At 41.1% G+C, this 117,017-nt stretch overlaps 8 protein-coding genes across 14 annotated transcripts; 7 read left to right on the top strand and 1 right to left on the bottom strand.

The window, feature by feature from the left end:
• Window positions 1–1,583: 1,583 nt before the first annotated feature.
• On the top strand, window positions 1,584–9,390 carry LOC148225309 (serpin B10-like). The gene is made up of 8 exons (XM_088170126.1): window positions 1,584–1,877; window positions 2,925–3,102; window positions 4,080–4,193; window positions 5,784–5,918; window positions 6,290–6,407; window positions 6,772–6,914; window positions 7,475–7,630; window positions 8,466–9,390. The coding sequence occupies exons 2-8, from the start codon at window positions 2,935–2,937 to the stop codon at window positions 8,868–8,870; spliced, it is 1,239 nt and encodes a 412-aa protein (XP_088026252.1). The 5' UTR covers window positions 1,584–1,877; window positions 2,925–2,934; the 3' UTR covers window positions 8,871–9,390.
• A 2,229-nt stretch (window positions 9,391–11,619) lies between these two features.
• Window positions 11,620–19,404, top strand: LOC106850802 (heterochromatin-associated protein MENT-like). Of its 2 annotated transcripts, none has more exons than XM_088170136.1 (8): window positions 11,620–11,773; window positions 13,040–13,216; window positions 13,594–13,677; window positions 14,088–14,210; window positions 14,730–14,847; window positions 15,560–15,702; window positions 16,775–16,942; window positions 17,954–19,404. In XM_088170136.1, exons 2-8 carry the CDS (start codon window positions 13,049–13,051, stop codon window positions 18,365–18,367), a joined length of 1,218 nt encoding a protein of 405 aa, XP_088026262.1. In that variant the 5' UTR covers window positions 11,620–11,773; window positions 13,040–13,048; the 3' UTR covers window positions 18,368–19,404. The 2 variants fall into 2 exon arrangements, with proteins under 2 accessions (XP_088026262.1, XP_088026259.1); XM_088170133.1 differs by having other exon boundaries at window positions 11,621–11,773; window positions 14,073–14,210.
• Window positions 19,405–24,414: 5,010 nt separating this feature from the next.
• On the top strand, window positions 24,415–36,351 carry LOC106850827 (heterochromatin-associated protein MENT-like). The gene is made up of 8 exons (XM_014872433.2): window positions 24,415–24,485; window positions 25,835–26,010; window positions 27,021–27,107; window positions 28,658–28,795; window positions 30,714–30,831; window positions 32,114–32,256; window positions 34,318–34,485; window positions 35,345–36,351. Exons 2-8 carry the CDS (start codon window positions 25,843–25,845, stop codon window positions 35,744–35,746), a joined length of 1,224 nt encoding a protein of 407 aa, XP_014727919.2. The 5' UTR covers window positions 24,415–24,485; window positions 25,835–25,842; the 3' UTR covers window positions 35,747–36,351.
• A 53-nt stretch (window positions 36,352–36,404) lies between these two features.
• On the top strand, window positions 36,405–45,685 carry LOC148225308 (serpin B6-like). The gene is made up of 8 exons (XM_088170198.1): window positions 36,405–36,791; window positions 38,929–39,039; window positions 39,418–39,595; window positions 40,502–40,639; window positions 41,251–41,368; window positions 41,607–41,749; window positions 43,321–43,488; window positions 44,407–45,685. The coding sequence occupies exons 3-8, from the start codon at window positions 39,428–39,430 to the stop codon at window positions 44,809–44,811; spliced, it is 1,140 nt and encodes a 379-aa protein (XP_088026324.1). The 5' UTR covers window positions 36,405–36,791; window positions 38,929–39,039; window positions 39,418–39,427; the 3' UTR covers window positions 44,812–45,685.
• Window positions 45,686–45,818: 133 nt separating this feature from the next.
• LOC148225307 (serpin B6-like) lies at window positions 45,819–53,306 on the top strand. 3 transcript variants are annotated; one of them, XM_088170168.1, is made up of 8 exons: window positions 45,819–45,999; window positions 46,660–46,771; window positions 47,150–47,327; window positions 48,954–49,091; window positions 49,711–49,828; window positions 50,072–50,214; window positions 51,231–51,398; window positions 52,053–53,306. In XM_088170168.1, exons 3-8 carry the CDS (start codon window positions 47,160–47,162, stop codon window positions 52,458–52,460), a joined length of 1,143 nt encoding a protein of 380 aa, XP_088026294.1. In that variant the 5' UTR covers window positions 45,819–45,999; window positions 46,660–46,771; window positions 47,150–47,159; the 3' UTR covers window positions 52,461–53,306. The 3 variants fall into 3 exon arrangements, with proteins under 3 accessions (XP_088026294.1, XP_088026289.1, XP_088026298.1); XM_088170163.1 differs by lacking the exon at window positions 45,819–45,999 and adding an exon at window positions 46,036–46,334; XM_088170172.1 differs by lacking the exon at window positions 45,819–45,999 and having other exon boundaries at window positions 46,036–46,771.
• Window positions 53,307–53,494: 188 nt separating this feature from the next.
• LOC106850803 (serpin B6-like) lies at window positions 53,495–60,877 on the top strand. 4 transcript variants are annotated; one of them, XM_088170191.1, is made up of 8 exons: window positions 53,495–53,620; window positions 54,396–54,507; window positions 54,887–55,064; window positions 57,000–57,137; window positions 57,760–57,877; window positions 58,165–58,307; window positions 59,325–59,492; window positions 60,411–60,877. In XM_088170191.1, exons 3-8 carry the CDS (start codon window positions 54,897–54,899, stop codon window positions 60,816–60,818), a joined length of 1,143 nt encoding a protein of 380 aa, XP_088026317.1. In that variant the 5' UTR covers window positions 53,495–53,620; window positions 54,396–54,507; window positions 54,887–54,896; the 3' UTR covers window positions 60,819–60,877. The 4 variants fall into 4 exon arrangements, with proteins under 4 accessions (XP_088026317.1, XP_088026304.1, XP_088026318.1 ...); XM_088170178.1 differs by having other exon boundaries at window positions 53,497–53,620; window positions 54,380–54,507; XM_088170192.1 differs by lacking the exon at window positions 53,495–53,620 and adding an exon at window positions 53,681–53,955.
• A 1,825-nt stretch (window positions 60,878–62,702) lies between these two features.
• On the top strand, window positions 62,703–70,994 carry LOC106850832 (leukocyte elastase inhibitor-like). The gene is made up of 7 exons (XM_014872444.2): window positions 62,703–63,202; window positions 63,861–64,036; window positions 66,076–66,213; window positions 67,019–67,136; window positions 67,755–67,897; window positions 68,585–68,752; window positions 69,484–70,994. The coding sequence occupies exons 2-7, from the start codon at window positions 63,869–63,871 to the stop codon at window positions 69,877–69,879; spliced, it is 1,131 nt and encodes a 376-aa protein (XP_014727930.1). The 5' UTR covers window positions 62,703–63,202; window positions 63,861–63,868; the 3' UTR covers window positions 69,880–70,994.
• A 4,582-nt stretch (window positions 70,995–75,576) lies between these two features.
• WRNIP1 (WRN helicase interacting protein 1) lies at window positions 75,577–100,567 on the bottom strand. The gene is made up of 7 exons (XM_014872396.2): window positions 100,025–100,567; window positions 91,046–91,237; window positions 89,823–90,067; window positions 82,931–83,160; window positions 77,686–77,841; window positions 76,808–76,887; window positions 75,577–76,349 (listed from the first exon to the last, which is right to left on the bottom strand). Exons 1-7 carry the CDS (start codon window positions 100,550–100,552, stop codon window positions 76,074–76,076), a joined length of 1,707 nt encoding a protein of 568 aa, XP_014727882.2. The 5' UTR covers window positions 100,553–100,567; the 3' UTR covers window positions 75,577–76,073.
• Between the last annotated feature and the right edge of the window lie 16,450 nt (window positions 100,568–117,017).

The following is a 117,017-nucleotide window of genomic DNA, read 5'->3' as shown; positions in this document are numbered from 1 at the left end:
TTAAAAGGGTATTAGAAAACATTATCCCATCACATTGATAAAGCATATTTTGTCTTCTGAGATGAGCATAATTTTAGTTACTCAGTATGTTTTTCTTATTTTTATTTCCTAACTACCAGCCATGCCACTCAAGAGGTGTTCTAAAAAGGTAGCTGTAAAAACTTTTGCAAAAGCACAAACCTCTCATTCAGTCTAACCCAGCATTTCTGTGTAAACAGAACACCTCAGTCACTTCTTGTAAGGCAGCAAGCAGTAGCACTAGTTAGAAAATTAGGCTCACCCCCGCTTTATAACCAGAAAATCCACACAAATTGCTCTAAGGGATGAAATCTTTTCAGAGTATCTATCACTCTTCAACAACAGGGCTAAATTTGCAGATTACTCAAATCACTTATGCTTTGGAAACCATTTAAAGCCAAAGTAAACAGATTACAACTTTCCCAGGCACTATGGGAGCAATTAGTTCTGCAGTGAATACCTCTCCTACGCTATGCTGCTCTCTGGAAAACATAACAGATACATCTAATTACAAATCACACATGCCCCTTTTGCATAGATACCATTTCAAAATACCTGAGGGGCAGGAGAACACCATCCATTTGAAGTAATGTGGCTCCTCACAGGTAGGAAAGCAACTTTAGCAAAGCTCTCAATCCCCAAGTTACATTGATGGAGAAGTTTCACTATTGTCAGGGGATCCTTTGCAGCTATACCCTCCTATGTACCAAATTTGGCAGGTATATCCATGGTTCATGCCTAATTATGAGATCCTTCATGCAAACCCCTGCTCTACAACACAAGTCCATGTTCAATGTATGCTCATAGACAGCAGGTCAGAAGAAACCTCTCCAAAGGCAGTTTATGCTGAGGAAACAGAGCTTGTGAGTGAGTCCTGCTCAGCATTGGGAGGTATCCAATTCTTACTCAAGTTTTCAAGGTGGAGTTATTAACAGTGCAGAGAGAAAATATTAAAGAAAGGGCAAGGTAGGATTTTTAAAGGGTGTTTCAGTTAGGAATCAGAGTAGGGACGGACAGATACCAGAAGGACTACAGAAGAAGGGATGGTATGATTACAAGGAGATATTTTAATAGCCCAGGAAAGATGAAAGAGAGGATTTGACAGAATATTCCTCTCTGGAACTGAAAACAAAGAATAGATCTCTGACGTGCTACATGGGTCAAACAGTTTCCAGACTGGGTGAGGAAATAGAAATGAAGTCTTATCTAAGACCCATGCTAAGTTCAAGTGATGTTGCCCACTGCTAATACAAGCAAGGGCTAGTGCCTGTCTCTTAACCTTCCCCATCTCACAGTTACAGTTTCCGTTGCTGTAAAGCCTTAGAATCCTTCAAGATTAACAAAACCCATTTTTCCAAAACAGAAACCCACCAGGAATGACAAATGCTTCCTCAGAGCAAAGCAGGCAATAGAAAAACTCACATATAAGAAGTCACTTTTTTTTTTTTTCTGTCTGTTTCTCAGAGATAAATTCTGTAAGACAAACCATAAAAGAAGTAGGTCAGTGACTGCTTTTTTTAAACTCTCCAAACCATTAAGGAAAGATTGTTCAAAGTATTGTGGGTTCAAGTTGTTACTAGCCTGTTGCCACAAAAGCATTTATAGAAATACTTATGCAGTCACTTTTGTAAAATTCTTGTATGGTATCATTCTTACCATCACTTCACATCCTTCTCTGAGGTGATTCAGTTCTTCCACAGGGATGTGGCCTGTAGGGCATATTACATTGCAGAGTCATGAGTCATAAGAACCTTTGCAGAACCGGCCAGGCACACTATAAATTCATCTTACCCTTCATGTGAACTGCAGAAGCCTTGGAGACATCCAGAGCAGCAGTGTTTCTCCCTGCACAAAACAAGGTACTGTAATGACTTCTAGATATTATTTATTTCACTAATTCTTGGCTGATGTTGCTTTGTTGACAAATGCATAGGAAAAAAGAACCAGATATCTGAACTAGAAATAATTAATGCTGGGCAAAGTAATTAAGTAAGATTGCACAGGCATAGCCTAGAAGATGAAAGTCTTAAAAATATACAGGAAGAGCAACTTATTGTTCAGAGTTCTAGAATTTCTAGAACTCACTGACTAGCATATATATATATCACAGCACAATAAGAATCATTGTCTTCGTGTTTGTTCTTGTACTCTTTAGTCCTTAGAATGATCAGTTTAGCTCCTGGTTTGCAAGCTACTAGGGTCACAAACTATCTTTTATTCTTAGTCCCTGACTAGAACCCTCAGCTAAACCTGCAAGACAAATGACAAATAGCAGCCTTCATGGTCTGCAGAACATGGAAAGCTTGTATTGCAGAAGAACTGGGATACTAGGATTTGGGCGAGTGCTGTAAGACAGAGTTTCAGGACATTTTTAAAAGTCAGAAAGGTAATTCAAGATGCTTAGCATGCAATAGTTGGGGTAGTGCCTGCTCAAGTATAGGAAGGAGTGTTTTGTCTTGACCTAAAGGAATAGTTTGACTGCTTCTGGTACCAGTGTATTTGTTCACTACAGAGATGAGCATCAAAAGGCTCTTGACCAAACTGAAGCATAAAGTTTGTCATAAGAGACAGTTTCTTGATAGTATCTAGCCCAGGCTTTCCTGGGTAATGCTATCAACTGTCACTCCAAGATATTGTAAAGGGCAGTGCAATAAATTTCCTGGTGAACAATACATGAAACACAGCTAGAGGCTGGCTCATCCCTAAAAATATTAGCTGTTGGCATCAATGAAACAGGACATGCTAAACTTTATGTGACTTTATATAGTTAATGCTCCTCATTCTTGATATAGGCAATTTTAGAAAGCCTTTTAATCACAAAAACGTTCAAACAGTGAAGAGGAACTTCTAAACAAATAGCAATCATAGTGGTTCATTAATAGCATCTTTTCTGTCCTTCTGTGCAGCTTCAGGACAATGGATACACTGAATAAAGCAAACACAAGCTTTGCTCTTGACTTTTTCAAACAGCAGTGTCAGGAAGATGGTGACAAGAATATTTTGTTCGCTCCTTGGAGTATTTCATCTGCCCTGGCTACTGTTTATTTGGGAGCCAAAGGCAACACTGCAGATCAGATGGCAAAGGTGAGTCTGGGCTTCTGGAAGTACCTGTCTGAAAGAGCTGATGTCTTGGAGTAATGTCCTCCACGCCAGAAATTTGCTGCGATGAAACAGAGGAAAGCCATATTATGTGTAGAGTTTTGAGGACTCTCCTCTATAGTTATTTCAAGTTTTATGTTTTGCTAAACATAAATCCACATCTACAAGATTAGACAAAAAACACGTTGAGACTACCTTTCTTTGGGAATGTATTTTATAGGCAAAATTACTAACTAAAATTGCCAAGTCGCACTTTTTCAAAGTTTGTAGTGTCATTGGGGGCAGTGAGAACTTTCCCAATGCACGATTACCAAACACTTAATTCAGGTACCTAGCTCCTATTGTAGGAGGGGAGGCTTGTGAGTTTGCATTTGCTAAGGCAGAAGTTGTCCCACCTGAACTAACTCCTGATTTACAGGACAAAAGAGACCCAGTAGGGTAAAAAAGAAGTGATCTTCTGTTAGGATGAAGGAGAAACAACAACAACAAAAAAAAAAACACAAAAGGCACAGCTCTTCTGAAAACTGTTCCAAGGTTGTTTGCACCCCTTTGTAGCCAGGGTAAAGTGAACAAGCCCAGAGAAAGGGATTTAAGGCACAATTTTCAGGCTTTTTGACACATAACAGAACTCCATTAAGACTTCTCCTTTGGTAGACTCCACCCAGGGGTAATTGGCTCTTTCCAGGTGTTAATTGGTCATCCCAGGTCATAACTCAAAGCAGACAGATTCCTCAAAGGCCAGGTACGTAAGAGTTTTGCCCTGCAGCCCTCAGCTTAGTTTGCACAAGCTATTTTGTACACATGGGCATTGAGACCTAGACAAAGATTTCATATTCAGTGGACACAAGAATAAAATCTGATCTTGACTGTCCTCATTACCAGTCCCACTGATGTCACTGAAAAATTTCACTGAAACAGCAAATTTTCTATTGTTGCATTTATTATTGCTTTTTCCACTACAGGTACTTCACTTTAACAAAGCTGAAGGAGCCAAAAATGTCACCACAACCATAAGAATGCATGTCTACTCCAGAACAGAAGAGAGTCTATCAAATCGACGTGCATGTTTCCAGAAGGTATCTCATCCAAGCTGGTGATCAAACTATGGGCACAACCACATCTTCTCCTGCTTGTACATTCCTTCCACATTTGCATTTGCTTATGTTTGCCTTCCTCAGACTTAGTGTACAAAGTTAATTGGTGCAGCATTGTGTGATACTTTCAACTAATGCAACACTTATTACATGCTTCCCCCTTTTACACAGAATTGCATAATCTAACCTCAAATTTGCACAATTTAACATTTGATGATCAATATATCTTTTGATCTTTTTCCTTTATCTCTGAGGACAGATTTAGTTCTCAAACTATTACTATTCAAAAGCTAGCAGAGTTCTTACCTCAGTGAGCTAATGCCAAGAAAGGAGGTGCTCTTCCAAACATTTGATTGCAGCATTAAGACAAAAAAACCCAGAACATTAACTTTTCCAGGCTACCTATTCTTGATTTGTTCCAGAAATTAATCTCCATTTCAATTGAGAAGTTAATTTACATGTTGGGATTTTCCAAAGTAGACCAGTTGCCTGCAATAAATCTAAGAAAAATGGGAATAATTTTATTCCTGAGATAAGCCTTTGCCATACTTGCCAGCATCTTGTCCCAGCTGGTATGTAATTTAACATAGCAGAATGATACAGAAGAGCAAATTAAATCCCTCTGAGTCAGTAAAGGCTTTTTCCTAGTTGACAATTCAAAGACGGTAATATCAAATTCTTCTCCCTGCTCTTTCCCCGTCATCCTTGTTCTTTAAGGGGGTGAGCTGTTTCCCTTCAGTCTGCCCACAAAACCCCAACTGCCGCTAGTTTTGATGAATGAATCTGTATCCCACAGCCAAATCCCATGGTGGGAAGATTTATTTTAGGGGTTATGTCAACATCTCATTTGCACTGCACGAACAGGAGAGGGATTGTTCCTCACGACTAACACTTGCCCTAATTGTAAGAATTACGGAGTGCTATGGGTTCTAACACTTTGGAGATTTAAGGGTCTGTTCATGCCTCTGATTCTGATATAATGAGACGAATACAGCACAGGTGCAGATTTTTAACTTACAAATTCACAGCTTCTTCCTTGAGCTCATTGGAGACTCTGAACTCACACTCATTTAATCCTGTCACTTCAATATAGAGAATTTACTGCAATTACTGAAACATAAAAAAAAAAACCCCAAAACAGCAAACCACAAAATATTGAGAGATTGAGAAATTTAGGGGCAAACCATCCATGTAACACTACTTTCATAAATTAAGGGAATGATAGAGCCAAATCTCATGCATTGCTTAAGAATTACTCTCTGACATTTATTTTCTGGATATCTAAAAAGTTTCACAATCTCCACTTACAAACCCTTAAATATTTTACATAGTTCAGGCTCTTAACACTTGCATTCCAAGATACCCACAGTATCTATGCCACATCTGCAACTTCTAATACTTTAAAATTATTATTTTAATAGCTGTCCAGTTTACAGCACCTCTTCTGTTGTAATATTCTGTTGTAACAGACCTCCTGAAGGGAAATACTTTACTTGGATCTGCATGAACGAAAAAAATCAGGAGTTTTACACAACAGATGAATAATGTCCTTTTTATTTCTCTTTCTTCAAGACAGAGATTGGCAAATCAGATAATATCCATACTGGATTTAAAGCACTCAGCTTTGAAATCAACCAACCCACTAAAAATTACCAACTTAAAAGTGTCAACCAGTTATATGGAGAAAAATCATTGCCTTTCACTAAGGTAAGACTTATTTAGATTATACAGTGCCATTTAATCTTCATGATCTACCTATGGCAATATAAACCATATACTTTTAAATATTCTCACTACATTTGCAAGTTATGTTATTATCCTTAACATTAATATTTTATATGTTACTTTCCTTAGACTTTGGACACTGAAATTTGAGTTTTTTTGGGATGTGTATCTAATCTCAGAGTGATTTGTAGATGTAGTTAGATGAGAATGTTTAAATTGAGTGTTTCCACTAAAAATACTTTTTCCTTTAAGAAAACACTTTGCTGGTGTCCATGTAATTTTTATTTCTGGCTGTAGTAGTAGTCATATTGGCAGGCAGCCAACTTAAGTCAGGTGTCTCTATTTCACTGCAGGAATACTTATTGTTAGCCAAAAGATATTACAATGCAGAACCACAATCAGTCGACTTTGTGGGAGCAGCAGATGCAATCAGGAGAGAGATCAATTCCAGTGTTGAACAACAGACTGAAAGTAAGTTCCAGCCTCTCCTCTCCAAATCCAAAACGAGTCATTTTGGCTTCTCTGTGCCCAAGGGGCCCATGGCAGGTAAACAATTCACCTTAGAAAGGTAAACCAGACTTTTCCCTAAATTACTCATCTACTGACAAGCTCTTACTAAAATTAGTGTCCTCCACCTCAGTGTGTGAGGAGTATGGCTTATTCTTCTTTGTAAATCAAAATTACCCTAGTAACTACATATTTGTGAATAAACTCAAGCTAGATGGCTGCTGTCAGCATTTACAATTTCCCTGGTTTATATCCCCAGAAACTGTACCAGCACTTAAACTGAAACAGAAACTGCACAGATGTGTGAATGTCCCTCTGTTTTCTCTAGGTAAAATCCAAAATCTGCTGCCTGCAGGATCTGTGGATTCACTCACCAGGCTAGTCCTGATAAATGCACTTTACTTCAAAGGAAACTGGGCAACAAAGTTTGAAGCTGAAGCTACCAGGCAAAGGCCTTTCAGAATAAACATGGTATGGCAATTTCCTACACTGCAGGTGGAAAAACCTGAAAAAGATGGGGGGAGAGGAAGAGGAGGGAGAAATCCTGTCACCCTTTAAATCCATGTGGAGGGATAGTTATTTCATTTAAAGCATTCAGGATATTCAGTATATTTATTTAACACACCTTCAGCACTAAAACTGCACACACATACCAGGCCCTGAGGTACAAGTAAATTGTCAGAAGCTGACTTCAAAAAAACTTCCATTTTCCAAAGGCAGGAAAAAAAACAGAGGTGAACAAAACAGTATGGGTAAGTTCTTTACACTTTCACTTTTAACCACTCAACAAATCATAGTGGCATACAGTTGCCTACAATTGGATGTCATCTGAGACAGCTCAGATAGCATGCCATGCCTCCCAGTGCCTTTCCAGTGATCTGAAGATCCTATGTTCTGTGTCCTACCCATAAATGACGTCTCAGACACATTGGGCAGCTTGTAAATACAATAAACATCCACTGTGCTACTTTAACTCAGTCCTTTTACTGTTCGGAGTACAAATGTAAACTATTCAATTTGATTTGTTGCAGCATACAACTAAACCAGTGCCCATGATGTACCTGAGGGACAAATTTAACTTAAACTACATAGAATCAGTTCAGGCTGATGTTCTTGAGCTTCCATATGTCAATAACGACCTCAGCATGTTTATCCTGCTACCAAGTGACATCTCCGGCTTACAAAAGGTAAAGAAACTGAGAAGATAAATAATGTGAATAAGTAAGTGTCATTATTTACTTATGTTATGCATGTGTGAGGTAAAAGACCAGGCTGCAGTCATGTTTCTATGAAGGAGGGTACTGATCAGGCTCAAAGTAAAGCAAATCCCAAATCTGGTCTAGTACTGTGAGCTTGAAGCTCTTGAAGCTCAGACTAGATATCTTAGTCTTGGAAGCCAGCACATCTGTGGTTGCTACAGTTGATCAGTCCTGGAAACAGGTAACCCAAACCCCGTAAGACTGCCCCTTTTCCAGGCGAACAAAAATGAGGACACAAAACCAGCCCTGCTGAGATCCACTATCCACACCAATTCATATAGATAGGATTTCATTCCCAAGAAAACCCACCAAAAGTTGGGCAGCCTCTGTGTTCCAGGATGTCCAAGAACTAACATGTATTGACACTGCCACCTTCTGTAAAAAGCCTGATTCTGCCTCTGGCAGAAATTTTCATTGTTAAGGTGTTGGGGGAAGGGGGGGGTATGTGGAGAGGGAAGCTCTTTACTGTAATTCTAAAATGTGGGGGAGACAGCACAGGAAACAAACATTCAATCAGACTATTGTAATTCTGCTATATTATCTGACAATTACTGAGAACAGTTCAAATACTGCATTTATATACTATAGAAAAACATTCTCCTTTAGTTAAAAAGGTCTCCAAGATGCTGTTTCCTCACTGTTTTTCTTGTGCTCTTACAACCTCTTTAAAAGTTCTGCATTTAAGCAAAGAGAAGAAATAGCTCTTTGGGCACAGGTTTTTTTGACATTCCTTTATTTTCTAATTTTCTTTTACTAACTGCAGCTAGAAAGAGAATTGACCTTCGAAAACTTGTCTGCATGGACCAACCCAGAACTAATGGAGAAAATGAACATGGAAGTTTATCTGCCCAGGTTCACATTAGAAGAGAAATATGACCTCAAATCTACTTTGAGCAGGATGGGGATACAAGATGCCTTCACAGAAGGTCAAGCTGATTTCACAGCAATGTCCAAGACTGGTGATCTGTTTTTGTCCCAAGTTTTTCACAAGTGTTACCTGGAAGTCAATGAAGAAGGCACAGAGGCAGCAGCTGCCAGTTCGGCAACACTGGCATCACGAAGTCTTGGTGCTACTGTTATCTTTTTGGCAGATCACCCTTTCCTCTTCTTTATCAGGCACAACAAGACCAAGACTATCCTCTTCTTGGGAAGATTTTCTTCCCCCTAGAAACTCGATTACTAAACAGGTTATTGCAACAACAAAAATGAACTAAATACACACCACAAGGAACATCTCAATAACCTGTGCACTTCTTAATTTTCCTGTGCTATTGACAAATCCCTCAATGTTAGAAGAGAGAATTTATAAGAAATAACCTCAAATTTATGACTCTGGCTCATTTTCCTGGCCAAAGAACCCCAAAATGCTGGCACTACACGCTAAGTACCAAACCGCACAAAGAAGAATATTACTTTGTCTTTTCAGCACTTTCTGAACCAGAACTTCGACAATTCAGCACAGACTGAGCTGAGCTCAACCAGTAATTTTAAAGTTTTGATACCTAAGAAGAAAAAAACCTAAGAAGAAAAATCTTCTTGCAGAATGCTTCTGCATCTCAATTGGTTTCAACTCATGCTGATTCCCCAAGGCAGGCTACTCACCCACATTCTTGTTTTTTACCAACTTTGCAGCGTGGCAGAACTGGCTATGAAATAAACCAATAAGGCAAAATTGCCTTTGTTCCTGATACTGGTCCTTCTTTTTTGCTCGAAAAGAGGCTAATATATGTACTTTCTAATTTCTGTCCCACAGCAATTGGAAAATATTTAACAACACTACAGAACTAGGAAAATAAAACACACGTGCCTCACAACCTTCTCCTTTGTAAACTTTCACCCTTTCAACACTATTTCCAGCCTAGCACTGTACTGCTTTGCTCTCATTTTACTTTGCCACTTATTCACTGGTTTGAGACAAGATCAAATGGGAGAATCAAGTCTAATACTAATACAAGTAATACTAATGGCCATAAGTACTTTATGGAAGATGAATGTGAATCTCCCAGGCCATATTTACTCCTGTCACTGCTCTTTCTCCTAAGAGAGTGTCTTGATCAGTCATGCACGTTTGCAGGGAATGCTCCTGACTATCTGAATTCACAACAGAGAACAACAGACCAGGTTTCTTAATAGACTTGCACATCACCACCAGCATCTTACTAAAAACACATGTTCTTGAAACAGGAGTCCTGCTGGCAGTTTCCTGGCAGAGGAGAGACTGCAGACTGTCCCCGAGTCCTTTCTCTTCACTATGAAGTAGTCAGCTGCTCCCAGGGTCCCTTCTGTCTCTGCTTCCCAAATGCAAAGGGACATAGGAAAAGTGTTATGAAGCACATGCTTTATACTATTCCTGTAGACCCCCAAGAGAAATACCTTCTGCCTGTCTCAGTCATGAAACATGACATTAGATCCCTGTGCATTCAGATTCAATTCTGCCATGCCCTCCTTCACCTCATAGAAGAGCAGCATGTCCCCATGGATAAGCCTCGGGAATAAAGACAAAAAGACACACCCGGAGGGCCAAGGAGAAACAATATCATGACAACATGAACACAAAGTCAGGCCTGTAAAGTCAGTGGAAGTGTGAGTCATCTTTTCTGTCTCCTTATTTTAAGCATAACTGCAAAGATTATACAGTTGATGTCTTTTGGCAGTGCCATATCATTAGTGAGTGGCAATGGCCATAACACATGAAAAGTGAATTGTACATTAGGGAACAATCTTTTCCCAGGGTGAACAGCTAGAAATGTTGTGGAATCTTCATCCTTGGGAGGGCTATGGCTAACCTTATCTACTCATGGCCCTGGTCCAAACAGGAGGTTGATCTCTGGATGCCCCTTTCAATGAATATCTGTGATTTTTTTTCTCTCTTGTCAAAAGCCACTGTGCCTCGCCATCTCCCTTTCCCATCCTGCATGGCATCCTTGCGTCTTGAGTAGCAAAGGCAACTACCTTACAGTATATATCTTTGGGACTTCGGAGTCTCCTGGCTTGGGCTTTCTCACCACCTAACTATTCAGCTGACTTTTCCCCTGTCCAGATTTCTAGAGGACTTACCCGCCACACTAAAACTAGCACTTGTTTAATTTCTGGCATTTCTTCACTGCCTTGCACAACACTGATTTTTGACATTTTTTAGAATTCTTGACCCACTGCATTCCTGTAATCAGGCTTGCAGTAAAATGCTTAGCACACAGTACAATTTCCTTCCTTTCCTGTACCTTCCACTGCCCACTATAGGGCCTAAGTGTTGTTGCCACTTGTTCTTCCATCACTGTCTTTCTTCTGGGACTTCAAAGTGACAGCTCTTGTGCCATGTTTACCTCTCTTGTTTCTCTGTCTTTGCTCCCAGTAGGGTTGTTTCAAATCTTGCCCTCCCCCTTATTGTGCAGTAACTCAGGGTTTTGCAGTGTTTGTCTCAAATGATTCCCAGCCATGATTGCAATGAGATTGTTTCACCAATGCAACCATAGGGTGTCTATCCCTTAGCCTCCTTCACTGCTTTGCCTCTGTGTTCCTAATGATCTTCAGTCTGAAGATGGACTCCCAGCGTCTAATTTAATCACTAAGCTTGGGGTTTTATGCTGAGTTACTGCATTTGAAACCCAGGACACAAAGAGAAGGGAATCAGACCCTCAATATCTGCTTTAATCCAGAAATCAAAATGAAATATTTGCATAATCTTTTGAAAAGTCACTTATTTTAAACAACAGAGCAGTTATCTCCACAACACCAGAAAAGGTTTTGGAATTGGCAACTTTGTTTGCTATCCTGTCAGTAGGCTATTGTGGTACAACAACAGACCTGAGATTTTAATTCAAGTCCTTTTGAAATGTCTCAACCTGAAAAGTGACCAGGTCAACAAAAAGGTCAAAATTTCATAAGATCTTTTGGGGATGTGGTAGAAAGGAACTTTGGGTAGGTGGAAACAGCCTGGATGTAAATAAAAAGGAAAGGGAGGGACAAGCAGTACTATGTTCCTTAATTTAAAAATCGCTGAACACACAAATACAGAACCTGATTGAGGACCTAAGGCCTAAGACCTAAGTCTTCTCTCTCACAGGATTGAAGGTAAATATTTAAATCAATTTAAGTAAATTTCATTATGTTTTTAAAAAGCAGTCTGTGCCATGTATGCATATCTGTATGGATAAATGATAATATACCTGTGTTATAATGCATTATTCTTGCCTTGTGTTTTTCTAAATTTCAACCATTAGAGAAAATAATTCTGTAAGCCTAAGGAAAACTGCTAATTTGGGGCAGAATTAGTCACAAGCAGGAAAGTTTTCTTAGAGCAGTGAGTAAACAGCATTACAAGTAAAATCTTCATTTTCATAAAAGAATTCTCTACTTGAGGTGAAGGCACAGAACTGCACATTATCAGGCCAGAGACTCAGAGGAGTATTCATTGCTGAAAACAGAAATTCCCATCCTGATGCTCTCTTGGTTGTGTTGTCAAAGGAAAGAAAAATCACTCCGTGGTACAGACTTGGTGCTGAGGGCATACTGACTGCCAGAACGAATGTAGCTGTTTAGAAACCAAACACTTGAGAAATACCTGCAGACTTCAGAGATGGCCCCACAACTTTTGTTGCCCCTTTCCATAGATACAATATTGATACCAACAACAACAATAATATAAGCATTTCTGTCTCTTGAGTGGTAAATTACATGAGGCAGGTGTTACTGGGTAGCTATCTTAAAGCCTGGAGCACTCATAACCTCAAGGCATCTGGCAGTTTCTGGGGGAAATAAAATTGCTGGAATATACAGAAGGGGTGGTAGGTACACACAATGAATAAACTGCCTAAGTCTAAATGGAAACAACAGCTTTGCTGTTCATGAAACTACTCAGAATACATCACTGGCCAGGAAATTTTTAGGCTGATCTGCTTTATGTCTAAATCCTTTTGCAGTATCAGCTGTCAATTTTATACAGATCCAAAATGTAGTAGTGGGAAACTTAAACATGTTGTGAACCAATGTACTAAAAATACATATAAATCTCCCTGGGAACGTTGCTCTGATAAATCATTAGTTAATGACAAAAAGGAAAAGAAATACAGAGGTTACAAATCTGCACATCTTTGAAAATCAAAGGCAGAAAGAATCACAAAGAAGACTGCAGCCATATAAAAGAGGAAAAAAACCTAAAATTTGCCACTCCTAACAGGTGGCAAACAGTATCTGTGTGGAAGATGAACATACAACTATGCTATTAGCTATAGTGATTTCAATGGATTGTCTTGCACATGCAACATGTCTCACTAATGAGTACTGTGTACAAAAATTTAAGCATTCAAATAGTACAATTCTGTCGTTGTCTCTTTGCAGGCTGTAAAAATGGAAGTAGTCTCCACATCAGTTGGCAAGTTTACCGTTGATCTTTTCAACAAGCTGAATGAGACGAACAAGGGAAAAAACATTTTCTTCTCCCCTTGGAGCATATCAGCTGCTCTGGCTCTGACATACCTGGGAGCAAAAGGAACTACAGCAACTGAGATGGCAGAGGTAGGTTGCTTTTGTACTATTATCATGGGAACAGCCATTTGGATTGGCAAGAACATATTCCTATTGTTGGGAGAAACAGCTGTGGAAGGGAGTTCTGCCTCACAGCATGCAGACAGGAACACTGTGTTGGGGGTCTGGGAGGGGATGGCACTACTCATTGTTATTCCATGGGATTTATTGTCACTACATCTTCAGCATCCCTTTAATTACTCCCTTTTAATTTAGTCACTTTAATCCCTTTGATTAGTCACCCAAGCAGCAGATAGCACAGTGAGTTATCACAAGAGAAACATGACAATCATTTGATCCCCATTTGACTTTATGTCTCACAAGGTCCTTCAATGCCTATTTCTTATCTTTGGAAACTCTGCTTGCAGGTCCTTCATTTCACCCTGGGAGCAGGACCTGAAGCTTCTTCTGTGGCCAGACCTTCTCGGGGGAGACCAAAGAGAAGAAAATTGGTATCTATTAGAACTGAAATTCCATTATAAAGAACCTCCAGAATCAAAGTGTCCAGATAAGGCTTTAGGAGTCCAGTATTTATCATCAGCACCTCTCTTTAAAACACAAACCCAAACCATATTGCACAACAGGTTGAAGTTCAGTTCCTTTCACTCACTCAGACTCTCAGAAGCATGAAAGGTTGAGTCTCTGGGATAGTCTGGAAGGTTTGTTACATGGCAATGCAGTTAATCCAGTCACAAACAGAGCCCCGCAAATTGTGGTGATGTAATATTGGGAAAATAAAAAGTAAGGAAGAGGAACCCAAAATTCCTCTCCTAAATACATCACTTAGCATGTTTTGAAAGCTTAATGCAAAAATGAAATTGCTGAATGTTTAGTTTCTTTTTCCAAGGATCCTGAAAACAAGCAAGCTGCAGATATCCATTCTGGCTTCAAGACGCTCCTGACTGCCATCAACAAACCCAGAAGCACCTACTCCCTGAGAAGCGCCAACCGCATTTATGTGGAAAAAACCTTCCCGTTATTGCCTGTAAGTTAAATCTCAGAGAAGAGTAAGAAAAGGTGCAAAAATATTTCTCTTTTTAATTACTTGCCATTAATAGAACAGGCTGAATGTTGACCTTGAATACTGCAAAGAGGAGCTCTGGACTCCAGTGATAACCTTAACTGGAAAATACCAGTCAGTCTGCTCACAGAACTTAAGGATGCATTCATTGCCTTTGACTGTAGTGTAGGGATTCCTTTACATGCAATGTGCCTTTAATATTGGAACCCCCAATAAAATTGTAAATGAGAAAATAAGCACATCCAAAGGATGCACGCAGTCTTCCTCACTTCTCCAGATAAATCTTGGAACAAAAGATGTGAAATTTCTACTCTTTGGTTATTTGTTAATCCACAGTCTGGCAGAAAGTAATGAGCAAGATCCTGCAGTCCTCTAGGTCCAAGAATCTATCAATTATAAGAGCTAACAACTTCCTTTTGGGATTAAAAAATAGTATATTTCTCTAGTATAGAATTTTTTGCTCACTTTTTTGTTATTTTTCAGACATACATACAGCTCAGTAAGAACTACTACAAAGCAGAGCCACAGAAGGTTAACTTTAGGACAGCACCAGAACAGTCAGGAAAGGAAATCAACACTTGGGTTGAAAAACAAACTGAGGGTAAGCTGGGCTCAACCCCAACATCTTTGCTCTCCCACAAAGTCAGTCTGCCATTTCCTTTAGGCAGGTGCCCTTACTTCCCCAGGTGCTACTGCAGCAGCCAGATCATGCCTTCCAATATGGATGTGGGCAGTGTGCAGAGATGTGGTGGGAGGACAGAGAAAGAGCAGCACACTTAAGCAGCTTCAAACATCTGATCTGGACCTCAGTGAACTCCCTGAGGAAATTCCCATTGACTCCCAGAGCTATGCTCTGCAGCAGCTGGTCCTCAGGCACAGCTGTGCCCTGGTGCTGCACCCAGGCACCACTGGGAGAACAGATAGAGGGGAGAAACACCTCTGCCTACCAGTGTGCTCCATGGCAGGAGGGGATGCCTGCCTTGCTGTGCCACCCTGCACCGAGCAGAGGGGCTCCTACTTCTATCTGGTGTAAACAGCCATTGAAGGCTTTCTGCTTCTCTAGCTGCTTGCCAAGAAGCTGAGACCTATTTAGAAGAAGGAGTAAATCCCTGTCAGTTAGCCAGGAGGACAGGTCAGCGAACAGCTTTGGAGACTGTAAAGAAATGCATTAATTTATGTCAGGGGAGCATTTTAGGGAGCAAGGCACTGAGGCATGGACTTTTTAACTAAGAAGCTGAACTGAGAGAAAAACTGATCAAAATGTCCTCATTGTGCTATGTTGGAATGAAACCTGACTCTTGTGCTTTCAAAAGGCAAAATCAAAAATTTGCTGGGTCCACAAGATGTGACAAACGCCACCACACTGATCCTGATAAATGCCATTTACTTCAAGGCAGAATGGGAAGCGAAATTTAAGGCAGAAAATACACAGCTGCAACCCTTCCGACTGAGCAAGGTAAGCTCCTCCTCTTACTGTAAAGAACCTGGTCACAACAGCTATTGCTGAAATCTTTCCATTTTATAACTCTTTTAGGTAGCCCTATGGTAACTAGACTCAGTGAAAAGCTGGTTGCAGCAAAATCTGTCAGTGAAACATTAGGATGTGCTCAGGTAAATGTTAGTGAGCTCCAGGTAACAGCTACTATTTCCAAAAATCACTACAGTCATTTAAAATCTTTCTGTTAAACAGTGCTAAAATTTACTAAATTGTAAAGACACAATTTTGAGAGTCCAGGGTTCATGGATGGGAACTACATGGCATGTCATGGATGAGTACAGTACCAGACCTCTGTGCTGTGCAACTAAGCTGGGCATAATCATTCCTGCTCAAACACAGCTGCAACAGGGTGCCCTGAACTGGTGCATGGTTGCATGAAGCCAGAAGCAATGTTAATGGCATGTATCCAGAAAAGATGTTAATGAATTCACAGTTAAAGACAAGAACTCTGTGCAACTTCCACAAAGCATATCTTCTACTTTCTGATTAGCATGTACATATGGTCTGTACACTCTTCCTTGAATGAAGGGATACAGACGTTAATAGAAGTTACATACTCCTGACTATGTGACTGCTTCCCAGGAACTCCTCTCATCATGAGTCCTTTTGCTCTGACACTGGTGTTATTTTTGTCATGCAATCAGCTGGTTAAACTTTTTATTGCCAGAGAGAGGAGACCACTGATAAGCTGAACAACACTTATCCTCTTAAACCACAGCTGTTCTTCTGTCAGTGTTGTAAGGCCATATCCCATGCCTGCTCCATAACTCTAATCCTTGCAGATATTTCTAACTCTCTTCCTTCTTGGGCATGTTTTGGGGAGAAGAGAAAAATATCTCAGTTCAGCCCTCAACAAAAAAGCTTTGTGACAGGAAGATAAGCAATGTTGTCGAGTCAAGAAAAGCTTTGGAAAATGGATGGTAAATCACGGTTTTACAAGCTTCTTATAAAATTTCTTTTCCTGCACTGCACCGAGATATCATTACCCTTCCATTCAAGGAATAATTTCTTACTTATAAATAATTTCCAGAACAAGACCAAGCCTGTAAAGATGATGTACATGAGAGAAACATTTCCAGTTCTTATCATGGAAACAATGAATTTCAAAATGATTGAGTTGCCGTATGTGAAACGTGAACTCAGTATGTTCATCCTCCTCCCTGATGACATCAAAGACAACACCACGGGTCTTGAACAGGTAAGAAAGCATGCTAAAACCATCTTGTATTACTGCTCAGTCATTTAAAGAAGAAGGGCAGGCTGACAATAATATCTCCCTTTCTGAGGACATGCCAACATGCTGTTTGACCTCCTGCACAAGCTAATTAATTTTAATACTTCTCTAATCTCAAGAAAGTTCTTCCATGCTGAGCACCCTTAGTTTGGTAGGAACTGAAGACAAGCAACACTGTGCATAATCACATACTCAGCTCTTCAACAGCTCCCTTGACTGACACCCAATTTTACATGATCTGTAAGGGTTAAAAATCTCCCTTCCTTGCACATTCAGGAGAGAAGGAAGAAGGTCACAAGAAGTCACAGGTTCTTCCTGAGATGACACCTTTCCCTCCATGGCCTGGAAGTTTAATTCCATTTTGTTCTCACTCTTTCCCCTGCCCTGCCCTCCCACCATTTGTCTGCTCTATGAACAACTAGGATTTCGTTGAGACTGTTTGTTACAGTAATGAGATCTGCTACTGTAGTTACCATAATTCCAAGATTGCTAAATTCTTGGAGTCTATACCATTCATTGCTTTCCTCCATTTGATTTGAGCTGAACCCTGGTGGCACAGTGCCCAGGACACAGAGTGGCAGTGAAAGACTTGGCCAGAAGAACTTTGTTCCAAAGCTGTCAAGGAAATACATGCAATAATACTAACACCTGTTTTTTTAGAACTGGACCAAACCATGTGCCACATAGCAATTTAAAAGAAAGAACTACCACAGGGGATGGAAGCTGTTGCATGCCCTTCCCATCTCTCTTTTGGAATTAATTTGGAAAGGGTGTCGTTCAAAACTTTGCAGCATTAAGACTCATATATTAAGACTCTGATTATCAGTAAAACCAATTTCTATTTAATACTTTCAGCTAAATGTCAAATTTGCTATTTAAAATGTTTAATTCACTACATTGCCATAAAATTGATTAATTTATAGTTAATTGTTTTTTCCTGCAAACACCAAATTACTTCTCTTTCTTGAACGATAGCTGGAAAGAGAACTGACTTATGAGAAGCTGTCCGAATGGACTGATTCCAAGAAGATGACAGAGACTCTCGTGGATCTGTACCTGCCTAAATTCAAAATGGAAGAGAAATATAACCTCAGTGATGACCTGATCAGGATGGGAATGCGCAGTGCCTTCAGCATCAATGCTGATTTCAGTGGAATGACTGAGAAGAATAAAGTGATGATCTCCAAGGTTTTTCACAAGTCTTTTGTTGCAGTTGATGAGAAGGGCACTGAGGCAGCTGCTGCTACTGCTGTCATTGTAGAACTAACAAGTGCACATGTTAGCCATGTTCTGAAATTTAGGGTTGACCATCCTTTCTACTTTTTCATCAGACACAACAAGTCCAAGAGCATCCTCTTCTTTGGTAGACTCTGCTCTCCTCTTGAATGAATTATTACTTGCTCTCAGATAGGAACCAAGGTTTACTGTTCAATAGAAAAAGTGAACTGCAGTGCTAAAATCTCAACCTTAAGCGATGTAGCCACCTGTATTGAAAATGCCTGTTTTTTTCCTTCCACCCAACCCCCCTTAAAGAAGGCAGCATCCAGAGCCACCTGAGCCACCAAAGAACACTGCTCTACTACTTCTTTCTATTGTCCCAATGAGACAGTCCTGAACAGAAAAGAAAGTGCAGAATTTTGCTCTTTTATCAAATCTGCTCTTCTGGCTGTTGTTTAAGAGTAATAAAAGCTCTCTGCACTCAGGCCTATCATCTAGCCCTATATCAAATGCTGACTTTAAGGGAAATGCAATTCATTCTCTTGACTCTCACAGAGAGGAAAAAGAACCCCACCAAGTAAAAAACAAAAACAAAAAAAAAAAAAACTTGTAGAAATCTGTATGCTCTCTTTTCTGCACTGGGAAACCTACATTTGTTCTACAATGCTATTTCATAACCTTAATTGCAAATTTCAGTGACTGTTGGAAATTTACAAAATTTAATACAAATCCAGAATAATCTCAGAATGCCCCTTACCATCCCCTATCTCACCACATGCAGATAAGCACATCACATTCATTCTCTCCTGCTCTTTCAGCTTCCTGAAAAAGTAAGGCTGTGAGGGAAAATTGTCCAACCCTTAATATTAAATTCCTGACTTCTAATCATGTTGCACTTTTTCCTCATTTTTCTAAGTTTTGTAGTTAAGGTTGCTTTCTTACCACCATTTTTTGATATGTAATCTAAACCTGTTAGAATTTAAATCTGTTTCCTCTTTTTAATTTTACTTAATTATACCTGTTTTCTAGTTAGTACCTGCAAAGCTTCCTTGCCACCTGTAATATCGACCAATGTTTGATTTGTACCTTACAAGTGCATCTCAGCAAAGATATTTGTGGTATCGACAGAAACACTGGTGAAGTTTTGATTTTGATTGATGCTTTACTATTTTACCATGAGCTGCATTTAATAAATAAACAAACTTGAAGTTGTGTTTGTGTTATTCAAGATACTGACTTACTTGGTTCTCTTACAGCATCCTGCAATCTGTAAAGCTGGAGCATTATTTGCATTCTCATCATTCCAAATCAACCACCATACCATCCCAAATGACAAAGCTGAGAAACTTAAACACACTGGTGTCTTATTTTCACTACATTTCAAACAGGCCTCCAAACACTTATTCTGCATGTCATCCTAGGCATTTACAAACATACCTTTCACAACACACTAGAAATAAGATGACTGACCAGAGGCTATGGCCCAGAACAGCACCTTCCAAATATCCCTTTTGACCATATTCAAGAGTGAAAAAGCAACATGAAAAAAAGGAACCTTCCACACATCCCCCTTGCCCATGTATAATAATCGGCAGACCATACTGTACTGGCAGCATCAGTTCCCTCTGGTGGCTTGGGAAGGCAGCAATTGTGCTATAGCTGTAGACATAAGGAATAGCATAAAGTTTTGCAGGCATTGGGGTAATCCAACTATGTATCAGAGAACAGTACAAAGACAACAGCATCTGAATGTAGGTGAATATAGGAGGGAGATATTGTTAAAAGTATTTACTCTCAACAAAATTCCACCTATAATTACAAATCACTCCACCTCCCCAAAAGGTATTCTATTTGGAATTACATCTCCCTTCAACAAAATATATCCCCACTTGTAAAATCAGTGCTCTCCCTTGCCTGTAAGCCATAGCTCAAGATGTAGTTGTCTGCCCCTCAGGACCTACCCCAGTGCAGTCCAAATGTGTGCTACTGACTCAGCTTTACTGAGAAGTTGATTCTTTAGGTGTGGAAGAACACATAAGTGAAGGCTGCAGAAAAATAAGAAGAATGAAAACAGAACCTCTGAGGCACTACAGCACAGTGACTGCCAGCTGGCAAGAGGTGCTAAGAGTCAAACAGCCTGGGTTGGGTACCATGCTTTCCTTTAAGAGTATGCATTCCAGTGAAAGACTAGGAATACAAGTGAAAAGTGTGAAAGAGAAAAGGAAGCCATCCAGGGGGGTGACTCTCTGCAGAGATCATCTAGTGCAGGCAACACTGGAGATGATTTTACTTGTGCTTCCCTGCATTATTGTCATGGTAACCAGCAACCTGGCTCTGAGGTCAGGCTAACTCTTCCAGAAACAGAGACTCAGCAGGGTAAGAGCAGCCATTTGAGATCGTATGGTCCCACCCACTATGCAAAGAGACTAAGCTGATGTTGGTTGCATAGGACAATATCCAGCTGGATTTCAAATATTAGTCTCCACCAATGGAAGATACACAAGCTCTCTTGGCAACCTGTGCCAGTGTTTGACCATCCTCATAAGTGACCATCTTCACCCTCTCTTATGTTCAGATTGAATTTCATGTTTTCAGCCTGTGCCCATTGCCTCTTGTCACCTGTCGTGGTTTGACACTGGCCAAACAGTAGCACCCACAAAAGTCACTCACTCACCCTCCCCTGCCATAGCTGGGCAGAGGAGAGGAAAAAAAAATTGACAAAGGGTTCATGAACTGAGATAAGGACCAGGAGAAAACCCCAAGGGTAAAACAGGCTTGGCTTAGAGGTACAAAGTGAATTTATTACAAACCAAATCAGAGGAGGATAACAGGAAATAAAATAAGCACTTAAAACACCTTTTCTTCCCCCAACCCCTCCCTCCTTCCCATCATCAGTGCAGGAAGACAGGGCATAGGCATTTCGGTCAGTTCATCACCTGGGGTTTTCTTCTGCTGCTCAGGAAGAAGAGTCCTTTCCCTTCTACACTGTGGGGTCCCTCCCAGGGAGACAGTCCTCAATGAACTTCTCCAGCATGGGTCCATTCTCACAAGCAGCAGTCCTCCCAAAACTGCTGTGGTGTGGGTCCCTCTTCTACAGGGTGCAGGCCCCCAAGGACAGGCTGCTCCACCCTGGAAGCAGCACCCCTCTGTCCACTGGGTCTCTCACTGGATCACAGCCTGCTCCAGGCATCCACCTGCTCCAGCATGGACACCTCCCCCACGGGCTGTGGGTGGATCTCTGCATCCCCCATGGACCCCCATGGGTGTAGGGACACAGCTGCTTCACCGTGATCTTACTACAGCCTCCAGAGGAACCTCGGCTCCAGTGCCTGGAGCACCTCCTCCCCTGACCTTGGTGTCTCCACGTTGCCTCCCTCACATGTTCTCACCTCCTCCTCTTCTCTGGTAAAAAAAACAAACGAACAAACTTGTGTGCACTTGGTTTTAATTTTCTTCTTCAATTTGTTATCACAGAGGTGTTATCAGCATCTCTAATTGGCCCAGCCCTGGTCAGCAACATGTCCATCTTCAAAGCTATCAGGGATTGGCTCTGCTGGACATGGTGGAAGCTTCTGGCAGCTTTTCACAGAAGCAGCCTCCGTGGCCTCCCCACAAGCAAAAACCAGGCTCTGCAAAACTCATGGGAACCTCTGAGAAGAGCCTGGTTCCTTTGTTACATCCTATAAGGCATTAGTCAAATAACAGGTGCAACATGACTGCATTTCCAAATAACTGCTTTCAAGAAGCCTTGCGTTTGTTCTGCATCATCAAAATTTGCAACTTCAGGCCCATTAGCGCCTCTTTGAAAAGTCACAGTAACTTTGAAAACTAAAGAAAGAAGTACTTACTGGAAACTGATAAAGTAAGCCTCAATGTAAACATGTTGTAAGCATGGACTGCTTGTCACTTAATGATTCCATCCTTGTCAAAATGCAACATATTAACCATGCTTTCAGTTTATTCCACAATGAAAGATGAAGATTTCATGTTCCAGTACCAATCTCAGATTCATGAAATAATCCCTGGCACCTCTATGGTAGACAGACTTCATGAAAAGCAGAAATTATAGGTTACACTACTAAGGCCAAGAAAACTTACAGTGTTGGTATACTATTAGCATACAAGACAAGGACATATAAAACCCCACTGCTTTCTAACTGCAATGCAAATGCATCCATATTTTAGAAGTTTTATTTTGCTACCAGAAACAGGCACAAGAAATCTCCTTTTCATGTGTTATTTTTAGTCCTATCTTTAGCGTTCTATTGCAACATATGTGATACTTGGACTCTTTCTTCCCAGGGAACATAGCTGAAGAGGATTTTTTTTCAGAGTAAAAATCCATAATTATTAGTAGCAATAACTGCAAGAGAGCTCATCTTCAACAGATGCCCAAAAGGCCTACTCAGAGTGGATCATTTCTAAAGTACAGGTATAGGAATATAGTAATCATTCAGGCAGAGCAATACAACCTCCCTGCTGAACCAGATAGGAATGAAAGATGGCTTCAAAAAAGACCAAGTTTCTTCATCAGCATACCAGAGGAAAATGACTTTCCAAAAACATTTTTATGACCATTTGCCAAAGGACAATCCACCTGAAGTCAATAGGTCAGGTGTTGTGACGCAGCAAAACCTTGTTTTAACCATTCTGTCTGCATCAATTCACTATTTTCTCTTGCTGTTTACATCTGGCACTACAACACCAAAAGCACTTTTTTGGCTAACCTGTTCCCTTCTGTAACTCCAACGCCTCTTACCAAACAGGATCTTGCAGCAGCTAGTATATACCACAAAGAGTGTCTACACAGTTTGGGAACCCTTTCTACATTTTCCTGTATTTTTGGCCAATCTTTGTAACTTGTAGTACCACTAACTGCCTGGGTGTTTTTCTTCTATGAATTTATCTAAAAAACAAACAACAGCAGAAACATTTCTTCAGCTCATAAGTAAATATAACAATGCCCAATACCTTTCCAAAGCAAGGAAATAAGATGAACATTCAAGGCACAAAAACTGCACTAAAAAGGTACAAAGAAAGACAGGCACACATATCGCCCTTGAAACCTTGCATGGCATATGCAGCAGTCAGATTTTAAATGTATAGAAGCACTAAAACAATCCTTGTTCAAAACACAAACTTCATACTGATGCTTTTTCCATATAGGTTGAGAGCACACAGGTGATTTGTTTACTCTGCACATGCCATACTGGTGGTCAGGGGTCATTCTTTACTAAGGTTGAATATAGCAGAAATCAGATAATGATCACAAATGAAATTTATCAATACAACTTAATCTGAGTTACATAGATTAGGATCAGAATTACACTGGTTTAAAGTAAAACAGTTGTGCACATCTTACACCTTTGATGATACCTAGTTTTACACATTCTCCTGTTTCTGCTCCCTTGTGTTACACAGTATTTCAGTAAAACAAATCATTACAAGCAGAGCTTCCAAGCAGCTTTGCAGCTTTTGCTGGATGATTCAAACTCCTTAAATCCATCAGAGAGGGATAATAAGCTCAGTACAATGCAGGGCCTGTAGGTATCTAAAGAACCTTCAGTGACTTTGCTAGAGGCAGAAGTCTTTCAAAACAACATCCACCAGTTCAGATGAGTTCAGCATTCATTCTTATTTCATCATTTATTTTACAAAGGTGACTGTGTAAAACACCTTCTGAACTTCCTTTGTGATCTGTTTTCTGAAACAGAGGAACAAAAATGCAAAATATCCTGGTACAAAATAAGAGCTTTATGTAACCTGAGGTCTACAACTATTCAGATGATTCCTCTCTCAAATTTCACCACAGGGTGAATGAGATTAACAGTCTATTTCAATATTTCCTTTCAGTCGTAGCTTTGAGATCAGTTTCTATTAATTTCCCCAGATGGTAGAATATAAAGAAAAGGAGGCAGCAAAATTACTTCAGCATATCTGTCAGCAATCCAGTGTGGTTGAATTATTTTCTGCAATTCCTACTTTTTTGTGGGCCAAACTCCAAGGTTGTGGAGGACACCTGTAGGGAACTGGAATACTGGCCTTCACGCTCTAGGACATAATCCAGCAACAGTGACCTTGAATTGAGGAGACTGCTAAGTTCTGAAAGCAGGTGATAGAGAGCACAACTAGGAATAAATGAGGGAGCATGCACATTTAATACCAGAAGAGGATGTAGATAAGGGAGGTGCAAATATTTCTACATTTCCAAAAGTAGTCATTGCCCCACAGACGGCCACAGACCCTGACTGAAGGCAGATCTTAACTCTTTTCTCTCTCAGGATTTCAGGTAATTAGATATTCATATGAAAATAACAAGCTTTTATTTGTAAGTTTTAAAAATTAATTTAAAATTCTTTGGAACTGAGTGGTTAAATGATAGCACAAAATCAGGGGAAAGGAGTGCTTATTTTTTGCTATCAAGTGCAGCCCTTAGGAAACCCTGTGCCAAGGCACAGTGGACAGAATGCAAACCAGGGTTGGGCAAAACCTACAGCTTTGCAGGGCAGAAAGTTTCCTGACCTGTAGGATGGCTTAATCACCAGGGAGTATCAGCACCTCCAGGAACAGCAGTAAGATATGTGATTTGAAGGACCTAAAACTACTTAGGTAAGAGCTAGGCTGCATAGCATTCACGTCTGAAGCACCCCTAGGAATGCTTCAAAGCTGTTGTAGAGCCCTAGGAAGCTTTAAAAACAGAACTTGAGGACCTCAGAGGCTCTAGGCATCCCTGACACTTCATGGGAGCAGCTTGCTTTGAGGACTGCAGTTTTTGATTTAACCACACAAATTGTGGGTGAAGATGGATTTACACGCTCAGTTGCTGTTGTTGATCTAATGCTTACATTTAATTTAATGTCTTCTTACACTGATTTTACCAAACATCTTATTAGTCTTTGTGCTGAGGAAGACAAGGAAAACTTCTGAGTTGGTCCTAATATTTGTCAAGGTATTAGATGGACCAAAAAAAAAATCCTTTCTTCTGGACCCAAGTATAGAAAATCAATTTAATCCTGGGGTTGTGGTTATTTGTTTTCTTTGTTTTTGCCCTGTAAAAACATACTTAAGAAAAGAAGTAGAAGAAGGATGGAAAATATGCAAGATAAACCAGCAGGAAACCAGAGAAAATTTGTTGCTGTTTAAAAGAGGAACTGTTTGGGGTTGTATGCAAGACAAACAAATTTTCTTGAAAAACAGAAATTAGCAAATCCAGCTACAGTTTCCAAATACGGGTTTGCCTATACCAAGAATGTGTAATAACCTGTATCTCTCTGGTATCCCTCAGGATATATGTAGTGAATCACCTGAACTCAGCTTTTTTTTCAGCAGAAAATAATACTAGCACAGGAAGTTTAAACAAATAGAAAAAAGCCCAAAGCACAGGGAGAAATTATTCTCAACTGATAAAAAACAAATAAACCTGGTAGGACACTGAAAGTGATGAGGAAGGAAAAAAAAATAATGCAGGTCTTAGAAAGACAGCTACTAGCTGACTGTATTTGGTCTGTGCAGTATTTTACCCAGGGATATCTTCAACTGTTTTTGAGAAGTGCAGGCAATCTCCCACTGGCAGCTTTGTATTTTTTAAAAATAGTGAAGAAGCAATCACCACCTCTCTCTGACGCTCATTTGTCTCAGGTGTACCAATGGAACCTCTCTCAGTGTCAACCAACAGCTTCACTCTGGATCTTTACAAAAAGCTGAATGAAACTTCCAAAGGCCAAAACATTTTCTTTTCTCCTTGGAGTATTGCAACTGCCCTTGCCATGGTCCACCTGGGTGCAAAAGGTGACACCGCAACCCAGATGGCTGAGGTAAGCTCTGAAATTAGCCATGTACCACCTTACAGGGGGTGCTACCTAAATTGCATTGTTATTCTACCTATGGAGAACAGCAAGGAACAACATGGGAGGACAGTGATCTGCAATATTGACAGCATGAGTGGGGCTCTTCCATATCAACACTATGGCAGGTCACTTCCACTTTATTTCCAAGATCTCTACTCTTCAACCCTACATTTAGCTTACACTTAAGAGTTCACAGAGCATTGCAAGTTGTCTACATTAGAGACTACTGTTGGTCTTGCTTGGAGCTCTCCATTCCATTTTAACCACCCTCTAAACAGAATAATGAAGCAAATACAGTGCTCAAAAAGTAATGAGGAGACCTTTATAAAAAAAATTAATACAGCACTACAGTATGCTAGAAAAAAGGAAATCTGGAGATAATCTCTTGAGCAAGATATCCCTGCTTCTATACCTCAGCTGGTTGTGGCAGCAGTGTATTTGCTTTCTCATACTGCATACAGAAGTTGCAAGCTCTCCTGAACACGTGTCTGGCTGCACAGGAGAGGCACAAATCTTTGTGAGCTAATTAGTCCATAAAAATGATAAATCTTCCATGAATAATAGAGATATGCGAGTATTGAAAATATCAGAGTCATAGAATACACTGAATTGTAAGGGACCTGTAAGGATTGTTAATTCCAACTCCAGGTCCTGTGCAGGACGCCACAAGAGTCACACCATGTGCCTGAGAGTGTTGTCCAAACACTTCTTGAACTCTGTCCAGTTTGGTGCTGTGGCTACCTCCCTGCAGAACCTATTCCAGTCACAATATTATTAAATCAGTCCATGTGGCTAAAATCTATATAGTAATGATACAGTTACAGAGACTTGATCAAGAGTAAGGTCTTGTCCTCCTTAACTTCAACAGACTATCATTGGCCATGGCTGGTGAATTACCATAGAAACTAAGATACTTATAACCCTTGGGAGTATTAATCTCAAGCTGTGTTTACAAACATTTATCATCTTCCTCACAGGTTCTTCATTTTAACCGGACTGCAAGAGAAGAAGGTCCATCTGAGACAACAAGGCCTTCTCCAGGAAGACCAAAGAAAAGAAAGATGGTATTTATTACAACAAAAGACTGAGTTAAAAAATCTGAGAATGAGATAGTCCAATACAACCACTGCTTTAGGCTTTTAACATCTGCTTGTTTTCAGTCTATTATCTACTATCTCAGTTCAGTAAGAACTATATATACAGAAAGAGTGAACAAGCAGGTAATATGGCTGTAAAACTAATTAATTCAGTCTTTCAAAAGCAGAACTGAGACACTAACAGCATTTTGATTGGCCATAATACTGTCTCACTTGGTTTTAGCTAGGCTGTGGAAATATCAAAAAAACATTGGTCCTAATATGCTTTGGACAATTCCATTCCTTACCACCTTCAGGTTGGTTGGGGTTTTTTTTTTCCTGGAGAAATAACTACTGCATTCACACCTGACTCCAGCCCTACCCAGTAAAGTCCTTTCCTCCTTTTGTATGCACAAACTTCAGGCAGACAAAATTCCCCTTTAAGATGATGTGTGTTGACTCAACCTTGCTCATCTGCTCCCCAGATACTTGCCAGCAGGAGAAGGGCCTGGATCTTTTTCAACAAATGAACTCCCTAATCACTGAAAAGTATTAAACTCAAACAAGCCATGTTTTTTTTCAGCATAGAAACTAAAAGACAGCTGAAAGAAATTAAAGTAGACTAACTTCAAATAAAAGCAGCAAGGGATCATTCTCTCCTTTGATGGGGTGAGATGGTTCTTCAAGATGAATCACTGCACTCACATTAATTTTAGCAACTCACTGACTTCATAAATTGTAGCAAAGTCTGTCTAATCTTTTCCTTCAGGTGTTTCTCCCTATTGCCTCTGTTCCCATCCCACTGAACAACTTAGCTTCTGCTATCCTGTGTCCTCTGGCTACGGAATTCTTTCCTAGGGGTCCTTCCTATCAGCCCACATCTCAGCATGAGTGAGAAAAGAGCATAGCAAGAAATGACAGACAAGTCACGCTGAGTCAGTGGCAGAAACTCTTGGTGTCTCATGTGCAGGGCACAGTACATGACATGGGGGAGGACACTGCATCCAGGCAGCTGGTGGGGAGCAGGTAGCAGCTCATTCCTACATTTACAAAGCAACAGCTGGCAAGAAACCTTATCCTCCTGGAAACCATTAACACTGACACCCAGAACAAGTTCTCTCCAAAATCTAAACAGTAACAGAAAACACCCACATGAAACAGGGAAAATTTGAATAGTTGGTAAGTCTGTGCCCTGGCATTTGTTTCTGTGAGGGTAGAACACCTCAAAAGCTGCCAGGCTGCATTGATGGATCCTTGTGAAACTGAAACTAAAGCCTGAAAATGACAAAAATAAGGAGACTCAGCTTCCTTGATGTACCATCAGGTAATGCCCCCAAATGCATACAAAGCACTAAAGAAAAATGGGTTTTTACATGTTGAGCAATGATTTATCCAGTTATACACAATGCTGCAAACATGCAAAAAACAGTTGCATTCCCTGAAACTCCTTTTTAATTAAAACAACATGAACAATTTAAATAAACATAGCAGGTGCAACAGAAAAAAAATGTCCATATTAATTGGTGTCTCTTTCCAAGGATCCTGAGAACGAGGGAGCAGAAAACATCCACTCTGCCTTCAAAAAGCTCCTGTCTGACATCAACAAACGCAGAAGCACTTACTTGCTGAAGAGTGCCAACAGATTGTATGAAGAAAAGACCTACCCATTATTGCCTGTGAGTTGAACATCTTTATTGATAATCACTCTTAATGTCTCTGTCAATATTCTCAAGTAAAGATGATTAAAAAAAATTCCAAATGGTAGCACTGGAGTTTGAGTGAGAACACTAGCCTTAAAAGGCTAGTCTCAGACAGGGAAGTGGTCCATCTGTTTTCAGCAGTGAGCAATAATAGGCAAGCCTATGAGAATACTCTGTAGTGATTCTTCTCCAGAATCTGCTGTGGCTGCCAACTGATCTGCAGCTCAAGGACTTCTTGAACTAAAAGGCATGTCTGCTTAAGACCATGATGAGCTGTTGCTTCAGGACTTTGCACACTTGTCTTTTGAATCTACTTCAGCTCTCAGCACCGGGATTTCCACAGCTGAGCTACACACCACAGGATGCCCCTGTGCTTTTTGAACTTGCTGCCTGTTTGGCATCACTGTTGGTTCATTTCTGTTCTGAAGGACACTTCTCCACATCTCTGGTCACCCTCAGGCCCCCATGTCTGTATCTTTTATACTGTAGCATTTCTGAGACTGGGGAGGCTGCAGCTGCATTGCAACTCAGAGAGTGGACATGCTATAGTATTACAAAGTGCCTTTATAGAAATTGCTCTTTTGTCGCCTACTTTTTTCTTCCTAGTTCTTAAATTTTTATTTGCATTTTTGGCCATGATTAGGAAGATTTTTTTCATGCATCTGCCCATTACAGCTCCAGTACCTCATTCCTAAACCATAACAACCACTTTCTATATCTTACACTTTACTGGATCACCTCTAAGTATGTTAATATATATTTTAATGTACACATCTAGGCTTTTGTTTTACAGAAAAAAATACTGTAGCACAGATGCCAGTACACATACCCCTGTGGTATTCCAGCAGTAATAACTCTTCATTGTGAATTTTTTCCTCCTACTCTTGGTTTCCAGTTTTTTAAACAATTTATACCTATCTCTGTAGGCCTATGGATGCTCAGCCTTTGGTGAGAAGTCCTACAAAACATGTTTCTGTAACCCAAAAAGACTGTAATGACATGGCCCTTTTACCTATATGCTTACGAGAACCTTCAGGAAACTCCAACAGATTTGTTACTTGGGATTTCCCATTACAAATTGTTGTTGACACTCCTCCAATAAGTCACATTAACCCATACACCCACTGTATTCATTTGCCTCACACCGACTCATGAGTTTGTAATTACCTGTATCGTTGAAATCTTTTTAAAACCGATGTTGTATTAATCATCTTCCAGGTCCGTGGAAGGGGGTTTTAAATGAGATTACTGTTCTCTGATTTTGGAATTTGTTTGGTTTCCTAAGAAATCAGCAATTTGTCCTTCTGAATATGTGTTGCTCATTTTCTCCATAATACCATTTACATTTGCTTTACAGAGAATCAAGGGAATTTCCATAAATGATTTCACAGCAGATAGCCATGGGAACATTAATTCTGTTTTTCTGCCATGACTTTATTCTACCAGAACATTTCTTTTATTGTCCTCACAAATTTTTGGCAGGTTCCTCACCTCTGATGCAAACTAAAACCCTCCATTCAATTTTATATGACCCTATTCTTCCATTTTGTACATTAATTCAGAAAGCAGGAAAAAAGAAATTATACAAAAATGTCATTTTGAGAAATTAAAAAAAAGTAAAGCTTTCATGGATATTTCAAAATTAAAGTTTTCCACCTTTGACGTCAAACACAAAAATCTGAAGTCTCAGTTTTCTTGAGACTGCAGTTTGATCAGTCCTTACTTAAAATTTAGAATGGAATGTATCAGACCTTATTATAAAGGTTACTGCACATAAACCAAGTTTTCTTAAATTACGCATTACTAGATTGTATATGTTAAACTGATTATTACTAGCATTTTTATAACTCAAGTTTAACTAAAAAAGCACACATTCTTTAATTCTATCTTTCAGGAGTTCTTACAACTCATTACAAGCTACTACAATGCAAAGCCACAAGCTGTAAACTTTAAGAGAGCTGCAGAACAAGTCAGAGCACAGATCAATTCATGGGTAGAAAACAAAACTGAGAGTAAGTATCACTCTGATGGCTTTTTTCTTGTCTAACTTTCAAACAGTTTGTATTTCCACACTTACTGCTCTTACAGCCAAAGATCCATAAAAGGTGGAAACTCAGGGCAGGGAGGTGATGAGCAAAGTACACCTAAATAGTCTAAAGAATGCCTCTCTCCAGCCTAACTGCTGTTCCATACAAGGTCCATCCCTCAATTCTTTATGCTGTCTGAAGGATTGATGTTCGAAGGGATGCACAGGTAGGTACTGTATGGCTACACAGTAATTAATGAGGGTTTTACTTCTGCACTCTTCAGCTGCTTGCAACCAACTTCACAGGACAATCCAAGCTATTCCGCTTTATGCATTTTCCAGTGCCATTTACTACCAAAACTCCAATAAATATAATTTCAAAAAGAACAGAGAATTCATAGAACTGTTCAGGTTGGTAGGGACCTTGAGGATCATCTCATTCCAATCCCCTTGCCACAGACAGGGACATCTTCCACTAGACCAGGTTGCTCAAAGCCCCATCCAACCTGGCCTTGAACACTTCAAAGGATGGAGTGTCACAGTTAAGTCAAGATGGACAGGGCTGGTACCCTTTAACTGGCATTCCTACCAGTCCTTTATTCACAAACTCTACATGCCTTTTTTTACAGGCCTTTCTCTCTGACTCGTTCTTTCATAGGCCTCTCTCTGATAACTCTGACTCCTTCTCTCATTGGCAGCTTCCCACAGTACTGATTCCTTTTCTTACCGGCAGTTCCACATAGCTCTGACCCCTTCTTTCATTCTGCATAACTGCCTCACCCCAAGCTGTCCCTTTCCCAGCCACCTAACCCTTACTGTCCCTCACACGAGCACACATCCCTTACCTGCTCACAGCACAGCCAGCAGCCTCCTGCTCTTACTGCAGCAGCCTCTGGGTCTCCAGCTCCAAGTGCCTGGAACTACAGCCAGAGAACCCAGCCCTTTATATCCCCCGACTGACTGGGCAGGCACAGGTGCTTCCACTCCTTGGTAACCAGTACAGCTGCAAGTCATTGGGGAAGATTGCCTCCTGCACTGTCCTTTCAGCCCGGCTCTCCGCAATGGGGCATCCACAATTTTTCTGGACAAAGGATATAAAGATATTTCAAAAGTCATTTTTACCATATGTACAACGTAAAAATGTACAGTAAAAAAAATTCCCCAAAGTAAACATTTTTGAAAGAGAGGTAGGCACAGACAAGGAACAATTAAAATTGGCATGTTATGCAGTCACACTGGAATAACAATCACTTTGTCTGATTTTAAAGGGAAAATACAGAGTCTGCTGCCTGCAGGATCTCTGCACTCTCGCACTGTGTTGGTCTTAGTAAATGCCATTTATTTCAAAGGAAAGTGGGAAAAGAAATTTCTGGAGAAAAATACTTCTGAGATGCCCTTCAGAATAAGCAAGGTAAATTCTTTGTCGATATGCCGGTTGTTGTACGTCAATATGTCTATTACTGAGGAGAAAATACTTCACCTGTATTTCATATGCCACTGCAACACTACTTATAGCTGAGAAAGTGGTATTAACTCAGGGAGAATACTAACTGTGAAAATAACCTAGCATTGTCTTATTTATGCCTATCCATGAAAACTGGATTTTTAATTTAAAACTCCTCAGTATCAAAACACTTGGGAACTGTTAAAGTTAATAATAAAAAAAAAAAGTAAGCTAAGCAAGTTAAGGAAAGTAGATTAAGGACAAAAAGAAATTTCTCTAAGTACGATTTTCAAATGGGACCAGGTTGCTTTTGAGAGCAATGTTTACACACCTAGAACTCACTTCTGTTATTGGGACCCTGAGATCATGGGATCTCATCCAGCTGTTCTTCCCAAATGGACCCTGGGTGTTACATCAAACCTCACAGGGAATTTTCACAGGGTTTGTCATTTTAGTTGAGTGTGTGAGGGTGATCTGTTCAGATGATCTATTCATAAAGCTAACAGTATTTAAATGATCATGCACTGACGATTCCCAGTAGCTGACTGCACACATATTTATAGACTGTGTCAAAAGCAAGCAAAACTTTTTGTCAATGGAAACAAACATTTTGTTTGACATAGATTAAGGGTGCAAATACCTTTTGTATGCCAGACAATGTGAAACAATTGATGTGACTGTGTACCCGAAACCTATTACACTACGTGTGCAGTTTCAGGATCCGTCACAGCAGTTGGTTGTGGTGGGTGACCTTGGCCAGCCACCAGGCACCCACCAAGACTCCCTATCACTGCCCCTTGTGAACAGGATAGAGGGAGAAAAATAGGATGAAGAGGTCACGGGTCAGGGAAAGAACAGGGAGAGCATTTACCAATTGCCATCACAGGAAGAACAGGCACAGCTTCAAGAAATTAATTTATTGCCAATTCTCAGAGTAAGTTAGTGAGAAGTAAATGAAACATAAAGTACCTCCCCCCCACTCCTCCCTTCCTCCCAGGATCAGCTTCACTCATGACTCACCTGTGCCCCAAAGCAGTGCAGGGGACTGGGACTGGGCTAATGTTGTAGTCAGCTCATTGCATGTTGTCTCTACAGCTCCCTCCTCCTCCTCACCCTTTTCCTCTGCTCAAGTGTGAGATCCTATCCATAGGATAAAATCCTTCACATCCAATGTGGGTCCTTCCCATGGTCTGCAGTTTTTCAAGAACTGCTCCATTGTGAGTCCACTGCGGGGTCAGAGATGATGCCAGAAAATCTTCTCCTGAGAGGGCTGTTCTCACAGCATCACAGGTCCTGCTAGGAGCCTGCTCCAGCATGGGTTCTCCATGGGTTACAGGGTGGATATTTGCACCACCATTGTCTTCACCATGGGCTGCAGGGGAATCTCATCTCCAGGGCCTGGAGCACCTTCTCCCCTTCCTTCCTTGCTGACCTAGGTGTCTTCAGGGCAGTTTGTCCCACATCCTCTCACTCGGCTCTCCCAGCTGCTTTTCTGCAGCAGTTTTTACACTTTCTTAAATATGCAATCACAGAGGCACTACCAATGTGACTGGCTCAGATTTGGACAGTAGCGGGTCTGTCTTGGAGCCAGCTGAAACTGGCTCTGCCTGACAGAGGCATCTTCTGATGTGTCCTTACAGAAGCCATCCCTGCAGCTTCCCCACTACCATGCAAATCAAATACACTGGTGCCAGAGAGGGTTTAATTCACAGGGTGAACAGTAAGGCCTGTAAAGAGAGTTTATCAACCTCCTCCTGCAAAGGAGTTATCAAAGCTAACTCCTTTATTTTATATTTAGAAATACATTACATGGGATTGAGTTAGTAGGTATTTAGATTGTGTGTTTATGCAATTTTTTATAAAGACCTCAAAGATATTGAAAAGGGGGTGTATGTGATACGGTCTAAAGAAAAAGGTCCTGGGTATCCAGATGCTGCTGAATCTTGTACTTGTTTTCAGTTCAACGAAGCAAGTAAATTTTATCACTTTTAATGTGTAAGGTAATTTTTATGTCTGAATTTTTTCCAGACCAAGACTAAACCAGTACAGATGATGTTTTTGAAAGACACATTTTTCATACTCCGTGAAACCACCTTGAAATTCAGAATCATTGAGCTGCCATATGTAAAAAATGAACTCAGCATGTTCATTCTCCTACCTGATGACATCAATGATAACACTACTGGCCTGGAGCTGGTAAAGCTGACCTACTGTTGTATTACATACACTATGAAACAGTAACAGAAACAGATGAAAAGAATGAGGAAGAATAAATCAAAATCACAGCAGAATAGCTCTGATTTGCTCATACCTTGTTTCAGAAACTGTAACAGCATGATTTTCAGCTTAGGATTCAGAACATGTGGTAACATTGCAAACATAGTACATCTAAAACCTATGTCCACACAACTGTCTTAAGACTATTTTATATGCTTTTTCCTATTGCCACAATAGCACAGGAAAAGCAAGGATCACCTCTGAATCACCATGCTGTTATCTTCTCCTGAGGGCTGTATTAATTCATTTTTATGTCATTTTCAGCCTGGATTTCCAGCTGATAGTTTGTGGTGAGGTTTCTCAAACTAGGTGCTGACTACTATCTTGATCCAGAAGGTGTCAACAGCAACTCATGAATATGCCAGGATCAGTTTCAGATTCTACACAGAGCAGAGCAAATATTTTTATTTGTACCTCAGTTCCCATGCTTCCCATTTATTTATCACAACTAAGAGAAAATTTATCCACATACACACCTATTATTATTGTTATAAGTAACACATTGCAAAAAAAATCAACGTTCTTCACACCAGAGAAAAAAATGATAAACTACTCTCAGGCTTCAGGCCCACACTTCGCCACCTTTAAGAAAATAAATAGGGATATAAGTTACTCAGCACTTTGTAGGATCATGTCCTCTAAATATGATGCGCGTTCCATCTGTTGTCTGTGCTGGTAGTTGGGTCTTGTTTTACATGTTCTTGATGAGCATTAAGACTGTGCACGTCTTGTCTCTGTCCTTCACATTCCAAATGTTTCCTTCCTCGACTCATTGCAGGTGGAAAGAGAGCTGACATATGAGAAATTGGCTGAATGGACCAAATCAGACAATATGATGAAAGCTGAAGTGGATCTGTACCTGCCCAAGTTGAAAGTGGAAAAGAATTATGACCTTAAATCTCCTCTGAGCAGCATGGGGATAAGAAATGCTTTTGACCCAGGTCAGGCTGATTTCACAGGGATGTCAGTGAAGAAGGATCTTTTCATCTCACAAGTCATTCACAAAGCTTTTGTGGAAGTCAATGAAGAAGGTACCGAGGCAGCAGCTGCCACAGGTGTCTTGATGATGAGATCAAGAGTCCCAACAATGACTTTCAAGGCTGACCACCCTTTTCTTTACTTCATCAGACACAACAAATCACAAACCATCCTCTTCTTCGGCAGGTTTTGCTCACCCTAGTCAGTGAACCCTTGAGCTGCAAAGCAGGAGACTCTTGCTTGCTAGCACAGAGGCAAACCCCACACCTGAAGCTCTCTGCAACTGGGGGGGTGGGACTTGAACCTCTTCTTCATCAGACCACATACCCTGGCGCCTGAGGCATAGCTCCTCCAATGCCTCCTTCCTAAGCTGAAGGGACAACCACGGCATTGCCATTGGGGAGTGTGCGATGCCTTGCACCGACAGAGCAATCCTGGCTGCCATTCGGATCAGGCCTTACCACTATAAGCTACGGCATTTCTACCTCTCCCACTCACAGCACTGCACACAAGTATATTTTGCCAAAGGCTTTCTACTCACCCTCTTAAGGAGGGCTGCTTACCCTGATGTGGTCCTAGCATGTACTCCCAGCCTGCAGCAATCAGACCCAACTCCTGCTTTTCAGCCCTAGACCAAGCTCTTGAGTTATTACTGGAGGCAAATCCTCCCAATCTTCACCCTGTGGCCATCCGCTTGCTTTCCTTCCACATCTCAGCTGCAAGTCTTCATCAGCTCCCAATAACCCTCATGTGGCTACACAGGTTCCTTTCAACAGAATTTAAAATAAATAAATAAGTTTTAAAATACACCTCTCTAAATGCTATTTGCCTCACTCAGACCCTCAGGAATGCGAGGAAGGGTTAAGCCCGTACCTTGTCTGGCTAGAGCAGCAGCTCAATTTGGCTCAAAGCAATCCTAGCTTCAGAAATAAGTAATAGTAACTGAAGACGCCTCAGGGACCGGGGGTGTTTTCTGTCAGCTCTGCCACGAGAGGGAGGCAGAGGCGAACAAACACGGGCCGTGACCGGCGGAGCTGCGAGGGGAGGGGAGGGGAGGGGCGGCTGCCAGAACTCCCTGAGGCGGGGGGGCCGCCATTTTACCGGGAGGGGCAGCGGCGCCTGCCCGTTCCCGGCGGCCAAGGGTGAAGCGCCTCAGCCTCTGGCTAGATCCCGGGAGGGGCCGGGCTCCCGTCCCTTCCCTCTGCCCGGCTGCGCTTCCGGGAGCAGGGAGCGCGGCGGCCGGCAGGGTGAGTGCGGCGGCTGCGTTGCTCTGGCTGCTGCTGCGTTGTCCTGAAGGTTTTCTACGGGAAGCCTGTGCCTGTGTTTTTAAGGGTTGTCTTGTTTGGCGCGGTTTTTTAAGAAGTAGAGCTGAATGGCGTTGCTTTTACTGTATTTTGTCTTTTCTTTCTTCCCTCTTTCGTGACATTCCCTATAAACACCGCTGGTTCTTGGCGGCTGGAGCGCTTCCTGTGGCAGCGCCGGGGGCACCGCGGAAATGCACGGGCGAGACGTCCCTGCCCGGCCAAACCCAGGGCGGGGGCGGAAAGGAGCTTTTCGCTCCAGGCAGGGCCGAACCTCTGCCTGTTTGTGCCTCAGCTTGCTGGGACAGTGTCAGACTCCTCCCTGCCCCTCCCCGCCCCTGCCGAGGCACAGGGGTCAGGAGCTGGGCAGCAGCAGCGGGGTCATGTCGTTCCCTGCGCCCCTGAGGGGCGTGCGATGCTGAGAGCCACCAGGAGCTGTCCGCGCTCTTGCCCTGCAAGTGTTTTATCATTGCTCCCAACTCTCCAAATCCTAAATGAAGCCTTTTCCCTCAAGGAAGCCTGCTTTGATTGAGTGGGTGGGAAAAGGGGTTGTCTGTGTCACAGACAGCTTTGTTCGTGGAGATGGACATGGCCTGGTGCTCTTTGCCCTGGGTTCCGTCTGGGGCTGACTTTGAAAGAGTCAGCTTGAGACTCCTCTGATGTAGCTGATACATGGGGAAGTATTCTTTGCTGAACACTGATCCACGTCGTAGTTTTGGTGGGAAGAAAGTTTATGTCTTGGGCCACGGGCTGGAAGAGAGCTGCACCCTGCTCTGGTTTCTCCATGGCGAGCCCCTGCAGTGGCTGTCTGCTTATTGATCTACACACAGCCTTTCTGTCCATAAAGACTCCACTGCTGAGAATATACGCTTCCAATTCAGAGTGGTAGGAGTACAAAACTTCTGCACAAGTGTCTCACTGCTGACCTGCTGACCATGGGGAGAGCAGAGTGAGGAATGAGTTGCTGTAGGCAAACCCTTTGACTGCTGAGGGCTTTGCAACAGTTTACAATTGACTGACAAATACGTACTTGTATCATGAGGTTTTTTTGTTCCTTAAAGTATGGTCATTATGTATGGTCTCCAAAACTGTGGGTTCTACATTGTACTTTATCTCTGATGAGAAGGGTGTCTGTAGTTCTGTTGCTACTCATAAGCTGCAGAGAAAGTGTAATTGACTGTGCAGATGTAATTCCTAGCCTTGTGTCCCAGCTATTGAATAATATTTATGATTTGGTTAAATGCCCCTGATTTACAAGCAGGCAAATAGTGCCAGTTGCGTCCTTTTGTCTGTAAATTCTTGCCTGTTGTGAAAGTTCTACAGACACTTTCAAGAAAATAATTGCTTGCTGCTGTCACTATTCCGGTGTAATTTTGACCCAGAGATCAAAGAAACCTTACTGCTAGCAATCTGCAGATACTGGGACAGTAGGAAAATTCTGGGCTTCATTGTAACCAATGTGAACACTATGTGTCTCCTCTCTGTGCAGTGCATAAATTGCTCATTCAAACGCAATTGGAGGATTGTTTCCATCTAAGCATGCTTGTTCTTTGGTTGAATTTTTTTTAAGTTATAGGAGAAGAGAAATAGGATAAAATTGCCACTGTTGATTAGTAAAGCTGCTAGCAAGGAATTTTCTTGGGTGGAAAAGCATGCATGTGGAAACTTGCTCATTTCAACACTCTGCCTAAGATAATGAATCAGTAGTATGAATTAGGTGGTGGTTTTGTATTTGGTAGCAACAAGTCAACACTAGGCCCTGCCTAAAGGGAAGAACAAAACACAGAGATAATAAAAGCTATCTTATGATTACTTATGATACTTATCTGTGGTTAACTCAGTGTTCTGGTGCTTATTACTCATTTAATAGGTGTGGTGTTTAATCTCAGATTCACTACCTATAGCAGATGTATATAGAGTATGACAGGTGCTGAGTTTATGACGGTGTGCGTTCCTGAGTTGCAGGCAATAAAATGAAACTAAAATGGACTTTGATTTTTTTTCCCTTGTAATACAGCAGCAAATTGCAGTCACCTGTCATGCTGGCGATAAATTTTTTTCTTTCCTTTTTTTATTGTGCAAGCCAAGTCATTCTGCCGACGCCTCCCAGCCTTGCTGGCAAATTTAAATCCCAGCGTATACACACGTAGAAGCAAGCTGCAGTTACCACTGAGGGTCTGTTGACTTACAGAAGGTAAGAGTTGGAAATTCTACTGTTCTGATGTCTGACTCTGGCTCTGGTTGCCCTAAAAAGGCAGGTTTTTTTCTGTGTGAAGTCAAGAGAAACTTGTTTCAGGAAGTCCTCAACAAATTGCTGCTGTGCCTGATCACCTCAAAAGATGTCAGGCCACGTAGGTTAGGGATTGAAATCCAGTAGCAGACTCAAAATTGCTGAAATAATTCAAATGTGTAGGATGGGATCTCAGGTGCTTGTGGCACCAAATCCATCTCCAGTGAGGAGATCATTTTCCTACCTTTGCTGCCCAGTTTACACTGGGAAGTGTAGAAGGTAGAAATAACTTTTTGTATTCAAATGAAGAGCTCCATTCGTGTTCTGTGTTTTATGTGCCAGGCTTGGAAGCATGGAAAGCCTCTGTGCAGCAAACACCACTTTTGCACTGGACCTGTTAAGAAAGCTGTGTGAGAAGAAAAGTGGTCAGAATGTGTTCTTTTCACCATTTAGTATTTCTTCTGCTTTGTCTATGGTTTTGCTGGGTTCAAGAGGTAGCACTGAAGCCCAGATACTAAAGGTAGGACCAAATAAAGTTAGTGGATGGCATTTGATTTGACTACATGTGCAAGAGATGTGTCTTACAGTCTGTGACATGCCCTTGTGCTGAACTCTGATTGTCACTATGGTGTGAGAGAGAAGAGCTCTTCCTCTGGTGTGTGTGTGTAAGGGGAATGAATTTTCATTGCTTCTGAAGGGGGAGATTTCTTCATTATGCAATGAAGAGTTTCCTGTTTTTTTCTTTCTGTGCTATTTTTTGTGGTTTTAAGACAGGTATTCTTTAATATGTAGCTGAAAATTATGTTTGTTTTTTCTCTTTTTTTTTTTTTTTTTTTTTGTTGGCTTGATCAGTCTCTAGCTACATAAAATAACGTCTTCTGCTTCCTTGTTTGGGCCTAATATCAGACAATATATGTTTTCAAAATGTGGCCAGACAAATAAAAAAAGAAATCTACAGTAGCTGGATGTGAAACTCTTAGCATGGTTTACACTTCTTTGTTTTCAACTTGCTCAGGTAGCAGATAGTACTTGGCATGTTTTTTACATATGACCTGACAATATTAAGTGCAGAATCAGTCATTTAGGTTTGGATGTTTGTTTTTTGCAGAGTGGGAGAGGAGTAAAAACCCGTTTGTTTTTTTTTTTTTTTAACATTTACTATTAATAAAAGTTTCTCAAAAATTTGTGCTGTTGCCATAGTTGGAGATAGATTTTGAGTATCTGGACACAGTCTTGGACTATGGGCTGTAGACGTCTCTGCTTAGACAGAGCTTTGTAGAATATTGTCCCCACTGGTTCCTTCCCACCTGAGGCATTCTATGATCCTGTAGCACTTGGCTTAATGGAATGAAATCCAGGACTGATGACTCTGCTGCTCCTTAAGTTATTATTTGTACAAGCACTGAGGATGTTGATCTTTGTGCAGGTGCTTTCTCTGAACAACGCTCAGGATGCTCACAATGGGTATCAGTCCCTTCTCGCTGAAATTAATGATCCAAACACCAAATACATCCTGAGAACTGCGAACCGGCTCTATGGAGAAAAGACATTTGAGTTTCTTGCAGTAAGTAGCCATTAAATTTGAGACATTTCTTAGGATAATGCACTTGCTACCTCTTTCTCCTGGAGGTGAATGCGAGGCTTTAGTGTTTGCCTTCCAACCTTTGTGTGCTGAGAGCCAGGAGTGCAATTAATTCTGACAGAGCCTGGTGTCTGAACTTGATGGAGAATCTCCTTCAAATAAACTGTGATCTGAATATGGCAAAGCAGGATAAAATCCATCAGTCTCTACACTTGAGGCTTCTGTGATCCTTTCATATATTTGGCTGTGGAACAAATGCTTGATGCATCTCCTAGCAAAAGTCTGATAAGCAAACATAAAAAATAATATGATATGTCCCTGAAGCATAAAATAAAAACAAGAAAAAAATAGCTATATGATTTTCAATGAATTTATGTAATGTTTGTGTTACACTGCATAAGCCATTTGACTTAATTCCTGGTTCAAAGAAGTGGTAAATATCCTAGTACAAACTTGTAAGCTGGAACTTCAACGGCTCTATATGAAGATAGGGGAGAAAAGCAGGCAGATTTCCTTGGGAATTGCAAGAATCATCTGTGACGGAATGAGAGTAAAATCTTGTGCTGAAAATGTTTTGTGAATGTCCCTGTTAGTCATTTATAGAGTCGAGTCAGAAATCCTACCATGCTGGCCTAGAACAGATGGACTTCCTGCATGCTTGGGAGGATTCCAGGAAACAAATCAATGGCTGGGTAGAGGAAAGGACTGAAGGTGAGTGCTTTGCCCAGTGCCCAGTTGTGTTTAATGGCAGCCATGGTTTGGGTAAACATCTACTTCAGGATGTAGGATAGTGAATTTAAACCCCTGAAATTTAGAGGTGTTGCTGTGTCTGGTACATAATTCTCTATTGTGTATGAAATGTGGAGTAGATACTCTCTTGGATAGTATTAGATGTAATTATATCCATGTCAACCTATTTATTTATGGGTGTATTCCTTGTATCCTAAAGGTAAAATTCAGAACCTGTTGGCAGAGGGGATTCTGAATTCTCTGACCAGACTTGTGTTGGTGAATGCCATCTATTTCAAAGGCAACTGGGAAGAGCAGTTCAACAAACAGAGTACCACAGAAAGGCCATTCCAAATTAATAAGGTATGATGTGCTAGAATGCTGACAACACACTGTTAGGTGGATGTTGTCTGAAATGTCTGAAATGACCACCTTGAAGAAGAAACTAAACTTTTCAAGCAGGGTTGCATTGGGTAGGCAGTATGAGATTCTTTATGCCCCCTCCCTTTCATATGAACACCCTTTCTGGGTTTCTCTGAACTTTCACATAATTACTAGAACCTTTCATATAGCACAAAGACAGGTGTGAAAACTTCTTAAGTCATTGCTTTCTTGTTGCATTTCTGCCTGTGAGCCAATCCAAAATAATTGGAAAAGAAATATCCTCTGAAGAACTGTGTTCTCTGCAGTCTTGTTTTTAGAAGTAGATCAGTGCTCTTGAGGAAGACTTGGCCCTGGCATGGGCAGCCATGGCTGCCCCTCAGGATCCCCTGCAGCTCTGGGTTGGCCTCCAGAAGTTTTTATACAAGAAATGGTAATTTGCCTTCCTAAACTCACGTGCTTGAAACAACCATTGTGGAAAATTGAAGGCCTCATGCCTGTCTGGATACTGTCCCTCCCCGCAGTGGTGAAATAAATCTAAGACCACTTTTAAGTGCCACTAGCACTTTTAAATAAGAGAGTGTTACTGCTCACCCCATACTCTCTACAAGAGCACTTCAGAGACTGGTGGGCTGACTCAGTTCCTGACATCTTGTCCTCATTGAAAAATTGGAAAACTGAGGTGTAAGCTGAAATCTTAAGCTTGTTTTTTTTCATTCTCTTCAGTAACAAAGAACCACTTCGACATCCCAGGAACCATTCCAACATCCTGTGAAATTATTTCTATGACTCCTGCACTTCTTATGAGTCACTGGATGATTTTCTATTGCTGTGTGGCTTTTCTTTTGTTTATCAATCCTTTTTATGCGTCATTGCTGACTGCAAAAAAATTTCTGTCTGGGCATTATTCCAATGTGCATTACTTTAATGACAAAAAGCTACTTGTATGACAATCTCATGAAGGAAAGGGAGAAAGCAATGAAACTGAGAAGAAGGAAAATAATGATGTAAACTATAGTAACTGATGCTCCATGTGAAAATGGTATAAGATAGCAGATAATGAAAATGACAATAAATTCTCTCCCCTTCTTACAATCCTTACGACTTTTAAGATTTAAAAATAATACTCAAACTTTCTTGATAGTTTTAGTATATACATTTTTAAATATTTTAAGTCTTTGTTATAGTGTTTGGAACCACATGGACTAAAAATACATGCATTGAAGTTATTTATTCATTTATAGTGAAGAACCATGCCCCTGCTGGTTGCTAGCTCATTTTAGTGTTTGTCCCTAGTTCTTAAGTGAAAAAAAGGGTAAGGATACATATTTGCCTTAAAGGAATCTTCTCAGACATTTCTACATTAGTAAATAAAATTAAATCTCAGGATTTTTAGCTATTTACAAAGGACAGTGTGATGTCTCTGCTCTGTGGTATGGCATCAGTTCACTTTGGTCATATCCTAAAAGGCCCTGAGTAACTTGCTGCCTGTTTGGTTGCTTGAGAATAGTAGGATAGCTCTGCCCTAACTGTTGACATCTCTTGATTTCTAGAATGAAACCAGACCTGTGCAGATGATGTTCAAGGAGGCAAATTTTAACATGACCTACATTGGGGACTTCCAGACCAAAATCCTTGAGCTGCCCTATGTGGGTAATGAACTGAGCATGATCATCTTGCTCCCTGATGCAATCCAGGATGGATCCACAGGCTTGGAAAGGGTGAGTTGTTGAGCTGAGTGCAAGGACAGGCTGAGCCCTTCCAGGGAAGAAAGTCTGATATTGCACAGAGACGTGCAGTTCAGTTCCAGAGCAATGGCGTTGCTGGTGCTCAAGGCCAGCAGAAATGTTCTTTTCCTCCCTGTCCCCAAAGTGACCGTGCCCTGTGCCAGTGCTGCTCAGGCTGTGTGCTGCTCCCTTAGGCAGAGGCTCTGGAGGAAGAGCAGGCCGTGCTCAGGGGCAGAGGGCAGCTGTATGGTGATGATGGAATGTGGAGAGGGGGATTTTGGGTGGGCTCTTTGGAAGTCCTGTGGCTTGTCCTGATGATCTTGTGTGCTGAGCAGCTGGCAGGTGGTGTGTGGCTCACTGCCTGGAAAGAGGCTCACAGGAAAGGGCAGGATCTCTTTTGTGGTGAGGGTAGCATACAAATTTGGGCTCTTTGGTGCTCCGGACAAGGAGTTTATTAATAAAAGTTTTCTACGACTGACTGCAAAGGGCCTTTGTGATCCCAGTGTTTCCACCATGCTGCTGACTGATATAAAGGATGAACCTTTGGACAAGAGATAGAAAAACTGGGTTTGGGTTCTTTGGTTCTTTTTAGCTGTTCTTCTGTATCTTTCTTTCCCTTAGGTAAAAATTTTAAAAATGGTGAACAATTTAACATTGTTCTGTAGAAGTAAACTTTACATGGAGAGGACTGGTCTCTATTGTACCTACCTAAAAAACACTTGGTAATGATCTTGTTGGGGGCAGTATTCTCAAGTGACAGGTATAACTTGCAGTGTTCATTGAGACATATTAACCAGGTTTAAAAAAATGCCTTTTATGCTGAATGTAAACATACCCCATGATCAGTTCTTTAACTTGTGTAACAATAAATCGATTCCATTGTATATAACTAAATTTAGAATTTTTCTTTAGCTGGAAAGAGAACTTACATATGAGAAGCTAATAGATTGGATCAATCCTGAAATGATGGACTCTACAAAGGTGAGAGTGTCTTTACCCAGATTTAAATTGGAAGAAAATTATGATCTGAAGCCCATTCTGAGCAGCATGGGAATGCCTGATGCATTTGAGCAAAGGAAGGCAGACTTCTCAGGAATCTCATCTGGCAACGAGCTGGTGCTCTCTGAAGTGGTTCACAAGTCCTTTGTGGAAGTCAATGAAGAAGGCACTGAAGCAGCAGCTGCCACGGCTGCAGTGATGATGATGCGCTGTGCACTGAGAGTTCCGGATTTCACTGCTGATCATCCCTTCCTCTTCTTCATCCGGCACAACAAAACTCGCAGCATTTTGTTCTGTGGCAGATTTTGCTCTCCCTAAGTAGGAGATGTCTAGGCAGCATAGGTGCCATCACACAATAAATTTACATTTCCCAAGAACAAGGTGACTCCTTTTGCACTAATTGTCTCTTTCAGTGGTGCCTGAACCCCCTTGTGTAGTCTTGTTCATGGGCTTGGCAGAAATAACAGAGCTGCTTAGACAAACAGAGCACGTGCCATGTCCAAGCCATCCTCCACCTGGGTGCAGAGATCTGCAGGTTCTTGCTGACACAAGAACCATGCCACTTGCTCTGTGAGTGCTGCTTCTGCTTGACTTCACTTCTGGTGTGCAGCCGGCAGAGTCAGGCAGGGACTGCCCATGAGAAAGGAGAAGTTACTTTTGCTTGTGACAAGGCTGGAGCACATTTGTAGCTGCCTTGCCCTTTTACCTTCCAGTCTCATCCATTTAGTGCCTGGATACATTGCCTGGAGCTGAAAGGAGTTTATGGCAGCCTGTTCCATGTTTTGCTGAGCATCCTTTGTAGATGTGTGTCTTTGGCTGGTAAGTGGAGAAGTACTTAGGGAAGAATGGAAACCAAAGTATGCTTTTGTGCCAGATGTCCCTGTGTAGTATCTGTGGGGTGAGTGCCTTTGTTTCATCAGCCCAGGACACCTGGGTTTATTCCCTGTCACCTGGTTCTGGTCCTTTATCGGAGAATATAACTGAAGGGCACATGGCACCTATGTAGTATTTAAAAGACAAAGCCTTGATTTGTTTTATTTTTCTGCTACTGTTATATGTTAATTCTATTAGTATTTTCTTAGGCACCATAGTTTACCTACATAATACCAAAGAGACAGCTACAACAGCTTTTCTTACAGTAGGATGTGTTTTGTGGATCCCTTTCCTGGAATAATAAAAGAAGTGTAATGGCTGCATGGGTCTTTTTGTCCTTCTTGTATCCTATATGACACACGAATTGTTCAGTCTGTGGCAGGAGGAACAAAAGAGTTGTGGCAGAGCCCGTGGGGGTTGGGTGTCGCTGCCCCGGCCGAGGCGGGCGCTGTCGCCGCGGTTGTCGCCGGCCGGGCAGGGACGCGGCCAAGCGGGCTCGGCTGCGGGGGGCGGGAGGGAACCGGGGCAGCCTCCGCCCTGTCCCCACCCTCGGAGCATCCTACGGGAATCGGGAGGAGAGGCGGAAATTTTTCCTCGGTTCCCGAAATCGCAGCGCTTGTCGGGCAGCGTGAGGTGCGGGCTGTAAAGGGGTTTGGGTGCTGGGCTTGCACGGGTGCTGTAAGGAAAGTGAAAGTGAAGGCGCGCTCGGGGGTCTTGGTTTAGGTGCTGGGGCGGGAGGTGCTGGTGTTTCCTTTGGCACAGAGCTTGATAAGAGAACACTGACAAGGTGCCGTGCCGATTGTGTCTGCCAGAGAAAGCTGACAGTGGTATTTGGGATTTCTGTGCAAGGACGGTGCAGGAAATCCCCAAATTCTGATGTAAACTCCTCCCCGTATTTGGTTCTTAAAGGAAGCAGCAAATCTGAGTTATATCAGTTCTGCTTTAAGAAGCGTGGGGAAAGCTGCTGTGTGAGTGAAATGTGTGGGGCTGCAGGGTCTGTGAGTCTGAAGAATTTTATTGTGGATTTGCCAGTACAAATCCTTCCAATTTCCAGTTATAATGCAAGAAAATGGTTTCTTTTTTTCTTTTAACTTATTATGCCATTAACTTGGAGTGATAAGCAAAGTTATGGGTAATATGTGGAAGAAATATCCTATTTTAATGTGGCTGATATTTGCTTGGTATGGCTGGGGGGTCTAGATTTTGGGAAGTCTTGTTGAGGTGTGTGATTGGTTGGTTGGATTTATTGTTTTGTTGGGGGGTTTTTGGGAAATTATTATTGTTTCCTTTTAGACAAAGTCCTTCTGCCGACGCCTCCCAGCTTTGCTGGCAAATTTAAATCCCAGCGTGTGCACACGTAGAAGCAAGCTGCAGGTACCACTGAAGGTCTGTTGACTTACAGAAGGTAAGAGTTGGAAATTCTACTGTTCTGATGTCTGACTCTGGCTCTGGTTGCCCTAAAAAGGCAGGTTTTTTTCTGTGTGAAGTCAAGAGAAACTTGTTTCAGGAAGTCCTCAACAAATTGCTGCTGTGCCTGATCACCTCAAAAGATGTCAGGCCACGTAGGTTAGGGATTGAAATCCCGTAGCAGACTCAAAATTGCTGAAATAATTCAAATGTGTAGGATGGGATCTCAGGTGCTTGTGGCACCAAATCCATCTCCAGTGAGGAGATCATTTTCCTACCTTTGCTGCCCAGTTTACACTGGGAAGTGTAGAAGGTAGATAAACTGTTTTGTATTCAAATGAAGAGCTCCATTCGTGTTCTGTGTTTTATGTGCCAGGCTTGGAAGCATGGAAAGCCTCTGTGCAGCAAACACCACTTTTGCACTGGACCTGTTAAGAAAGCTGTGTGAGAAGGAAAGTGGTCAGAATGTGTTCTTTTCACCATTTAGTATTTCTTCTGCTTTGTCTATGGTTTTGCTGGGTTCAAGAGGTAGCACTGAAGCCCAGATACTAAAGGTAGGTCAAAATAAACTTGGTGGATTGCATTTGATGGGATCATATGAGGAACAGATGTGTCTTACAGTCTGTGACATGCCCTCGTGCTGAACTCTGATTGTCACTGTGGTGTGAGAGAGAAGAGCTCTTCCTCTGGTGTGTGTTTAAACAGAACCCGTGTTCTTTGTACTTTCAGTGTGTCCTTTGTTCAGTATGAAATAAAGAAGTTCCTGGGTTTAGTTTGTGGGTGTACTTTTGTGTTTTCTGAGACCGATCTTCTTTAATGTGAATTTACAAGGCACCTGAATTTTTTTTTATGGATTAATTGGTTGCTACCCAAGTTCTTTGGTTTCACTTCCTTGGTCGGCCTTAAAATCATATGATACGTGTTCTGAATGATTTCAGGAATCAGGACATGACACTGATATTGTAGAGCGTATGCTTTACTGTCCACTGGGATACATGGGAGGATATTTTTCCTAAATTATGCGTGCTTGATTAAGACAGGTTCTAGGTATAAATACATATTGATTCTATAAGCCTCCACTTTTTTTGCTTGCCCATTTCTGCCTTTTCTCTTTTGATATTGTAATTAGCTGCCAGTCTTTCTGGTGTTTGTGTTTGTTGGTGTTTAGGATGAAGACTGTGTGTGTAATTTAGTGATTGCTGTTTGACCACTACTTCTGGGCAACCATAGTAGAGGTCTGGCTTTTTTCATGTCAGCCTGTCCCGTTCAAAACCACCCATCTGATCCTGGTTGGTTTCTGGAGCCACACGTTCCTGCTTCATCAGGCTTGCATAATACCTATGTCTCGCTTTGCTGAGTTTTTGCAGTATCTTATCATAAAGGTTTTTCCTAGCAATTAAGTTCCTATGCAGTTTGTTACATACTGTTTCTGCTATATGTTCTATTTCCCGTCCACTTACTTAGGCTTATTATAGGCTTCTAAAATCCTGAATTTTCGAGACCATATATATTCTCCATCTCATGGAAATGAAGCCAGGCACATAAAAATATTTTTAAATCCCATTGTCTACATTTCAAACTGGTAACTGCAACTTGATTTACTCCTTTTTAAAAATTTGCTCAGGTAGCACTTATCTCTTGGCATGTGTTCTATGCAGGAAGTGACAATATGAAGTGCAGAATCAGTCATTATGGTTTGGATGTTTGCATCCTTTGCAAAGTAGGAGAGGAGTACAAACTCATATCTTGTTTCTATGTACTTTCTAACAAGTTCCTCCAAAACTTACGTTGTTGCTATAGTTGACATATTCAAAATGCATCTGGATACAGTCCTGAGCTACCAGCTGCAGATGTCCCTGCTTGGGCAGGGCTTTGTAGCAGATTGTCCCACAGATCCCTTCCAAGCTGAGCAATTCCGTGATCCTGTAGCTCTTGGCTTGAGGGAAGGAAAATCTGGACTTCTGACTGCTGCTCCCTAATTTTTGAGTTGTGCAACATCTCTCTGGTTATAACAGATATGCCTTGCATGATAAGCTCCAGATGGGAGGTGTGGTGAAAAAAATCATTTGGCTTTAAGTCACAGTGTTTAACTTGAATTAATTCAATAAAAAACAGTCATGGTGAAGCAAGTATGTTTAGAGAAGTTGTGGACACTGCTGTGGATGTTGGTCTTTGTGCAGGTGCTTTCTCTGAACAACGCTCAGGATGCTCACAATGGGTATCAGTCCCTTCTCTCTGAAATTAATGATCCAAACACCAAATACATCCTGAGAACTGCGAACCGGCTCTATGGAGAAAAGACATTTGAGTTTCTTGCAGTAAGTAGCCATTAAATTTTTTATTATTTTTATTATAATGCACTTGCTACCTCTTTCTCCTGGAGGTGAATGGAAGGCTTTTCATTCTGCTTTCCAAAATTTGTGCTGGGGGACAGGTGTGCAATAAATTATGCCTGAGTCTGGTGTCTGAACTTGTTGGAGAACCATCTTTAAATAATTTGTGTTCTGAGTGGACAAGTGATGCCAAGCAGGGTAAAGTCCAACATTCTCTACACTTGAGGGTTTTGTGATCCATTCATATATTTGGCTGTGGGACAAATGGTTGATGTATCTCTTAGCAAAAGTCTTTATAAAAAACTTACAAAATTATATGTCACGTCCCTGAAGCACAAAATAAAAACGAGGAAAAAACCCTATATCATTATCGATGAAGTGTAGAAGTTTGTAGTAAAATGCATAAGCCATAACAACACTAATGATTGCTAGTTCAAAGAACTGTTATAAATCCTAGTAGGAGTTTGTCAGCCAGATCTTCAATGGCTCTATATGAAGCTGGGGAAGGTAAGCTGGCAGATTGCTTTGTGAAATGTAAGGATCATCTGTGTCAGAATGAGAGTGAAATCTCGTGCTGAAAATGTTTTGTGAATGTCCCTGTTAGTCATTTATAGAGTCGAGTCAGAAATCCTACCATGCTGGCCTAGAACAGATGGACTTCCTGCATGCTTGGGAGGATTCCAGGAAACAAATCAATGGCTGGGTAGAGGAAATGACTGGAGGTGAGTGCTTTGCCCAGTGCCCAGTTGTGTTTAATGGCAGCCATGGTTTGGATAAACATCTACTTCAGGATGTAGGATAGTGAATTCAAACTCCTGAAATTTAGAGGTGTTGCTGTGTCTGGTACATAATTCTCTTCTCTATTGTGTATGAAATGTGGAGTAGATACTCTCTTGGATAGTATTAGATGTAATTATATCCATGTCAACCTATTTATTTATGGGTGTATTCCTTGTATCCTAAAGGTAAAATTAAGAACCCGTTGGCAGAGGGGATTCTGAATTCTCTGACCAGACTTGTGTTGGTGAATGCCATCTATTTCAAAGGCAACTGGGAAGAGCAGTTCAACAAACAGAGTACCACAGAAAGGCCATTCCAAATTAATAAGGTATGATGTACTAAAATGCTGACAATACACTGGTAGGTGGATGTTGTCTGAAATGACCACCTTTAAAAAGAAATTAAATTTTTCAGGGCGAGTTTACTTGGGTAGGCTGTATGAGATTCCTTATGCCCCTCTGTTTCCTATGAAAAACCTCTTTTCTGAGTTTCCCTGAATGTTTACATAATTACTAGAACCCTTCATATAGCACAAGGCAGGTGTGAAAACTTGTGCATTTAAATCTGCTTCAGTCATTGTTTTCTTGCAGCATTTCTGCCTGTGAGCCACTCCAAAATAATTGGAAAAGAAATTTCCTTTGAAGAACTGTGTTCTCTGCAGTCTTGTTTTTAGAAGTAGATCAGTGCTCTTGAGGAAGACTTGGCCCTGGCATGGGCAGCCATGGCTGCCCCTCAGGATCCCCTGCAGCTCTGGGTTGGCCTCCAGAAGTTTTTATACAAGAAATGGTAATTTGCCCTCCTAAACTCACGTGCTTGAAACAACCATTATTGAAAATTGAAGGCCTCATGCCTGTCTGGATACTGTCCCTCCCCGTAGTGGTGAAATAACTTTAAGAGTGGTGGAAAGTGCTAATCTAACTTTGAAATAAGGGAATGTTTCTGCTTATCCCAGACTACATCCAGCAGCGTTCAGAGACTGCTGGACTGACCCAGTTCCTGACACCTTGCTCTCTGCCTCTTGGAATGTGTTGGAAATGCTGGCAGTAGTATCCAGAGGCACTGTTTCATTTTCTCTTCCCTGGAGCTGTGGAAGCTTAGAAGCAGAATGTAAGAAGCAGCACCAACAGGATATATAGGGCTAATGAATAATCTCCTTTTGAGTTGTGGTGGAATATTACGCTTTGTACGTACCTCATGCTTTCCAAAAGACAGTGCTTGGGCTGCACTCTGTGGTGTGTGATCAGTTCTCGTTGATCAAATCCTAAAAGTAACTTGCTGCCTGTTTTGTTGTTTGAGAGCAGCAGGGTAGCTCTGCCCTAACTGTTGACATCTCTTGATTTCTAGAATGAAACCAGACCTGTGCAGATGATGTTCAAGGAGGCAGATTTTAACATGACCTACATTGGGGACTTCCAGACCAAAATCCTTGAGCTGCCCTATGTGGGCAATGAACTGAGCATGATCATCCTGCTCCCTGATGCAATCCAGGATGGATCCACAGGCTTGGAAAGGGTGAGTTGTTGAGCTGAGTGCAAGGACAGGCTGAGCCCTTCCAGGGAAGAAAGTCTGATATTGCACAGAGACGTGCAGTTCAGTTCCAGAGCAATGGCGTTGCTGGTGCTCAAGGCCAGCAGAAATGTTCTTTTCCTCCCTGTCCCCAAAGTGACCGTGCCCTGTGCCAGTGCTGCTCAGGCTGTGTGCTGCTCCCTTAGGCAGAGGCTCTGGAGGAAGAGCAGGCCGTGCTCAGGGGCAGAGGGCAGCTGTATGGTGATGATGGAATGTGGAGAGGGGGATTTTGGGTGGGCTCTTTGGAAGTCCTGTGGCTTGTCCTGATGATCTTGTGTGCTGAGCAGCTGGCAGGTGGTGTGTGGCTCACTGCCTGGAAAGAGGCTCACAGGAAAGGGCAGGATCTCTTTTGTGGTGAGGGTAGCATACAAATTTGGGCTCTTTGGTGCTCTTGAGAAGGACTTTACTAATAAGGTTTCTTGAGTATTTTATTCCCATGTTAAAAATAAAAAGAAAACCCCCACAATCTTCATGCTTAACCCAGGGGAAACAAAGATGCCTGTTATGTGCTGTGTAGAAACACTCAGAAATGACTACTTGGGTTATGTAATGCTGACTCGGTGCTCATTCTAATTAAGTAAATTTGGAATTTTTCTTCAGCTGGAAAGAGAACTTACATATGAGAAGCTGATGGCTTGGATCAGTCCTGAAAAGATGATGTCTAGAGACGTGAGGGTATACTTGCCCAGATTTAAACTGGAAGAAGATTACAATCTTAAACCTATTTTAAGAAGCATGGGAATGCATGATGCTTTTGAGCTAGAGGAGGCAGACTTCTCAGGAATGTCATCTGACAAGGAGCTGGCGCTCTTTGAAGTGGTTCACAAGTCCTTTGTGGAAGTCAATGAAGAAGGCACTGAAGCAGCTGCTGCCACCGCTTTTATAGTGTGTGGGTCTGCCAGTGTAATGGACACAGCAGAATTCACTGCTGATCATCCCTTCCTCTTCTTCATCCGGCACAACAAAACTCGCAGCATTTTGTTCTGTGGCAGATTTTGCTCTCCCTAAGTAGGAGATGTCTTGGCAGCCATCACACAATAAATTTACATTCCTCGGCAAAAAGGTGACTCCTTTTGCACTAATTGCCTCTTTCAGCTGTGCCTGCACCCTCTTGTGTAGTCTTATAGACCTGCTTAGACAAACAGAGCACGTGCCATGTCCAAGCCATCCTCCACCTGGGTGCAGAGATCTGCAGGTTCTTGCTGACACAAGAACCATCCCACTTGCTCTGTGAGTGCTGCTTCTGTGCTTGACTTCACTTCTGGTGTGCAGCCGGCAGAGTCAGGCAGGGACTGCCCATGAGAAAGGAGAAGTTACTTCTGCTTGTGACAAGGCTGGAGCACATTTGTAGCTGCCTTGCCCTTTTACCTTCTAGTCTCATCCATTTAGTGCCTGGATACATTGCCTGGAGCTGAAAGGAGTTTATGGCAGCCTGTTCCATGTTTTGCTGAGCATCCTTTGTAGATGTGTGTCTTTGGCTGGTAAGTGGAGAAGTACTTAGGGAAGAATGGAAACCAAAGTATGCTTTTGTGCCAGATGTCCCTGTGTAGTATCTGTGGGGTGAGTGCCTTTGTTTCATCAGCCCAGGACACCTGGGTTTATTCCCTGTCACCTGGTTCTGGTCCTTTATCGGAGAATATAACTGAAGGGCACATGGCACCTATGTAGTATTTAAAAGACAAAGCCTTGATTTGTTTTATTTTTCTGCTACTGTTATATGTTAATTCTATTAGTATTTTCTTAGGCACCATAGTTTACCTACATAATACCAAAGAGACAACTACAACAGCTTTTCTTACAGTAGGATGTGTTTTGTGGATCCCTTTCCTGGAATAATAAAAGAAGTGTAATGGCTGCATGGGTCTTTTTGTCCTTCTTGTATCCTATATGACACACGAATTGTTCAGTCTGTGGCAGGAGGAACAAAAGAGTTGTGGCAGAGCCCGTGGGGGTTGGGTGTCGCTGCCCCGGCCGAGGCGGGCGCTGTCGCCGCGGTTGTCGCCGGCCGGGCAGGGACGCGGCCAAGCGGGCTCGGCTGCGGGGGGCGGGAGGGAACCGGGGCAGCCTCCGCCCTGTCCCCACCCTCGGAGCATCCTACGGGAATCGGGAGGAGAGGCGGAAATTTTTCCTCGGTTCCCGAAATCGCAGCGCTTGTCGGGCAGCGTGAGGTGCGGGCTGTAAAGGGGTTTGGGTGCTGGGCTTGCACGGGTGCTGTAAGGAAAGTGAAAGTGAAGGCGCGCTCGGGGGTCTTGGTTTAGGTGCTCGGGCGGGAGGTGCTGGTGTTTCCTTTGGCACAGAGCTTGATAAGAGAACACTGACAAGGTGCCGTGCCGATTGTGTCTGCCAGAGAAAGCTGACAGTGGTATTTGGGATTTCTGTGCAAGGACGGTGCAGGAAATCCCCAAATTCTGATGTAAACTCCTCCCCGTATTTGGTTCTTAAAGGAAGCAGCAAATCTGAGTTATATCAGTTCTGCTTTAAGAAGCGTGGGGAAAGCTGCTGTGTGAGTGAAATGTGTGGGGCTGCAGGGTCTGTGAGTCTGAAGAATTTTATTGTGGATTTGCCAGTACAAATCCTTCCAATTTCCAGTTATAATGCATAGAACTTGGTGTTTTTGAGATATACATATATACATATATATATATAGGAGATATACCTATATACATATATATATGTATATATATGAATATATAATGCCAATAACTTGGAGTGATAAGTAAAGTTATGGGTAATATAAGGAAGAAATATCCTACTTTAATGTGTCTGATATTTGCTTGTTATGGCTGGGGTTTTAGTTTGTTTAGGGAAGTCTTGCTGAGTTTTTTGTTTATTTGTTTGTTTGCAGGGGTTTTTTGGTGTTGTTTTTCGTTTGTTTTTTTCGTTGGGGTTTTTTTGTGATTGTTGCTGTGACAATGGCATTCTTGCAGATTTGTTTCCTTTTAGACAAAGTCCTTCTGCCGACGCCTCCCAGCTTTGCTGGCAAATTTAAATCCCAGCGTGTACACACATAGAAGCAAGCTGCAGGTACCACTGAGGGTCTGTTGACTTACAGAAGGTAAGAGTTGGAAATTCTACTGTTCTGATGTCTGACTCTGGCTCTGGTTGCCCTAAAAAGGCAGGTTTTTTTCTGTGTGAAGTCAAGAGAAACTTGTTTCAGGAAGTCCTCAACAAATTGCTGCTGTGCCTGATCACCTCAAAAGATGTCAGGCCACGTAGGTTAGGGATTGAAATCCAGTAGCAGACTCAGAATTGCTGAAATAATTCAGATGTGTAGGATGGGATCTCAAGTGCTTGTGGCACCAAATCCATCTCCAGTGAGGAGATAATTTTCCTACCTTTGCTGCCCAGTTTACACTGGGAAGTGTAGAAGGTAGAAATAACTTTTTGTATTCAAATGAATGAGCTGCATTCGTGTTCTGTGTTTTATGTGCCAGGCTTGGAAGCATGGAAAGCCTCTGTGCAGCAAACACCACTTTTGCACTGGACCTGTTAAGAAAGCTGTGTGAGAAGAAAAGTGGTCAGAATGTGTTCTTTTCACCATTTAGTATTTCTTCTGCTTTGTCTATGGTTTTGCTGGGTTCAAGAGGTAGCACTGAAGCCCAGATACTAAAGGTAGGACCAAATAAAGTTAGTGGATGGCATTTGATTTGACTACATGTGCAAGAGATGTGTCTTACAGTCTGTGACATGCCCTTGTGCTGAACTGTGATTGTCACTGTGGTGTGAGAGAGCAGAGCTCTTTGTCTTGTGAGTGTGTAAACAGAACCTGTTTTCTTTTTTTTTTTCGTGTGAGCTTTGTTCAGTATGAAATGGAGAAGTTCTGGGTTTAGTTTGTAGTGGTTGTTTGTGGTTTTTGAGACTCATCTTCCTTGATAGGCAATTAGGAGGTACCTGGATCTTTTTTATTGATGAGTTGGTAGGTACAGAAATTACTTTGTTTTCCTTCCTTGCTTGGGCTTAAAATCATATGATACATATTTTGAAAATGAAACCAGGCACATAAAAAATTGCTTTCAAATCCCAGTGTCTACATTTGAAACTGATAACTGCAACTTGATTTACTCCTTTTTCAAAACTTGCTCTGGTAACAAATATCTCTTGGCATTTGTTTTATGTAGGAAGTGACAATATGAAGTGCAGAATCGGTCATTATGATTTGGATGTTTGCTTCCTTTGCAAAATAGGAGAGAAGTATAAATTTGTATCTTGTTTCTATCTACTTTATAAAGATTTTCTCAAAATCTTAAGTTTTTGCCCTAGTTGGAGATATTCAAAACCCATCTGGACAGAGTCCTGAGGTATGAGCTGTAGATGTCCCTGCTTGGGCAGGGCTTTGTAGCAGGTTGTCCCAAAGGTTTCTTCCTATTGAGATTGTTATGGGTTTACATCTTCAAAAGCAAGAGCAGTTGTTGGTTGCTGTAAAGTTATTTATTACAGGAGCACATCAGTCTCAGAAACAAAGAGTCCCAAGTGGTGAAGTCCATGCGAAAAGCTTTTTAGCATAGAGTCCCAAATAGAAGGAGCTTCCTGGTATAAAGTCCTGGGCAGAAGCAGCAACAGCAGCTCTGTCGTACAGAGTCTTGAGTAGAGGTAGAACCTGTGGCCTGATACAGTGTCCTGAGGAGAAGCAGAAGCTCCCTGGTCTTTCTTCTTCTGTTCTTCTCTTCTTGTTCTTCCTCTTCTTCTTCTTCTTTCATGCGGTGGTAGTGATGATGATGACAGTGGAGGAAGAGAGAGTGAGAGAGCTCTCACTCCAATACACGGACGTTCATTTACAAGTTACCCAATGAGCTAAAAACACGAACCTCAAGCATTTCTTCTAAACTTACTAGAATTCAAGTTCTTTAGGACTAAAGAGGTGTTAATCCTTACACATATAACTTGCGCATATATATTTATTTATGCAAATAATTCTATCTGTTCTATCTAAAGAATGTAGGCAATATTCTTACTATGTTTTCATTATATCTGGGGCTAAGATCTTGAATTCTTACTGAAGCTTGCTCTCTGTACTACATTCTAAGGCTTTTGCTCTTAAGGCACTTAAACCATATTCTGACTTACTTACAACTTAGACTTCTACTTCATATTTCTGCAAGTTAATAATATTTCTACTTACTTAAAACTAAAGCTTACACCTCTATTTCATGTCTGGGTGGCTTAATGTATTTTAATTTCTTTAAAAGTTTTAATTCAAAGCCTGCATTCTGTTCTCTCTCTGAGGGACTCAGAGAGGCCTCTGTTTTTCATACTCCAACACATTCCCACCTGAGCCATTCTCTGATCCTGTATCGCTAGGCTTGAGGGAAAGGAAATCGGGACTGCTGACTCTGCTGCTCCCTAATTTATGACTTGTGCAATGTCTCTGTGGTTATATCAGATATGCCTTGCATGATAAGCTCCAGATGGGAGGTGTGGTGAAAAAAATCGTTAGGCTTTAAGTCACAGTATTTAACTGAAATTAATTTTAATATAAAAACAGCCGTGCTGAAGCAAGTATGTTTAGAGAAGTTGTGGACACTGCTGTGGATGTTGGTCTTTGTGCAGGTGCTTTCTCTGAACAACGCTCAGGATGCTCACAATGGGTATCAGTCCCTTCTCGCTGAAATTAATGATCCAAACACCAAATACATCCTGAGAACTGCGAACCGGCTCTATGGAGAAAAGACATTTGAGTTTCTTGCAGTAAGTAGCCATTAAATTTGAGACATTTCTTAGGATAATGCACTTGCTACCTCTTTCTCCTGGAGGTGAATGCGAGGCTTTAGTGTTTGCCTTCCAACCTTTGTGTGCTGAGAGCCAGGAGTGCAATTAATTCTGACAGAGCCTCGTGTCTGAACTTGGTGGAGAATCTCATGTATGTAATTTGAGATCTGAGTGGACAAGTGATGCCAAGCAGGGTAAAATCCATCAGTCTCTACACTTGAGGATTCTGTGATCCATTCATATATTTGGCTGTGGGACAAATGGTTGATGTATCTCTTAGCAAAAGTCTTTATAAGAAACTTACAAAATCATATATCACGTCCCTGAAGCACAAAATAAAAACAAGGAAAAAACCCTCATATCATTGTCAATGAAGTGTAGAAGTTTGTAGTAGAATGCATAAGCCATAACAACACTAATGATTCCTGGTTCAAGGAAGTGTTATAAATCCTAGTAGGAGTTTGTCAGCCAGATCTTCAATGGCTCTATATGAAGCTGGGGAAGGTAAGCTGGCAGATGTACTTGGGGAATGTAAGGATCATTTGTGTCGGAATGAGAGTAAAATCTCGTGCTGAAAATGTTTTGTGAATGTCCCTGTTAGTCATTTATAGAGTCGAGTCAGAAATCCTACCATGCTGGCCTAGAACAGATGGACTTCCTGCATGCTTGGGAGGATTCCAGGAAACAAATCAATGGCTGGGTAGAGGAAAGGACTGAAGGTGAGTGCTTTGCCCAGTGCCCAGTTGTGTTTAATGGCAGCCATGGTTTGGGTAAACATCTACTTCAGGATGTAGGATAGTGAATTCAAAGCACTGAAATTTAGAGCTGTTGCTGTGTCTGGTACATGCTCTTCTCTTCTCTTCTCTTCTCTTCTCTTCTCTTCTCTTCTCTTCTCTTCTCTTCTCTGTATTAAATGCAGAGTAGAGACTGTCTTGGATAGTATTAGATATAATTAGATCGATGTCAACGTATTAACTAATGTGGGTATTTTCTTTGTATCCTGAAGGTAAAATTCAGAACCTGTTGGCAGAGGGGATTCTGAATTCTCTGACCAGACTTGTGTTGGTGAATGCCATCTATTTCAAAGGCAACTGGGAAATGCCTTTCGGGAAACAGTATACCATGGAAAGGCAATTCCAAATTAATAAGGTATGATGGGCTAGAATGCTGACAATACACTGTTAGGTGGATGTTGTCTGAAATGACCACCTTTAAAAAGAAATTAAATTTTGCAGGGAGAGTTTACTTGGGTAGGCTGTATGAGATTCTTTATGCCCCTCTCTTTCCTAGGAAAAACCTCTTTTCTGAGTTTCCCTGAATGTTTACATAATTACTAGAACCCTTCATATAGCACAAAGACAGGTGTGAAAACTTGTGCATTTAAGTCTGCTTCAGTCATTGTTTTCTTGCAGCATTTCTGCCTGTGAGCCACTCCAAAATAATTGGAAAAGAAATATCCTCTGAAGAACTGTGTTCTCTGCAGTCTTGTTTTTAGAAGTAGATCAGTGCTCTTGAGGAAGACTTGGCCCTGGCATGGGCAGCCATGGCTGCCCCTCAGGATCCCCTGCAGCTCTGGGTTGGCCTCCAGAAGTTTTTATACAAGAAATGGTAATTTGCCTTCCTAAACTCATGTGCTTGAAACAACCATTATTGAAAACTGAAGGCCTCATGCCTGTGTGGATACTGTCCCTCCCCGTAGTGGTGAAATAACTTTAAGAGTGGTGGAAAGTGCTAATCTAACTTTGAAATAAGGGAATGTTTCAGCTTATCCCAGACTACCTCCAGCAGCGTTCAGAGACTGCTGGACTGACCCAGTTCCTGACACCTTGCTCTCTGCCTCTTGGAATGTGTTGGAAATGCTGGCAGTAGTATCCAGAGGCACTGTTTCATTTTCTCTTCCCTGGAGCTGTGGAAGCTTAGAAGCAGAATGTAAGAAGCAGCACCAACAGGATATATAGGGCTAATGAATAATCTCCTTTTGAGTTGTGGTGGAATATTACGCTTTGTACGTACCTCATGCTTTCCAAAAGACAGTGCTTGGGCTGCACTCTGTGGTGTGTGATCAGTTCTCGTTGATCAAATCCTAAAAGTAACTTGCTGCCTGTTTTGTTGTTTGAGAGCAGCAGGGTAGCTCTGCCCTAACTGTTGACATCTCTTGATTTCTAGAATGAAACCAGACCTGTGCAGATGATGTTCAAGGAGGCAGATTTTAACATGACCTACATTGGGGACTTCCAGACCAAAATCCTTGAGCTGCCCTATGTGGGCAATGAACTGAGCATGATCATCCTGCTCCCTGATGCAATCCAGGATGGATCCACAGGCTTGGAAAGGGTGAGTTGTTGAGCTGAGTGCAAGGACAGGCTGAGCCCTTCCAGGGAAGAAAGTCTGATATTGCACAGAGACGTGCAGTTCAGTTCCAGAGCAATGGCGTTGCTGGTGCTCAAGGCCAGCAGAAATGTTCTTTTCCTCCCTGTCCCCAAAGTGACCGTGCCCTGTGCCAGTGCTGCTCAGGCTGTGTGCTGCTCCCTTAGGCAGAGGCTCTGGAGGAAGAGCAGGCCGTGCTCAGGGGCAGAGGGCAGCTGTATGGTGATGATGGAATGTGGAGAGGGGGATTTTGGGTGGGCTCTTTGGAAGTCCTGTGGCTTGTCCTGATGATCTTGTGTGCTGAGCAGCTGGCAGGTGGTGTGTGGCTCACTGCCTGGAAAGAGGCTCACAGGAAAGGGCAGGATCTCTTTTGTGGTGAGGGTAGCATACAAATTTGGGCTCTTTGGTGCTCCGGACAAGGAGTTTATTAATAAAAGTTTTCTACGACTGACTGCAAAGGGCCTTTGTGATCCCAGTGTTTCCACCATGCTGCTGACTGATATAAAGGATGAACCTTTGGACAAGAGATAGAAAAACTGGGTTTGGGTTCTTTGGTTCTTTTTAGCTGTTCTTCTGTATCTTTCTTTCCCTTAGGTAAAAATTTTAAAAATGGTGAACAATTTAACATTGTTCTGTAGAAGTAAACTTTACATGGAGAGGACTGGTCTCTATTGTACCTACCTAAAAAACACTTGGTAATGATCTTGTTGGGGGCAGTATTCTCAAGTGACAGGTATAACTTGCAGTGTTCATTGAAACATATTAACCAGCTTAAAAAAGATGTATTTATTCCCAATGTAAACAAACCCTATAATCAGTTATTTTGCTTTTGTAACACTGACTCAATTGTCATTGTAATTAAGTAAATTTTGGATTTTTCTTCAGCTGGAAAGAGAACTTACATATGAGAAGCTAATAGATTGGATCAATCCTGAAATGATGCACTCCTCAAAGGTGAGAGTGTCTTTACCCAGATTTAAACTGGAAGAAGATTACAATCTTAAACCTATTTTAAGAAGCATGGGAATGCGTGATGCATTTGAGCCAGAGGAGGCAGACTTCTCAAGAATGTCATCTGGCAAGGAGCTGGTGCTCTCTGAAGTGGTTCACAAGTCCTTTGTGGAAGTCAATGAAGAAGGCACTGAAGCAGCTGCTGCCACCGCTGTTGTAATGTGTGCGTGTACCTGTGTAATGGACACAGCAGAATTCACTGCTGATCATCCCTTCCTCTTCTTTATCCGGCACAACAAAACTCGCAGCATTTTGTTCTGTGGCAGATTTTGCTCTCCCTAAGTAGGAGATGTCTTGGCAGCATAGGTGCAATCACACAATAAATTTACATTTCCCAAGAACAAGGTGACTCCATTTGCATTAATTGTCTCTTTCAGTGGTGCCTGAACCCCCTTGTGTAGTCTTGTTCATGGGCTTGGCAGAAATAACAGAGCTGCTTAGACAAACAGAGCACGTGCCATGTCCAAGCCCCCCTGCACCTGGGTGCAGAGATCTGCAGGTTCTTGCTGACACAAGAACCATCCCACTTGCTCTGTGAGTGCTGCTTCTGTGCTTGACTTCACTTCTGGTCTGCAGCCGGCAGAGTCAGGCAGGGACTGCCCATGAGAGAGGAGAAGTTACTTTTACTTGTGACAAGGCAGGAGCGCATTTTGACTTTCCGTCTCCTTTTACCTTCCAGTCTGATCCATTTAGTGCCTGGATACATTGCCTGGAGCTGAAAGGAGTTTTTGGCAGCCTGTTCCAGGTTTTGCTGAGCATTCTGTGCAGATGTGGGTTTTTGTCTAATCTCTGGACCAGTACTTAGTCAAGAACATTTTTGTACCAGATGTTCTTAGAGGGTGTTTATGGGGTGAGATCCATCATCACAGGAGATCTTGAGTTTGTTATCTGTTACCTGGTTCTAGTCCTTTAACAATGAATGTAGTCTAACTGTAGAATACCAAAGACTAAGCTGAATCATCTTTTCAGACACAGGGATGTTTTTTGCACTTTCTGTTTTTGAATTACTAAAAGAACTCTAAGCGCTGTAGAGGTCTGTTTCATTTTGCTAGTATTAATAGTGCATTTTTTAACCAGTTTTCTGAAAGTCCCAATTATTTCTTGTAATACCAGCTTCTGTGAAGCTTGTTTGGAATTCAGCACTAAACAGAATATTTCTTCTGGATTGCAAAACCCAAGGTTCTTACTTGGGTTGCCATGCATTAGTGGTTGGCCTTGAAAGGATTGCAATGTATTTCAAAGGATAGCACGGGAATCCCCAGATAGTAATTTTTTTCTGGGCAGGACTGCAACACTTCCTCTTGGTTTTTTCCATAGGTTCAAATCAAGGCTTGGTGGACATTATCCAAAAGGTGCTAGATGGGCCTATCCTTTATTCAGTGCACAGTAACCCAGCTGTCTCAGGTGAAGCAAACAAAAGCATTTTTGCTTGGGGAGAGAGATGAGTCCCAACACTTTTGTCACCAGGATGCATGCCATATGCTCCATTTAGAGGGCTGGTTCTATGTACCTGACACCAATACGGGCAGTATAACTGGGGACATCCTGGAAGCCAGACCCAGGACTGTTGGAGAGCAAAGATCGTGATAAACCAAAGGAAACTCCCCATGCAGTTGCTTTCTTTGAAATGAAAAAGAGAAAAATATGAGTGAAATTACTTTGTAAAAGATGAGTGTAAATAGAGACACAGGCTGGGAAGGCGGAGAGGAGCCTTCCTGGGCAACCGGGGTGCACTTACCCCTCGGGTCTAAAACCCCTGGATCTCTTACCGCTGGCGCAAGGTGGGAGTTGTTGGTTAATCCCACTCCCGAAGCTCCCTCTCTGTCCGCTGGGACACCGGGAACACCTGGACGGGAGAGGCCGCCGGATAACACCTGCCGCTCCGCCCCGCCCCGGCGGGGTCCCCACGGGTGACACGGCGGTGTCACTGCTCAGCTCGGCTCCTTCCGATCCATCCCATCCCAACCCGCTCCGCTCCGCGCTGCCCGGCAGGTAGGCGGCCAAGCAGCCCTTGGCTGCGCTGAGGCTCCTCCGCTGCCTCTGCCCCTGCCCCCGGGCCATCCTACGGGAAAGGGACGGTAACGGGACAAGAAAGGGAAATTTTTCCTCTCCGCCTCAGCGGCGGGGTCTGCGCGGGGCGGGGTCGCGCTTCCCGGGCGGCGGGGGTGGGCACTGTCGAACAGCTGGTTTGGGTGAAAGGCTTGCGCAGTGAGCACGTGTAGGCAAACGAAAGTGAAAGTACGCCTGGGGGCTTGAGTTTGGGTATTTTTAGGGGTGTTGGTGGCCTTTCTTTAACCTACAGCTCGGTAAGAACGTCGCAGAGCTGCCGGGTTATTTGTCTGGCACGGAGGAAGCCGATAGTGCTATCTGGCAATCGCTGTAGAAAAACTGTGCAGGAAACACCCACATTTTGTTGTAAACTCCTCCACGCATTTGGAGAAAGCAACAAACCAAGAGTCCGGCTGCAAGCAAGCACAGAGCAGCCGCCGTCTGAGCTGGGCGAGCAGGAAGCTTGCAGAGCATCCAGCGGGTGGGGTTCTGTGCCTGACCCGGCCCTTGCGCCTTTCAGGCTGCTCCTGAGCATCTCCCCGAAGTGCATCGCTGCTCAGTGCCAGCCCTGCTGCAGCTGTGCCTGTTCGGCGCTTCGCTTGTGTCCTCGCCGGTCGGTAAGTGACGTGCAGCCCCGGAACCCCGGGCTCCCTGCCCGTGCCTTTGGGGCCAGCCCAGCCCCGGAGCTCCTGGATGCGGCGGGCAGGCAGCTCCGTGCTCCTGGCAGCGCAGGGCGGGGACAGCGGTGCTCTCCGCTGCTCAGTCAGCGTGGCCCGAAGCCTTTGGCGGGGTTAACGCCGCTCAGGGATATGGGTTTGTGGCATGAAGCCGGGCAGGTTACTGAGAGGTGTCTCAATGTCTCTGAGCAGATACTTTGAATGTCCTCTGTGCACTGTAGAGGAGCAGAGGGAATGCTGTAGGCGGGAGAGCCCTGGCCTGTGCTGGGTCTGTGAGGCTAAGGGACTTTTTGCAATCCTACCAGCACATATGCTTTCAATTTCAGATCTGCAGGAAAGGAATTTTTAAAGACAGTGTCTATAAAATTTATATGATAATGAAGGTTGGAATACATAATTCACATGGAAAAAATCCCCTGCTTTGCCAATGTGACTGATTTTCTTTTTAAGAATGAGGTGCACTGACAACGATATTCTTGCTGTTTCTGTAAACAGCTGCGTCCAGTTAAATCCAGTCTTTACTGTGTGAGTCACACAAGGTTAGACAAGGTGTTTGAAGAATGTTTCCCAGGATCCTTATCAACTGGTTTTTTTTCAGCTACAACCATGGAGAACCTGTCTAATGCCAACAGCAGATTTGCATTTGATCTGCTCAGAAGGTTCAGTGAGGCCAACCCAACAGGAAATGTCTTCTTTTCACCTGTCAGTATCTCTGCTGCTCTGGCCATGGTCCTTTTGGGGGCCAAAGGTAATACGGAAGCCCAGGTGTTGAAGGTTAGTAAAATAAAAGGGTCATTAATTTAATTTATTTTTTTTTTACATTAAAAAGGGTCGTGTTTTAGAAGAGGGAAGGTGAGATGAGGGTATTTTTATCTGTTCAGGACAAAATTTCTGCACACTCATGCAGTCATGAGTCATGCACAATGAGTCTTCCTCAGACTCTGCAGCTAGTTACCCTCTGCCTACCTTGCTCCAGAGCCCTCTGTCTCTATTTCCTATGGCCCTTGCTGCCCATTTAATTTCAGTAGTTAATTCTTGACAGAGGAAACTAATTACATTAGTCGGTATCCTTTTAAGTGGATCATAACTTCCAGCAGCAATGCTTTGTGAGTTTTCATGAGACATTTTGACAAGCTATTACTTTATAACACAAGATCACCAATGGTGTGTTCATCTTTAATAATTCTGTGTGTTTTTGTAAAATACACAGTAACATTCTATAGGTGTAACAGCTATGATGATACATAGTGATGCTACCTAAGTATCAATCTCTCACTAACAGGCATTCGGATATCTCAAAGGAGTTAAGCCTGCATGGTAATCCTTACTATAGTTTTGGAGTAGGTAGGATAGTTTAAAAAAGCCTCTTTATAAATTGCAAAAATGGTGCACATAGGAATGTGCCAGGTTCCCCTGAAACCTCTGTAATGGAAGGGTCTCAGTCATTCTTATTTTTGCACCCTTGTTAAGCTAATGCCTGTAAAAAGGTGTATGAATCTCCTCATTGCAGACACCATCATGCATTTACCCATGAATAATTTCACCTTTGTATTCTGGACTTTAGGAGGAACGTTTCATGCTGTTGAGTGTTGCTATGCTTACTCAATAAAATTACTTTCCTACCCCACTTGTTCAAACAGACTTTGAACATATTTCATATAATCAGACTGACAGCCCCACCTAGGATAAACCTACTGACAGCAGAAATAATGCAAAAGGAACCTGGGAGGGAAATAAATGTCTTTCAACAAATGTATTCTCACAGGGCATGTTCCTGTGCCATAATACTTCACTTATGAACACAGTGCTAATTAAAGAGGCAGCGATTAGCAATTGTCAAGAGCTATTTGCAAGGAGACAAAAATTTGTTTCCGGGATCATAATTCTATTGTCAGGTTGCCTCTGTGATGTTCTTGCTCAGCCATTCACAGCACAACTTGCACTGAGGTGGTCGGCAAAGCCTGACTGAAAACCCAGTGAGAGAAAAAGAAGGCTTTCCTTTGAATCCAATCACTGCTTCACAGCAGTCTTTCCTAGTGGCAAACACATGATTTAAGTTTGAATATGAATGTCCCTGCTTTGGTGTAGCCTTCCCTGTCCATGAGGTCTGGCAGCTTCTGCTGTCATCATATCTTTAAACCTTGGCCAGCCAGCTTGCCTCTGGAAGAGGACATACTGGTAAAGAGATATTGCAGTAATGCATTCGATCTTAAAGCTAATACATACTTTTTAATATATATATATAGTATATAGTATATATTAAAAAGTATATATGAAGTGTGTATATATTTATGGAATTATATTTTCATAAAATTTTAAATGATAATTGCTCTAAGTTTTCTTAATACCTCACCTGTGATAGTGCTGACTGTATATTCTGAAAATATACAACCCCAGGTTCCCTTGGGCCAAAGGGGTAACCAAGAAAACAAAAGAGTCTCCATGGCATCATCTTTCTTTTTGATTCCTCACCTGGGAACGAGTTCTTGGGCCCAGTGGCCCACAGAGGAGAGGCCCACAGAAATGCAAACAGACTTGGGGATTGTGATCAAGAGCTTCTTCATCTGTGACTCTGTATAAACCAGGATCACAGTGCAAGTGGCTGACATGGGCAGAGTCTCACCGAGGGACAATTCTTTAAGGGACATTCTTTGAGGTTTACAGAAGTCTCCAAGCAGCTTCCAGCCTTTTCTTCTCTTTCTTCAGCCTATCTATTGGATCCTACCCTGCTGCATCAAACCTACCCTACAGATTCACTCTATGTTCTTTCGAGACAGTATTAACTAGTACTAATTCACTTCTCTTTGTTTCAGACGCTTCATCTTGACAAAGTTGAAGATGTTCATTCAAGATTCCAGGCTCTGACAATGGATATAAACAAAAGCAATGCTCCCTATGTCTTACTGCTGGCCAGCAGGCTCTTTGGAGAGAAGTCCTACAGCTTTCTGCCGGTACAGTGGTACACATCAGGATGGCATGTGGTGGGATCTGGGGGGGAAAGTGCAACTGAATGACTATTTGGGAAGTAGAACTATTCCCAAGCCTATTTCCAAATGCTTCTGGGAAGTTGACAGAAGTGTTTCTTTCATACTTGCCATGTGCATTTCCATAGCTGTGGGCATCTGTGTTGATGTAAAGATGTAACATAGCAAACCCTTTTCTCTTATTATTCACTTCTGCTGTTCCTGTCCTCAAGAGAACAATTACTCGTCTATGTTCTTAGTTTACTGTAACTATCATGACATCCCACTCAGTTGCAAACAGTTTTTTAGGTTGAAGCCAGTTCTGTTCCTGTTGCAATCAGCTTTTTGGGATTTTCATCAGAGTAGTACCACATAGCTTCAATATTTTTGAAAACACTATTTATTTGGGAGGGGATATCCAGTATGTTTTGACATCTTCACCAGTGAATTACAACTTTGTGTGCAAATAAGTTGATATTTTTGTGCCTCTTCAGCTATTTTGTAGAGTTTTGTTTTATCCTAGCTGTGCTTAAGCCTGTTTCAGGAGAATGATAGGTAAATATTGCAACACCTGCAATAAGCACCCCATCAGCTCTAGACATGGCTGGTGTACTATGAGGCTTACTCTAAGAATGAGGAAAAAACCTTTTAACTTCAGAACTCTCCCAAGCAATACACTGTTAGAACCCCACCTCAGAGCAAGTGACAATCTGAGTATATCATATCTACCTGATAATTAGATGTTTTCTTATCTGCATGTAGTGAAAGCTATTCTTATCATTCCAAAATCTAGGATTTCCTGACTAATACACGAAAATTATATGGAGCTGATTTGGCTACAGTTGATTTTCTTCAGGCTTCTGATAAAGCCAGGAAAGAAATTAACCAGTGGGTTGAGGAGAAAACTGAAGGTAAATTACTTTTTCGTTAATAACTGGCAATATTTCATATCTTGGGAGCAGGAATGGGCGTTATTCTCTGCTGTCTTTAGTACAGTTTAATTCTTCCCCGGGATACTAATTTGATGCATGGAGAGAAGCAGAAATTACCTAGGCAAGACATTTAAATAGTTCCATAAATCCTAAGAGTTTTCCATTTTGTTTTTGTGTTCAGGCCATGAGTGTACAAGAGATGCCTAAACATGGACATGTACTCACGAGTTGGAGAATTTGTTTTAGTCTGTCTTGGTCCATATATATATTGTATATATATATATATTTCTAATTTCAGTATTCCTTAATACAGTGTTCTGTAGTTTTTGTATGATGAGTAGATGAGTTGCATGTGACAGTTTAGACTAACAATATTACATTTTCATCAAATAACTGTATATCAAAAGTTATAGTAGTGTGTATTAAGAAAAAGTATGGTGAAGTAGAGAGACAGATACTGAAACACACGTTATTACAGAAAGAGATTTGTTTTATATTTGTGGTATTTCTATGGCATCAGTTTCTCAGTGTATATTTTGCATGCCATCAACTTACTACGTGATTTTGTTGTGACCCTTTTTTCTGCTGCTTCTGAAGGCAAAATCCCCGATCTGCTGTCTGAAGGATCAGTTGATAGCCTGACCAGGCTGGTTCTGGTGAATGCTATTTATTTCAAAGCGAACTGGGCAGAGAAATTTCAAGAAGCTGACACCACTGATGCACCATTTCGGTTAAACAAGGTAATACAGATACATCCTGGTAGGACATATCGAATGAAAAGGTCTAATAATATAGGTGGGAATGCAAAGCTTTGCTTACAGATAAAATAATTAAGAAATACGAAGTAATTTATTAATATTTTAATTATTTTTAATGGATTTTAGTATTTTTCTTCATTCAGCAAGCTATTTGTTGTCTCACTTCCTAGAATAGTATTAGAGACAATTGTCACCTCTGGTTTAGGACCTAGTAGAGTTTCTGTCTGCAGCAGATCAGCAGTTGTGAACTGTGTCTGATGCTAGGTAAGCTGTCTTAAAATGACACAACATTTGGATTAAGCCCCATCTTCATGTTCTATATTCTGCTTATGTTAACAGCTTTACAACCTACTGTATGCAGTCATCTGCTGTATGCTAAACAGAGTTGATCTTTGTTGGCTTAACGTTTTCGTACAGCAATTTGAAGAAACTTTTGGTTTCTATGAGGACTGTGCTATAGAAGCCAAAGGAGAACCAAATATAATACAAACTCATGATTTCTTTGGAAGAAATTGTTATTAAACAGGCAGTCAGAAGTCTGGAAAAAAAGCAGTTTTATAATGGAGGACAAGTGTTTACATAAATGCAATTTTAACTTACCTGTTTCTTATTGGCTCTTTAAAAGAGTGTTTCCTTAACTTTTACTTTTGGTGCCTTTTATCCATCCAGAATGAAAAAAAGACAGTAAAAATGATGTATCAGAAAAATAAATTTAATTTTGCATACATCCCTGAAGAGAAGATCCGTGTTTTAGAGCTGCCTTACAATGGAAGAGAACTTAGTATGATCATCCTGTTACCTGATGACACTGAAGAGGACTCCACTGGACTGCAGAAGGTGACCCATCTAAGCTAATGCTAATGCTAATGTTCAATGTTTTTAAGTTCAACCATTCAAAATTAAAGCCTTAGTGAACCCATATTCTCAGGGCACCAGATCTATCTGGTATATTTTCAGACAACTCTCTACCAGTACAGCAATAAAGAAAAAATGGATGTACTGCACCAAGAAGAGAAGTTATGTTCTGATTTTGTAGCTTGGGTTCATATGTCCTCTGCTGAACAGAACCATGATGGAGACTGAAAACAGAGTTAACTGTGAGAATTAACGTGCCTCGATTGTTTTTAATGACAGAATTTGCCTTTCAGTAGCTTTGAAAATCTTTCTTTTCTTAACCATAAAGTAGTGAGACTGTTTTCCATTACATGACCAGCTTCTTTGAGCTCTCTGATTATGATTTTTGTTACCTGTTTTTAATTAGGTAATTCCTTTTAATTAGATTAAACAGTAAAAAGACTGTTTTGTTATCAGTGCATGTTTTCCCCTTCTGTACATTGCAGCAAGAAGCAAATGTCTGCATTACTCTGTAAAGTAAAATTGCACTGACTCCACATAATTTTAATAGTATTTTTGTGATGTCTATTTAGCTATCAGAGATACGAGTATGTTAATTTTTGCGTAGCTGCTTTACCATCGTATCATGTTCTATAAATAAAGCCTCATAAATGCTACTGGAAATGAAATACTACACTGATGATAAGTATTGCTCTCTGTCCTTTTAATTCTAGATGGAAAAGCAGCTTACCTTAGAGAAGCTCCAGAAATGGACAGAGCATCTGTATTCTGCTGACGTTCACGTGCGTTTGCCGAAGTTTAAGCTGGAAGAAAGCTATGACCTTACATCAGATTTAGCTGCTATGGGCTTGGTGGATGTATTTAACAGTGGCAAGGCTGACTTGTCAGGAATGTCAGGGGCACGTGACCTCTTCCTCTCTGCAGTTGTCCACAAGGCTTTTGTGGAAGTGAATGAGGAAGGCACGGAAGCTGCAGCTGCTACTGCTGGCATTGCTATGCTCTGCATGCTCATAGAAGAGGATTTCAATGCTGACCATCCTTTCCTTTTCTTTATTCGCCACAACCCAACACAAAGCATACTTTTCTTGGGCAGATATGCTTCCCCATAAAAGAAAACTTAACATTTGCAGCAGTTCGTGCTGTTGTTAATGAAAACTTTGTTCCTGAATGAGTTAATCCTACTGTCATGAGTTCCTAGTAATTTGACTGAGATTCTGCCTTTCCATTAAAACAAAACTAGAGAAAACGAGGAGTAATTTATTTTTCGTTCTTGAGGTTGACATCATCTTTAATTGAACACGGAAGATCTTGGAGTAGAAATAAATTTTTTTGGAAGAAATGCGTGTCTCTTAAAGCACAGTATCACCCTTGATGCATCCTCACATGAGATTTTTCTGTGTCGACAGCTCCTCATCGTGATAACCAGTAACTCCTTAATAATCCAGTCACTCCTTATGCATAAATACTAGGTTGTTCTTGCAAAGCTATTCCTCCCTAAAGTCCTGCTTTACAAAAATACTGTAATAAATTGTTTTAGGCACCAAAAGGCATGTCTCAAACAGCTGGGTTTACCTAGTTCTATCATGAAATAGAAGGTCAGATAACATTTGTTTAGAGACATCTATTAATAGAGAAAGGATTAAGCTATTTAAACAAAAGTAACCCCTTGAAGCTAGTAGCCAGAAAAATTGCAACACATCTTTTGAATGAGAAGGAGAAAAAATGAGTCAGAACTTTAGGTGACATGTTTAAAGAGGATTTTTAAAATTTATATTAAATGTTACAAGAAAATGCTTCAGGGATTAGAGGTTTTAGGTGCCTTTTCAAAAGTTCAGAAGCTGCCAATATGACATTAGGTTCTCGCCAGAGCTTATGGCCATTCCCACATGATATTTAAGCTTCAGAGAGGAGGACTGAGCATAATCTGCAAGAAATATCTGATGTATTTCTCTTTATGTGCAAGGATTCTACACTTACTAAGCTGACTTCCACTACCTCCTTATGCACAAACCTCTGGTACTGTACCACAGCCTTATTCCTGGTGGCCAATGTAATTACATACTGTCATGTTCCTTGTTTATTTTTGGAGGCTATTTGCTTGTATCTTGGGTACTGTAACATTTACCTGTACAACTCAGCTCTAAATGGGGCACTATAATTTATATAATTGCAAACTTAATTTTAATCTTGTCTTTAAGCAACAAATAAAAATCTTTTACTTAAACTTTTGTTCAAAATGGCTTTTTTTTTGCATGCAATTTAGTATTTCAGAGTACCAAAATAACTGCCTGAAGAGCAGATCCAAAGAAAACCACTGGGCAGCAGGTGCAACCGGCTGTCTGAAGTTGTTCAGAGGAGATGAAAATACTGAAAACCACATTACTCAATGGAAGAGATGGTTGCATGAGCCAGCAGCTTTCCCTGGAAGTGTAAGCTGAGCTGCCCACCCCCACAGAGAGCAGGGGGAGTCATGGTTTTATGGAAGGGCACAAGCACTCAGTCTGCAATACCTGGTTGCAAAGGAGAGTGTGTATTGCAGCCTGCAGGTGTGAATGCAATCCTCTCTGCACTGAGTGCTTTGAAAACCCAGTGCCTTGCAAACAAAAAGTACTAGCACAAAACCCATGCAAAAATTTGGAACGCTTTGATGTTGTGTTTTTTCTGAGTTTCTGGGCCTTGTTTTAGCATTTTAGCAAAAAAAGCTGCTGCTGCCATAGACAGCATTTGCCAAAGCAAGGGTCAAAACCTCAATTTTAATTACATTCTTATCTTTATTTGCACGAACTCAGTCAATGCGTGCAAGGCTTTTAGGGCAGCAATTACCAGGAACTCAGAAGAAATATAAAACCTTGCATGAATGTACAAATCAGCATAGCTTCAGGAGGAGGCTGATGTCTGTCTGTATTTATTGTGTTGGTATCAGCATTCAGTAACTGAACTGTAACTCAATTACACTGAGACAAGTTTGGTTTTCTACAGACAGGGTGCACAAAACAAAGTATCAGCAATATGAATCTCAATAAAATCAGCTTCACATTCAACCATTTAAAAAAACCCAGCAAACTACTGGCCAGTATTCCCCTCCCATAATTTATGTCCCACAATAAGATGATAGTGTTTTTCCTTAATACTCCTTGCTTTTTTCCTGTGCTCTTGTCAGAATAAATGACTGACAAGGGCTGACTCCAACAGAGAAAACTGGCATGCTATCCCTATTCACATTTCTAAATAATAATATGTTGCTTCAACTACCTCTTGAGGATTTTGTTTGTAGAACTACTGAATGAACACAGGCCTCACGAAGTTCAAAACAGGGTAATTTTGTGTACAAGATGTTTTAACTGAGGAAAATGGTAGAAAATGCAATTTTAATGAGTTAGAGAGATACAAGATGAGAGACTGGAACATCAGAGGTCTCAATATAAAATCAGGAGTTTAGCCTTAATCTTAGCAAAGTAGCAATCATAAATCCACACCCACCGCATAAAAAAATATTGCTTGCAAAATCTTTGGTTTTATTAACCCTTAGAAATGCAACATTAAGAAGTCAGCCTGACTGCAGTTAAGCTTTCCAGGAGAGAACTGGTAAATTCTTGAGCACCTTGAGTATTTGAGTACCCTGTTCAAAGCCAATTTGCAACAGGCTGCTTGTTTGAGTTGACAACGAGTTTCTTCCAGTGGAATAGAGGATTACAGTAGCTGGATTTCCTCCTCCATTTTGGCCTCTCCTAAACAGACTAGACTTTATATAACAAGACAAAACTCTGAGAAATATTTGTTTACTGTGCTGTGATGAGTAATCCAGAGTGCCCCTAACAGACAAAAAAGCCCTTTGGTTTGCAATTTAAACAGAAAAACCACCACCACCCACCACCTATCTTCTGCTTTTTGTCTGATTCATACAGTTGAAATTGCTCATCCTAGGAAGTACATACCACAGTGTGGATAAGGAAGACAGTTATCTCTGCATTTTATGTCACCTTATTCTAGAGAACTTTACTAGAGATAAATTTACACAAATGAGTTACCTCAGAGCATGTGTAGTTCCTCTTACCTGTTATTTGTTATGTGTCTGCATATGATCAAAATCCTCATAAAGTACATAAATCTGATGAAGTCTTGGAGACGGATGTTTGTCTTGATTTACTTTAGTTTATTACAGAAATAAGACCAGTCCAATTCTCTTGCACATATTGATATAAAAAGGTTTGGGTTTCCTTTTATATTTTTTTGGTTAGGTTTTTGTTGTTGATGTTGTTTTTGGTGTTTGTTTTGTGGGTTTTTTAGTTTAGTCTTTTATTTTTTAACTGTAGTGAACCGTTAGTTCTGTCATATTATCTCGTGGTACCATCTAAATGCATGTTGTTAGCCATATTCATTAGGAGGCCTACGCAATCCCAGACTGCTTAGTAACAATAAAAGACAAAAACCACAGCCAAAATCCTGGAGAGGGCAGCCTGTCTGGAAACATGCTGATCATGCAGAGTAGCTGCTGGCAATTCAGATAATGAACTCATCACAGCAGCCAGAAAATTTATCTTCAGCATAGACAGCAATTCAAACAATCAGCTTGTATAAACACACCCATTTTAAAGTCATTTAATGGAAAATGGTATGCAGTCATTTTGGTCAAGCACTTTTCTCTCAACATGAGAGAAAACGCCCACCGAAAAAGGAAAAAAATGCAGTCCAGAGGTTAAACTGAGGGTTTCAACTCTTTGTGCGTAGAAAACAGGACAAGAAAAATAAAATTCAAGTAATGATTTCACATAAATATTTAGTATAAAAGACCGGATAACTCCGTGCCAGCCATATCATCCAGATTTTTATTTTTCAGAGACAATATTCATTTGGTAATTAAAAAAAAAAAAATCCTGCAATGGAACTCATTTGGGGCATTATTTAATTGATATTTCTGTTGTGGCTATCCATATCTTTCACGTGGGTGTGTTACTACTGGAAGAAACAACTTACATCAGTACAATTTGTTTCTCAAAGTACTGAATTCCCCAACATGGAATGGCTAAGGCATGGCCTCTCATGTTCTGCATTATTTCTTAGAGGGACAGCTTATGTAAGAGAAAAAGACTGTGGCATGGTGGATTTTGATGGTGTTCCTTACAGCAGAAACAACTGTTACCTGATGGCACTCAAATTTTCTAGTGTCTGCAACATTTAGTATTTTCTTAAAGCTCTACACTCTGAAGAGTAAATAAATACACCACTATACCAACGTGCAATTCATAACCATTCTTGCCCTTCAGAGAGCTTCTCAGGGTAAACCTCAGGTGGTTAAATGCCAGAAAACACAGAAATACGCTCTGTGACTTTTTAATTTCTTTCTTTCATCTTTGCTTTTGAAGCAGTTTCAGTAGGAGACTGACTTCTGCTTGTTGAAAGCAGCATTGCCAGTCCTGCGTGGAGACTGCATAAATTGTGCTGAGAGGAAATGGATGGTTTTGCCTTGGGTCTGTTTTGGAGGCGATAGGAGATGGTGTAGGGTGAAATGTTTACCTCTGAGTGCATCTGGTCCTGATGGACGTTTTAATGGAGCATGGAATTCTTCAAACAGAGGAGATGACCCTCTTTAAGGGAATATAAAAGAGAGGCACGTCAGCAGCAGGGAGAGAGCGGGAAGCAGCCACTCTCCAGTGCTGCTAATTACCACAGGGAAGAAGGGAAAAGGTAAATAATACTTGGCTTGGAGAGCAGCCATGAGCACAGTGGCTTTCAAACATTAACTTCTTGTTACCAATATTTTGGTAGCCCATTAGACAGCACTGTCTAATGGATGTGATCTGAGGGGCAGGATTTCTGCCTCCATCGGGGGCTGAGGAACGAAGCACCACCTCTGAACCCTTTGCCAACTTGTGCTGCCCTCTGAAGGTGAGCACATGCTGGTCACATTTACTCCAGCACTGGAGAAAAACACACCTTGCTTTATTCCTCCAAAGGCATTTCAGAGGACCATCAGGATAAAAATACTAAACTAATTAATTACCCCTTAATTCATGCAACAAGAAAGTTCCAACCAAACAACAACAACGAACTGAATTGTGTTAACAAGAAAAGCATGCAAATGTATGTAAATGAAGCTTGCTCAAATACTTACTTGTCTTTAGAACACCACTTTGCTCAAAGCATTCAAAAACTACTTATTTGAGGTAGTAGAACAAAGAAATATTTAAAGAACATGACTCAAACCCTCTAACAGTACACAATCATGCAAAAGGTTCCATTTCTGAAATATTTTAGTTACACCATGATCTTTGGCTTGAGCCCTGCATCATGTATAAAAGGAGTCTCACAACGAAACTAATCTCCATTACAAATCACAACGTTTTGGATCCTGTATGTCCAAAACTTTTGATCAAGGCCAAGGGTCAGCAATCTGTCTTGAGAATTAAGAGCAATAAGCAGAATAAAGTTGGCTTCTGGACTTGGCACTGCATCCTCAGTCCACACACTTCCTGGCTTGTGAAAGTGGCTCTGAATGAACTCCAGATGTGCGGCTGTGGCAACCCCTCTGATCCAAGCCCCACACAGCACCAAATAACTCTGCTGTCAAGAAATACCCACCTGCAACTGGTGTGCTCCAGACAGCTGACCTGCAGGTGGCTGGGTCATAGCACAGCTGGAGAGAGGTGCAAAGAGCTCGGTAGCACTCCAGTGGCCGTTTTCATGACTATTCTACTTACAAAATGAATTCAACTTGCTCTGGAAAGAAAGGATAATAAAATTAAAGGGATATCAAACTTTTGAAACCACACTGCTGTCATATGAGTATTTAAACAAGTGCACAGACACTATTTGTAACAGCTTTATTGGTTTAGTAACTGTTGTACAAAATTGGTCTCTGAACATCATTAGAGCAAAAATTACTTTGTAATTATATTTCGCACAATATTTTAGCACTGGGGTACAATTTACTATTTTTCTGGAAAATAATGTTCTCAAAATCTGAAATAGACACTGATTTTAAAAAGGAGCACACTAATATTTCTTGTCTCACAGCAAGAGCCAGAAATACAAGTCTCTTGTGGTTTTTTCTGTTTCATTTAAACCAGTGACAGTACTATATGGATAAAGCTTGTTTTTGCATTTCTACACTGCCTAAATGCAATTCTTTACAAAATACCTTCTGAACAACAGCAATAAAAGCAGAAGGATAAAAAAGTATCTGGAAGGCTTGGTGGCTTAATCCTTTTAACCATGGTAACAGGCAGCTGACACTGTAAGGGGAGTTCTTCTCTCAGTAGAAATTTAAGAGTCATAAAATCAAAACCCATTCTGAGCACAGCAGTCACGTTCCTCGCTCCTTGAAGAAGTCTGTTCCTTTCAACTCTTCTGGTAGATAGTCCTGCTCCACAGGTTCCTTGTACATGGGGTTGTATTTGTAGCCTCTTCCATAGCCCAAGTTCTTCATGAGCCTTGTTGGGGCGTTTCTCAGGTGCAGAGGAACAGGGGGCAGGGGTCCCTTGTGCATCCTCAGGCATTCCTTGACGTTGCCATATGCCCTGTACACCTCTATAGACTTTGGGGCTCTGGCAAAGTACACTACACATTGTGCTAGAACCACCTGCAAACAAGCAGAGGGAAAATGTCAAATGACATCTTTTAAGCTTTTTGGGAAAAGGTCTGCTGTTCAGGTTGTTTGTACAGCAAGGCAGGGATTCTGTTTTTAAACTGATCTCTGCCTGCTACTATAATATGAATACTATTATTTAACAACACCATAGCTCCAGAGTTTTCACTACTAGAAAATACTAGCTACTTTATCTATCATAGAAAAAAAGAGAAAAATGATATATGTTAATGTATCACGTTATGTATTTTAACAAGAAATACGCAGTGACTTTTATTTTAAACTACAGCATTTATTTTAAGAGCTACAATGTTGCCTTGTCAAAGAAAGGCCATGCAGAATGAGTAAGTTACTAAGTCTGCCCTGTCATTGCAATTTGCTTCTTTTTACAGTTACAGATAGGTTTCACAGATTGCAGAATTTTCAAATCAGTGAATTAACGAAGCCTTTACCTCACATTCAGGCATTCCAATGAAGTGACAGCCTTGATAAGCAGCAACTGCTTGAGTTAAAGCCAGGGGATCTGCAAGTCCTAAGAAAGGGATCAGATAAAAGCAGGCTAATGTCCTTTTTTTAACTTTATATCTTTCTTTTTAAATTTTATTTTTTCCTTTCCTGTAAGGTATCCATACACATTTCAGAGCTGCCTTCCACAAGCTTTCCTCTGCCCCCGAGGGGAGAAAAAAAAAAGTCTAAGCTCTGGGTATGATTTACAGATTGAATCTGCTGCCACACAGTGGCAGCCTGAGCAGTAGCTGACCCTGTATGATTCTCATACTTTTTGAAATTAATAAAGAAATGGGGAAGTACTGCTATACAGACATAGTTTCCCCAGACCTAATTCTTCACCCATCACATACGTGCTAAAAGTGTTGCTGGATCTGCTACTTTGGATAAGTACATTAAGATGCCTTACAGCTAGGGAGCCAGCTATCAAACCTGAGATTTGCAGGTCAGGGTAGGCATTCATGTGCCAGACTCAGAAAATCAGACATCCCTGAAATACACACTCTTAGGAACAAGTTTACTAGTGTTCTACAACCAGCAGAGTTTAAAAGAATCCATATTAATACACACCAAGCCTGACCTCAAAAACATTTGTCTTTCCTGAAATAGGCAATCATCACAATGACACCTCATGTAGGTCTCTGCCTGCATATACAAAGTTTTTGTTGGAACAAAAACATGTGGAACATTTCAGTATTTTGTATCTATTTTGCATGTAACTGTTTTGGGCTTGTTTTTCAAAAACCAACTTTTAGAAACCAGAGAAGCCTAGCAGGTGTCAATTCAATGTGATATTCCAATGTGAAATACTGAAAATACTGACCTATATCTTCACTTGCAAACCTCACCAGCCTCCTTGCCACATAGAGTGGATCCTCGCCTCCCTCAAGCATTCGAGCAAGCCAGTAAAGGGAGGCATTTTCGTCGGAGCCTCTCATAGACTTGTGCAGGGCAGAGATGCAATTGTAATGTTCTTCTCCTGGACGGGGGAGAAGCAATACACAAAGCTGTTAGGAAGAAATTAACTGAAATGCATTTAAGGGAAGAGAATGTATTTTACTACATCACATAAGCTGCTTTTTCAAGGTCTCTTTATGGATATGTGGTTACAGCATTCATTGATGTTTTCAATGCCTTCCTGGTTTCCCATGTGAAGCATTGCCTAACTACATAAGCAAAACAGAGCAACTGCTGATGAAAAGGAAATCTGTTTTTTTTTAAACATTGCTAGGCAAACAATTTTGGTTTTGTAACCTAATGGCCTTCCCTTCAAATGAAAAAAAAACAAAACATAAAAAGATAACCCTGGATATTTTAAGTAGTTAGGAAGAAAACTCTACATAAACAGCTTATAATTGCCAAAGAGTAAAGTACAAGCACATACAAACAAGTCACCATTGCTTTTGGACACACACAGAGCTCTGAGAAGACAACACAAGAATCAGAGAAAATCAGTGCTATACAGTAGTGGTATTTTAGAAAAAAGACATTTCACATAATCTAAAACGTAAAAACAAAGTGTGCAGTAAAACAAGAGTTTGATGTGCTGTTTAGGGATGAGAAAGGAAATGCCATGGATATACAATGATGTAATGTCAATGGATACAATTTGGAAAAAACAGAATTGCAATGCACAACCCTGGCAAACCTCCATGAAATGCTGAGTTCAGCTGTGGACATCTGGACTACTCCAACAACACATGAAATGCTAGACTTCTAAGTAAAAAGTGGGAAGACTGAAAGAATTACAAGGATTTTTTTTTTAATATTAAAGTTTAATATATGAATAGATTTGGACTCCAAGGAGAAAGAAACAAAGCTATTCCACAGATCTTCTAGGGCTACACTTAAAAATAGGGAGTCAGTATGACCAACACTGAATGAGACCCTTCCTGCTTACAATTTTCCTCTGTGCAACTGGTTGTGATTCTTATGCATGTCTTTCAATCAAACTTGTAAGCTGCAAGTTGTTAAACTTTCCATGTTATCTGCTTTTTTAAAATTTTTTCAAGTTCCTGGCATTCATTGGCTCACAGCTAAGTGTGTATTTTAAAGGCAACCAGCTGCATGCACAGCCATCTGTTAATATTCCTCTTCTTCCTAAGGCTAAAAGGATTTACAGCCTGAGGGCCACATCACACACACCAGTCACTTGTAGGCCCTGAAAAACAGAAGCGCCGCCTGAGTGAGTTTGAGAACCAAAATCAAAATGCTGCTGCAGTTGCTCCTTTTGTAGCCAGCAAGACCTCCATCTCCCAGGTCCATTCCCCCCATCTCTGCTCCTGCTGCAGTGTGATTCTGTGGGGAATTCAACACTCTGCAGGCGAGCACAGGCAGTCAGACAGCTATTTTTGCTAGGACTCCACACAAAGAGCCCTGGCATGCAGCCCTCACTCGAGCCAACACAAACAGCGCGTCCGTGCTCCATCCTAACACTTGAGTCAGGAGCAATAAACTCAAGCAGCTGAACTCGCATCTTCCTCTTGCAAGAGGCGTCTCTTGGTCTCTTAAAAGTAACGAAGATGGCCTTTAAATATCTCCAGAGGTTGCACTCATCCAGATCTTTCTGCTGTTTGGGCTACTGTAAAGTGTAACATGTGGGGATACCAACTGGAGGGGCAGAAGGAATCCAGAGGATAGGTTTGGTCTAGATATATGTACCTGCAGGGAACTTCAGACATCAGGATGAGAAGGGAATTAATTTTCTCCTTTTATTTCCTTCCTTACAAAGTCAATGCTGGTGACACAGCTACAATGACAATAGTTACTGTCATTATACATCAGAATTGCATATCAATTAAAGACAAAATATAGTGATATGCATTGGAGAGAGGTCTTACTTTTGTCTAAAAATACAGTTTATAGATAGCCTGAGATACCAAAAGCAGTTTAAAAAGAATTAGAACTTTTAGTAGACTTTTATTTATTAGCTTTCTCATGCTGGTTAGTTTAACATACAAGTTTGGGCCTTATCAGTTCAGTTGAGAGACACACACATATCGGCTTATCTATCTCTGCTGTGTCCCAGATGCCTCTTGAAATCGAAACTATGAAGAGTTTTTGGAATCAAAATACGTTTTCTCTATGCAGCTCCCACAAAGGCAAATACCTTTCTGAAACAAGATACTATACAGGAGGCTTTGTGGAAGAGAGGACTTTCTAATGTCTAACATATACAGATGCATAAATCTTGTTGATATAAGCCCACAGATTGCTTTTGTGCTTATGAGGAGCTTTCAGGCTAGTTTAAGAAGCCAATTTATCTAAAACCATATTGGTAGAAACAGGGGAAAGGTCTCTTTCACCAACCATAGTTAATATTTGAGCTTCTTAAACAATTTCTATTCACAAGGTAGTGAGCAAAACTAAAAACAGTCCCCACCTCAAATTATTTTCTATCTTAGGCAAAGGTAAACATCAAACTGCTCATTGCTAAAGGACAGAAGAAAGCCTTGAAAGCAAGACTAGAGCAACAGCATGGATAGAAAGACTTCTCATTCTGACCCAGCAGAAAAAAACTGAGCTGGAAAAAAATATCATGGTGTGAGTGTGGTGGTTTAACACCAGTTGGGAGTCAACTCCAAATAAGCCACTCCCTCTACCCCAGCAATGATGTCCATGGTATGAAATAGCAACTTAGTCCTGACCACACGGCTGCAAGCTCTGCCCCGACAGCAAACCTGGGACAGCGAGACACCTTCTCTTTTCTCCTCCAGAGAACGGAAAGGAAAAACCATATTCCAGACTGCAGAATAAATTAACTGCAGCATAACACATACCCGGTCTTTACCATAGATGAAATTACGTCACACACAGACAGTGAAATTACTGACATTTATCTTATTAAATCAGTGTTAGCAGAGTGATACAATATGTAAAAGGAAGGGGCAACAATACAACTCTATTTAAAAGATCCAGTCACTGCCCATCTGCAGGTAAACTTTAATGAATTTTGTTGCTACATCACTTTCTAAAAAGATCAAAATTTTAACAACTACAATTAAAAGCTGAAATAGGACTGAATGATTTTTGTTTTCCTAACACTGCAAGGGCTTCAGGCAGTTGCTGGCAGTGAAATGTGACTGAAGTTGTTCCTTTGTCCTTCCAGCTAAAAGGTATAAACTATCTGCACAAAGACCTTTTCTTTACATGTCTGCACACAGATCAGAACAAGAGCCTAACAACTGCATTATGAATGATTTCTTTCCTAGATTACTTGTGGAAAATGCAGAGAAGAATCTCCAACTGCATGTATTAGGGAAATTTTGCAGAACGTAAAAACAAAAAAAAAAGTAAAATAAAAAGCCCATATTTACACAACTCTGAACCCTAAGCAATTATAATTGCTTTCTACATGAACACGCGACACTCAAGTGTATGTTGCTGCTATCATGATTATACCCTCCACTTTAAAAGACTGAAGCATTTTATTTTAGAGGACTGTAGATCCCAACACCAGCTGTGATTCAAAATGAATTAGTTAAAATATGCTACCAAAATAATAATAGTAATATTTGTTTATGCAGCAGTGGATATCTGGAAGTCCTTTATATTTAAAATGACAAACAGCTATCTCTACCATGGACAAAAGTGGTCAACCTGGAGTCAACAGTCAGTGGGCAACACAGACTACACCACAGAAGAGGGAAATTCTGTAAAGGCTTGTACTCAGGCAACCTATTACTGTGATAATATTAGTGTCAGGCTTTTTGGCATTCATCCAATCCAGAAAAACAGAATTTTCATTAATTCTGAAAATCCCTGGCCAAAAAGCCCCACAACAAATGACAACAAAGATTTCTGCAGCAGAGAAAGGCCTGACACACGCTACCCAGACTTGATGCAAGCCTCAGGAAGAGGCACTCTGTCCCATCTCTGCCAGGGCAAGAAGGTGTAAGAGGGCTGGGAGCAATGGACACAGCCAAGAGTTCTGTGTGACAGTGGCCACAAGGCGACAGCAAACACACAAGGGACCTTTCATGGTGCAAGAGACTCACACCAGTGAGCCAGTCAGATTTTCCGCTTCCTTCTAATCATGATCTCTTCCTGACACAGACCCCATTAAATTTTTCTTCTCCCTCCCCCTGCCTACCCTTGACTTCTCAGCTGCCATTAGATCAGTATCTGCCCAGCTGCCTTTTTGCTGACAGTGAGTCATCATTACTTCTTTGTAGCAAGAAGGCTGCAAGAGGGCATATGTTACAATCAACCTCAAGAAACCTCTCATCACAGGTTTTGAACTGTGGCAGTTAATGCAGCATATCAGAAGCAGTGGCCAAAAAAACAAAAAAAAAAAAAGAGAAGAAAATAAATCACTTCTCCAAAGACTGCTTGGCATAATCATTTCATCCAATTCTGCATGGTCTTTCAAGTGCTGCTGAAGAACGAGCATATGCATTCAAGGGGATTCACCTAATCTCTGATACCCACTGAATTTTAACTCTCTAACATAAATTGGTGTAGTGGCCAACTACTGTAATGCCTAAGATTGCCAAGTCACAAATTTAGCAAGAGTGGTTATCACACTAGGAAGCATTAAGTGCAATGAGATTTATGTGGCCTGCCCTAAGCAAGCTACAGAATTCATTACCTTAAAAAGCAACTCTAAAAATAAAGTGAGCTGCTCAGGTTTTGATATAACATATTACCGTGAATGTGAGCACTTCCAAGACTTTCAAAGGAGTAAAAGTGCAATGGAAGATATCCAACCCTTCAAGAAAAATGTCCTTATCAAATTATTCTGCCTCTTTAAACTGAAACCCTCATAGAAGACAATATAACCTTAAATAACGCATAATTTCACCATGTTTTAATGGTGAATTTAATTTCACCAAATATACAACTGTTTTCAGAACAGCAAATAGGCCCTTCAGCTAATCTACACTTCCTGGTTGAGAAGGAATTTTCATCTGAACTACACTGTAGAGAAAAAGTAACTTCTAGGAGAAACTTCAGTCCAACCACTGTTTCAGGAGAGCAAGTGGTAGGAAAAATGCAGAAGAAAGAGAAATTAGAGAGGCCATCACATCTTGAGAACAATGTACTTTAGAAATGCAGCAGTTACTTACCTGCTCGGTCATACAGGATGTGAGATCGCTGGAGCCCCTCCTTTATATGCTCCTCTGTTACCAGAACGCCATCTGCAGCACCACCTTTGGCACTGTTCAAAGGAGAGTTCCTTCCTGCTGCTACTCTGGCCTGAACTGCCAACTGGAGTCCATTCAGCCCAGTCCTGGCATCCCCATCACAAAGATAGGCAAGTGTGTTCAGAGCTTTCTCCTCTATGTACACCGGGAATCTGCAACAGAACAACCACACACCCTTAGTCCCCATCACACTCCTCTCCCTGCATACTGTGCTGCAGATGACATTTCTTTACAAAGTTTCTTGATAGGTAGCTGGGTTTAAGATTTGTCTTAACTCATCCTGCAGAGCCATGGGCCGACCCTCTTCCTCCTGCTCCAGTGCCTGCTAAATACAATTGCACATGAAAAATGCAGGGCAGGAGCTCTCATCTATTTAACCCCCTAATTTTTCCTCACCTCATTAAATTAAACTAAAACTAGGGTTAGGTTTTCACCACAGCCCAATTCTGATACAGCCAGCTGAACTTTACAAGGTTTTACTCCATCAGCATTTCAGTACTAGCACTTCAAATTGATTGGTGGAAGAACATTGAAAAGGTAGGAAGCTATCCAAATGCAGGTGAGAGAATATAGTGAGCCATAAAGTAACTAGCATAAAGTTTTGAAGTGACTACTAACAACAGCAAGAGGTGCTATCGGTTCTTCATAAACAACTGGAAAGATTGTTTACAATGTGAAACACATGCATCCTACTTTTACAACTTAGTCACTGGAGTACCAAAAAAAATCTTACTAGAAAAGCTGCACCTCAATATATGTCCATCACTCTTCCTGCTATCTACTGCTTCAAGTGTGCCAGAACTATACAAACACACGAAAAAGGCCAAATTCCAGTGAAATCACAACCTGAATGAAACAGTCACTGAGATTAGCTCAGTTGATTGGAGTATGGTGTTGATAGCATTAAGGGTTCGATCCCTGTATAGGCCATTCACCTGAGAGTTGGACTTGATTCTTGTGGGTCGCTTTCAGCTCAGAATATTCAACGATTCTAAGAAGATGGGAACACCTGAGAAACGCAGCAGCAGGATCTCCTGAGATCTCCTAGTGAATCCATCAAAAGTCTATGAGAACAACTAAGTCCTCAAGTTTTGTCTTTAGGTTTTCACCTGCTGGGCTGCAGTCCTCACTGTTGGGGCACATCCAAACCAGTTCACCTCTGCATGTTTCACAGGCACCCTGTTGATAATTTAACCCTCAAACCTCAGTTACATAAACAAGGTAACATCTAAGGAGCTGCCAGGCAGAGGCTGTAACTGATCTGGAGACAGCAGCTAATGGAGTTAAAATATGGCATGAATGGCCCTAACTGATCCACTTCTAGTAGCTGCACTGTAAATCAAGAGTGACAGGTATCAGTAAGGATTAGCACATAGAGCTTGGTGTGAGAGGCCATTGCTTATGAAGCTCTTGTGTGTCAAATAATTAAGGATTCACAACGCCCTGCCCTTCATTTACCAAAAGATGTATTACTATTACTACCAGTGGTGCACAAAAAGGCAGCATCAGGTTCTCTGACAAATGTGTCCACTGATTTTCCTTACTTACTCTTCCTCCTTGCAAACCCACTTTGCACTTGTCACACAAAAGAAAAAGATTGTAGGTTCTGGAAAAATTTTAGCAGTTAATATTTGAGTCCTCTCATGGCCACACATAAAAAGGAAAACCTAGAAGAGCTGCAATCTTAATGAACCACTACAAGTGAAAGCTGACAAATGTCCTCTAGGGGCAAAACCCATGCTTCAGAGAGTAGACAGTAGGAATCACGCCCTGGCAAAAGAGATGCATCACATGCATCTCGTCATGACTTTTTTCCATCTCCTTATTTCTCATGTACTTGATGAATCTAGAAAAATAAAAAATTAACACACACATACAGTGGCACTTTTTGCAGGGTGTTTCAAACACCATCTTTGAACAAGGATGCAGAACAATACAACTGCACAGGGACTTATTCAGTCAATTATCTCAAGCATCAAATTCCTTGAAAATCAGGAAGCAACGTTCACCCCTCAGCACTACAGATGGGCTAGATCTTTCATAAGCAATTAAAAAAATCAGCACGGAAAGCAAAAGCTCGTTTTAAAAACCCAGCAGGCACTACACACAGCCATCCTGCTGTTAATACCTCCTTCAACAGAAACAACCCAAATATACAACATGCCAAACACTTCTCACACATCAGCAAGGTGCATTTGAGAGGTTTCACCTTCAAGGACTAAGCTCTTTGCCTGCTGCTTGTAGAGAAGCACACCCTGTGCTTGAGGCCGCCTCACACTCATACCACAACTGCAGGCAGTGACTGCAAGTAGAGGGGAAGCACTGAGATCACTAAAAGGCAGGTACTACCTTGGAAGAATCTAAGTACAGTCTTTTTCCAAAAAAAGTTGAGGCCTCAGAGCACTTTTGACATTTATCTGCCAATTTCAAGCTGAGTTGTATTCCTGTCTCTTGTTTCACTATAGGACTCTAATTGCCCTTTTGATTCAACATAAGTAATTTACAGAAAGTGAAACAAATATTCACAAGAAAGTATAAAAAATCTGCTTACAAGCAATGGCCTTGTCCATTTCCATGGTGAAATTTCAGTTGTAACATAAGGGTAGCGGCAATTCCAATCCAAATAATGTATTATGTATTGGTTGTTCCAGTCCATGCCTACAACAGCATGACATGCAGGATGTGATAAAGAACAAGAATACATGGAGAAAACTTCCACATACAAGCTGTTTGCACAGCACATTGATGAGAATCACTGATTGTAAATAACATATTGATTGCTTTCCTGTTGCATAATCTCAGCTCCATATACACTCAGTATTTTAAAATAGTAAGAATGTTATACTCAGGATAACTGAATTAAGATTTTTTTTCTGAGCAATGAAGACATCAGAAAATTCCATTTTCTGATGATTTAATTGCACTAGTCAGGAGTCTAATTTCAAAATCAGGATGGCAATTATTTCAATACCTTGGCTTCCCAAACCACTTGCTGTGTTTTACATTTTTAAGCCCATCCGGTCTTGAGAAGCTCAAGTGCCCCACTCCCTCCCACTTTACCACTTTACCTAACTTCTGCACTCATCAGAACCACAAGGCAGAATAACTCCCGTGCTTTCTGACATCTTTTCAAGCTCCCAATGCTCCTGCAGATGAGCAATCCCATATTTTATCCAACTTCCAAAATTAACACCGAACATCCACTGGATGCCAATGGTCAATGTTGGTACCATGTAACCAACGATACTTGGAGACAAAAACATAAACAAGTCAAAAAGGACGTGCTGGGATCCATCACTCACTGGGCTGAAGGTGATATACTAGCTCAAGGAATGGAAAACTACCACTACAGGATAATAAATCCTTCTTCCAGTTCCTCTTTATCGCCATACCCTTGAGACAGTTTGTGCCAAGAACCAACATAAAACGTATGATGAACTACCCATTAAACCCACACAGCACCACAGCATTTGTGCCAATGACAAGAGAGCTTAAGTAGTATCAGGGAGTAAATATAAGGAAGTCCAAGCAAGGAGAACCTGTATGATGAAAGATTAAAAAAATTACCGAGCAAAACAAGAGACAAAGCACCTACTGCTTCTTTCCCATATAAATCAGTACTTTGTTTCTTCCTCAGTGCAATTATTTTCACTCCTTGACAGATTGCAACACTTCTACAGGCAAATGCAGTTCTTCATCTGAACTACTGCAGTGTAATATGCACACTGTAAGGCAGTGGCCTTACAGCTTTGTCATTCAGTGTCACCTCTCACCTCATTTCCTGCAAGGAAATTGAATGGATATTCCAATTAAGGAATAATTTTCAGGAAAGTATTGAACACCGAAGATCCAAAGGAATTTCACCTTCAGTGTTGTGATTTACGAACCAGTGAATTCAAAACATGCCAGAACTTGTAATACAGCCAGTAACAAGCTGAACTGCATGATGTCTGGGCTTGCCAACAGGAAACTGGGGTTCCTTCCATTCCCCTCAGTTGTGTGCCTTCTGTGCTATCTAGCTTCAAACACATTAATCAACCATCCAGTTTACTGTCTGACTTCAATTAGAGATACCATTCTGAGAGCAGCACTTGAATGACAAAAATACAAAGCCAAGAGAAGAATTTGGTTTCTTCCACCACTGACACAGTAAAGGTAATGTATCAGTGCACACCTGGAACAGCTTGTGCTATTACTGACACAGCATAAACTGCAGAAAGCACAAGCAGTTGCAGCAATAAAAAAACATCTTTAACATTGACTTATTTTCTTCACCATGAGTATGTTTTTTCCTTTCCTGTTTCTCCATCTTTCAGCCTGATTTACTGAAGACTTTATAGTTAGAGAGCAGTAATGCTGATGAAAATATAACAAAAAGCACATATTATCCTAAAGAAACCAAGTAATTAACGTAAAAACTGTCAGAAAAGAACTGCAAAGAATCTTTGTGAGCCATGATGACACAACAAACAGAAAGATATCCAAGAAGTAAAACCCACTGCTAGTGCTCCAGCTTTAGAGCAAGGAAAGGCCACGGTGGAGTGAAAGAGAACCCAAATGATCTAAACCTATCAGAAACCTGCAGCAATGGTGGAAGCAAGATAAGAAAAATCCACAGAGAAAATCTAAGGAAACAGATTCGGGTAAAGCACACTTTCCTTGTGGAGTGCAGATGATTAAATCTATTGAATCACTACGGCATGGCTGCATTCTTGCCGAGCATGGAAGATGCCTGTAACGACTAAGGAAGATTCACCCTCAACTTATTCCTCAAGGTAATATGAGAGACCACAAACAATCATCCTCTCCTTCAAAACCTCTTTTAGGTATGCCATTCTGTCAGACAAGTGATGTGATACTGAAAACATCTGATTAACTGAGGCCAAGCAGTACATGCAGTACTTCGTATTACACTGCTGTGGCTTGGAAAGGGAGACTCACATGGGAAATGAAACCCAAAATTCAATGTACACATCTTATGTGCCTTCTTGCTAGATCTCTGCAGCATTTTCAAAGTGGGTACACCCCACTGTTTGGGGACATGTGGCCTTAGAGCTCCTTTACTCACTCTGGAATAAAGGTGAGCACTGTTAACAAACAATTCAATTGCAATTGGTGATTTCCCTTTATTCTTCAGGACAGCATGAACAGTTATCTGCCTGCATCTAATGACATTCCTGTTCCATAGAGGCAGGAGGGTAAAAAGCTGAGACAGCTGATCTTGCAGAGCAGTGGAATGGGAATAAAGAAGCAGAAATGGTATGCACACTGAAGCAAGAAGCAGGAATCAATGAGGAATCCAAACCAGAACCACAGTAAGGGACAGGATGGCTTATAAAAATCTGAACTTACCAGCAACAGAATGTAGGAACTGTAGACCAGCACTAGATCTCATCATGAAAAATAAGCATAACCTACACACAAGTGCAACAAATACTCCTCAATTCAAAACCCCATTTTTATTTTTAAATGCTTGGCTCCCATAACCGCCTTTGGAGTGTGGCCTTCTTTCTCCATGGAGAGATTTCTGAAACTGTGTTAGTTAGTGCCTGCCAGACTTCTTTCAGTTTGATGAAGCACCGTGCTGTTTAAATCATCCATAGCTATCAGAAGGTTACAGACATGGAGAGTCCAGCGAAACCCAAACCCAAACAACTGCAGCTGAAACTATGCCTTGTACTTTAATCCTGTACAGAAAAGAAAGCCTCTGAACCCCAGTCAGGGTGTAGCCACAACCACAGCTGTGCCGTTACATTAATGCTGACATGCAGAACTGCCTTCTCCTCTAAAATTCACAGTACTACAATACATAAAGGCTAAAATGAGTAAACCATGAGGCAGGGTAACCTTAAAAAAAAACAAAAAGAAGGGAATACCTTTTCTTACCTATCCTGACCTCAGCATTCAGGTTGGCAATTCTTTGTGCTTACATTCTGTGATAAGGTTCAAGTGGATTCCCACTCATTTATTTCATACAGCCTGTCAATCATCTCCATGCCAATGCACTGTAAATTACTAGGACTGCAGCCAAGAACCAACACGAAGGAAGTGTAATAGCTTGCATGGGAGTACCTCGCATTACTCTTATTTGCCAGCCTCCTGTTTCAGAAGGCAAATAATATCTCTTGCAGATAAATCTGGATGTTGATTTCTCCAAAACTTTTCAAAGTGTTTAATATGTTTTTTTTTGTCTGGACATCAAGGAGCAGAGAAAAACAAAGTCTCTCTTAAAACAATCTATTAACATCTCACAGCAACAGCCTCCTCTTGCCACAGGATATCCTAAAACACAGCACAGGACTTATTCTGCAAGTAAAGCACAGAAGCAGCAGCATCTTCCCTGATATTAAAAAAACATTCTCGGAAAACAACAAACTTCTGGAAGGCACTTCCAAATTAAGCGGGGATGCCCCATCCACCACTTAATGGTAAGGTGATGCTTTTACCACCAGTAGCAAGAAGTAATACACATCAGGACATGACAAAGACCCAGTTACAGGCTTCCACAGCAAATCCTCAGCAGCAGAACAGATTTAAATATCCTGAGAGGGTGAGTCAGGAGTTACAGATCCAAGTATAAAATTCTCTCCTAATCCAGACGGTGAGATTATGTTTTGGATGGAGAGAGCCAATGCTTTGAATTCTCTCTCTCCTGTCACCCCCGCCCCTGCCATATGCTGCCACTTCTTTTCTTTACTATCAGAGGTGGCTAGGGTTTCTCTTCCCACCCCCCAACTGCTTCATTCTCTCCCTGGCAGGCAGTCAGCTCCTCGGGCTGTGCACGTTAACACCCTGCAGCCCATAAAGTACTCACTCTGAGCTCTTGCTGCTGCTGCCAGTCGCAGGGGTGCCGTGCTGGTCTCCCTGGCCCAAAACCTGGAGCCCTAAGAACCTGACAGCCCTCATCAGAATTGCCTCCATCGCTTCAACCGAGAGCTTCTCCAGGACAATCACCCGGCACCGGCTCAGCAGAGCGGCGTTGACCTGGAAGGAAGGGTTTTCTGTGGTCGCTCCTATCAGGGTCACCGTCCCGCACTCGACGTGAGGAAGGAAAGTGTCCTGAGCATGGGAGGGAAGCAGAAAAAGCTGATCTCAATCAATGACAACCTGAAACATCCCATGTGAGTAGGCTACAGTTTTTTTTGCGTCTTGTGAGACTTTGGGTTCACTGTTGATATGACAAAGCAGTTGATCTGCACAGATTATGGAAATGATTTAATTTCATGCACCCAACACCTTAATAATAAATGAGAATGACCCTACCAGCTGAAAAGAAACAGGGTAAAGAAATCTGCAAATTTTGGGTTTGTGTGACTTTGGTCTACTGCATGGCAACATAGGGAATCATGAAATTGCCTTATCAAGTATAACAAATAATGAGGCTACTCCTAAATACACTTTGAGTCAGCCTTTAGGGCTACAATTCCCTGCCTAATTCTGCAAAACTACAGGAAGATTACAGAATAGTTCAGTTTAAAAACTGCAACGTGTAGTACAGAATTCAAGCTTTCCATAGAACAACTGAAAAAACCCTTATACCTAGGAAAGGAAAAAGAAAAAAAAGTCCCAAGTGATGGCTGTAGTGTTATCCTGAAGTATCATGCTATGACTTATTTCTTCCCACACAGAAGAGGGGACAACATTAAAATATCCATATTCGGTACATTCAGATTCCAGACCTTTGTAAAGGTAATACAGAATGCTAGCCCCCAGATGGAGGCTGAAATGAAGATGTGTGCAGCAAACATTGCTAATATGACTTCTCAAAAATAAAATTTCAGAAAACTATTATTTAAAGACTGGCACAAAAGTCATCTATAACTCAAGCCTTTTATTTAAATCTTTGAATCACAGTAATTAAATGTTGGTTGAAAGTTAGCTAAGGAATTTAATTTTTATGTTTCTTCCAAATTCATCTACTAAAAGTATTAACACTGAAATCAAAAGCCAAGAGGAAGGTATCACCTTAAGGCAAAGCAGGAGATTTTAGAAAAGTGCTGACAAAGGCTCTTTTAAAAAGGCAGCGTAGTACAATACCTGCTGAGATTTATTGAAACGATGGATCTCATCAATAAAGAGGATAGTTTTTCTCCTGAAGAGTCTTTTTTCATTCTGGGCTTGGCTGATGACATCTCGAACATCATTTGTCTTGGCACTTGTAGCTGACAGTGTCACAAACCTCATGCCATTCTTTTTGCTGCTGTTGGCTATGATGTGTGCCAGTGTAGTCTGAAACAGCAATAGGAGAAAGCTTTGTAAAAATCATGTCAGACACAGAAAGTAGCAATTTAAAGGAAATATATAAAGAACAAAGCTATATATTTTGGACATAGGGACAGTGTTGACAGTTTACAGAGTTAAGGTATTTTAGCTCACGTTATTCTATGGCACAGAAGACTTAAAAACTTCCTGATAGAGGTAGCTGCCAATTCCTCTGCTGCATTTCTAATGCCTGCACTTTTACGTACCAAACCCAGTGAGCCTCTCTACTGAAAAAGACAGCACTGACAGCTGTCTCCTTTGTCACGGAAGAAGTGCTCACTGCCAAATACATTTCTGTCACAGAAGACGGGTTGACTGCAATTCCCCGTGCAGTTATTTTGTGTATGTTAATGGATAAAGAGCTGGACTACCCCAAGACACCTGCCTAAGAGTTTGCAGCGCAACTGCATGTGAGGAATAAAAAGCTACAATGTTATTAAGCAAACCCTTTTATATTTCAAATACACATAAAAATGAAATTGATCAGACAGCAGTTTCTACAAAAGCATGAGATGATTAGTGTTAAAAAGATTACATACATACTTAAGAAAATGTAACTCTTAAATCTAAATAGTCAACAGTAATCAAATGCTGCCCCAGGGAAGCAAAAGGCAGCTGACTGAACAAACTGGCTGTTTTCAGTAAGCAGCTATGTTGTTTTTCTGTCCTTATGAACAACATCTTCAAATCTAAATTTATTTGTAGATAATTTCACTTAGCCTACCAAAGCACAAAAACAACCTCCACCAACGTCCCTGGGTAGATTTATTACACCTGAACATTTCACAGACATGACTTTGAGACTTTCCTTTGCAACCCTTGTGTATGCCTCAAAGAGAGTGCATCTCTATTTGAAAGTACTGCTAGAGAAAACAGGTGATTCTTCCATCAAGCTCACTATTCTATTAGAGAAGGATCTAAAGGAGACCGAAGACAGGAGAGCCTCAGCAGATGAGGAGTGGGACAGGTGCCCACAAAACCACCTCAGAAGATATTCCAAACGCTGAGGTTAAAGCAGCAGGTGGTGTCAACCTGATCCTCTTGCAGGGAGGCTGCAGAAACAAGCACCTTCCACTTGGCTACCAATGGTGTTGCAGTACCCCGCTCTGTCCCTTTAATGGATCTCCTTGTCCCTGAAACTGCAACCAGCCCAAGTTACAAAACGGGGGGCTAAGGAGAAGAATGTATTGCTATTTATTCTTGCTTTAGTTTTAGTAAGGGCTTCCTGACTGCCTTCAAGGGTGGTGTCATTTCAGGTCCCGATACAAGACTTGCATCCCATGTCAGATCCTTCCTCGCTTCTTTGAGCTCAATCCACCCATCCCCAAGCTGTATCACTGCAGAGGGCAAGACTGGAAAGACACTTGGAAAGTGCTTTCAGCAAAGCCTATAGAGATTAGGAAGATCTGGGGAAATAAACAAATAAGCAAATTCCACCCTTGCCCCAAAACCAAAAGAAAACAATATTTGAAACCAAGCTACCAAATTAAAACCAATATTCATGTTTCTTTACATATTCACACATTAAAAATCTCTGAAAGCATAGAAACACCCAATTCATCAAATGTAAGGATGAAAAAAGAAAAATGTACCTCTTCCTTCTCTAAAAGTGGCAATGGTGAGAGGATGAAGAAAAAAAATAAAGCAGCTATTCTTCCTGTAGCTCCACCTGGACTGGTAGCTCACATTGTACTCTGGCTGTCACTCAGAGAGTTTTGATATTTACAAAAAAAGCACTAAGGACTTTGTTTTAAACACATGCACAGGAGTCCCTATTTCTAACTCTAATTTAGGAAAAAAAAAATCAAAGAGATTTGTTTGAAAACTACTGTTAGACCAAGAATCTACTTGAAATCTGCTGCATGGATCTCAGCCAGCAGATACCTCTCCCTCTCTGCCAACTTATGGGTCACCAAAGGTTGCAATAAGAATAACATACATTGCCTTTCAGATGTAACGCTTGACAAGGACAGGCATGTTCACAGCCTTTTCCTTCTGTTCTGCACAATCAATCATTCAGCAAGTCAAACTGCCTATCACACAGACGTAAAACTTTCCCATGTCCTCTGAAAGACTTACTTCCCATAAGTTCAGGATTTTTATGCTGCTTTTTGTCCTACCATCTCAAGTAAAAGTCAGTGACAACCTACAGTTTTCTCCCTCTTTGTTACTTCAGGTTATAACCTAAAGGAACACATAATCTAGTGGAGAATTCACATAAGCAAAGGAGCTTAAGTAAGAAGGCACTAGCACAGAACAACTGTAACTTATATGCTAGACCCCTATTTTCCCTTAGGGGCAATGTATTTAAGGGACAAGAAGAAAATTGGAAATCTGATATGGAATAAGGCAGAAGAAAACACGCTGATTATCCTTCATTTCTAAAACAAATTTCAAAGTTTGATTCTTTCACTGGAAAACAAGTATTTTAAAATAGTGACACTGATGTTACAATTTACCATGAGTGACTACCCCTGAATCAGAACCTGCATAACAGGCACAAAAAAGAAATCCAAACAAGTTGATAATGTACTCCTTTTATAATACAAGTGTTTCTTATTTAGCTCATGTTTTTTTTTCCTTATGGGCAGGAGCAGGAATATTGTTTCCCACAAATTAAGAATAAGAGTGATCCAATGATCCTGCAAACTAACCTTTTGCTAAATTCTCAAGAAATTACACCTTACAAAGCCCACAGTGTAATAACCTTGCCCCTTCCAGAAATCATTCTTAGTTCTCTTCTACTATGATGCCAAACTATTCAAACTCGTACCTATTATCTCAACTTTTATGTTGAATATTGTGAGACCTTACTGACCAACCTGTTTAGACAAGCTAAAGCAGTGGCATCATAAAAAGCTGCTCTGAAACAGATACATATTCACCAAGAAACTTCTGAACCATTATTCGCCAATGAGTAACACTTAACTTCAGCCTGTGGTCACTTATTTCCAGACCCATTACACATAGAACAAATACTTAACTACTGAAACTCTCCTTCACCATCCTGTACCTGTAGCTTTGTATAAACTGAGCCCAAATGAGAACATCCCACTGTCAGAGCAGAAAAGTCAATCAGATTTGTTGATTGGTAAGCTGGGTGTTTGTACTAGGAGACAAGAATTTTCTGTATACCCAGAAGTTTCCTTCACTGGGCAACACTCTTTAGGTATGAACTATTTCTCTCCTCTCTGCACTGCCACTAGTCAATGCTACCTCATCCATGGCTGGAAGAAAACAGTAAAAAGCTCATACAAGTTAAGCCAGTCTTACTGATGCTGATGTTCAATGACTACATTACCCGCTCAGAAGGTGGTATTTTTGATTTTTGCAGCCCTTTACCAGGTCATTAAACTATGGTCATCACATTAGCTCAGCAAAGCTCCTTACAGGAATGAAGAGTGGCACTGCCTAGCTCACTTCAGAAAGTGGAATTGGAAAAAACTGGGGAGAGATTAGCACACAGGGTTAGATCATATGAAGAATACTGTGAAACCTCCAAGGTCCTTCCAATACACACGGTTCTCCCAGAAAGTCTGGAAGTCTGTAGGCTCTGCCAAACCACATTTAGGTGACCAAAGCAGATCTAGCACGGACTGGCACAAGTGCAGCACAGCATGGATTATTCCTGAGCAGGGATAATCTGGTTGGCATGTAGGTTTTCCCAACAAAAGACTTTGCTGGTTTGTTCCAGAGCAAACCACAGTGTGAATTATGTTTGTGGCAGGGATGAAAAGAGACTGATAAGCCTACTGCAAAACACAACAGGCTAGCTACACCTACAGATTCGTAGGGTCTAAGCTAGGGTAGCGGAGTTCTGAACTAGCACCCTGATTTTCTTTGCTGCTGTTTGACCATGACTTTCTGGCTATTTTTTGCTCTTCATTTATTCTGGCCAGGATTTCCAATTCTCTGTTTACATGGTGTTGCCATCAATGGCATCAATGCCCTCACCCTCAACCCTCCCTTTGCTGGCAGCAGGGCCATACTGTGGCTGCCAAGCAATCAGGAAAGGCCGTGCTCTGTTTCACAGCCTCGAGGGAGACACCAACAGCATCCTTGGATGTCGCATAGGGCAGCAGTTCTCTGGGATGTAGCTCTGTGGATGTTCTCTGTACCATACTGCGTCACAGCAGATAAGCCAGGCCGTGTCTAAAGGAAATTGGCAGCATAGCAGGTGAATATGCCCTGGGGACACTCTCTATACAGATAAACACAATCAAAAGTAGCAGCAGTTGGCATTTATATAAGGGCAGATGCTATTCTTACCCATCTTGTTTGGTTCTTCAAACCCCAAATAGCCCACTGAGATACTACTGGAGGAGTAAGTGTCACCGAACAAGAGACACAGCATGTGCTTTACAACACTTCCAGAATCCAAGCCCAACCAAGCATAAACAGACGCAAGGTCACTGCATAATGTTTATTGAAATGGAGCTCCATTTGCTGTATCCTGATTAGTGTACTTACGTTCCAACTGTTTTATGGATACAATCGTATTTTCTCTTCCGGCATTCTCTTCCTAGAGAGCTACTCCAAGTTATTCCTGATTTAGAATGGCATAAGCAAAACCAAGCACACTGCATTACAACACTGCCCCCAGGCAACCGCAAAAACAAACCCATTTTTCAGAGATGTCCTGAACTTTCAGGTTACTGTAAAAGACATGACGCATTTCCAGTTTAAAATTTCATGCTAATCAATTGAAAGAACTCATTTCTTCAAATGGCCCAAATCAGGCCCCAAGCTGTATGAATAAGAGAAGACAAAATACACCCAAGCAATCAAACAGCCTGTTAGGTAACCACTTGTATTAGCAAAATAGGAAGCACTGGAGGGAAGAGGTGATAAACATGTGGGCACCAAAATAGGTGTCTGTGTTTCAATGTGTCATTTATTGAATGCAAACAAAGAAAAGAAATACAAGGGAGTTCTAGAAATAAAATAAATAGTCAGAGAAGATTTGAAAGAAACTTCAAAGACCACTTACTGGGGTTTTTAATGCTTTGCACTCATACCAACACTGCATATTTTATCTTATTACTACAGTGCAGACATGAACCTCAGAAAATCATGCATGAATGCTCTTTGTGTTATCTTCTATAAGAAGCGGGTTCATTCCACTTGCTACCTATTTTTTTCTTGTTAAGCAGCAGACGTAAGAGGGAATGTTTACTGTATTTAAATACAGAATGTTCAGGTTTATAAGGCTTAAACTTCATCTGTGGCAGCAAAATTATTCGGTGCTCAAGTTACGCTGTGTCCCCCCACTAACTCTTGACTAAAATTGGTGCCCCAATGGCAGACATGCAAAAATCTAAATCCCTGTATTAAGGTGCTATAAATCACAGTACAGCTTACTCACATTACACTCGGATTCATACAGGCCTTTAAAAATTTGCATAGTCAGGATGAACAAGCTAACTGTTCCTAAGTTAATAACCACACCATCTCTTTGAGGAAGAGTTTCTTTTGGCCTGAGTCTGGTCAGCTTCTTAAAAGAAGAAAATAGGCTCTTGTATCCAACACTTCAGAGTGACAAAAGTGCAAACAAAAAGTCAAAGTCTCTTCACCAAGAGCACCGTGGCTTCCTAAGAAATTAGGATGGCAGATCGAAGGTACAAAGATCGTGTTCCCTTAAAGTAAGAGGACTCAGTACAGATGGAAACTCAAAAGAAAAGAGGATCACAATGGAAATACCCCAATTTTGTCTTTTCAATTTTGAGGGCGCTTCCTTGGATATTCAAGTACAGCTGAGGCCAAAACCAACTTGGGCAGAGCAGTTACATAGCACACATATTTCAATCCAGTACCCAGCTTTATTGTTCTCATGATAAAAATACTCTTGACCTACAATATAAAATACTGCATCATTTACAGCACTTTAACAGGCAAGATTATTTTCTTCTTGTTTAGAAAAAGTCTGTAGAAGTACTATTTTTCATAAAAGTCAAGACTGAAAAATAATACATCAATTGATTTGAAATTTGGCCCAGATGATTTATTCCATGTTCAGGACTTTTTTTACTTAGTCCTGATCTACCCTTTTCAAAAGTATCAGTTAACATGGCATTTGGCTGTAGAAATGGAAGAAGGCATAGATGGGCTGCAATAACCAGATTCCATGGGTAGCAAGAGCCTGAAGAGGTTTAAGAAATGTATGACCATCTTACACAGCACTTCCGAATTTAGACCAACATATCTAATTATGCTGCTATTTTAGCTCTTTGATGGGCAGAGCTTAGCATATGGCCTTGTTACATACGAAACTACATAACATGCAGTTATTTCTTAGTACTTTTCCTTCTGAAAACGACTGTATCTAATGGAAGAAGTTTTGCTGTTCAGTCCAACCAGGTCCTGAGGCAGTGAGAATACTTCTGCTCCACAGGATCTTTCAAGTTTTCAAGCACTAAGTTGCTTTCTCATTAAATGTTTTCTTAGACACATTATTTACATACAACTCAAATAGTAAGTGAGTGGGATAGGCAAGAACAGATCTCCTTTTCCATCTCTAAGTGGACTACTTTGCTTGCATGTTAAATCTGTTAGGAGAGGAACTTCATAAGGACATATCCAAGAAAAGAATAGAGCTTCCAGATATTTAACTCAGACAGACAATATAATTTATAGGGAAGAAGACCCAAGATAAAACTATACTCTAGCACCACCCTAGAAATGCTGATATATGTGGGTGAAGGGGCAAAGTTCAATTCCTCTTTGCAGAAGGAATTTCTGGTTCATCCAATAATGGATGTTTCATCAGGAGCCAGCTGAAAGCACATAGACTCAAAACACTACCCTTGAAAGCAGATGAGTTACCCAATAGTATAAATACCCAGTAAGTAAAAATATAACAGCTAAGTTGCGGAACTGTTCTTTGATGGGTCAAAAGGCACAGAAATGATGCAAGTCAAACAACCGAGGAGCAACAGAATTTAAACTCTGTGAAAAGCAAGCTTACTAAATACAGTTCTGCATAAAGCATATGGGTGGGGAGGATGGGTCATATGAAAGGAGAATGAAAGCTGTGATATTACAGGAATAAAACAGATCACCCATTACTCAAAGACATTTTCAGTACCACAGGAGGTTCTTAAAGAAGACCTGGAACCAGCTGTTAAGCTGTCACAAGCTCTTGAAACACACTTCCGTGGTCAAAACCAGGTGCATTCATCAGATCACAACCTAAAGGCCACTGAAGCCAGTGCCAGTTTGCAGAGACTGTACTGGAGCCTTTGCTTTGCTACCACTGTACTTGTACAGCCTTTTTTCCCTGAGCAAAGAGAGCTTCAATAAAGAGCAAGCACATGCTGTTAACAGAGATAGCAAGAAACAAAAGGCAGGAGACCACAAAAAACCAAGAAGCAAGCCCCTGAACGCGCTACTCATTCAGCAAGGAGAATTCCTATTTGTTAAAGAACTGAATGCCACCTCTCTCTCTGACCATCTAACTTCAGTCAATCTACCTCCCCTTTAAATCAGTTTTCAGAAACAGCCCTTCTTTACCCCATTTATTCTGAGCTCTTGCTTTCTGCTATTACTTTGCTATTTTAAAGGAAGTAGCAATTATAGAAGTTCACTAGTTGGTTCTTTTGAAATGTATGCTATCTAGCCTAAAATATTTGCTGGATCATTGCTAATAGTATTCATCTAATTCTAACACCTGCTCCTTATTTATTGTGATTGACTAGCATTATTATTTAAACACCACACAGAGTAAGTCTTTATTTTCAATTAAGTATACTGACAAGACCAAGCTACTGCTCTGGCCTTAACTTCTCTGCTAAGCATTAATTACTTCCCCATCCCCAGATTTCTCAAACATAAACACAGCCAATACACCAAATTATATAAATATATATATACATATATATACAAAAAAATACATGAAACTAAATGCTGTGAACACATTAGACTGACAGAGAAAACTGTATTTCGTTTGCCCTGCCACCCCACAAATCTGAAATACCTGGAACAACAGGACAAAACTAACGCGAGATCTTAAAGACTGCTCAACCACACCTGAGACATTCCTTTGGTCCTTCCCTCACAACAACTGTGAATCCCTTCACTGCTGTGCTAGATGGTCTTTTGGGATTCACGATGGTCCCTAGTGTGTTAAGAGACAGAACATGAAAGATGCAATGGTCAGATCCTGCAAAGACTCACCAGGCTAAAACTGGTTGAAGGTGGACGAGTGCCTAGGCTCTCATAAGGCTCTCTCCCTTCCACACCAGTGCTGCCTTCTCCCACAGGCAAGAATTTGTAGGCTAAAGCAAACCCAGCACTTGCAAACTGTGCTGTATTAATCTGCTGGAATCTCACCTTGTTTCCTGGACATTTTTACAGATTCTGAGTTGTTGCTGTTTTTCAGCTTCTCAGTCATTAACTAAACCACGGCTTATGTTTTAGGTGTGGACTTTGGAGTTACAAAATCTGAATTATCTGAAAGCAAGAGACGTCATGTGTAACCAAAGGGCAAATTGCATGGAATGGGGCGGATGGGGGTGGACCAATTCTATTTTATTCATGAGGCAGGTTGTGTTTTTCGTAATCTTAAGTAAAAACTAATGGACATCAGCCAGCATAAGGAAACTACAAAAGAAACCAAGAACACAGAAGGGCGAAGAGAAGAGTCCGAAAATTAACAGGTTTTACGACCACCGGCCTCCAGAGCCACGTGAAGCAGCGCCGGCCCGACCCCGCCGGCCGCGAGCGGAGCGGGGCTGGGCGCTCGCCGCCCGCACTCACCTTCCCGCAGCCCGGCGGCCCCCAGAGGATGAGGGAGGGGATTTCGTGGGACTCCAGCAGGGACCGCAGCAGGGTCTGCGCCCCCAGCACCGGCTCCTGCCCCACGTAGTCCCCCAGCGTGTCCGGCCGCAGCCGCTCGGCCAGGGGCTTCCCCTCCAGCTTCTGCGCCAGGCTCTCCCCGCACAGCGCGGCCGCGCATCCATGGCCCGGCTGCTCGGCGGCCTCGTCCCGCCCCGCGCCGCTCCTCCCGCCGGCGGCTGCCGGGCTCTGCCCGCCGCCGCGGCCCTTGTGGAACAGGGAGAAGACGGGGGACCCGGCGGCCGGGCGGGCCTGCTCCGGCTGCCCCTCGGCCTGGCTGCCCGGCGGGGCGGCGGCGAGGCGCGGCCGCTTGCTGGGGGGCTCGGCCTGGGCCCCGCCGGCCTGCAGGCAGCGGTCCAGGTGCGGGTTGATGTCGGCGCCCGGCAGCTCCCGCAGGCACACGGGGCACTGCACCAGCCGCTCCTCCTCGGCGGCCTCCGTCGGCTCCATGGGCTCCCCGGCCGGGACAGGAAGCGCAGCCGCCCGCAGCCCTTCGGGAGCTGTAGTCCGCTCCCCGCCCCAGCTGCCGGGCCCTGCAGCCCCTCGGGGCCGTGCTGAGCCACGTCGCCAAAATCTCCGGACTTGGGGTCCACCCGGTCTTTCACTGAAATATGTGAAAACTTCATTCTCTGTGGAAATACCATCAGCAAACTATTATTTTTTTAAAAATTAGGTTCAAAACTGAACTCTGGTACTATGCAGAATGTAGGGCAGGTTGTATTTCAAAGATGGGCACAGTAAGTGGTACCATTCGTGTCCTAATTTACGACCCGAACTTGACCCACTGGTAATTCTTTCCACGTTACATCTTGTTTTCTTTCTTAAAGTATATGTTTAGGTTTAATTATACACCGTGACATAATAGTTCCCAGCTTGTAAAATTCAGGTCAGTCTAATGTCAGCTGTGTTAGGAGGTAAACAAGTCTGGCTACTGGCTAACAGTACCCCCAGGCTTAAAATTTGAAAATGCCTGGTTAGAAAGTGGCCAACAGGTCAGAAATAAAATTTTTATTTGAACTGATGATGGAGACCAAAGGACTGAGTTTGAAGCAAAGTGCTTTACAGCCCATCATGTAAACCTAGTTCTGACTGAAGGGATTACAATCTAAACCCAGATGTTGAAAGTGAAATGGGGTGTTTGTGGGTTCTACTTTTTGCCTAATATGTATTTGCCTAACCATTTCTATTCCTGATCAGTGTTAGAAATATTTGCTATATTGTTTGTATTTTTATAATGCAAATATACTGATTTGCTTCTATAGGGCAGAAAAAGGAGCAGGACCATAGGTTCCCACTGCCTGTGCTTGCAGCTAACCAGTGCTTTTATGGCATGTGTGGTCTCCGAGTGTGTAAGTGAACATGTGGTTCATGAAACAAGATGCTTTGCCTGAAGTGAGCAATTGGCTTCCTGAAGATGACCCACAAAGTAGAAGAAAGTATCTCCCAGGCCAGAGCTGGGAAATGTAAATGACTTGGGGAAGGTTTTCATCCTCCTTTGGGGGAAATGGAGCTTCACACCTTGTGAAGGTCATAGTTTCTCATTGCTCAGTGGCACATGACCAGGGTATGATTTCTTCTCTAGGACTTTGGAGGAGCCCTTGCAAACCAATTTCAATTTCCATTGTTCAGCATTTTGTTTCAGGGATGTATTAAAATAATAATGGTGGAGAGGATGATCACATTTGGACTCAATCCTAGCCACTGCTTGGTAACAGAGCTCAGTAAGACATTTGAGCTTGCCATCCCATTAATATTTTCCCAGATAATTAACTCATTGGTCAGCTTGAAGAAACCTGTCCTTTAATTAGGACATGTATTTCTCATTAAATAGATGGCTACATTTGGTGATCAAAGCATAGAGGATGATGTGCTCTTTGAAGAGCTATGGAGAGCATGAATCGGCTTTCCTTGGTTGCAGTCCTGTCAGGCCACAAGGTCTTCACAGCCAGGTCACTCTAAATCACTGTGGGATTTGAGTAGCTGCAGATGTGGAGATAGCAGGAGGGCATCTGGAAACATCTGGGGTTTTTTCTGACAGATTTCATTATGTCTTATCACCCCTTGTCATGGAGTAGATGGAACAATCCATAGAATAATGGCTCAAGCCATTGGGTATTTCACCTCCAATTGTCAGAGCCTTAAAGAAAATCTACGAACCTGCTTTTGAGAAATGGGGGAAGAAAATCTCATGAAGTGTTATTTCAGCTGATGGTGATGGAAAGGGAGGGATGTCAGAGCTGTGAAAGTCGGTGAGAGATGCTAGAAGCAGCAGACTGGACATTTTTACGTACTGGATGCATGACTTCCTCAGATGACGAATGCCTTATAGGCCTATGATGGTGTGCCTGCATCTCCCATATTAACAGCACCATCTACAACAACGTGGTAGCAGGAATCTCTCTGGAAGGCTCATTTGAAAAGTACAGGCTTACATGGTTCTTTGCTGCCCATTATCTTTAAATGTCACCACTATCCAACCATCTCCTGTGTCACACGGGATAGCATGTGGCATCTTTCACATCTGGGAAGCTTAAAGGGCTAACTGTGGGCAGAGCAGTTACTTGGTATAGGTACACATTTAATCTGCTGCACATGTACAGATGTGGGGTCAAAACACTGAGGAACATTTTCTGTTGGAAGGCGTTTGGGTAAAAATAACTGATTTAATTGAGTCTTTGGTAGTACACTGAAAGCTGTTTCTCTGTGCTGCCAGTGACGGTAAGGTTGTACATAAGTTCTAAATTACACCATATAATTTATGGTATTTATGCAAGTTAAATTGAAAACTATGAGCTGTGCAACGAGATTTACCAGATTCCACTTTCTAGAGGCATTAGGCAGTACTAAGGCATTGGCACTGTTCTTTTGTAGCTCAGTTTCCAAAACAGTGAAGGAAGGGTTGCAATAACAGCAATAAAAATGTTTTGGTCCTCTGTTTCCTGGGTGTAGAAAGAGATGCTAAATGACATTTTAGAGTAATTTCTTTTACTCTTTAAAAAAGTTGTTCAGAAGGACATATATTTCAAGTGTAGCCAAGTGATTACTTGAAGTGGGAGCCCAAGACCTTGCTTTCTACAGAGAGTCAGTGCTAGCAGCTTGATTTGCAGTGGCCTTCCAGCCAATCCTACCATTAGACAAACCTCAGTGATCCCACATTCTGTACGTGCCAGGCACATCACAAGGGCCTGCAGTGGAGAGAAATCCAGCTCAGGACTGTGCTCTTCTGCAGCCTTCAACAGAGTGCCAGAAATTGCCACCATTTTGGCTGCTACCTATTTTTGTGGTACAGGATAGTGAGAAGAGAGAGAAAAGGACTGTGTTCATGTACTACGTTGTTTGGTATTAAAATCTTTTTGGACTTAATAGCAGAGTCCTTGCATATCAACTTGCTGGAACTGGTGGCTAAAAAATGAGGAGTGCTCCATAAACAAGATCTGCAGCAACAGCAGTAGGTATTAATTTCATTGAGCTAAATAGTTTCTATGAGCAAATTAAATTATATTGGTCTTGAAGCCTTCTTGAATGATCTGGTGTTCAGTGTAGAGCAGTCTCTGTGAAGAGGCAGTGCTGCATACTCTGTGTATTGGTTCAGCAAGTATAAGGAGAGAGAGTTGAAATATAAAGTGTTGCAACATGATAATTTTCTAAGCCAAAATGCATGAATAACACTAAGATCTCTTATTTGTCTTTCTTTTGTACAGCCAAGAAAGAGGAGAAATCAGAAGTTACGAGTGTTCACTGGTTTATGAATCTAAGGTGGAGAGGAGAACAGACAGTAAATTAACTGGACATAGTATGAAGCTACTTAAGATTAACAGGCTGGAAGAAATAAATAGACGATTCAGCACGAGCAGTCTAGAAAAAACAGCCTTTTTTCAGAGTGTGGAGAAAATGAAGATGACTAGAAGCTTTCAGGAAGAAAAATTCAGTGAATCAGGTCCTGGAACAGAAGAAAAAAAGGTAATAACTAACTAACTGCATAATTATTTTTTTCCCAAAAGCACTGCTTCCTTTTTTTTTTTTTTTAGCTAGTTAAGGACTTTACTTTGTGTATTTCCCAGTAGACTTGAATTTTTCATTATCATCTGTGAAAATGTATTGCAGCTGTGAGAGACTATGTTAAGATCTGATTATTAAGAGGTGTCTCTGCCCAAATTAAGGGGAAAATGAGACCATATGCCAAAGTCAATAGTATAGATTTTATTTACTAATGAATTTGAGGTAGAGAGAAATGGAAAAGAGGAGGAAGAGAGAGAGAGATCAAGTAGAAGCTGGTCACCACCTGTGGATCAAATGACATCCTGTTGGCCCTTTTTCACCCATGGCTTCTCAGGGGTGGAGGTCCTGAGGTAATTCAGAACTTTTCATTATTTATATATTTTAGCAGAGAAGGAATTAAAGTTCGTTGGCTACACAGTTCTCTTATTCTATTGGTGAAATGATTGCCTCATTTTTAATGCTAATTAGTGCACATGCTCAGTCTTTTATTTTGGGTTGGTGGGTTTCTTGAACTGTGAGTGGTTTCAATCTCCCCCTGTCAGAATTAGTTTTTACCCAGTCATAGCTGATTGCACCACAGTTGCTGAGTTGGCTTTCCTTGTGGCCCATAAATTCTGCGTTCTTTGTGTCCATTTTCAGTGATATATTCTTCTCCCCTGGCTTTGTTAACCTCCTCCTCAGTCTGATATAACACTTGGAAAATAGTAACATCATTATCTTATTTCAAGTTCTTGTCACGGTGGCTTAACTATTTGGGGGAGAGCTTTAGTGGTGGCAGATGCCATTTGTCCCATAACTTGGGGTGATCTTTGACTGGCATATATGTACAAACAGTTGCTTCTTTACACACTCTACCACACTGGGATTTTTTGTCTGGATGAATTACCAAGTATGTGCTAACCAGATCTCACCTCCATCAGGTCTGGAGGTAGCACCTCACTGTTGCTCTGTTCTGTGCTTATCTTGTGGCAAAGTCCTTCTATGGCCCTCACAGTATTTGGGACAGGCAACTGTGATCTTTAGGTTCTTACAGACTGGTTAGCATCTTTTAATCTTCTGTGTTCATAGAAGCAAGCATGTGCTGTTATTCTGGGATTTAATTACTACTGGACTTAAAATTCAGAAATTATAAAAGGGTTGTGTGGTTCTACCAGTCTTCAAAATCAGAAGGCAAACATGAATTTTGTTGTATTCATGTTTTGAAAGCATTTGTCCTGTCTAACAGCTCTGGAGTTAGTGGAGGCTGAATGAATCCCATGGAAAGAGCAGATTGCCCCGAGGAGCTGAGGCAGCTTTGTGCTTTGCTCCCTGCTACCTGGTGAGCAGAGCACGGTCACATGCTGTGTGCCACACTTGCAGGGCTGAGTGTTGTCAGTGTAGCTCTGTTCCCCACCTGTCTCCAGTGACAACAGTGTTGGGCATCATTGTATGGGGTCTCTGGTGGGAAAATGACTTTGTGATCAGCCAAAATGTGTTTGGAAATAACAGCACATTTCCTTGTATTATGGATTTTTTTTTTCTATGCAAGAATCTAAAGGAAACAGTATTTTAACTGATGCATCATTTAGATAAGACTGAGAAAATCCACTTGCAGTAAGAGAATGAGAGATTAATTTTACATGCCAATTTGTGAAAAGACTTGAAAAATTCGTGCTGTGGCTGTTTGCTGATTGTGCTGATGGCAGAGCAGTTTTTCAAGTTTTCTGAATATTTTTGTGTTCAGATGATACCCTGGAGCATTGCTGTAAAGCAAATTTCATTATATTTCCATTTGTATTGCTAAATCAAGAAGTTGAATTTTTGAAACTCCTTAATCTTGAGTCACTTTTATTCAAAATTATTCCAGTCTTCAAGAAGGTACTACAATTTTTACTTTGTAGGCATAGAAAGAAAACTTTATATTGAAACAAACAAATAATATATCATATAAATAGGATGTGTTTATTTTAAAGGGTTTAATTTAGTGTTACAGTGAAAATGAGAACTCAAAAAAACCCCACTACTGGGTGGTTGGGGTTTGAAGATGTCACTGGCTCTTTTAAGGGAGTATACTTCTAGTGTGAAAATAACAAGTTGCACCAGTGAGACAGCAAAAACTGCCGTTTCTGCCATGTAGTTCTTCCTGTGATCCTGAAGATCAGCAAAAGGACTGAGAGCTGCTTTGCCTGTGCTAATGTATCTTAGCTTGATGCTGAATTGCAGATTGTAACTGAAGGTGGTGGGATTTTTTTGCCAGTTTATGCTGCATAGTCTCTTATTTCACTGTCTTGATGTTTGCTTCTTTAGTCTGATGGCTGGAACTGGCCCTTTCTTATGACTGCTGTAAGAAAGGCTAGGGAGGTTTTGGTGGTGCAGTAGAGGAGAAAGGAATACATTTAGAAGATGAACAGCTGGTGGCTAGTTGCAAGCTGGAGAAATAGCTCTGTATTCCCATTTTAGCTCATCAGTCTCCTGGGAGCAAGACTTCAAAGGTGAAAGACAATCTAACTGAACTCTGGTAATATACCTCACCAGAGGAGCCTTCCAGATACATAAACATTAGTTATAGTTCTCCTAAGCTTTTAATACTTCATCGTCACACAACTCTTTGCTTTTTGTGGTTTTTGTTGGTTTTTTTTTTATTTAATTTCTCAATGGGATAAAAAATTGGGCCCTAACTCTTTGTTAATATTGATAAAAGGAAAACCAAGACCTTCCCTCAAAAGGTCTTAGTGTGGTCTGCTGGCCTGATGAGCAGTTTTATTGTATTGATCAGGAAAGGATGTAAAGAAGAGTGTGTTGGCAGGAAATATAGTAAGCCTTGCCCAGGTGTATTGTGCTTGCTTATGTAATTTTTGTGGGTGAAGGTGAAAGCAATGACAAAACATCCATTCACTTAAATGGGAGTGTGTTGGAGCTCAAGAGACTGAATAGTGGACAGTGGTCACGTCTGTGCTTGCTGGAGAAAATAATTCTTTCTGAAACGACCTAATTATAATTAAAGAAGAAAATGATCCACTTCCTCAAAACAACTATTCCTTTAGATTTTTTTTTTTAATAAAAGAAGGAAACACGATTTTTGGCTTTTGGTACAGTATATTTTTGTAAAAAAGCCCCAATCCCAAACACAATGTAGTAGTAGTAATAATAATATTAATTTCATAACTATTAAAAGACTTCTGTGGAAAGCGAGCCCCTCAATGATGAGTGGTTGGTGCTGTCCCGAAGCTGTGCTGTCTGTGCCCCCTAGATGGCGCCCTTTGCCACTTCAGCGCTCCTCCGACCACTTCCTCCTGGACAGGATGGGCAAACAGATCCGACCAAACTGCTCCTTACATGTTCCACGTGTTCTTTGTTCAGAATGCCGTCTTGTCGCCCATTTGTGCTGTTGGCAGTGCATGTCTTTGTACCTTGGTTAAGTTTTGTCTTCAGTGAACATGATGTTTTGCTTCAGGTTATAAGTTAGCAAGTAAGAGACATTTTGTTTTCATATGTGAAAGCCAAATTAAAAGAAGACTAAAAATCCAGACCTGTTCTTGTCCTATTGCACTGAACACGCACACGAAGGTATCTAAAGGTGCTGGTCCACGCGACGAGGTGGTACAGGGTAGGAACAAGCAGGTGTGAGAAGGTGAAATAGTTCCTTTTGACAACAGCACCAGCTTATGCAAATGTAAATTGATTGTGAAGCTGCCACACAATTGACCCAGCTGCATTAGATCCCAATGAGCTCCATCTTTTACACCTGGGCTGCTTTTGATGGCCCGGGCAAAGCTCTGCACTGTTGGTCATCACACCTGCTGTCTCTTCCCTCTGGATCTTACTTGGGTAATATTTGGTGTCAGAATGCAATTCAAATTGTTTGATCTTGAATTGCTGTCTGCAAAAAACGGTCATGAAATTATTATCAGGTGTGGGTGGGTTAACTGGGTAAAGAGGAGCCTGCAGTTCTGAAGATCAATAATATGAAACAACCAAGTTGCACTCGTGAATTGTGGAGCTGGGGTTTAAACACTAGTCACTGACCCTGAAGATGATAATTTTACAGCATTTTCTATGCAAAGCTGTCCTTTTGCTGATATTCTGAAAACAGTTTAAGGTCTAAATTTTGAATATTTAGTTCAGCTAGAGCTATTGGAAACACTTGGTGTTCAGTTAAGCTAGGCCTGGGGATGGTTAATTGTCCTCTAATTCCCTGTATCCTTTGAGCCTTTTTTCGCCTCCTTCACCACCACCACCATTTATCTAGCAGTTATCTTCCTTGCAGGTTCTGTGCTGGAAATGACTGGTGGTAACAATACTTTTACAAGTTCCTTTTTCCAGGGGAGGCCAGAGTCATAGCAATATTTTGTACAGATAAAAAACGATGACTGACACACAATTAGCTCCAAAAAACTCTCCTCTGGTCCCTAATACTGTTCAAGATATTGAGCTATATATTTTGACAGAAACCTATATCTGGTTTTACACTTTTAGTCAAGAATGGCTTTTTAACAACACCCTGTAAGGGTCTCAGTACATTTGAAGTAAAACCTCTTAACTAATGAAGAAGAGATCAAAATCCTCAAGGCTTTCTTTAGCCTTGAAATTGAAGCACCATGTTTAAAGCTTGCCTCGGTATGGTTAGGAAATTGGAAGTGGACTTCAGCCAAGTTTGGGTCCATTTTGTTTTACCAAGTGCCTTTTCAGCTTGCTTGGAATGCTGTCATGAGATACCGCACTGCCAGCCTCAGCCTGGTGCAGCTTTACAGAATATCCTTTTCGTGGTGCCCTCTTCACTTCCCAAGTTCATGGCCCTCTCTTGTCATGTGGCAATGTGTATGTGTGATTCTGTGACTTCAGGTAGCTTCGTTTTACCTAATGCTCCCGGCTCCTGTGCTTGTGAGAATGTTTTCTTGTCTTTCTTAGAAAGAAATAAGGGAATATCAACGTTTCCTGACTGAAAAAACCCCCATCACTCCACTGAACCTTCCAAACATAACAGCTATGTACAAACTCAAAGGTGGTGTGAGGGCGCTCTGGAGTCACAGAAGTCAGAAGCTGACTAAGAAAAGGATGACAGTCATTAAAAAATTTTAATCTCATTACTTTTTTTTTTTTCCAAATGATGTCATGATATTTATAAGTTGATTGGTGAATTTTTAGCACTTGAGATTTCTGGTGTTCATAGTCTTTGCTTATTCACCTCTGATCAGGTAAATAACCAAGCAGAGAAAAAAATTTCACCATTTCTTCTTTCTTCTTCAATGACTCTTAGTGCACTGTAAATATGGGAAGCTGTTGCATGGAAGTTGTATAATCCTTATATATAAGGATTCCTTCCATAAATATAGACCTGAGACCTTTTGCAATGGCTCTTCACAATCATTACATATATCCTTATTTATTAGACAATAAACCACAACATGCTTTGTTCCTCATATTTTCCTTTTTTGATCTCTAGAAATGAATCTCCCTGGGCTTACAGTGGAGTCGGTAGCAGGATTTTTTTTTTTTTTGGTTGAAGTTACTTATCATTTCCAGTTTTAATACCTTGTTTTTAGTTGTTTAGAAATTTCCCAGGCTTTGTCTGCTCAAGCAAGTATTTTACATGCAGAATTTTCATTGCATTGAAAATTCTTGGGAAAATTTAACTAAAGCAGTCTATCTGCTACTGGGGATTTTGGGAGAAAGAAGATAGTTTATGAAAATATTGAGTGTTTCACATGCATATCATTGAAATAATTTGGCACCTTCCAACCTTTGGCATCCTTCCATTCAAGGAATTGATGGTCGGCAGGTGAGTGGATGGAATGGAAGACAGCTAGGACTCCCTTTCTGCACGGTGTTGGTTTGGATATGGGAGCAATGGAGATACACTGCAAGCACAGGAACAGAAGGGTCTGAAGACACTAAAACTATGGCATTTCAAACTGACCTTTCTATGCACAAACACTGTGACACTTGTTAGATTATTGCCTTGAATTGTTTTTTTCCGTTTCTTGCCTATTAAAGGGGGAAAAAAATTTTCCAATTGCCTGAAATGTTAACTGCAAGTGGATTGTGCTAACAGTTTGCTTTCATTGGAGAAGTTCTGGAATGTCAGAGTAATTGCCTTCAAGTGCGTGCAATACACATCCCATGTAGATCCCTGCACCTGTTTCATGCTTGTCAGTGATCCATCACTTCTTTTCCTTATAGGTTCAGGGAATGCGTTGAAGTGTGAGATGGGATCCTGCAGCGTGTCTAAGCCTTGTCTAGCTAGGTGGTACTTACAGAGCAGGGGAGGGTTCTGAGGGTGCCTGCCAAATTGCATCTGCTAGAGCAGGAAAACCAAGTTAACCAGATGATTAAAATTAAAGGGATTGATCTAATTCTGCAAAGAAATGCTGCCTGGATTGTAGGTAATTTCTGCCTTTTGGCCTCATATCTCTGGCACACCTTGTGGACTGTATTAAGCTGTGGAAGAAAGAAAGGGATCCCTGCACCTGGAAATGCACAGGTAGTAGATATACTTTTAATAAATTAGATGCATTTCACTGCTCAGTCTCAGTATTGTTTACCTGGACGAATGCTGCTTGTGTTCAGATGTAGCCAGTTAAACCTATTTGTTTATTCCTGGAGCGGCATTTATTTCTCTCTTTCATACTGCCAGTATCTAGGTCTGCCCGGCAGTAAATCGTAGGCAGATGATGTTCTGTTCAGGAAGGTGCATCTCTTCCCTTGCAGTCAGAAGGCTTTGTCTTCATTAAAACATCCTCTAGTGACCTCTACTGGGTGCAGTACAAGGGAGTGCCTCAAGGTTATCGTCCGTGGCCATGGTGGGAGCAAGGTTGCCAGCCCTTCTTGTTGTGAGACTCAGAGATCCCTAGTAAGCCCCTTATTTTCCTGCTGTTGTCAAGGAAATGTAGCATTATCTCCCCAAAGAATTAGCATCACTGCTTTTACATCATGCTGCAAAGATATGCATGTTTGCTGTGGTATTCCAGAAATGCAGGGATGACCCATTATATGGTAGCTTGAGAGTTTTTAGAAGAATTCCTAACAGGAAACATTACTTATAGAAAAGAAATAGATGAGTTTAGAAAGGCAAAAAGGAAGACACTTTTTTTCTAAAGTATCTCCAAGGCTGTAGTTTGCCAAAATGCTTAGGATTTTAATTAGTTTACTACAAATGATATTTTTCTTTCTTTCTTTGAAGAGATCCACCTGCAGAATTTCAAAAGTGTTTTCATGTCAAAGGTCTGAGGTCTGAAAATTGCAAACTCACACTTATATATTCTTCTAGTGTTATCAGCCAGAATAGTCATGACCTATTGTGTGAATTTATAGCAGAATTTTACACACATAGTGTAAGGAACTCACAGGATAGTGATAAGGAGAATAAATTAAATATTGTTACCTGTCAGCACTCAAGATTAATACGATTCACAAAGAAATCACCTGGAAAATTTAAAAAATCAAATCTGTTGTTGGTAGTTTGCATTTTGTCTGAAACTGTTTCTGCACTTGCACCTGAGCTTGGAAAGGATCCACTGTTTTCTTTATGCCTAGCTCATTAAGATTTTTCATTTTCTCTTGAGAGAATTGTAATTTGAAATGCAAAACAAATTAATTTCATTCCAATTGCGTTCTTGTTGATTTCCTTCCACTTGTATTGCTACTTCTACTGTTTTGCTATGGTCAATTTATTCTCCAGTTTTTAAGATTTAGGCCAGCATAATACATGGTATTTGGAAGCACTGTAAAGAAAGCAGATTTTAAAATACCCTGTGTTAAGACTACCAGGCATTATTTTCTAATCCTTATCAGCACTGAAGTATTTTTTCCTGAATTTGGCATAAATCAGAGCTCTGTGCCAGTTTTGTTGCACGTCATGGACCCACTTGTGAAATTCAGAGTGGCAATATCTGTCAGACTTTTTTCCCTTCTTTTTTTTTTAAATTGCTCTGCTTATTTTACATTTGTTCTTTTGAGTTAAAAGGTTCTTCATAAGGTACAAGTTTCCCAGGCTGTCTCTTAAGTCCTCATACATAGAAAGGTGGTATGGTCTCACAAGTATTCCAAGGGCAGGGCAAGTGTCCTTTCCAGGAACTGGCTGTAAGGCTGTGCTCATGCAGGGACTCCTGGATAATTGGAATCCTTGGCTTTGGGAGGAAATGAGCCAACAGCTGCCTGAAACCAAGATTGTTGTGTCATTTCAGGACCCCATGGCATGTCCATTCCAGACTCACCCTTCCCTCTTCCTTTCTAGAGAAGCATTGTTGTCAACTGCAAGAAAAAAGTTCCTAGAGCTCCCTTGTCCCTGTGCATGCTGATATGTGTCCTCAGATATGCTGATAATGTGGCACTCAGACTTGTGAAGGTTTGGACTGCTGTGATGTGTAAAGCTGGTGATCTTTACCAGCATTCATATTTGAGAATGACTCTTCCTTGAACTCCCAAATGGAGGAAAAATGGGGATCAGATCAAAAGAGCTTTGTGGGTCTTGCTCATTTTTCTGTGGTTCTGGTGAACATATGAGTTTGGCTTCCTAAGAGAGTATATAGGAACAGTGCTACCCTTTGGTCATGATGCTCCTTCCCCAAAGAAGTGCTAATTGAGAAAGAAGGTTTAGCGTTATAAGAAGTAACTAGCAGTAAATGCATTTTGTTTCTCTGTGTGATACTAGAGCAGAATGCTACTGCCAGTGGGAAGTAACTGGACTGTTGGTGAGCCTGTGTTTGTTCAGCAGGTTGTGAAGGGCCTTTGGTAATAATTATATGTGTTGTTATGAGCAAGCAGAGTCCCTAACTGGGGTTGTGTGAGGCTCAGTACAGGTCGGATCCACTCCACAGAATTCATTGAGCAGCTGGATAAGGGAGAAGTGAAATGAGAAACAGATACAGGCATGGATGAAGACTATGCTGAGGTCATGCTCTCAGTCAGTGACATCTGTGCAGAGACATCTGCAATATGGAAATGAAATTGCTGACTCTGTCTAGTGTCGTCTTTACGTGGCTATATGCTGAGATCTGAGGACAGGCGTGCCTGTGAAGCCTCAGCTTGCTGGATCCCAGCCATTTCATGGGTGCTGATTACTTCGCAAAGTTCCTGCACACCATTTGATCCAGGATCTAAAATTTTAAAAATCTATGGCATCTTCTAGATATCTTCTGTATTTTTCTGGTGTTCGTTTACATACAATTCACTTCTTCCTCACCCTGTTACTTCTCCATGGTTTTTATTTGGATCCTATGATACCATGGTTAGAGGCTTATTGTAACCTTTGGAATATATGACTGTTAAAACATCTGAAAATCTGATCAGTTTCAGTACAGCAAAAGCATATATATTTATTTCTGTGTAAAAGATGTTGCATCTTGTCTATCTTCCCTTAAAAACTTCTTTTTGACCCTGGGTGTGCAGCTTAGCAAAGAGTTCTTTTGGCCGTGATCATTCAGAGGTGTCTCATTACAGATTACCTACCCAACCAATTTGTAATATACACGGAGGTCTGGGGACAGATTCACACTGTCCCTGTGACCTTTCTCTTCTGGCAATGTCTTGTGGACACATTTAGCAAAAGTCACGGTGCAGTAAAAGTGACTTTCCAGCACTGAGGGTAGCATGAGAATTCCAAACAAGGGCCCTTGCATGGGAGAGGTCACATTTCTGTTACCTTGAACAGAAACCTCACATGTAAGGAGCATTTTAAGGGGTTCAGTATCTTCATTTTTCTCCTTATATGGAGAACCTGATATAATTCCTGGTGTTTGGTCCTTCTGCATTTACTGAAAATGTTTTTTTAATTCTCCCAAATTAAAGAAATTGCTTAATTGCTTATATTGAAAACATAAGTTAGACATGCATTGTATAGTATGCAAGGGAGGATTTTTTCAAGTACTATCTAAGGAAGTACTTTTAAGTGCTTATTTGACATTTACAAATTAAATTCTTGAGAGAAATTAAAATGAGGCTTTATAATATGACCTCATGTTAAAGAAAATGCATGGGATAATAATGGTTATAATACATGTAAAATAATTTGTTATTGACAAGAGAAAAAGAGCATTTTTCCATATTTTCCTGTTTTCAAGGTTAACTAAGCAGACATACTGGTACACAAGATCTAACACAACGTGATCTTGGTACACAAGATCTAACACCATGCCTGGACTAAACAGTGATAGAGCAGATATGTGGGCAGAGAGGTTTAATTTCAGTTATGACCCTAACTAGTTATGACTCTGTCTAGTTTACCTCATATCTTAAATAGTGACTGTAGTTGAAGATGATAGAGAAAAATCTCAGCGTTTAAACTTAACTTGTTTTTCTGTCTTTCTGAAACTTGTAGTAGACCCATGTTTGGTAATTCCAAATCTGGAAAATTGCCTAAAGCCTCTTGGACCTGCATGTTTTAGACAATAATAGAAGCATCCTACATTCTCCTATTTATACCGACTCTATGTATTTCTTCCAATTCGTATCTTAGCAGGGTTTTATAATGGTTTCATAAGAAACCTATTCTAAAAGAATAGAAATGTAAAATACAAAAATGTAACTTGATGGTGAGAACTTTTAAAGAGCTTGGGGGTCTAAACATAACTTCACATAATGTTACTAAAATGGAAGAATGAACAAAATTCAGAAGATTAGGACAAATGCATAGGACAAATTGACGAAAATTACTAATTTATTTTTCTATTTTAGTTACTTCTAATCCTTTAAGATGTCCTTGCTTCAAGACAATATTCTAGCCCTTAAAACGCATCTTTCCAGCATTACATGCAAGATCTGTATCTTTAATCTCCCTTGTGCCTGCACTTCATTTTTAGTTGTAGAATAACTCACTGTCTGTTAAAATAGAGAAACATGGAAAGGCATGAATTTATAAAAAATGGGGCAGGTTTTTGAAAGCATTTTCTCTTCCTTTTACTGATTCCACATGTAACTGCTGCCTCTCCTGTCATTGTTAGTTATTCGGCTTGTTGTACACAGTATTTATACTCCTTTTCTCACTTAAGGAGAAAACCTTGTGCACTTAGTGCTGCATAAAAATTGCACTACTATCTTTTCATCAGGCAGCTGCTGCAGAGAATAGGCATGGAAATCTTTAGCTTGGAATTCTAGCTGCCACTGACTATCAACATATGGATTCAAAATGTTTGAGGGCCAGCATGGGACTTGTAAAGAAAACTTGTGCGATGCACTATTCCTGTCTCACACTGTGCTTTACAAGGTCCCCCTGCTTTGTTAGCAGTAATTTCATGGATTGTTAGATATTTCAGGAGCCAGCTCAGGATGAGAATTTGCTCCTTATATCCTCAGACAACACAAAGTTTAAATGAATCAGAGATTATTTATGGATACTGTGAGTGACAGTTGTCACATCAGAGACACGACAGTCTAAGTAGACAGGCTGTTATGAAACTGAATGGAGAAGCAGGGACTTAGAAGGATGGAAATAAGCATCCAAGGTCACCCAACAGATCTGTTACAGAAGCAGGGCTGAAAGTCAGACTTTCTGACTTCTAGACTGGGGCCTGAGTCATGCTGCTACTGCAGTGGAACCCCCTTGCAATGAAAGAAATGTCTTGGTTATCACACCTGTTTCTTATATCTGGAACTGTATTCTCTGAGACACATTGTCTGAAAGCCTTCGGATTATCAGCTAGTATTTGCCAAGTATGTGGAAGATACTTTCTTTTCCCCCAGGAATTCCTCAGTCATCTCCATTTCAGCATCATGTGATTGCGGTAAAGAATATTGGCTTCTTCGCTATCTCTGAGTTCCAAAATCAGTGGAATGCATAATTGAAGGAATATGGGTTGGCAATAATGATTTAAGCTCTGTTGCCATGTCTGCCAATCCTCCTATAGTTCCCAGGATCATTCTGCATCTGGAATCATACTCTTAATGTATGCAGCGTCTGGAGCTATGAATTTGCCAAAATGTTCAGCAGACACCAAAGGAAAAAATCAGACTCTTAAGAATAGTCTCCCCTCGGCATTATCTTTCAATAACATTTGACTTTAGAAACTGCATTTTAGCTTTTACCTTGGAAATCATCATAATTTATAAAGAGCCGTCAATGCAAAGGAAATCAAGAAGAAGAGAAATACAATTCTGTAGTGTTACAAACAACTTTTATCAGCATGAATTTGGAATGAGATTTAATTTGTCAAAGGAAACACTGAAGTTTATGCCGAGCAAATGTTTTCTGCAGAAAAAAAAACCCCTACAAAAATAATTTCTTTGGAGCATCTGTTTATCCATTGTTCAATATCTGTCCTAGTTTATTTTTTTTCTCAGCTTTTAAAAGCATGCTTTGTTTGGTCTCGGTGGTACTCCATGTAGCTCAAAAGATTCCTTCAATATGAGAAAGAACTAACTTAAATTAAAACATAGCTTTCTGAATTATGTAAGACATTTAATGTCCTGCTCTCTCTTTATCAATTGTAATTACAAATAAGCAAGTACTGTTTGTTCCAGTGGAAAGATGGGATTTTCTACTTTCCAGTAAGCCAAAATGACATGCTAAAGGATATGGCCAGAGATGCTTCACCAAGTGGGTAGTCTCAGATTACACATTATTTACAGTGAGTCTCTTCACATACTTGAAGTTAAGCACGTGCTGAAATGTTTTGTTAAATCAGGGTTGTTGGGCATCATGTATTCACTTACACTGAGGTTGTCTGAGCATACCTCCAGTGGAAAGTTGCATTTTCAAGGGGCTCATATTCTGTGTGCTAAGGAAAACAAAAGGAGAATGACACAACAAAGCGGTAATGCTATTGTTCAGTGAACTTGCTTTTGTAGTTAGCCTGTGCTTGACAAGGGTGATGCTTTAATCACATCAGAGGACTTTTTCAATCTTCGTTCTGCAGGGTTTGTTCTTTGTTAGGATTTTGCTGTATCATGGATTGTGTGATAAGCCTTCAGTTGCTGATTCCTTGAAATGGATTAAAGTGCATAA

Source organism: Sturnus vulgaris, chromosome 1 (genome assembly GCF_052056855.1).
Source record: "Sturnus vulgaris isolate bStuVul1 chromosome 1, bStuVul1.hap1, whole genome shotgun sequence".
Lineage (NCBI taxonomy): Eukaryota > Metazoa > Chordata > Aves > Passeriformes > Sturnidae > Sturnus > Sturnus vulgaris.
The sequence above is the reverse complement of the archived record's forward strand: the minus strand, read 5'-3'. Positions and strand labels throughout refer to the sequence as shown.

Excerpts from the sequence above, each read along its gene's own strand:
- LOC148225307 (XM_088170168.1), top strand. The coding sequence starts at position 47,160 with ATGGAAAGCCTCTGTGCAGCAAACACCACTTTTGCACTGGACCTGTTA. Across the intron at positions 47,328-48,953 it reads CTGAAGCCCAGATACTAAAG|GTGCTTTCTCTGAACAACGC; the intron begins GTAGGTCAAAAT and ends GTCTTTGTGCAG. Across the intron at positions 49,829-50,071 it reads GGTAGAGGAAATGACTGGAG|GTAAAATTAAGAACCCGTTG; the intron begins GTGAGTGCTTTG and ends TGTATCCTAAAG.
- WRNIP1 (XM_014872396.2), bottom strand. The coding sequence starts at position 100,552 with ATGGAGCCGACGGAGGCCGCCGAGGAGGAGCGGCTGGTGCAGTGCCCC. Across the intron at positions 91,238-100,024 it reads GGCCGCCGGGCTGCGGGAAG|ACTACACTGGCACACATCAT; the intron begins GTGAGTGCGGGC and ends TTGCTGTTTCAG. Across the intron at positions 83,161-89,822 it reads AGCAGCAGCAAGAGCTCAGA|ATTCCCGGTGTACATAGAGG; the intron begins GTGAGTACTTTA and ends GTTCTGTTGCAG.
- LOC106850802 (XM_088170133.1), top strand. The coding sequence starts at position 13,049 with ATGGAAGTAGTCTCCACATCAGTTGGCAAGTTTACCGTTGATCTTTTC. Across the intron at positions 13,217-13,593 it reads CAGCAACTGAGATGGCAGAG|GTCCTTCATTTCACCCTGGG; the intron begins GTAGGTTGCTTT and ends CTCTGCTTGCAG. Across the intron at positions 13,678-14,072 it reads GACCAAAGAGAAGAAAATTG|GATCCTGAAAACAAGCAAGC; the intron begins GTATCTATTAGA and ends TCTTTTTCCAAG.
- LOC148225309 (XM_088170126.1), top strand. The coding sequence starts at position 2,935 with ATGGATACACTGAATAAAGCAAACACAAGCTTTGCTCTTGACTTTTTC. Across the intron at positions 5,919-6,289 it reads AATCATTGCCTTTCACTAAG|GAATACTTATTGTTAGCCAA; the intron begins GTAAGACTTATT and ends ATTTCACTGCAG. Across the intron at positions 6,408-6,771 it reads TGTTGAACAACAGACTGAAA|GTAAAATCCAAAATCTGCTG; the intron begins GTAAGTTCCAGC and ends TGTTTTCTCTAG.
- LOC148225308 (XM_088170198.1), top strand. The coding sequence starts at position 39,428 with ATGGAAAGCCTCTGTGCAGCAAACACCACTTTTGCACTGGACCTGTTA. Across the intron at positions 39,596-40,501 it reads CTGAAGCCCAGATACTAAAG|GTGCTTTCTCTGAACAACGC; the intron begins GTAGGACCAAAT and ends ATCTTTGTGCAG. Across the intron at positions 43,489-44,406 it reads GATCCACAGGCTTGGAAAGG|CTGGAAAGAGAACTTACATA; the intron begins GTGAGTTGTTGA and ends ATTTTTCTTTAG.
- LOC106850803 (XM_088170191.1), top strand. The coding sequence starts at position 54,897 with ATGGAAAGCCTCTGTGCAGCAAACACCACTTTTGCACTGGACCTGTTA. Across the intron at positions 57,878-58,164 it reads GGTAGAGGAAAGGACTGAAG|GTAAAATTCAGAACCTGTTG; the intron begins GTGAGTGCTTTG and ends TGTATCCTGAAG. Across the intron at positions 59,493-60,410 it reads GATCCACAGGCTTGGAAAGG|CTGGAAAGAGAACTTACATA; the intron begins GTGAGTTGTTGA and ends ATTTTTCTTCAG.
- LOC106850832 (XM_014872444.2), top strand. The coding sequence starts at position 63,869 with ATGGAGAACCTGTCTAATGCCAACAGCAGATTTGCATTTGATCTGCTC. Across the intron at positions 66,214-67,018 it reads AGTCCTACAGCTTTCTGCCG|GATTTCCTGACTAATACACG; the intron begins GTACAGTGGTAC and ends TCCAAAATCTAG. Across the intron at positions 67,898-68,584 it reads CACCATTTCGGTTAAACAAG|AATGAAAAAAAGACAGTAAA; the intron begins GTAATACAGATA and ends TTATCCATCCAG.
- LOC106850827 (XM_014872433.2), top strand. The coding sequence starts at position 25,843 with ATGGAACCTCTCTCAGTGTCAACCAACAGCTTCACTCTGGATCTTTAC. Across the intron at positions 27,108-28,657 it reads GACCAAAGAAAAGAAAGATG|GATCCTGAGAACGAGGGAGC; the intron begins GTATTTATTACA and ends TCTCTTTCCAAG. Across the intron at positions 32,257-34,317 it reads TGCCCTTCAGAATAAGCAAG|ACCAAGACTAAACCAGTACA; the intron begins GTAAATTCTTTG and ends AATTTTTTCCAG.